This window comes from Coffea arabica, chromosome 2e (genome assembly GCF_036785885.1).
Source record: "Coffea arabica cultivar ET-39 chromosome 2e, Coffea Arabica ET-39 HiFi, whole genome shotgun sequence".
Lineage (NCBI taxonomy): Eukaryota > Viridiplantae > Streptophyta > Magnoliopsida > Gentianales > Rubiaceae > Coffea > Coffea arabica.
Window position 1 is genome coordinate 72,847,181 of NC_092313.1, and position 121,896 is coordinate 72,969,076.

The window sequence follows — 121,896 nt, forward strand, 5'->3', positions numbered from 1 at the left end:
ATTATATTTTGATTCTAGATTCTTTAACTTACTGGACCTTATGTCATTCGTTAATGACAACCGCATAAACCAACTCCACATTTTCTACTTTTTCTACATTTTGAGGGCCAAACAAGTACTTTCTACTCATTGTAATATATTTCTTACATCATGTAATTGACTTACAACACAAGGTTCACCCATTTATTATTCACATATGTGTCTTTTCCTCTGTTTCACCTCATTCAACTCTGCGCCTCTATTTTATACACACTGTATGGTTAGGAGAGGGGCAAACTAATATTGCTCCATGAGCATGGACCAATTACTAGATGCACAATAATTCATATCAATTGTAATACGGTGGCTATAACATGTAACTAATTTACAACAAGATGTATATTCATTCACTTGTTAAATGTGACTTTGTTTCTCTCATCTTTCCCTAATTCTAGTCGATGGTTTACTTGAATACATAACCCTACTTTCTACTCATTGTAATATATTTCTTACATCATGTAATTGACTTACAACACAAGGTTCACCCATTTATTATTCACATATGTGTCTTTTCCTCTGCTTCACCTCATTCAACTCTACGCCTCCATTTTATACACACTATATGGTCAGGAGAGGGGCAAACTAATATTGCTCCATGAGCATGGACCAATTACTAGATGCACAATGATTCATATCAATTGTAATACGGTGGCTATAACATGTAACTAATTTACAACAGGATGTATATTCATTCACTTGTTAAATGTGACTTTATTTCTCTCATCTTTCCCTAATTCCAGTCGACGGTTTACTTGAATACATAACCCTAGGTCTTCCAAAAACTACTATCCCATTATAGTCCATCACTGAAAAGCTGAATGCTCACACACACACAGATACGGTACACACATACAAATACAGTACAACTTCACTATTCTTCTATCATTTTCATATTATGTCTTCAGTGACTCTAATTTCAGCCTTCCTTTAACAGATGTGCATTTGGGTGATAAATTATTGGTCACAATTACTGACATGGTTCAGTCATGTTACCTTGGTCTGCTAATACGCTTCACGTTTCACCGAAGTCGGAGACGTAGCTGCTTCTGCTATTAAGTTGAAGGACAAAATCTGGTTTCGTGAGATGCTGAATTTCCTCTATTTGCTTCTACCTTACCGCCGCTCTTGCACGCATTCAGAATACATACAACACTCTTATACCCAATTGGAGACCACAACTGCTTCTGCTATTCAGTTTTACGGATAAACTTTGGCTTCATCTCTGTTTGCTTCTTCCATGCCGCCTGCCTCTCCACCCACTTTTCTGTCAATTGCTACCTTCATCAGAGTAGACTACACCCACTTCACCTAGAAACACCTAGTAGGTTGAATCCCACCTGAACTTCAGCTTTCTGCTTTCAGTGAGTGGTTGGTCAGAGTAGATTACCTTCACAAGCACATGAAAACGCTTCCCTCAGTTTTGTTTTCTGCGGCTAATTCAAAATTTCAACTTGAATTTCAAAAACCAATTCTCTTCCGTTTGCTCCGTCTGCTCCCGTTTAGAAGTCAACATTTTTTTATTTGGAACGGCATCGTTTTTGTGCCCTGCTTCAGCCTTGCTGACTTGGCTCATTTGTCTCCTCACGTTTTTTATTGTGAGGAGACCGTTCAGGAGCGGTCGTCTGAGGACCGCTCCTGCCCCGTATCCTCGAAGCAAGCATGTTGAATAAGCTCTGCTGATCTTTCCTGCAAAATAAAGGAAAATCAGAGTCAGCCACTTGATCCTCAATATATCAAAAGATTTCAGATCCCAGAAGTTCAAAAGAAATACTATTCTCTTCTAAAGAAAATGACAAGCACAAACTGTGACTCATTCAAGAATAAAAGCTGGTCCACTTTGCTAAGTGTATCAGAAATTCACGCATTTACATAGGCCAAAATCATATAATCATGCTACTCTGTTATTCGCTATAGAAGCAAGAAAGTAGTAGCACATTAGATCTAGGACACAATGAAGGAACTAACTGCTGGCTGTAGTTTCTCAAATAGAAACCACAGCTTAGCATTTTCTTCTGAAAAATCTCTGCATTAAAATACTTACATCTTTTTCCCTTGCTTCCAAAATAATGCCCCGAAAATCAGAGATGTAATAAACATGAATAAGAAGCGCGTCCAGTTGTAAGAAGGACTTCTCCAGTAAGACCAGTGTTGTTTCCAGAGACAAGTTTTGAACTGAATCCAACCATTTTGTGCAAAGTGCGTTGGGAAATCCAAAGCTTTATGACCAATAGGTGGCGTGCTCAGGGTATTCGCAAGTTCTTTGTTAATCCTATGACCAATAAGAAAAGAAGGAATAAAGAAGCAATGTTACTCTTGAGGAGCATTCTGAGATCAATGACACTGGAAAGAGATTCAAGTTTTCAAGTGTTTTTTCATCATTGTGATGAGTTTAATGTTTTGATGTATCTAGAGTAAGTTAAGTTCGCATGTTGTCCTGTTTGGTGGTGTTGCTTTGCGTCCCACTCCATGTTATATTCATCTTCATTTATTCCAATAAAGCAGGTAGGAATGTATGCTGAACCCCACATCACTTGGAAGTATGATATGCAAATTCTTCAATTTGAACTATTAACATTCTAAGTGCTACCAAATGGGCCATGACTGCAATTTTAGTTACTGAGAGAATTTAGTTAGACTAGTAGAGTGACAATCTTGTGAAAACAAGGAAGAAGATGTACACCGAAGTTAAAACAAGCACGAATTGGAAGCTATCTAAAAACTCGGTCTTGGGTTGGTAAAAGAGAATGACGCAGTGGCGCTCATATGGATGCAGTAGCCTCTCTAACCTGGTTAAAGATGCCACATTTCTTGAAACATCTATTTGTGGGATTACTAATTAAAAGTGGAATAATACTGTTTGGATAGAGTATTATTTGAAATATTATTTGGAATAATTACTGTAACATTTTTTGTAATGTGATGTAAGTGAAATAAAAAGATAATTAGAAATATAAAAAGTGAGTTGAGAAATGTGTTTAGAATACAAGCGAAATATTATTTGAAAAAATTTGATGCAAGTAACGAAACAGCACATACTGTAATTTTGCAAGCCAGCCTCACTTTAAATATTGGATAAATTACACTTTATCTCTTGTGGTATAGCTAATTTTCACATAATCCCCCATAGTTTTAAAAGTTATATATAATTCCCTCATAATTTGAATTAAAGTGTCAAAGTGACGGAAATGGTCATTCATAACGGAACCTATGAAAATGTTGAAATTACCCTTGTTTAAAAACTAAAATGGTTGAAGTGACCAAAATATATAAACATAATATGCATGACACTCTAACTCCATATGATTTTATATTTTACCCCATTATAGTATAGTATTTTACTATATAACGCTCTTATAGTTTTCAATATATATATATACATAATCCCCCTGTGGTTAATAAATAATTTTTAACTTTATATAGGGGTATTTTTGACATTTTAGTTGATTCCGCTATGGATTACAAATTCCGTCACTTTGGCATTTTAATCCAAATCATGAGGGTGTTATATATAACTTTTGAAATCATAGGGGGTTATGTAATAAAACACTAAATCATAGGAGGGTAAAGTATAATTTGCCCTTTAATATAAGTATTCTACCCACTTTACTGAGTAAAAAAGGCAAGCACGTCAATGACGAATAGGTTTATCAGGATATGACTCAATAGGTAACAACTTTATGAATAGGGGAGCTATTTCCTGATGGAAATCATCCAAACTCGTCCTCCTAGACACTGTTTAGATAGCGACTACAGGACCGATGCCTATAGTCATCTAAGGTAAAGTGATTCACTTTAAAGTTTTGCAGTTTTCCATTCAAAAATCTTATCACTCTTCTTCTGTTGTTTTGCAGCAAATACACATTGCTCACGGTTCATAGTATAGTGGTAAAAGTCCAGGTGGTAAAAGTCCAGGTATACGAATTGGTTTATTGTACTTACTCATACAAAGAAGAATGCTTGTAGATCTCATCAAAGTCTACACCAAGCTCAGCTTCTGAAGATGTTGAAGTGACCTCTAAAATCCATGTTGCTGGATTATAATTATTCCTTATTTTTGGCACACCTGGGATACCCTGTTAGATAGTCCAGTCAATCAGATGGCACATAAAAATGTATCGTCAAGAATATAAAACTCAACATCCAAAAAGTGGCTTCCCATTTTGGAAACTGACCTCAAAGTAATCAATGACTTCACTAGAGTTTCGACCCAATGGTCCACTGTAGATCATACGTCCACCAGATTTCAGAAGAATTAACTGCAATATGTTGGAAGCAAAGTTCATAATTGTACTGATTGTGATGTTCATGAAGTACTTAGCGGAAGACTGGTGATTTGTTATAATCAAACATGGCATGTAATATAAGAGATTTGGACGCTGCAATCATTAGGCAAGACCCTTTCATCTTATCCAACCATGAGACGCAAAAACATTGACAATGCTACATAAATTGAATAGTTGCAGATCTTGGAAAACCAAGAAGTTAAGCCATTCATCAAGTCAAACACATTACTGACCTATACAAAAGAAATTCCAGGCCATAGTGCTTTTCCTGGTTAGCTTTTTATAAACAGCTTTACGTTCATGTTTACATCTTCAAAAAACATGATTCAGCAACTACTAAATCTTTATCACTTTTGACATACTCAGGAATGATGTGTAATAAGTCCGCCGAGCAATGCTTCTGGCTACCACCTTTTGTTCCATGAAGAAGTTTTAAAATATGTATGCCATCTTGAGTACGGATATTAATATCAATTCAGGATGCTTTCTCAAATGTCAGTTTCTATTTTCTTTTTCTGAATCTATTCTCAATTGTTAGACCTTATTTAGGAGCAACTACAACCCCAAATGTTGGCTAACCATTTGCAGTCATTTTTTGATAGATGGCTGATTAGATTATTAGCCTCAGCTTTACATTCTTGTTTACATCTTCAAAAACATGATGCAGCGGCTACTAAATCTATTCTCACTTTTGACATGCTCAGTAATGCTGTGTAATAAGTTCAACCGAATAAGAGGCCTTACTGAAATGTCAATTTCCGTTCTCTTCTGAATCTATTTTTCATATCGTTAGATCCTATTTAGTAGCAACATCAATCGCAGATGTTGACTAACCAGCTGCAGTTGTTTCTTGGTAGATGCTTACCTCATCAAATGCTTCAAATATGTCAATGCCTGGTTGGTGAATAGTGCAAACAATTGTTCTTCCCGTACTAGCCACATTCTTTATAGCTCGCATTACAATAGCAGCTGCTCTTGCATCTAATCCAGTTGTAGGTTCGTCCAGGAAGAAAATTGATGGGTTAGCAACAAATTCAACAGCAATTGTGAGCCGCTTGCGTTGCTCAGTCGACAAACCATTAACGCCTGGAATGCCCACTAGAGCATCGTTTATCCCATCAAGTTCAATGGTCTCAAGGACCTCTTTGACAAAATCCTACAGATATGAAGCCACTATTTTATGTTAAATTTCAAAAAACAGATACAAAAGCAAAACAATTAACCAACTTTCTTGAAGGTAGTACCATACAATTTTAGTTTTCGAATCTATCTGCGGATGAAGGCGTAACCAAGCAGAAAAAAGGACAGATTCTTCTACAGTAATTTGAGGGGAATGTATATCAGTTTGCTCACAATAACCCGAGATTCGAGCAAAGGTCCTTTGAACTTTGGGAAACCCTCCAATTTTTATCTCTCCTTCTGTATACCCACTAGTTTTTCTACCAGCAAGCACATCAAGAAGAGTTGTTTTTCCAGCTCCGCTGACTCCCATAAGTGCTGTAAGAACACCAGGCCTGAGGGTCCCTGTAATATCACAAAGAAGCTGGAGCCTTTTCTCTGGGAAACCTTGCTCTTTCATAGCCTGAAACCAGATGAGCAGTGAATTGATTCATATAATTAGCCCAACTTAACACCCTAAGGGAACCCAAAGTTTGATAAGAACAGTTGCAATTACCAAAGGAGTATCAACATAGTACTGCAAATCTTGGAACACCACAGTTAGTGGCTCAAAAGGTAAAGCCATTTTGCCTGCTGAACAAGATAAGGAACCTATTTTAGTTCTAGAAAATAAGTACCTAATGCTCAGTACGAAGAGCAACTTGTACAGTCGCAACTGCAAAATAGTGGAAGTAATTGGCTAAAACCCACCATTTTGAGATTCAGTAGCTGGAGCACGGGCAGGATTTGTTAATTTTTCCTCTGCATGCGCTATAACATCCAGTTTCTTAGTTCTCTGTATTTGAAAGTACTTCTCTCTGGATATCATAGCACGAGGACTAACAGCTGCAAGCGTCCCAGTAAACGACAAGTTGATTATGCAGTAATTTGACATACCAGGCTTGAAATTGTCAGTTAGATGAACTTACGGTTTAAAAATGTTAAGGCCAAAGTGTAACCAAGATTGAACAGTAAAGTGAAGCCGAACAAAGCACCAAGTGAAATCCAGAAAAAGTATGCGTCAAAGTTCAATCCTCGGGCATCAAGCGTTTCTTGTCCAACACTGGTATTTGTTGGAAGCATCTATGCGGGCATGAAATTAAAACAATCATGAAAAGAGAAAATAAAAAGCAAAGTTTGAACATAAAACATACAACGGATAGTGAAATAGGTTGTCATAACAAGGCTGGTAACTCCATAGACACATGCTAATGACAGTTTTCTCATCCATAAGGTAGCCCTGATCTATCATTAAAGGTCAAAGGATAGTTTTTGATGCGTATGATAAACTGAATTATAACTCAACACCATTCAGGGAGAAGTAACCCAAAAAATTATCAAGGAAAAGGACAGAAAAGTAGGTCTATGGATGCAAAATTTCTGTAAGTGGTAATTTCAAATGAATAATGAGCACTCTGAATACAAGATTGTCAGAAGTTGGAGTAGCCAAATTAGAATATCTGCAGAAGATCAGTACTTTTCATTCTTTTCTAAACCCTTAAAGTGAGTTATGCTAGGTAGCATGAGGCAAAAAAACCAGTCTTACATGCTAGGAACATGAATTTGTAATATTAACTAGTACTCTAATTCGGGTTCTTTATGTCTTGATTAAGGATATATATATATATATATATATACATATATAATGTGAGTTGCAGCATCAAAAAGGTAAAACCAAAAGAGCTGCTTGTGTAACTAGCATTTAGCTTGTGTTTAGCCTCCCATGTTTCAGGACAAAAAATGCCCAACCATAGCCCTGGATTAGAAGCATGAGTTTGAAACGAACTCAAGTAAGCACTCATTTGTTGTCAAGAAACTCAATGCAAAACTAATGTCCTTAATACATTGAGATGAATGGTTACCTTCTTCCAACGTGGGGAAAGAAATTCATTTAGAGTAAGGCCAATCTCACCATACGACAGTGGAGAAACCCAAAATGCCCACTTTAGCCAATTTGGCATGGTGGCTGCAATAAAAAAAACTTGTCAATTCGACCACTTTTCCCTCTTAAAGTTAGTTTCAGAACACTGGAATGAGATGAAAAAGTGCAAAAAATCTTACGCCTGGGGATTATGAAGCCACAGAAGAGAAAGACCAATAACAGTGTTAAGAGACCAACCATTGAGGCAACAACCACAGTGCGGCATACAGATGCAACAAACCGATACATGGATATCGATGCCATGTGAACAGCAAATAATAAAATTAAATGGCGAAAGAACCTGGTAAATACTGGCACTCAGTTAGAGAATAATCAAGCACTTCCATTCAGTCAATGATTCAGCAAAACTCAAATGCTTCTAGGCCTTGTACCATGTCACTTACCTTCCTACCTCAGGATCGTATCCAATGACATAATAAGTCAAACATGTCCAAACTACAGCTTCCAACAATGAGAGCGGAAGCTTCAGAATGGCACTTGGAATTGCATAAGCCCAAGCTGGGTAGAAGAGCAGATCTCTCTGTTTGTAGAAAACTGCAAGTCTTGTAACAGTCATTGACAACTCTGGAAGTCCATCAACAACAAGAACGCCACCTGCAAAGAACAAAGCTCCCATGTACTTGTTTGCATGAAGAAGATCAAGGCCCATCCTTGTCCGCAAAAATATTGTCATTGTGATGGATGCTGAAATGAAAAGCTGCAAAAGAAAATAACTGAATACTCTATCGTACTTTGAAAAGAATGTCGACAGAAGAACCGAGAATTTTATAAACAGTTAATACAAGTTAAAAAGGAACACATTTTCAAAGGCAAACAATGGTGAAGAAACAATAATAAATGTGTTTTGGCTAACCTGAACGGACTTGAAAATGTAGACAAAGCGATTCCTTTTCATCAACAAGAATTCTCTTGATAGACAAGCCCTAAAAAGCTCCCATTTAGGAAGCGAATATGCTGTAAAATTCATAGCATCCTTGCGGCTCTTGGACTTCACTAATGTTGCTGATAGTTGTTCTGTTAGCTTCTTGCCGTGAGAAGATTCTCTAAATTTTCTTGAAAATGCATCAAGAGAGACATAATTGTAAGTTTCTTCAGTAGAATACCAGTACTGTGCTTGATCCTTTTCTGAAATGACCTATAAAGTATTGAACAAGTAAGTTTGAGGAAACTGCAATGTGGTGAAAAGAACATGAATGCCACCACTTGTTTACCTCCTGCAGGAAGTCCGCTACTCCTTTTCTTTCAGGACACCTAAAACCACAACTCTCAAAAAATTCTAGAGCAGTGCTTCGAGGTCCATGATAGACAATCTTTCCTTCACTCATCAAGATGATATCATCAAAGAGATCAAATGTTTCTGGAGCAGGCTGAAGAAGTGAAATGAGTATGGTAGCATCTAGGATGTGTGCTAGTTGCTGAAGGTAAGCAACAATCTGATATGTGGTTGAACTATCCAATCCATTTGATATTTCATCCATGAATAAAGCTCTTGTAGGGCCAACAATCATTTCCCCTGCATAATAGAATTTGTATCATCAAATGTTCCTTTCACACTTTCATTCCAAAGATTGAGCTGCTAGGAAGCCTAGAAACATTCTTATTGTACTTGTCTCAACTTATGAGCCAAGTTGTTGAATACAGTAACATATGGGCGTGTTTGGATACCAAAATTTTTCTAAATATTATTTTGCTTGCATCAAAAACATGTTTCCCTATCTCCTTTTATAGGTAACAAAAGTACCAGTTGTCAATCTCTTTTTCTGACCACCAGAGATACCACTCCTCATCGCATCTCCTACTAGTGTGTCAGCACAAGTATCAATTCCAAGTATCTGAAAAAAAAAGATGCACAATCATGAACATAGTAACATATAATGGATTTTGTATCTAAATTTCCAAAAAAAAAAAAAAAACCTTTAAAAGGAGTGATACTTTTAGAATGTAGTCTGTTTGGAGCGTTGTCTTTTGTCCTTCAGCAGAACTGGCCTGTAAAATAACCAAAAGTTAAAGATGAGACAGACTGAAAGGAAGGAGGTAATGAGAGAGAGAGAATGTGTGTGTGTGTGTGTGTGTTTGTTTTAGTCCCTGTATGAACAATCAGATTCCAAAACTACCTTCATGTAGGTATCAATTTCTGGATCAGGAAGAATTCCGGCCTGTTTCTCCCGTCGACTCAGCTGAGTCATTATCTCTTTACAAGATTGAAAGCCATAAGTAATTTTCTCATCAGCATAGTATACACATTTCTATCTAAAGGGGCATACCTCCTCTGCTTCCAACACCTTGACAGCGCAATGAGAAATCAAGCGTTTCCCTTACAGTCATTTCACCATTATGCAGATCATACTGGCTTATGTAAGCAGAAGTCTTTTGAGGCACAAATTCTGTTAATTTGTATCCATTGTACGAAATGTCCCCAGTTACCTGCTAATAAGCAGAGTTTTGATTATAGATACTATGCACTGAGCTCTTACACTGTCAAAACTTCTATTCTTGTCAGTTTGAAGGAAAAGCAAGAGAACATCTGTGCGATGGATTCTGAATGATCCTAATAAGCCAAATTCCTTGTGTCCCTAGCACTTGAGAATCCTACTGCTAGCTTTCATCAACAAGGTTCTAAAAGCTTTTACAGCATTATAATAGCCTTTGAATCAATTAAATCAATTACTACAGAACAGAATACCTCTGCAAACATATATGAATGCTCGAAGTTTATAAGTTATTCAAAGCCAAGATAGACTATAAATGTCATTGTTCATAACATGTCTATCTTCCAAATAGATCTTTTTTCTTTTTTAACCCCCCCACACGTAATTTTTAGAATCATCGAGATCTAAAAACAGGATCTCGTCTTTGTCTCCCGAGTTGCTATATCGTTTCAACAAAAAGAATGAGTACTATATCAATATCCGTTGAGATGAAACATAGAGCATGTGAGGACCTTGAGTGATTTGTTAAGATTTCCAGAAAGTGCCTTTAATAGTGTGGTCTTCCCACATCCTGGAGGACCAAGCAGGAGAGTCATTCTGCATTTAGAACTTACATATATAAGTACCATATCCTGCTGCATCAGGAGTTTACATATATAAGACAAGATATGTAAATAAAATTCAAAAGGTTACAGTGAAGAGTTGAACGCATATCAGTGACTTTGAACATAATAAAAAAAAAAACAACAGAAATTGTAGTAGCATGAAAATATGTAACAGATACGGGATGCACACAGAAGCAAACATTAACAGGCCAAAGAGACAAGACTCTAATGTCAGAATAATGTTTTAGAATTGCCCGAAATTTCTGAAAATAACTACAATATTCTTAACGGCTTGAAAATTCTATGAACTGACTAAGAGAAAAGTTTTGTTAGCATACCTTCCAGGCTTAATGATACCGCTAACACCATCAATGATACTGATCTTTGATACTCGTGACTCAAGACCTGGAAGCCTTGTAACATCCTGTTGATGGGAATAAATCACTATTAGCTTATAAGGGAGCCGCATATATAACTCAGAAAAACTGCTGGAATGATGCTTTAATACTTCAAGGGCATTAAATAAGTATATCCTCATTCTAGTTAAGCAAAGGACACAATCAAGATATTTATTTGTAAGAGCTACTGAAATTGGAACGAATGTTAATTTTTGTTCTGTGATAGATAGATGCAAACGTCTACAGCTTTGAATTGATGCCATGATGTGGATCAAATGTATTAATATTCCTTTTGAGTGTGATCTAAGGCTGCTGCTCAATCAATCCCGTCCCATAAATATCCATGACTGTTTATGTCCTGGGCAAATCGAACCACAGGCTAGTAATGAAAAAATATTTTAACATCACACCCTAAAAGTTCGTTTTCAGATTAGCTAGAATGCCACTCTAATGTAATTTAGTCGAGAAAGAATAGAAACATTGTTACATCCTAAAGTTAATCATTAGATTCTCCTGACTTGAAAATTTGTACAGAAAGTTTGTTTATCAAGTTCTCTTTCAGCATTGAGTTAAATACTGAGTCAAATCAAAGATGCAACCTTAGGACACTATTGTAAAATGACGAACTAGCAGCAAAACAGAAGCCGAACATATACTTACCGGAAGACTGCTTTTAAAGGAATTCCAAAGAGTCGGGAGAGGCTTTCCTTCAACTACTTCACACACAGCTTCTACATGTAGATCATTATATCTTACTTCCACTGAAGGAAATTCTAAACCAACTCTGCAAAAATCAATTGATAACTGTAACTTTTGGCATTGAAAGCTATATTCAAACATAATCTAACATGACAAGGAGAATCATTAGCTATTGAAAAATAAATCACTAACCTTGTTAGCCAGAACTACAACTTACAAACAGATCAGTTTTACTGTATCCTTAGAGGTTTTCGCTTGTTCTTTTTAGAGTCATAACAATATTCAGACAAAGGATACTAACCATGCACGTATTACATTAACTTATTTGACATCAATTATAGAATCCTCGCTATTCTGCATAAAAAAGAGAAGAAACATTACTTGTTCATTCTTTTTCTCATGTTCTGCAGCAGCCGAAGGTTGTCATACTCAATGTGTTTAATTAGCCTCTCAATGAACATATGCCTTTCCAGAGCACTGAGCTTAGTAACATCAATCGCCATTTTTCTTTTACCTGCAGCTTCATTGTCATCAGGCTGATCAAACAAAGATGATCTGAGCCGTTGAACAGTAGGCAGCCTTTCAATAGCAGCCCATTGCAATGCAATTTCTTCATTAAGATTACCATCCCTTTCAGTACTCAAGACTGAACTACTACTGAAGCTAGAGCTTAGATGCCGCAATGACAATCTCAAGCTTCTTTCCACTTCTGACAACTCATTTCTTACTGACTCTATATCGTCTGTTTCTACCAACTGAGCCATAGTTCTGCGGCTCTCTGCAATGCTCAAGTCTACATTCACTGGGATGAAGACATAAGAATGCTGGTGTGTCAGCCAGTTTATATAAAATCTTGCCTCCAAAAATTGATGACAGATGATCACACCTCATCCTTAACATTTTGCGGAAGGACACTTACCAGATGAACATTCTGTAAACAAGGACGTTTTCATTGTCAAAAAACTCATCAGTTGTGACTGTTTCTTCAATGAAAACCTCATAAAAGTAATATTCAAATCCACAAACTTGACTTGACTTGACTTTACATCTTAATTAAATCATCTCATCGCCATACAAAGACTGGCATTTCTCCGTCAATCCTTGGTGTATTTGAAATCTTATTGAAGCAGGAATAAGGCCTTCCAACTATCTTATCAAATCTGTTATTGTTGGCCTGTTTAGATTGAATATTATCTTGGGATCAGCAGTCCATAAATCCTAATATAATTCATCTTTTAGTCTAACAAAACTTGGGAATCTTTATATATAATTATGGATGAGTTCCTGCGTAACTTCAATCATTGGGCCATGTAACACCTGAAATTCCTTAGAACTACAAGTAAGGATACCATCCAGTCAAGTTTCAACAAGGACACATTTCAAGAATGACCCGCCAAAAAGTTTGAATTCGCAGATGGAGTTGAGCTTGACCGCACCAATTAGTGAAAGAGCATGAATGTTGGGATGCACCATCAACACTCAAATGTAATCAAATCGCTTAAAAATGGTTTCTTCCCTAATTGATTCTGTAACGGAGTATATCATATCATAACTATAAGTAAAGCGTCAATGCTGGTTGTGAACAGTGCTTTTTGGCCAGTTTAATTGTAAATATGGGTTTTGTGAAGGGTAAAGACTTTGTCCGGTTTCTTTGTTAATTTTGCTTGTTAGAGGGGTGATTTGGGAACTTGGCTTTTTTTGCATGAATTCCTGATACATGATTTCAAGCGGTGGCTTTTTTCCTTGGGAAAACATTTGGCCAGCTGTCCTTTGCTTGTTTTGCGCTTTCGTCTGGTTTCAGCGTAAATATTCACTTTATGAGGGGCAATAGTTTAGTCCGGTTTCAATGTGATTTCAATGTGCTTGATGAACAGTGACTTTCGTCTTCTTTTTCCTTCCGTCTTCAATTGCTTGATAATACAGTCCGTCTGGTTTTTTTTTTCCCACATTCACACTTTTCTTTACTTAGAATTACAGGCAATCTTTGTGTAGATTGCAATACTAATTTGCTTTTCGGTTTATTTGAGTAGAAGAACAGCCATTGCATTTCATTGTTTTTTGTTATCGTCGACTTCAATAAACTAATTCTCTTTTGTGGTGGTTGCTCATTTCTGAACTACCATCTTTTTTCCCTTTGCCTGCTTTGGAGTTAATGTTCTTTTCTATTCATTGGAGCTCAATGAATCCTATTAAGTGAGGTTCTTTCTGTTTGTGGTGGTGTGATGCAAATTAATGACCAGTGTTTCTTGCTACAAAATGAGTATTTCTTTGTTTATTCGGCGTATTAATTCTGAGTACGTTCCTCCTAATTTCATTTATGCATTTCTACATTTCTCTTGACTTGCTCTTTAATTTGCTGCGTAGATTAGATGTTTGCTGTATTGTTTCTTGTACATTTTTGTTTGTTGTTTATGCACAAGATCATTTTTTTTGCTGTATGTATTTCACAAAAGCACTTAGGATCTCCAACAATAGCTAATAAATGTAATCTATCTGAACATATGTCGACCATAGTTAACCCAGAAAAAAAAAAATGCACCAAGGAATAATAGCATCTAAAATTAACATACTTTTATTATGTCGAAAAAACAAATCATCCTGGTCGTCTGAAAAGCTTCTCCTATCAATCTAGATTAGCTTGGATCACAAAATACTATGTGCATGCCTACATGCAAGCTCCCAAATATACATTACATGCAACTCCCTTCACCTGTAGCAGAAACAAATACTTCTACTACTACAAGAACAGAAACATCAAGTTCAATAAAAGCGTTCGGTCTTAATGTCAACTCAAAAAGAATTGATCCAAGCATTATTGAGCCATTAAGGACTCGATGAACGGTAGCTTTGCAATATAATACGGTCGAGTACAGTTGTAAAGTTTCATTCAAGACATGAACGTCGTTATAATATGCAACTGCTTAAATCGTATCACCCTACAAAATAAACATCATGAAAATCCCTAAAAAAATTTAAAAATAAAATAGCAGCAAACAAAATTTAATACTTACCAAATTATCCACTAAAACAAGCCATTGATGCGTTTGATATTGATACTTTTGACCCATATTACGACTTTGTCGAATAAGACTTTTTCAACAAGTATCACTCAAAGAATCCATCCATGGATAGTAGGGGTGTGCATCGAATTCGAATTCGGTAATTCGGAAGTCTGAATTTAGAATTTTCGAAATTTTGGTATAGGAATTACCGACCGATTTCGATTTCGAATTCACCAGCTCTGATTTCGATTTCGATTCCGAATTCAATTTGGAATTCGGTAAATTCCGAATTCGCCGAATTCGGAAACCTTTTTTCCCTTTTTTTCTTTTTTGTTAGATGTATTGTTATATAATATAAATTTTATATTCCATATATTATAAATATATTATTATATATAAATATATTATTAAAATATTATTATATACATAAATATATATTAATATACATATTATAAAATGAAATTGAAATAAAAAATATTATTATATATATAAATAAATAAATAGTAATATATATATATTATAAAACAAAATTGAAATCGGAAATTCCGATTTCAAAAATTTCATTACCGAATTCGAACCAAATTCGCATAATTCGAAATCAAAAATTCCGATTTCAGTGTCAAATTCCGAATTACCGATTTCGAAAATTTCGAATTCGGTCCATCGATAAATCGAAATTTTTCGATTTTGCACGCCCCTAATGGATAGCGTCTTTAACTGATTAACAAACACAACATTCTGCTCCATCACACAAAATCTTATAATCAATTGCACGTAAATAACAAAGTTACAAACTGCTTTTCTTACAAATAAAATTCAACTACTACAATGAAATGATTGTAATACACAATACAATCCACTTTTATAGAACAAAAATCAAGCTTTCGTCCAAGCCAACGTACACATTCTTCGTACCTGTCACAAATGTTCTGAAGACTATCATAGGTGCCAGCCACACCAAAGAAACTTAGCACTCATGCATACAATGCAATGCAATACCTTTGCCATCTAGCCGAACAATTACTTCATATTTTATTCTGCCTTCCATGCAATACCATATTCATTCAATCTAACAAATACAAGGTCTGACCATAATTCTCACATACACCAGACATGGCCCCCCAAAATCCACAAATTCTTCCAGCTGAGACAACAAAACCAAACTATTACTATACCAGGGCAGGGCCACGTAAGCGTGGCCCCGTGCACTAGTATCACTGAAACTCCAAAAAAAACAAAATAAAACCAGTGAAGATTATATGAAGCTTTATTAAGTTTGGTAAACACATATCCCAATCATCCTTTTACCTTACATACATCAAATTGCTATACTACATTTTCCCACAAAAACTGTTAAAAATAACAATTCAAACACACCAGAATTGATAAAGGTTACTGCAAACTAAATTTTAAACACAGTAAAATTTAAGTGAGACAAATGATTGAGTTAAATTTAGCTTAGATACAATTTAAGCTCGGCTTCAAACTCAATAACTAGTCAAGTTTGAAGACTTTACTTAGTCAATTTCGAATTATCCACGAGTAGCTCAGCACATATGCAGGCCCAACTATTTATTTAATTAGGACTCTTAGGATATAACTTATTAGTTTATAAGAGAATGAATCTTAGGTACATGCCATATCCATAATCTCTGGGGTCAACACCTCTCATTGCATATTTTGTAGTGGTAACTGGGGCACTCTTTCGTTGCACTTCTTGGATAAAGGAATAAATGCAGTTACCCATAAAAAAAAAAGATGGAAAATATCAGATGGGGTACGGCAATTGAGAACTTAGAAGAGTCGGAACAGCGTAGAAGAGCAACATCTGAAGCAACCAAAAAAACAAAAAAAGGACCAGAAGTCAAATAAAAGTTTGCAGTAGAGACTAAATCAAATCAAAGCATTTTTAAAGTTGAACCTTCTGGTCATTTAAGAAATAATAAAGGACTTGATTGAAACGTTTTGTCATCGCTTGAGTTGAATTTTTCATTCTCCAAAGCCTCCTATAGGGGTATTCGATGTTTACCGGCAATTCCCCAAATTTTAAATTATCAAATTGACTTCAAAAGTTTAAAATTCGAGCAATGAAGTTTCATTTTTTGAATAGAAAAATAAAACACATACAAAGTGATTCATTCGGATGAAAGAGATATAGAAGCATCAAAGTTATATTTATTTATATTGCTTTTTTAGATCTGTTATGTCCATTGATTTCAGGTCTATATGTATCTATGTCATATTTGTTTAATGTATTTTCTATCATTAGTGCAGATCTATTTGAATGAAATGATCTTTTTATCCCAAAAAAAAAAAAACACATACAATTTCATTATCTATGAACTGAGTGTACCACAAATTTGGGAATAATGGGTCAAAGAAGGGGTGGAGTATTTGTTGCTTGTCTCGAAATCTCAAGACTTGAAATCTCAATCCAAATTTTGATTTGTGCACAGGGCTTTAAACAATTCAGGTGACGGTCAACTGGGAACTTTGTCAGAAATTAAGATATAAGGCTGAGACCAGCACTCTATGAATTGGAAGTTTTGTCAAATTGGAAATAAATATAGTAATTGCATCTAGAAACCAAAACACTACAAATAAAAATAAGAAACACCTCTATCAAATTTTAAAAAAAAAATTCCATGATTAGTAACAAAGGGCTCTGATCAGTATGTGCTTGACAATGGAAGATTTTTTTGGTGCAAAATGTACGTTTGGTTACTCATCAGTTATCACACTAGTAAATAAGTAACTACACTTAAAAAAACATTTTTATTGAAGATGAAGTAAGAAGCAGCCCTCGAAGGGGATGGGTTGGGTTGGAATAATTCTGGTGAGATGACTAGTGAATTGCGAGAACAGAAGGGCCTCAAATATAACAAGCTCAATTTATGAGATAATGCACAATTGAAATGTGACAAATTTGGAAAGAATGGCTAGGAATTTGTCACTGTGAAGGCTCCTTGGTCGTGCATTCACAATTGAGTGCATTCATTATCCATTTACCATTTCGCAGCGCTTGAGCATTAAAAGGGTGTACCTTTGGAGAAAGGGTTGAGTTGAATGGCAAGGTACGAGCGATTGTAAGCATAGTCTATGTTAATTGTAGATGGAGTTCATATGACTACATGAATTCCATCTTTTCTGAGAAAACTTAATGGGAATACATAGAAGAATTAAACTCACTAGAGCACATGCACGAGTTCAAGAGAAGATAGTGCTCAAAAGACATGATAATTGAAGCAATTAAATTACTAAATCTTAAACTAATTTTAGTTCTTAGTCAACGTTGAAAATCGTTTTAGACATGAAAATTACCATAAAATTACTAGGGGTGAAAACTTTTATACCTCGCAACTTAATATCTTTATCCCTTTAAATCGTATCACATGGCCGGATAAAACACCTAAATGTTTACGAATTATGTGCAAGTATGAGAATAGAAAACATAAGCTAATTTAGTAAGGTTAATGTAAGAAAAAGTTTAGAGCATGTTAGAATTCTACCTTGAAGCAAAAAAACAAGTGTAACATATGATTTTATACCTCGCAGATTTATTTGAATGAAATGATCTTTTCTATCAAAAAAAAAAACACATACATTTTCATTATCTAGGAAATTTGGGAATAATGGGTCAAAGAAGGGGTGGAGTATTTGTCGCGTGTCCCGAAATCTCAAGACTTGAAATCTCAATCCAAATTATGATTTATGCACAGGGCTTTAAACAATTCAGGTGACGGTCAACTGGAAACTTTGTCAAAAATTAAGATATAAGGCTCAGACCAGCAATCTATGAATAGGTTATAAAGATTTTGAAAACACGAAATATGTCTATCCTTTTCCGGATGGAGTCTGCATACGTAATTACAAAACATGCAATTTGAAAAGTAAATTCTCATTTTAGAATAAAAGAAAAGAATCACAAACAATCAAATTGAAAGTATCTATTGTTGACTGAAACAATTTTGAAGACGGTCAGGTAAACAACACGTGCAGAGGAACGTCTTTACAATCATCTCTTCTGGAAGTTCAACTTTCCTATAAAATATGCAAAAAAAAAAAAAAAAAAAAAAGGCAAAAAAATCGGGTACAAAGCTAAAACAACAGCCACAAGTGGTAGATCAGCATGATGAAACCCGAAAAAGTCGTCCAGAAACTTTGCCACAGTTTTAGTTTCTCCAAGAACCTCAATCTTCTTCCCTATATCTCCATAATATTGCGAAGTCAGCATTCCTGTAAACAGGGGAAAAAGAAAAGAAGGAAACAAAACAACCTACCTACGTGAGCTGCGGAAGTTAGAATCTACTGTTTCATTTCAATGAAAGCGCAACAGCTAATGGTCCTCATATAGTGATGCAATTCAACTGGAAATTAAAAGAATATCAACTGATTCTGGCTGACAGACTTATTAGGTACCTAAGACAGATTAATCGTATCCTGACCAGCAATAGACAAGAACTGACATGCAGAAAACGCCTACTTGATAAAATCATCTCAAGTAAAGTATGCAAACTGAAAACTCTTTATTTGAATACGACCTAATTAAGACAGATTTTTTTTTGTGTCTCACTTTATCCCCCATTGGACAAAATTATCCCTCTATTATTGTAAACTCTTACTTTTCCTTTTTATTTTTTTCCCTTTCCCCTTTTGTGCTCTTTTATTTTCTTTGCCTCTTTCTTCTTTCTTTAATTCTTCCTCTTTCCCACAAAAATCTACATTTTAATGATTGAAATTAAAAAAAAAAAAAAGAATTGTAGAGATCTATCTTCTCCTTAAATGATTAAAAAATATTCAAATCACTTTCCTAAAATACAATTTTTTTAGCCTTTCAATTCTTTTAATTTTGGTTTTTTCTCTTTCCTTTCTACTTTCTCATTTTATTCTCAAGAAAATATCATAGGATGAAATTGTGACTTGATTAATAATCATCAATTGAAATTTGTGACACGTGACATCATACAAAAAATCAAAATTAGTTTTTGATGCCTTTTAAACATTCACTCAAAAATGCAATTACAAATTCAAAATAAAAATTTCCGTTGAGATGAAGTTTTCTATTGGGAAGGATGAAAGAGAGAAGAAAGAGAAAAAGAAATAAAAGAGAGGAAAAAAGGTAAATGAAAAGTCAAAATAATGGAAGGGTAATTTTGTCCTATAGGGGGTTAAGTGAGCAAAATTAAAGGTTAGGGAGTAAAGTGAGAAATGAGGTATACCTTAAGGGGATTAATTGTAATTAACCCTATAAATTATGCTGGCAATGCGAGCAAAAACTTAAGGTACATATGACCTTCAGTTAGGAAGTATGGCATTCCTTAGATTATATTCAACCAATAAGCTTCAACCCTGTGATGTACTGCTATTTTTGGCTTCATGTTCCAGTCACACATGCTGTTCATAATTGAAGTATAACAATGCACAAAACATTGTGTAGATCAAATGCCAGGCAGTTTAGTCCATATCAGACGAAAAAAACACTATAGTAGTTTAGTGTCACTAAGGCTTACACGCTTTATACATGTCAAGATATCCATATGAAGGGATGGCTTCAGATAAAATGGTTAAACACGGCTTAAAACGAGGTAAACGAGGATCCAATGAAGACGTGATTCTTGTACATATAACTGGGACTGGGAACCATGAATCAAGGAGGGTGAATAAGTTGACAATCTGAATCTAATCTCTTTGAAGAGTGGTGTATGATTGATAGGGTGCATTTTAGTGGGTTATTTCGCTAATATTTCATAGTTGTTTGAACTAAAGATTGCACTATTTGGTAGATTCTACTTAGGTTTTGTGTTGGGTGTTAATTGCAGAAATTGGTGAAAAAAAGGTGCTGAAAATCAATTCCAGAAGACTTTCTGACAATTAGGCGCGGACACGCCTTATTCCAGCCTTCAAATCCGGATTTTCGAGATTTATTGCACGTGAGAGGCTTCCAAAAATGCATCAAGTAGTTGGCTACAAATTAGGAAGCTAGTGGGTCATTCTCAAGAAAAAGGAAAACTGAGAAAATTGACTTGTAACAGAGTTTTCTTTTAAAAAGTTGATTGGTATTAGAATACCAATCAATTAGGAGTCAACGAGAAAAGAAATCGTCAGACAATTTTTGTTTTTTCCATCTGGTGTGGTGGCCAGAAACGAAGAGGGGAACGTTTGTACTTTTGGCTTTTGACTTTTCTTGCCTTTTGGCAAAAAATTGGGAAGAAAACAACGAAAAAGCAATAGTCTTCTTCTTGTCTTTTACTTTTTCTCTGTTGATCGAATTTTTGGAGACAAGAATTGACTGATTTTCCCAATTCTTTTCGCATGACTTGTTTTCTACTTATGGAGAACTAATTTCATACTTCTAGTCAAGGAGGCAACTGAAGATTTGGTTCAATACAACTATGAGATCTAAATTATTTTAATTGCTTCTTTCATTCATTGGTATTTGTATGTTTTTTGCTTTTAATGGTTATAGCTACTGTGTATGATTGAATAGTTGCGTAATATTTAATTATTCACATAGTTTATTTGTTAATTGGGGGTAGTTGAATCCGTAATGTTGAATTACTTTCGTCCCGGTAGCAACTGGCATAATTAGATTTATGTTAGGGAAACGTACAAACTAATTTAAATAAACACTCGTAACGTGTTTATTGATTAGAGTAGCGTTTCTATAGTTCCTAATGCAATTGAGAAATTAAATTCTATGGTCGTACCTAGGATTATTCCCAAATTAGGGAAATAGTCAATGATCGTACATTGACTATCGAAAAAGTAAGAAGAGACTGACTGTCAGATCGTATCAGCAGTTAAAAACCTACTTATTAGTGAATGTCAGGATTATATCTGAATCAATGATCAGTTGCCTGAACCATTTCTGAAGTATACCCTTGGCTAGAGTTTTCCCAATTATTTTTCTCAATTAATTATTTTTCGTAGTTGATTTATTTAGTCAACAATTCATTAACAATTAATTCTCAAACCCCCGTTCGTCTTAACTTGAAAAGGAACGAACTTTTCCCCAGTCCCTGAGGAGACGACCCTACTTGCCACTGTCGACTAGTTAGCGAATTCTGTCAATTAATCAATTTTGGATATATCGGATTAAGCAAACTCTTTAGAGTCAGGGTAAATCAAGTAACCCATTGCACATCCAGAGTCCCTGCTCTAGTACCTGGAAGTGCTTGTCGACTGATTTTGGTGGTAGTTAGGTTTTTATTATTGTACAGATTCGGCACATGTCAATGATCCAAGAGGTTTTAAAGAAATTGCAAGCCTTCAAAAGGAGGAAAATCAGGATTCAACGAAGACGTGATTCCTGTATATATCACTGGAAAGCACAAATGGAGGAGGGTGAATATGTTGATGATTTGAATCCCATCCCTGCGAAGACTGGTGTCTGACCCAAGAAGTATTAAGGAATTTGCCAGCCTTTCTGTTATTTCGATGACAACCACATATAGGCCAATAATTATGTCGTGGAAAACCTAGAGAGGGCATGCGAGTTTTTTGTTGTCTCATCTCACTGTCCGCCTCTTCTTCTTCTAGAACAATTTTCCCCCAAAACAGGAAAAGAAATGGAGAAGAAGAAATAAAAATACTAGTGCTATACGAAAAATTTAAAGGGACAGTGTGTTATGCAAAAACAGCAAGATTTAAACTTCTTGAATAACACAAGAAGTTTTCTATTATTTTGGTTATTGCTACATTTTAAGCTTACAAATATATGATCTGCTGAGCCCAAAATTGTTGTGTATTTCACCTCTTCTGAAAGTTTAACTTCCCTATACAATATGCAAATAAAGTTGCAAAAACAATCGGGTACAAGGCCAAAACCACGGCCACAATAGGTAGGCGATTATGGTGAAATCCAAAGTAATCATTCAGAAATTTTGCTACAGTTTTAGTTTCTTCAAACACCTCAATCTCCTTCTCGATGTCTCCGTACTGTGAAGTGAGCACACCATTAAGCGTCCACGATGTAGGGATTATATAATAAAACCAAATCCACCACTTCGGAATTTGCTGCAAGTTAAAGAAATAGAAACCTCAAGGCTAGCAATAAAGAAGAAGAACAACTATGGAGAATTCCACACCTTGTTCTAGTTTGTTATATCACAGATGCCTACGCTGGAGGATTAGCGTACTAATCATGAATTGGGTTTTCCTGGAAGTTCTTAGAGATGAAAATGGTACTTACCGGTCGAGGAACTAAAAATCCAGCAAAGAGGTTGAACATTGTATAAAAGGTCGACTGCAAAATGGCAGCCACCGGAAAGCTTGGAGTGATTGCAATCAGGAGCATGCCCAGATAATTGAAGTACAACAACGTACAAAACATTGTATAGAAGTACCAGAAAACCTTATAAGCTGACCAATAGTACCCAATCATGGGATATGTGATGATTGTATAGGCAAGGGATTGGGCAAGGATATAAGGAATCTCTACCGTTACCTACAAAATTTGACATACGAACTTGAACGAATAAGTACTTGTTAAAGAAGAAAGTTGCTCTTAAAGTGAAAAATTCAAGTACTTGGAAGTGAGTGCTTATGAAGTAGCCTTTGCTCCATTAATATGTAGCCCATAAACTTTATGTCTGAATTCTTTTCCTTACTCTTTATGTTCAGCATAGAAAACATGCATATAACACGGTTTGAACTTAAAAACCACATATATGATTAGCCTAAAACCCGCATATTGGAGGGACTTGACAATTGACATAACTTTCACTGAAGCACAAACATAACCATGCGAGAGCAAGTTTGTGCAAAACTTTCAGTAAACTTGAAACAACAGGTTCATTTTTGTTTTTTTGTTTCCCAAATTTAATTTACCTGTGCGAGTGCATAAGCCCATGAAGCATACATTCCTGCAAATCTTTCTCGATAAAGGACACTGCGCTCTGTGCTGACATATGGTAAAACCGAAGATGAATTATTTATGCCACAGAACAATACAGCGCTGAATATTGCACCAAGAATGTTAAATAAGCTTTGCTGATTTTCCCTGCAAAAGGAAAAGAAATGATAAATCAGAATCCGGTTAAGTCAGGTAACCAAATTATATGATTAAGTTCTATGATCAGACCAGAATCCAATTGTTCATTTGGGTTAGATTGGAACTAATTTTGACAGAAATATCCATGCATAGATTATTGGACATAAGTTATACGTGTACATAGTAAACTATGTACTACAGTTATCTCAGTGTATTAAACCAATAGTTGGGAGACGAAAAAAGTTACAATACCAAATCAAGGGCGTAGTTAGATGAATCGATTTTTTACCATTTATCAATTAATAGAAATCCAAGAGCTGAAAACTTTCCTTCAAATATATCACAACCTGTCAAAATATTTTTTTTTATACAACTTACAGTTTCTTGCCTTGACGCCAGAACAGTGCACCAAATACCAGAGATGTAAAGACCATGTGAAGAAAGCGGTTCAAGTTGTATGAAGGACTTCTCCAGTAGGACCAATATTGTTTCCAGAGGCAAGCTTTGAACTGTCCCCATCCATTTAGTGGAAAACGGGTCGGGAAATGCAGAACTTTTGAATCAGAAGGTGGAATGCTGAGTCTGTTCACTAGTTGTCTGTTATCCCTGTAAAGAAAGTAATGGAAAAATGAGTTCGAGACAAGCTTTTGTTGTGTTCAAGCCATCTATGACGTAAAAATCAAGATAGGGGAATCCATGATGTTTTTCTGAATGCTATCTCTATTTCTTCCCAAAAACTGAAACCAAACACCCTTAAAAATTGTGGCAAGAATCTAGTTCATAAGGAACTATTTCATATTAAGTCTTGCGGACTGTAAAAGCAGAACAAGTTGCTTTCTATAGTAAAATTCTGGCAAATATATGATCGCAAGTGCATAATTTGACAGCAAGAAACACATGCTAGAAAACGGTTGCAGATTTAGGCATTCATGTACACTAGAAGCTTCCGATACCAACACTTCCATGACATCATTAGCAAGCATTTTCTACATGCATCATCTCCATGATTGTCTAATACATACTGCATAATCATCCGATTCTGACGTTGAAGCTCTTCTCATGGCTATCTAGAATATTTGATATGCAGATGATTCATTTCATTTACAAATTATCTTAGTAACCTAAAATGGCAGCAAATCCTATAAGACTTATTCTTGGCAGTTAGACTCACTGGTACAAAGTAGAATTCCGGTAAATCTGAGCAAAGTCTATATCAAGTTCAGCTTCAGAAGACGTAGAAGTGACCTCTAACATCCATGTTGCTGGATTATAGTTGTCTTTTATCTTTGGCACACCTGAGATTCCCTGTTACAAATTTCAACAAACAGTCAAAAGTCAATCCTCTTATGGCTAACTACGTAAGGATAAAACTGAAAATTTAGTAAAATTGTGTGACAAATTACCTCAAAATAATCAATAACTTTACTGGATTGTGGACCCAATGGTCCTGCATATATGATGCTCCCTCCAGATTTCAACAGAAGTAGCTGCAACATGTTTAAGAATTATTCTAACTAAAAGCGAGACGGCCATTCAAAATCCCAAACAGAATACCAGGGCTTGGTGTTTCTTCATTTGAACCTTAGCTAATTAGAAGGAATAATTTCTTAACTACTCATGAGGGTTATAATCTCTCATCCAACTTTACCAAGTAAGAGTTCTTCAGTAGAGAACTCTGGAGAGACAGAAAGTTGGTCCCTTGCTTTGCATCAAGTATATTCCTTGGATAGTATATTCAAATAAAATCCTATGAAATTTCAGTTACTGTGTCGTAGGTTTTCATTTACCTCATCAAATGATTCAAATATGTCTATACTTGGTTGGTGGATGGTGCAAACAATTGTTCTTCCAGTATCAGCCACATTTTTTATAGCCCGCATGACAATTGCAGCTGCTCTTGCATCCAATCCTGTTGTCGGTTCATCCATGAAAATAATGGAAGGGTTTGCTACTAGCTCCACTGCAATTGTAAGTCGCTTGCGTTGCTCAGTTGATAAACCACTAACTCCTGGAATGCCGACTAGAGAATCTTTGATACCATCAAGCTCAATGGTTTCTAAGACTTCTTTAACAAAGTCCTGTTATGATGCCACAACAATGTCAGTGGAACGGTATGCAGATAACAGAAAAAGCGAACTTTATTTATTTGTTTATTACTATCATTTTGTTGAAGTGTCATACAGATTTAGTTTTCGAATCAATCTGGGAATGCAGGCGTAGCCAAGCAGAAAAAATGACTGATTCCTCAACAGTTATTTGCGGTGAGTGTATGTCTGTTTGCTCACAGTAACCCGAGATTCGTGCAAATGTCCTCTGAACTTTGGGAAATCCTCCAATCCTTATTTCTCCTTCCACGTAGCCACTAGTTTTTCTACCAGCAAGAACATCAAGAAGAGTGGTTTTCCCTGCTCCACTAACGCCCATAAGTGCAGTAAGAATACCAGGTCTAAATGCACCAGTAATATCACAAAGTAGTTGAAGCTTTTCCTTTGTGTAACCATGCTCCTTCATTCCCTGAAAACAACTCCAGATTATCTAGTTCTCTAAATATAAACATATTGTAGTGTATATAAAAGACTGAACAAACCAAAAGAGCGTCATGGTAAAATCTGAACAAGTCTTCCAAGTGTTATTTCCGACCGAAGTTGTACGTACATCCTTTCCGTAAATAATTTCTAGATTGTGCTCATTGTAACATTTTTTTGATGCCAAGATTAATCATATGAAAATTTTATAAAGGTAAACCTCAAAGGAAACGAATTCCTAACATGGCTAGTTTTAACTTGAGGGCCAACTAGAAGATGAAGTTGCTCAACATGTTATCGTGCTTCTTATTGTTCAGTAAACATGCATGACTAAGAGAAATTCATCCTACTTCAGGCAAATGACTATGCTACGATCCAATCTGTCTCCTGCATTGCTTGCAATGATTTAGAAATAATAACAACTGCATAATTATGAAGTAATATGAAATAGATTGACCGGAACATTGAACAAGGAAGTAGTTTTGACCTTTAAATGTAAGTACTTTGCATATAAGCAGCATAACAAACACTCAAGAAGACCAATTTGATTGTCAAGAATTTAAGATCATTGATATGTTTTTTAAATTTCTTGCAGTTGATAGTGCATGATTAGATTCACATTTAGCTTCAATGCACCAGGGAAGAAGCAAATAAGGACATATTCTTTCTCGTTCTCTTTGCTATTTACCAAGTTTCCTTCGTTCTTTAAATTAGTGTACCTTATTAATTAAAATTTGAGAGTGAAATAAAACTGAGATGATTAAAATTCTCTGCTTTCTGGTGTCAATACTGCCAAATTATATTCATCTTATTAACACTTGTAATGCACTTGTATCATTCTCATTTGCCCGAAAAATTGGATGAGTTGCAGCATATTTACCCCTGGGGTATCAATGTAGTATTGTAGATCTTGAAATACCACAGAAAGGGGTTCAAAAGGCAAAACCATTTTTCCTGCAAAATGAGTAAAAAGAACTAAATTAGTGCACTATATAACCAAAAAGATAACAATATTAATCATATATAAGATAGAGTTAATGTAAGAAATGGAAAATGCCCGACCTTTGCCAGATTCTGTTGTGGTGTTAGGATTGCTTTCTGAATTTTTCATAGTGGCTGTGCGAATGGGCTCACTGCTTTCTTTCATTTGAGAGAGCTTTTCGTTTGAAATGATAGCACGAGTAACAGGACCTGCGTGCACCTTGATCAGTGAATAACATGTGGATGATGTTGATCCCTTCTACATCTTGATGTCATCAGAAAAGATGAACTTACTATTTAAGAAACTTAAGGCCAAAATGAAACCGATATTGAAGAGCAATGCAAATCCCAGCAAAGCACCAACTGAAATCCAAAAAAACTTCCCATCAAAGCTTAACCCCCGACTTTCTAGTGTTTTTTGTCCCATTGTCATGTTTGATGATGGCAGAACCTATCAACAACAAGAACGAAAAGCAGTTATATCAGAGAATGAATTGCAGATTAGACTGTGTTCCATTTGGCGGATGACCAAATAATTGTAGGCGATCGCAGTTATCCGCATACTGCAGTAAGGATAGCAGGCAGGAAGAAAAAAATAAAGATGATCAAGATATGTTCATAGAAGACCATCAAACTTGACATGTATTATAGGTGAAAACTGAAGCAGGAAACTGATAGAAGTGAGAGATGTCACAAAAAACAGAAGTGTACCATTAATTGAGTCGCAAGTATTTTAAGCCATTAGAAAATTTAGTTTACCAAGCTAAAAATGCTACTTAAATCATTATTTGTCATTACATGTCAGAAGATTTTGCACTGACAGTCAAAAGAAAGCCTTTAATTTGAAAATGCAGGTGCCAAAGATAATGTTCAACAGCTGTGCCTTGAGTACCCAACATGCTAGCCCAAACAATAATACCTTTAATCTTCCTAAATGGACAACTTGTAAATGTAACACCAAAAAAACAAAAAATGATGGCTGTAATGTATTTTAATCTCTATTCGGTTGAACATATATTTAACGAAATTGCCAAAGTAAGTACTGATATTTCTGTGGAGAAGGTGTAAAATTGCAATGAACCTGGGAGATAAAGAGCTTACTTTTTGCCATCTTGGGGCAAGAAATTCATTTAAAGCAAGGCCAATCTCACCATATGTCAATGGACAAACCCAAAAGCCCCATCTTAACCAAGCTGGCATTGAGGCTGCATTTAACTCCACAAGTTAACAACCTTTTACTAGCTAAAGTAAGTATTGCAATTAAAAATGAACTGAAAAGGATTAAGCGCTTACTTCTTGCGATAATGAAGCCACCAAATGCCAGGGAGAATAACATTGATAAGCTACCAACTGCTGTGGAAGTGATCACATTTCGACAGACAGATGCAATGAAACGGAACATGGATATTGACGACAAGTGCATGGAAAACAATAAGATTAGTTGGCGGAAGAACCTGTAAAGTAATGTTAAGTAGTCAGAACTTGATTCCACATTTTCATGATTTGAGTGACAAACTTGGTAGAGAAATCTAGATATTAGCACAAAGTTGCAATGAAAGATTGTTGGTCTGTCAGATAAACAATAATGATTCTTCAGTAATTGGAAATCTATTTGCTGGATCACCCCACAGATTACAGAAAGCACTCTTGTAACCGCAATTTACCTGCCAACCTCAGGAGTATATCCAATGACATAATAAGTCAAGGATGTCCAGACCACAGCTTCCAACAATGAGAAAGGAACCTTAAGAATTGCAGATGGGATTGCATATGCCCATGCAGGGTAGAAATACAGCTCTCTTTGTTTGTAAAAAATTGAGAGTCTTGCAACAGTCAGTGATAACTCTGGAAATCCATCAACAAGAAGGATGACAAGAGCATAAAACAAAGCTCCCAAGTAATAATTTGCATGGAGAACATCAACGCCCATTCTTGTCCGTAGAAATACCGTCATGGCAACGGATGCAATTATAACCAGCTGAAACATGTGGTAAATGATATTATACATATAAGGAGATATAGCAATGGAAAAGGTAATGTACACTGATGCAGCTAGGGAGACAACGATCTCTTCCCAGTTAGCTATTAAGTGATTATGAGGAAATTGACAATTTAGCACACAAAATGTAATTCATTATACTTCACGAACCAGAGAATGTTTGAAATACCCATTGGAAGAATCATATTGATTGAAAGTATCTTCTTATTATTACTGTTTATCCAAAACTAATTAGAACCATTTGGCGGGGATATAAACCACTTGTTTTGTTTTGAATACTATGGTACTGGGTTGTGATTTGATTATGTGCACAAAGATAACAATGTGCTTACCTGCACAGATTTGAAAATGTAAATAAAAGAATTTCTTTTCATAAGAAGATACTCTCTCGACATGCATGCTCTGAAAAGTGTCCATTTAGGAATGGAAAACTTAGTAAAGCTTATAGCATCATTCTGGCTCTTGGACTTGGAAAATACCCCAGAAACCTCTTCACTGAGCTTCTTTCCATAAACAGATTCTTTAAATTTCCTTGATAACAAATCAACAGAGTTGTAAATGTACGTTGCACTGTCTCTGCACCAGTACTGAGCTTGATCTTTTCTTGATATAACCTACAATGGAACCAAGAACTTAATTAATATTAGCTAATTGGTCAATGGGATGTAAAGAAAATTAAGAGGAGACATGATTAACTCACCTCCTGGAGAAAATCTGCTACTCCTTTTCTTTCAGGACACCTAAATCCACAACACTCAAAAAATTCCAGAACACTTGTTCGAGGCCCATGATAGACAATCTTCCCCTCAGACATCAAGATGATGTCATCAAATAGATCAAATGTTTCTGGTGCTGGCTGAAGAAGTGATACAAGTATAGTAGCATCTGTGATATGTGCAAGCTGCTGAAAGTAAGCAACTATTTGATATGTGGTTGAGCTATCCAAACCATTTGATATTTCATCCATAAATAAAGCTCTTGTAGGGCCAACAACCATCTCCCCTGTACAGTAAGTGGTCGCAAAATGTTCTCTTGATACTAAAATTTTTTCTTCTATTAATCATCACAGTTTTCATATGAGGTGAGTGTTCTGTAGATTAAGAGTGGCCATAAAGTTACCTGTTGTCAGTCTTTTCTTTTGGCCACCAGAAATACCTCTTCTCATGGCATCTCCAACGAGTGTATCAGCACAAATATCAAGACCAAGTATCTGAAAAGAGATCCATGGTCTCATCATCATTAGTCATTCATTTTTAATTCAAGACTTAGAGTAAAGCATTTGAAGACTAAAACAGTTGAAGGATAGTGTACTTTCAGTATGTAGTCCGTCTGGAGAGTTGTTATTTGTCCTTCAACAGAAATTGCCTGTGTAAGATCAGGTTGAGATAAAGAAACATGAGACTTAAGCCCATCAGCTGTACAAGAATGATAAAATAATGTTCTTGAAGGCCATCAATATGGCATTAAGCTAAAAACTGCAATATGAGAAATAATTGTAGCAGGAAATTAAGAAAATGTTTTAGTGACAGTTATTTTGTTTACTCTATTTCTTTTTCATACTCTCAGACTAGGAAATTTTTGGATGGACATTCGTACGAGAATGATAGTTTGTTACTGCCATCCATATGAGTTGAAAAAGATTCAGGCCCACGCTTTGCTATAGTAGAGAATTGAATGAGGAAGTAAGAACCACTATGTTATTGCATTAGCAAAATAGTGAAAAATTGACTTGCAGAATTCCGCAGAGGTAAACCACGTCAAGTGAATGTGCATACTCTTAATGGCTCATGTCAGCTCTAGTATTTTTGCCACCCAAGTTTCCTAAAAAATACCAAAATCATACTTCCCTTAGTGGTTAAACCAAGTTTTGCCAGTTACTGTTCGAATTACTTTTAGCGGAAAGGTTGTCTTCTGAAAATAAAACTAAAGCTTGCGAATAAGAGATGTTTTGAGGTCTTGATTTAAAGACATTCCACTCTAGCCAGAACTGACAGATTGTGGAGTAAGTCATGGCACATTACGTCAATATGGGATTTATGCAGGCTGATGAGTTGTTTTTGAGGCAATCCAAGTCCAATTAGGCTCGCATTTATTCTTTCTTGCATCTGAATTTTGAGCTCTTGATTTAAAGACATTCTACTTCAGTCTGAAAAAAGTAAGTTACACTAAATTTACCTTCATGTATGTATCTGTGTCAGGATCCGGAAGAATTCCTGCTTCTTTTTCCCTTTTGCTCAGCTCAGTCATTATTGCTTTCAAAGTGGGGAACCTTATCAGCTCCATTGCATCACTGTAACACTTAAGATAGAGAAATAATTTTCTAAGTGCTGAAATATACCTGCTCTGCTTCCAACGCCCTGGCAACGAGATGAAAAGTCCAGTGTTTCCCGAACAGTCATTTCAGGGATATGCATGTCATATTGGCTTATGTAAGCCGAGGTTTTCTGAGGCACAAGTTCTGTCAATTTGTATCCATTGTATGTTATCTCCCCACTAACCTGTCACAATGAAAAACACAAACTAACATAAAGGCAAATGCCAAGTGTAACTTCATAAAGACATTAGACAATATAAGGTCCACAGGAGAATTCACATTGTCCTCACTAATATACTGAAACATGGCTAAATGTGCTGATATTGACTATTCAAGCATAATTCATGGTCTCAATGTGCAATCAACTCTTAAATTGCCAAAGAATGCAAAAGGCAGTGTTTCAGTGTCTTTTAAGTTCTAAAGATCTTTCAACTACTAGAGGTTGTAACAAGAGCCAGCTGAGTTCTCAACTTTAAAACTGTAGACCAAATTCAGTGCATGGAAGTGCACATATATCAAGCCCAGGTGATGCAATTATTGAAGTTCAATCCATTCTGTACACTTGCTCTATAATACCACTAAGGATTAGAGATCAGAAGATAGTGTCATCTCTTCCAGAGCTCTAGTCATCTCAATGAAGCATGGAGAAAGAGAAAGACCTTGAGAGATTTATCAAGATTTCCAGAAAGTGCTTTAAGAAGTGATGTCCTCCCACATCCTGGAGGGCCTAACAGAAGAGTCAATCTGCAATAAGAATATTACAAATTACAAAATATCAGAACAATTAATTTGACGAGCAATGAGATGGTCTTAAAGAGACCAATCTCTCCCCTTCTCCTTTCTTGAAGCATGATTGAGGAGTTAGCACTGAGAAACCATTCCATGAATGAAACAGCTTTGACGAATGAGAAAGGAGAATACCAGAGGATTCAAAAGTAGGGAACAACTATGATCAGTTAACCAGGCAGAAATTCTTGTCTATTAGTCAATACTGACCCAAAAGCTCGACTATAACAGATTTGACCTTTGTTATGAAATGAGATCTCACGCTTGCAATTAAAGGGAATAAATGGGAGACCAGCATACAAAGGAAGCCCCTGCCTGAACTATTGGTCAATGCAACAGTAGTTGACAACGTAGTCATAATTCAGGTTTTACTCTCACAATACACTCCAAACTTCAGATGGCACGTACAATAGATGTATATCTTGGTTTTAGAATGATAGTTGTTTCATTGTCATGAATGTAATGCAAATAAACCCTATCCACTGAGGGAACTATCAAAGTCATACAAGACCAGCTCCACAAAGAGGATTTAGAGGTACCCAAACAATCACGTATGGGTAGAAGATCATGCACTAGGTTTACAGGTTCATTTTCAAGTTAAAAAGAAGTTGCAGAAGTAAAATTGGAACTGGACTCATATCCAGTAAAGATAGAGAACTATGTAAATTGGAATTTAGCAACATGGTGCTCACTTAATTAAAATGGAATTTCTATTGTGTACCTTCCAGGCTTGATGACACCACTAACATCACTAACGATGCAGATCTTTGATTCTTGTGGCTTTAAACCAGGAATCCTTGCAAGGTCCTTCGAAAAAATAATGCATTTTTTCACAAACAGAATACAGAGACAATAATAAGAAAAAAAGGAAAAAAAATGATTATTGTTTTCTCTGTGATTTCTAATCTGGGAAGTGGAATTAAAGCATGAAAGAACAATTATAATCTTATTAACAAACTGAATTTTAATGCTTTTAAAAGCAGCTATGAGTCGACTGTTTAGATTAATTTGAAGAAATACTACTGTTCAATAGTCCTAATAAGTGCAGAGATACGAGTAAATGCAGAGTCATATCCACATAACAGGCGCAACAACGCCACTGTTCATATTTTGAAAGCAAAAGGAAGTGCGAATCCGTATATCAATATAAATCATGTTCTGTAAGAATAAGTAATGAAAAGACCCATAATGCATAGAAGCGACATTGTAACAACAAAAGATTGGTCAATTCACACCGGAATGTTCATGGGAACCTTATTGTTAACCCATTTTACTGGCAGCTCAGCACACTTTGCACAAAGCTTTTAATTATATCTCAGAGCAGAAACGGACACCTCCAATTCTACTTCAAGAGAATGCAACACTTACCAGAAGCATGCTTTTGAAAGAATTCCAAAGGGTTGGAAGAGGCTTTCCATACACAACTTGACATTTTGCTTCTATAGAGAGATCCTTGTACCTTACTTCCAAAGTGGGCAATTCTATGCCAGTACTGCAAGAACAATGTTGCAAAGATAAATAGAGTTAATTTTAACGCCAGAAAAGCTGAACAGGAAATACAGCTCTTAATCAACCCTCAGGGCTTGAAAGGAGAATCTGCAGCATCAGATTTCCTCAAACTAGCTTGCTGCAAATCGTGTTGACTCAGGCCAACAAACTTTAAGCAATTTTGAATTTACACTGCATCTCTTCATCCTTGATAATTGAAAACTAATGAAGGTATGAAATTAACAGCAGAAATTTTTATCTACATTTGTGATAGAGAAGTGGAATTTAGGTGCTCTTAAAGTACTTCCTGTTTTCAGTCATGTGAATTACTTTCAAATGAAGATCACATTTATTAAAAGGAGTGTAACCTTACTTGTCGATCCTCTTTCTCATTTTCTGCAATAAACGAAGGTTATCATGCTCAACATGTCTAATTAGCTTCTCAATGAACATCTGCCTTTCCAGAACACCAAGCTTAGTTACATCAATCACCCGTTTTCTTTTATCATCAGCCATATTTTCACCATTTTCATCAACCAAAGCTGATCTTATCCGTTCAAAAGTAGGCAGTCTCTCAATAGCAGCCCACTGCAGCGCAATTTCTTCATCAAGATTATCATCCCTTCCATTACTCAAGGCTGAATTGCTGCTGAAACTTGAGTTTTGGCACTGAAATGATGCTCTTAAGCTTCTTCCTAACTCTGAGAGCTCGATTCTCAGTGATTCTATATCATCTCTTCCAATTAACTCAGCCATTTCGGACACTCTTGTGTCACTTTAAACACATTTATCAGCAAACAAACAGAGAAAGTCACATGGATTTATAAAGGCCATATTTGGACCAAAAAGCTTGATGAGCCATTTAGGACACTCTTGTGGGACTTTAAACAAATTTATCAGCAAACAAACAGTGAAAGTCACATGGATTTATAAAGGCCATATTTGGACCAAAAAGCTTGATGAGGTATGCCAATATGTCACACCGTGAGGATCATCTTGAAGGTCAATTTCAACATACCACAACTAAACGATGTGCCACAAAGAACACTTTAAAAATCCAAAAGGAATCAATGAAAATCTTTCCTTCATTAAGAAGTTTATGAACTAAGGCTTCTTCACCAAGAAATAGTAATACTCCTAGTAGAAAATTAGGAATCAGACAGCTACTCCTAGTAGAAAATTAGGAATCAGACAGCTCTATCTGAACTCAAGTCCCCATGAGAGAATTAGTTGACTTTCATCTTAAAAAAATGTGACACTTCAACAACGCCTCCAGCATTGCCAACTTCAAATCCAATTGTCAAGAGATGGGTCTTTTTTTATTGAGTTAATTGAAGCAGAGAAATCATTATTCTATTCCATTAATCAGTACTGAGTCATCATATATATATCTTTGAGTTAATCAGAAGAACCATACAATCAATTGTACGTAACACCTTTTCTTTTATTGATTCCAGGGTCACATCCTTGACGGGATTTGCGAAAATTAACGATGATTTTTTGCTTTTTTTAATTTCGTCCCTCAGATACAAGCATACCGACAGGTACATGGACCAACATCAACTAGCTTAGGCATTGATTAAGTCCAGCAGGTTATAGATAAATGCAATATGTGAACATTAAATTGAAAAGTGAGGGAAAAAAAAAAGGTAATGGAGTTCCCAGTTTGGTAATGGTAACAGGTTTCATGGGCAAGTCCCGTGTGCCAGTCTTTCATCAGTTCTCTTCTGTTCTCCTGGATTCTTGGTGTAATCCAAATATTAAGAAAAAAGCTCAGAAACCTAGAAAGATACAGTGAATATTGTTACATAAGTAACCAACAATGAATCGAAAACCTTGCACCTGCATTTAGATTCAGAAGGTGTATAGTAGTATGTTATTTCCTCTAGCCGCCCTCCTCTGTTGAGTTGGGCTGTCGACTAGTGTAAGTTTAGATAATACGACTGGTATAGTTACATCAGACATGCACCAATAGCAAAGTTACATCAGACATGCACAGATATGACAGATCCAAAGAACAACATGATTATTGTCTCCATAAAAAGTTGAATTCCCAAAATGAGGTAGTAGTATTCGTATTTCAACTTTTCACTACATGCTTTTTTCGGTCCTCAATAACATTAGTCCTTTAAACAATTATTGTATTTTAGTCTTCATTATCGATCTATTTTTGCTCCAAAATTTCACCAGCACATCGCATGACTAGCATTTCCAACCAATTTGTCTTAGGTACGCTGGCCACTAAAAAAGATTTAAAATCCCTCTTCCTTGAACTGTACATAGGTCGTCCGGGTTCAAAATCTTGCACTTTTACTTTAAAAAATTCGAAGGATGTATCAGAGCATCCATCTTAATTTAGATGAGTTTTCCTTCCCTCTAATCTCTTATACAACCCAACTTGGTTCCCCTAACCTCCCCGAATAAAATATTATAGATGTTGATGATTGAAAGAAAAAATATGCGTAAATTTGATCAAGAATGTACTGTAAAAAACCAAAATGCGAGAAACCCACAAAAAGAAGAGTGAAAATATGAAGGATTACTTGTACTACCATGTTGCTATCCTTAAATTCCGATGGGTGGTTTCTTCTATGATTTCCTGTCCTTTGACATGGAACAGTGAAGTCCTTAAATAAATTATACGACGCGGACTAGATAACAAGTGCATCACATGTTGGATTCCTCAAGCAAGATTAATTAACTCCATTAATCCCACATCTAGATTAGGTATACTAAACCAAAAAAGACCGAAAAAAATAAATAAATAAAGACTGATCATAATCGATGCCGGATGGTCAACTCACGGACTCGTATTTATAATTGAGCTATGTTAATTAAAATTATCTAGAAATTCAAAGTTTTTGGAATTTACTGTAAAACTAATAAAAAAAACTGCTAAAAGAGAGATTGAAAATAGAGATCTATTTTCTATTATTTCAATTGATCAAGATTGTTCTTATTCCTGTTCTTGTTATAAAGAGAGGTTACAATACCTCTATATATTGGTAATACAAGATGAAAGGTACATGAATTTAGTACTTCAAGTACATCAATTGAATAGCTCTACAAATGAACTGAAATAATTCATTCAATGTACCAATGAATCTTGTGGAGCATTCATGAATCAATCTTCTTGAGAATACAAATGGACATCCACATATTTAGTTGTTTCGTAATAGTATTAATTTCTGTATAACTTCAATGTCTTAAATAGGTGATTTTGTGGATTAAGATCTCAAAATATGTATAGATTCACTGTATAGGTCATCAAGATGTGAAATTGTAGATAACATATTGCTGAATACAACTTATGGACAAATCGAAGAACATATAACCTCAAAAAACTTTCTGCCCGCAAAAGATATATACATAAATATTTAAACTAAATTATTTTACTTAATAAAAACATGTACAATTTTAGGAAAAACAAAAATAAAAAACAAGACGATGACTAATTTTATATTGTCGGATATAATGTCTTTGTTTTTTTTATTTGGAAAAACCAATTGAAATGTTTTTTTTTGTTTTTCCTTGAAAAAACTATTTGATGGTGTTGGGAGTTTAGCATCGAACCCTATTGATTTATTAATAACTTCCAAAAAAAAAAAAATTACAATGAGAGAAGCGATTCAACCTGTCTAACCTAGCTATTCCCTTTGTTAACTGAGGAGGGTATCTCCAGCTCGGATAGCGCTGGGGCCTTGTCCTGTGGTACCTCGGTTTCGACCGCCTCGGCCTATCACCATCGTGGATTGACTTCGGCCCAGTTACCGCCTCGGCCAAGGCTTTCCCTCACAAAGCCGAAGTGAAGTATAACGACCTGACAACCGGAGTTGTGGAACATGACCTCTGACACCTCTGATAAAGCTGCTCTGACATGCGCCGCCTGACACATGACTGTTCCGGCGCACCTTTCCGCAGAGCCCATCAAATCACCTTGATGCGCTGACCCTGCCAGATCTCTAGGGACCCGTGCCAGCAGTCCCTCTTTCCTGTCCATCCTCTATAAATACTCAAGGCTTCTACTGAGAAAGGGGATGACCAAATTTCCTGGTAAAAACCATACACTGATTCTCTCTATTAAGCTATTTTCCCAATCCCGAACTGACTTAAACTTCGGAGTTCTACCGGGGGATTCAGCCCCTCTTGTAATTTAAGCAGGTGACCAAGCCCGCTGTGACCTCTTCAGCTGCAGTGCTTTCAGCTCTCAGTTCACTCCAGCCGGTCAGAATTCACCTCTTCAATTGGCGCCGTCTGTGGGAAACGCGAAGACATCAGAAGATGAAGCCTACGTGTTCTAAGAGCAGGAAAGCTCTCACTATTGGTGCTGAGCAGAGTAATGCGGCTCAACAAGAAGATATTCCTGAAGGGCAGGAGTCTCCAAGGATCCAGCCCGCAAACGAAGAAGCCATAACCCGTATGGCTGAGTTTGTGACCGAGAACCCTAACATCTTTGAGGAGTTAGGGAGGTATCTTAAGAGACAAGGCAAGCAAAAGGCCGAGTCATCAAAAAGGAAGTCGGATGGATCCCCTGAAAGTTCGTCCGAAGAAGAGTTTGACGGGAGGCGCTTGAGCCGAAGTGCTTCGAAGAAAGCATTCTCCAAGGCCACTTCTAAGGTAGCCTCCCTGACCAGGTCATTGTCAAGAGGGCTCTTGGGCCGACGACCTGAGGAACCTCGACCCATGGAGAGAGCTGGGATGGATTACCAGAGGGCTCCACCCTTCACGGATGATATCAACGAGGAGAGGCTTCCTCCCAATTTCAAACTCCCCTCGATACCATCTTACGATGGCCGAGGTGATCCTGAAGACCACATTCATGCTTTTATCTCGGCCTTCCGCCTATATTGCATCCCTGACCCCGTCATATGCCGAGCCTTCCCAGTATTCCTCCAGGGGACAGCTCGAAAATGGTTCTAGGGTTTAGAACCTAGGAGCATTTCAACCCTGGGGGAATTAGTGGAGAAATTTCTTCACCGTTTTGTCTCCTCTCGACCTACGACCAGGACCTCGGCATATCTGTTGAACATGCAACAGAACCCGGGAGAGTCACTTCGGTCGTACTTCCAGAGGTTCCACGAAGAGAGCGTACAGATACCTAATCCCAATGAGCAAGTTACCATTGCTGCTTTTACCCATGGGCTCGTTGCCAGGGTATTCAATACGGGGATCCACAAGAAGTATCCCCGCACGCTTCATGAGTTGTGGTTGAAGGTCGAGAAGGGCATACAGGCCGAAGACCTCAACCGCATGAAGAAAGAGGTCCAAGCTGCCCGTCCGAGGGCTGATCCCCGAAGGGGAAAAGAGACTGGCCGAAGTGAAGTGGGGGCAAGGAGTGGCTTTCAAAGTCCCAGTCGAGACCGCCGTAGCGTGTTTGACAGGATTTCCAAAGGGAAGCCGCCCATCCCAGAGTCCGAGCTAACCCCTCTAAACACCACCCGATCCCGGGTGTTGTCCGTCATGGAACAGAACAACCTCGGGAAGGTCCCTCCCAAGATGTTCAGCAGCAGAGATAAGAGGAACTCGAACCTCTACTGTCTGTATCACCGGAATATTGGGCACGAAACCGAGGACTGCAACGACCTCAAAAGAGAGATCGAGAACCTCATCAGGCAGGGACACCTGAAGCAGTTCATCCGTCGAGGTGGAGGTCAGCAACGTAATGAACCCCGACGAGACAGCCGGGGTGATCAACGCCGAGACGAAAGGCGAACGTCCAGAAGCAGTTGCAGGCCTCCAGAGGATCCTAGGGAGACAAAAAGGCCTCCCCGAGACGGATCTTCAGGTCATGGATTAGGGTATGGACCCAACATAGCCGGGGTCATCAATACAATTGCCGGGGGTCCGACGGGAGGAGATAGCCAGAATTCCCGGAAGAGGACCTACAGGCAGGCTAACCCGGATCAGGCCGAGTCGAGCTCCCGCCTGTCCGAAGTGATCTCTTACGGATCCAGCGATCCTGTCCCTGCTGCTTCGAGCAGTCATGAGGCCTTGGTGATTGAGGTACTCACCAACAATTATATCGTTAAGAAGGTCTACATTGACCCAGGGAGTTCGGTGGATGTCATGTACCTCCGTACTTTCGAGAGCCTCAAGCTGGCCAGGGAGCGCATGACCCCGGTAAGAACTCCTCTCGTAGGGTTCGGGGGACACGTTGTGCATCGCGAAGGGATGGTGACCCTAACAGTGACCTTGGGGCATCACCCCCGTTGCCGAACCATCGCAGTCAACTTCGTGGTGGTTAAAGCCGACTCTCCGTACAACCTGCTCCTGGGCCGACCCACACTTAACACTTTACTAGCGGTGTACTCTACGTACCACCTGAGCTTTAAGTTTCCCACCCCTGCGGGGGTCGCCGAGGTAAGCAGCGACGTCTGCGCTGCCCGGGAGTGCTACCTCGCCACTTTACAAGCGGCCTCCCCATCAACCTCTGATAGAAGGACCGAGAAGAGGTCAGACATCCTTTCGATAGATTCCCTCGATCCTCAGCGAGCTGAGAAGCCCCCTAGGCTGGAAACTGGGGACGAGGTGGAAGAAATCTCCTTGGATCCCACGAAGCCAGATCAGACTGTCCGCATTGGCATCTGCCTGCCTGGCTTTGTCAAGAAAGGAATGGTGAATCTCCTCAAAGAGTACCGGGACGTCTTCGCTTGGGCCGCTAATGAGGTCCGCGGAGTCCCGCATCACCTCATGGTACATGAGCTGAATGTCGACCCTCAAGCACGACCGGTCAAACAGAAAAGGAGGCACCTCGGCTCTGATCGCAGCCGAGCTGTTGGTGAAGAAGTTGACAAGCTCCTACCCGCAAAAATAATCCGGGAGGTCCAGTATCCAACCTGGTTATCCAACCTGGTCATGGTCAAGAAGGACACGGGAGCCTGGAGGATGTGCGTCGACTTCACCGACCTCAACAAGGCCTGTCCCAAAGACTGCTACCCATTGCCCAAGGTCGATACCTTGGTGGACTCGGCAATGGGTTATGAGATCCTCTGCTTCCTTGATGCCTTCAAGGGGTATCACCAGATCGGAATGAGCCCAGAGGACCAGGAGAAGACGGCCTTCTACACCGATCAAGGCACGTACTGTTATACCACCATGCCTTTCGGACTAAAGAATGCCGGGGCCACATATCAACGCTTGGTTAACCAAGCCTTCAAAGCCCAGATCGGCCGAAATGTCGAAACTTATGTGGATGACATCCTCCTCAAGAGCCAGACGACCTCCTCCTTCCTGTCCGACCTGAGGGAGGTCCTCGATGTCCTCCGCAAAACACAAATGAAGTTGAACCCCAAGAAGCGTGTTTTTGGGGTCACTTCGGGAAAATTTTTGGGCTACCTCGTCTCGAGGCGAGGTATAGAGGCAAATCCGGACAAAGTGAGAGCGATCCAGGAAATGTCTCCACCTCGATCCATCCGTGAGGTACAGAGGCTCACAGGGCGGTTGGCGGCCCTGAACCGATTCTTATCGTAGTCAGCTTCCAAGGCGCTGCCTTTTTTCAAGGTTCTTAAGAAGGCCGACAGCTTCTCCTGGACTGAGGAATGCCAACAGGCCTTTGAGCAATTAAAGGAATACCTTCACCACCTCCCAACGCTCACTTCACCTCGTCCAAGGGACAGGTTGTTCCTATACCTATCAGCCGCGGTCGAAGCCGTGAGCGCCGTACTGGTAAGGGAAGAAGGTGTACAAGTCCCAGTCTACTACGTCAGCCGAGTCCTCCGAGATCCAGAGACCCGGAACACCCAAGCGGAGAAACTTGTGCTGGCCTTGATCCACGCTGCCCGCAGGCTCAAGCCCTACTTCTTAGCTCACCACGTCTGTCTGAGAACTGACCAACCCCTCAGGCAAGTCTTATCACGCCCGGAAGCTTCAGGGCGCCTTACTAAATGGGACATCAAACTGGGGGAGTACGACCTGTCTTACGAGCCTCGTACAGCAATAAAGGCTCAGGCTCTCGCGGACTTCATAGCCGAGCTCACTTTTGATGAGGTAACTGAACCCACTTCGGCTAACATCCCGGCCACCGCTGAGCCTCAGCGGTGGATTCTTCATGTGGATGGCTCGTCTAACAGTGAGGGTAGTGGAGCAGGTTTGCTCCTCGAAGACCCTCAGGGAGAGGTGTGCTCATACGCCCTAAGGTTTGACTTTGCCGCCTCAAACAATGAGGCCAAATATGAGGCAGTCATTGCCGGACTGCAGTTAGCTCGTAAGCTCGGAGCTACGCACATCTTGGTTTACAGTGACTCCCAACTCGTCGTGTGCCAGATACTGGGTGAATACGAAGCCAGAGAAGAGGTCATGCACCGCTACCTCTCCAAGGTCCACCAGATGATCGCACACTTCGAGTCTTTTGAAATCCAAAGGATACCGCGGTCGCAGAACAAGCGAGCTGACGCACTCTCCCGGCTCACCTCCACCTCGTTCTCCCACTTGAACAGATCGGTCCTCGTGGAAGTCCTAGCCGAGCCGGGATATTTAGAAGAAGTAGTGTGTCCCGTTTACCCCGGGGACACCTGAATGGGCCCATTGATCCGATTTCTCAGTCGGGGAGAGCTCCCTGATGACCGAGCTGAGTCAAGAAAGCTCCAGCGTAAAGCGGCTCGGTATGCCCTTCAACAAGATCTTCTGTACAAGAGGTCTTATCTCGGTCCGTGGCTACGGTGTATCACACCAGAGGAGGGCGAGAGGATCCTCCAAGATATACACGATGGACTCTGCGGTGCTCACGTCGGCTACAGAATTCTCGTCAAGAAAGCTCTGTTGTTGGGATATTTCTGGCCCACCATGAGAGTAGATACACAGATCATGGTCCTCAGTTGCCCTTCTTGCCAGTATCACGCCCCCGAGCACCACCAGCCGACCAACCTCATGATTCCCATCACCTCGCCATGGCCGTTTGAACAATGGGGGACTAACATAATCGGTCCATTCCCCAAGGCCCCTGGCAGTTACGCTTACGTGGTGGTGGCGGTGGATTACTTCACCAAATGGGTCTAAGCCGAGCCCCTGAGGAGCATCTCTGGGACAGCCGTTCAGAAATTTTTCTGGAAGAACGTAGTTTGTCGCTTCAGCCTGCCCCGGGTGGTCATCTCGGATAACGGCAGGCAGTTCGCTGATAATCCCTTCAAAGCCTGGTGTGAGAACCTTGGGATCAAACAACATTTCACCTCGGTTGGGCACCCCCAGGCCAATGGGCAGGCCGAAAATTTCAACAGCACTCTCCTCATGGCCTTAAAACTAGACTACATCGAGCCGGATCGTCCTGGATGGAGGAGCTCCCAAGTGTGTTGTGGTCCTACCGGACCACCCCGAGATCAGCAACCCAAGAGACCCCAATTTCTCTAACTTATGGGTCCGAAGCGGTCGTCCCAGCTGAGTTCATCACCCCAAGCCCGCGGATGGCAGCATACGCTGCCGAGTGAATGAAGAAGAGCGACGAGTTGACCTCGACCTCATCGAAGAGAAGCGCGATATGGCAGCGGCCAAAGTGGCCCTTTACAAGAATATCCTAGCTGGCTACTACAACGCACGGGTCAAACACCTACGGCTCAGTCCAAGAGACCTGGTACTCCGGAAGAATTCGGTCAGCCGAGCTGAACCTCAGGGAAAACTCAGTCCCAAGTGGGAGGGACCCTACCGTGTTGTCGAGTCCAGCCAAAATGGATATTGTAAATTAGCTTACCGAGATGGTTCTCGGGTGCCCCGAACTTGGCACGCCGAGAACCTCAGATTATATCACCCCTAAAGGGTATGTACTCTATTATGTATTCAACTAATCTGTTATTTCTTCCTTGGAATTATTTCATGCTATTCTAAGTGAAAATAAGGGGACAGAACCAAGTATATTAGCCGAGATCGAATAAACAAGAAGAGAAAAATTGAAAGTCATTGTATTAATGATAAAAACAAGTTACATAGTACCGAGGTCGGGTATGAACCCGTCACCTCGGCGACTTGATAAGCCTACCACCTACGCGCCCCCTGCTCCGGCTTCCTGGTTGTCCCCGGTTGCCTCAGCCTCGCCGCCTCGGCCATCGGAGCCGTTGTCACCTCCGCCATCACGGCCATCATCTTCGCCATGGAGTTCGGCCCCGTCCAGATCAAATTCAGACAGCCATTTGTTGAACTCCTCCTTCACCTCGGCCAAGTCCCTTCCAGTCCGGATGCCTTCGGCCATGCGGTCGAACAGTTCCTTGGTATCCTCATTAAAATTATCCTTGTCATGAAGGGACTCCAGCTATTCCGGAATGAGGAAAGGAGCTGCATCGTGAATTGCTGAGGTGTACCCGAACATGAAGCTCGGCAAGATGAGCTCGCCAAGATCCTTGAGAAAACCCTCTGATTTCCGGAAGGCCTCCAGCGCTGAGGTCCCGCTTCTTCAATGGCCGCCTTAGTGGACTTTTCCTCCTGAGCCCTCCTATCTTTTTCTTCTGCAAGGGCAGTCATCAAGGAATTCTTTGTAGCCTCGGCCTGTTCTCGCGCTGCCTCGGCCTTATCACGTTCCTGCTCGGTCGCCTTCAGTTTCTCTTCCAGCTCGGCAACCTTCTTCTCCAGCTCGGACGAAGGCTGATAGTTTTCGACCAGCCTGGTATAGCGTTGAATCAGCTCGGCGAGGAAAGCCGTGGTGGAGGCCCAGGAGACAGAGGCGCTTTGCATCAGTTCGCCTGGAATGAGCTTCCGGGCGTAAGTGTTATCCCTGGGCAGAACTGAATGGACCAGAAGCTCCTGAGCGGCCAAGGGATTCTTGCAGCGATCGTTCACGTTAAGATCCCACTCCGGACACCATTGCTCGCCGGAGTGCCTTTTATCCTCCCCGACCTCTTGTGAGGGCACGTTGTGAAGATTGAAAAGGGAGGACCCCGTCACTGGAACTACGGGAAATGCCGTTGTCCCCCTGCCCCGAGGTCGAGACGCTATAGTTATTCCTCTGATGGGCACCCCGACAGGAATTGCCGAAGTGCGGGAACCTTCCCCGGTGATTATCACGGGAGATCTACGGCTCAACGTGGCTGTAGTGGTTTGAGCTGGGGTCTTCTTCTTTTTCGGCCGAGTGGACGGCTCGGCCGGGTCCTTGCGCTTGGATGGCCTCTTGTTCACCCCGGACGCTCCCGCGGTGATCAGGTCGGAAACTTTCGTCACTGCGAAGCACAAAGGTAGAGTTAGTTAGAATCAAAAGAGGAAAAACAGAGTAAGGATCGAAGAAGTACAATGTTTTTCAAGCCTATTAGAATAGAATGGCGGACGATCCGGGCTGATGAGAGCTCGGCTGATACCGCCGTCGACAGGAACTGCCTCGGGAAAATCCCAGCAGTTGATCCAGAGGCCCAACCCTGTCAGCTTTCTGAAGTTGCCCTCCTCCAATTTACCCGGAGAGGTCTCTTTGACCGGGGTAGGGGGCCTCCACCAGAACCCTCTGGGGAAGTCATCAGCCGGGACAAAAATGAAGTTCCTCTTCCACTTCTTGATGGAAAAGGGTGCATCTACCACTAACTTCGGGACCTTGTTCCCGAAGTAGTACCATCCCTTTTCAGTCCCACTATTCTTGAGTGAGTAGCAGCGACGGAAGAGGTTGACTGTGGGAGTTATCTCCTGATGTCGGCACAACATTTGGAAGCCGACCAGGACCCGGATCGCATTAGGGTTGAGCTGAGTGATCCTCACTCCCCAATATCTCAGACAGTCCCGGAGAAATCTCGTGGTCGTCATTCTTAGCCCGGCCTCCAACTGGTCGAGGTATATGGCCACTCTACCTCGGGGAGGGAGCTCGGCTGACTGGTCCGGTCGAGGGGTATAGATGCTGTAGTCCCTCCTCCAGGGATACTGACGAACCACCTCGGCAATTAAGGCTTGATTCATTACGCTGCCGAACATAGGGACTATGCCGTAGTCAATGGCCACCAAGTCCGGAGGGGTGGCTGGTTCTTGCACTCCCACATCACTAGGAACTTCGTCGCCGAGGTTGACAGGTTGTCAGCCTGTACAATAATAAAACCTGCTCAAACTAAAAGTAATTTCAGTAGATAGCGGTGAACAGGGTCGAATCCACAGGGACTGGGAGTAATTGTTCCTTTTCAAATTCACAGTGACAAGGGGGTGTTTTTATGCAGAAGGTGACAATAAAAGAATTTCAAATAAAATCTAAGAAACTACTAAAAATTAAATAACAAATTACTAAAATCAAATGAATGATAATTAAGGATCTAGCCAAGGAATAACTTCAGCAATGGTTCACCTAATTGATCATCGATAAGCAAAGGCAATTCCAATTATTTACTAATAAATAGGTTATAACTGCCAAACAAGCGATGACAGTCAACCCCTCCTTACTGTGTCGATGATTAAGGTACGCCCGTTAATCACTGCTCTAATTGAGAAATAATCCTAGGTACGCCCATAGAATTTAATTCCCCAATTGCCTTACGTATTAGAGGAGCCCTATTCTAACCAAATAACGCACTACCAGGGTTATTTTAGATTAGCCCGCGTATTCCCCTGACACAAACCTAATCATGCCAGTTGCCACTATTTTGAGACAATTAAACAATTACGGATTTAATGTCCCAATTGACAATAGATTATCAAATTAACTAATTATCCGGATCCAAGACAATCAATTAATCAAACAATCATAAGCACTGCAACCAAGGAATATGCGAATACCAATAAATAAAGGAAAAGATAAAATTAAATCGATCTCACAATTTTTAGGCGATCCAAAGCATCCGTTGCTCCTTAACTAGAAAAAGGGAATTAGTTCATTTTGGTGAACAAGTCCCACGCAAAATCGAAGAGGAAACTGCAGCCATCAATTGGAAAATGCACAAATTCGATCCGATGGAATACGGACTGAAAAGAAAAGCTACTGGAAGTATCCATTGTTTTTGCTTCTCCTAACATACGGAGAAAAGAAAACTACTCAAGGCTAAAAGGAAAAGTCAAAGCTAAAGCTACCAAAATGCTTCCTGACATGCCAGGGAGACCAAAAGCTGAGCTAAGTTGTCTTTTGCTCCTGCCATGCCCGCAGGAGGTTTTTTCAAGCCAGAGGCCCCCCCCCAGGGAAAAGTCCAGCCTTTTTCTTTTAAGCTACAGACGAGAAACTCAAGATAAAGCCAGCCGTCAGATGTGCGGCGGCTCTTAGGAGAAAGAAACCCTTCGTCCGTCATTCCTCTGCAGAAATTACCGAAATGGGCGTGACATCTTCTTTTCCAAAAATGCCCCTGGGGCAGGCTCTATCACTTGGGCTCCTTTTCTGCCAAATTGGTACTTATTATCATATTTTTGTTCTACTCCCTGAAATAAATGATAAATACTAAAAGTGAGTAGAATCCAGTAATTAATCCACATCAAGTCAGGTAATAGGGGAAATTAATAATAAAATAAATGATAAAATTGCAACCTATCAATTCCCCCCACACCTAAACCATGCTTGTCCTCAAGCATAAGAGTAGTAAACGAACACCAAATTTTGATAATGGCCACTGCTCTATCCACCAAATTGCCAAGATACCAAGAAAAATAATAATCAAGCATCAATGGTCAAGTCCAAGAAACATCACTCCTGGTTAGCTTCTAAACCATAAACTCTTCCAATTTCAGGTTAACGAATCTAAGAAAAAGGAATAATGTACAACATTTATCAGCAAATGGTCCAACTATTAACCAAAATCTCAACATTAAATCCATAATTCGGCAAGCTGACTTTTATTACACACTAACACAACCTTCACTTTTTTTCACAATTTTTTTTTCTACCTTTCTCTCTTTTTTTTTTTTTTATTCTCTTCTTTTTTTTTTTCAATAGTAACAAAAGACTTAGTCGCTATCCATTTGAGCCTTTTGACGCGAACTCCAACATTGGTCAGATAAAGAAGCCCGGTTACTCAGCTTCTATCGCCACGTGACCACGTACTCATAGGAATTACTACCTTTTGACGCGAGAATCAACACTTTTGGTGAAAATCCCCAGTTACTCGGTAGTAAAGACTAGCGGAGTACAGTCAACTCTTATTCACAGCTAATAACACAAAAACTCAATATAAAACAAAAATCAAAAGAAAATTTGCATCAGCTAGCCTCATTTTCAAACATGGAGAACTAAAGTTAATAACCGGACCAATTCACATGAAAATGCCAATAATCATTCCCTATGCCTAGGAAAGTTAACCAAAAATTATAAGAGTAAAACAATCATCGATATTCACCAAAGAGATATTTTTGGACTCAACCATATTAACTTGATACCCTTTTATTATTAAAATTTGGCAATAGCAGAAATAGAGGCAACAATCCAACATCAAATTTTTGCATGCACTTACGAGCCAATCACTAAAAAGAAGAAAATGAAAATGAAAATGAACGAAAGATACTAGCACCATAACTGCTCCCCCCACACCTAAATCCTACATTGTCCTCAATGGAGGAATTAAAGCAATTAAAGTGAAGAGGACAACGAAACTTCCCTCTTTGAGTGGCCAAGAGGTAGGCGGGGACGGTGGAGGAAACCAATGTGGTGGAAGTACGCGCCCAAGTTCTGAGACATCATACTCAATTCAACCAGCAAATGCAAAACTCTGTCCTCCCAAAATCTCAACAAATAACTCCAGTTGGCCAGTTAATGCCTTATCTCAGAATCAGAAATTTTAACATTGAGAGTTTAGGTATTTGACAATAACAATTCAGTCATAAGTTCTTGGCTGTCAATTAGACAGCCAATCAGATGGAATTAAAAAAAAATCTAGTCAAAATACCCCAACCAGTACCATTGGTGCACCCCACAGATAATGAAGCAACTTAAATGGCAAACCCAATCAACAAAATGTACATGTGAGGCACCCAAGGTCTATACAAATATCCCAACAATACAGCAATTTCAATCAATACTCACGGGTGGCCCCAATTGGGTCAAATGCAGGCAGTCCAACATCGCAACAAATGCTCTAAAGATTTAGCAATTGAAATCAATAGGTAAAATACTCCCAGCAAGTCAATTAGACGCCACCAACAGCAATAAGCAATGGAAGTGGCACAGTAGCCTTCCAATTCAACAAACAAATGCAGAAAATACCCAACCAAAGGCACTTCAAGGGACGCAAGACAGAAATCAGCAAAGTAGAACCCAAGTGATACCAAAAATAAAATTAACAAAGCAGTGAATTCAACCAATTTGAATACATAGAATACGGTCAGAAATGCCTCCTAAAAATCAACAAAGAGCGGCAAAACTTGCCCACCCAAAATCTGTCCAAATGGCTCCAATTGGACAAGAAATTGCACACTCAAACGATCAAAACGTAGCAATTGGGCCAAGCAACAGGCAATGGCAACAACCAATGGTTAGAATTCGAGAACAGTTCAGGCACCAAAACCCAAGAATCAAATAGGCAGGCCAGTACAGAGGATTAAGAAATGGAAAGCAACACTGCAACCAGTACCACTGGTGCACAGACAGGGAAGAATTAAATTCAATGGCAGCAACTCAACCGCAAGAACTTAAACTGTAAAATTAATCGACCAGTACCACTGGTGAGTCACAGGGAAAAATAATCAAGCGGCCAATAATTCAATAAATAACAGAAAATACCTCCACTATGGCAGTAATTAAACCCAATTCTGTCCAAAAAGCACCCCCAGAATATGCCTAAATCACCCATGCTATTAGCTATAAAGAAACTCAAACACAGGGTGGACTGGAACGACTCAACCAAAAACGCCCAATAGGCACAACTCGCTTAATTAGGCAATCCAGAACACAGGATTATCAGATATTAAACAACTACCATCACCAGTACCACTGGTGAGTGCATAGGGAGAAATTAAAGCAGCAGTACCCCCAAATATCGCAGCAGTTTAACTCAACTCTACCCAAATTAGACCAGAAAATGCCCAAAATTACTGCCCGCTGTTTTCCAACAAGAAGCCCAAGCAAAGGTGCAAAATTTCGCAATTTAGAGTTCAGAATAAGACAAATTGAGGCAGGAATCGCAATACCTCCACCTGCCAACAATTGACAGGTGGTAACGAGTTGGGGTGGAGCTGGCGGAGATGAGAGCTCACGAGCTGGTGGTGGGCTGGTGGACTTCGTCGACGAGCTGCAGGGGGGAGGAAGCCCGGCTCGCGGCTCGCGGCTGGGCTACAGGCAGCGGCGCGCGGGGCTGCTGTGGTGGTGGTTGGGGAGCTTGAGCAGGCGGCGGCGCGCAGCTCAGCGGAGAGGGGCGCCAAGCTGGTGGAGGTGAGCTGAAGTGCAGCTTGTTCGCCAAGTGGAGAGAGAGCAGAGGGGCGGCGCTCGCGTCGGCGGCGCAGCAGCGAGCGGCGAGAGCGAGCAGCGGCGTCTGGCAGCCTGCGTCGCGTGAGGAAGGGTGGCGGATAGGTGGTGGCGGCGCTGGAGTGAGGTCGAGCTGATGGTGGAGATGTGCGTTGCGCGGTGGCGGCGGTGGAGATGATGGAAGCTACGGCGGCTGCTGGGAAGAGGCGCGGCGGCGTGCGAAGTGGTCGCAGCTGAAGGGAGAGCTGCGAGGTTGGAGCTGCCTCTGGTGCTGCTGGAGGCGGATGAGCTGGGTGGAGCGGCGAGGTTGGAGGCGGACCGAGGAGCTGTGGAGGACGCCAGGGGGGAAAGGAGCTGTTGGCGCGCGGCGTGGAGGCTGCGGGCTTGTGGGCAGCTGCGTGCGGCTGCAGATGAGAGAGAGAGAGAGGGTCGCGCCAGGTGGAGTTGGGGCTGCTGCAGAGGTGGCTGCTGGCGAGTGGAGGAGCTGCGTGTGGCGTGGTCGGAGGTGGGGCGCGGCGCACAAGGGGAGATCAGCGGCGCGCAAGGTGAGAAGCTTCGGTCGACAGGGAGGAAGAAGAAACAGGGGAGAAAAAAGAAAGAAAAGAAAAAGAAGAAGAAAGAGAGAAAGAAAGAAAGAAAAAAGAAAGAAGAAAGAAGGGAAAAAGAAGAAAGAAAAAGAAAGGAATTTGGTTTTTTTTTTTTTTTTTTTTTTTTTTTTTAACATTGGAAACCAACGCTGCGATGAAGATTTTTTTTTTTTTTTTTGAAACTAAAGCTATGGTGATAAGAAATTTTTATTTTTGTTTTTATTTTCATTATTTTTTTTTTATTTTTTTATATTTTTTTGAATCCCTACCCTTCCCGCGAACGTGACGCGGGCACGTCATGAGGGAAAGAGAGCTCCCAGAAGTTTCAGAATCTCCTGATCGTGAGCGTCATGCACATCACCACGCGGGCACGTCATGAGGGCAGGAGAGCTCCCAGAAGTTTCAGAATTTCCTGATCGTGAGCGTCATGCACATCACCACACGGGCACGTCATGACCGAAGGGCACCTATAAATCAGCAAAAACGAAAACTGAAACCAAAAATCAGTCGAATTCCAGGAGAACACTTCTAAACTACTACACGAAATTGAACAACCAACTAAAAGGAACAATTGGGTTGCCTCCCAATGAGCGCCTTTCTTTAATGTCTTTGGCTAGACATTATCATGTTTTGCTCATGGAGGATAAAATCTTATGGCTCGTCTTACTGCTTCATCCTCTATATAGTCCTGATAACCCTCGTAAATAGAATAATCCTTGAGCATACGAGCTACGGGCTTCCATGGACTAGTGAATGGCGCCAAACGAGTCGATGATAATTTACATTCTCCATTCACTCCTCCCCCACTTGCATTTATTGGTTCAAGATATCTCACCATCGCCACTCTTAATTTATTCCTGTCATGAAATTCAAAATTGTCTGGTATAATAAAGTCAATTTCGTTAACAGGAATTGAAGAGTAAGAGTCAGGAGAATATTGATGAAGGAGTGGAGGGGATGTCACCGCATTTGGAGATTGTTCACTGGATTCATTCACTTGAACGAGTTGATCTTGGAGTCTCATTTCTTGCACTTCAGCTTCCTTTTCAACTGCATCTTTAAATCCGTTTTCTTGAAACTCTTGCAGTTCCATGTCATTTGGCCGGACAATTGCACTCTCATCTTCCTCAAGATTGATATTGGTTTGTGCTGGCAATTCTTCCATTTGAGAAGCCAATCGATCTATCCTGGATGTCAATTGACGCATTTGATCCGCCAGGTCGCGAAGGCTCGCTTGTGTCTTCTGATGAAATCGATTTAGGCTCGCTTGTGTCTCCTGATGAAATCGATTTGAATTAGCAATTAGTAAACCTATCATTTCTTCAAGAGACATACCTGACACGGAGGATGATTGCCGAGACTCTTGCTGTTGAAAATCCATTGGCCCGGTTGCATAATCAAAATTGGAATTATCCCACCATCCTTGATCATACCCGTTTGAATAAGGGTCACACTGCGTTTGATATTGGGGTGGAAAATCTCCAAAAGTATCAATTGGAGCGCTTAAATTATCTTGAAATGCGGGGCATGTGTCAGTTGAATAACCTGAATCAAAATAAGTTTCACAATTTGCAACAGCCCATTGATCATTAGGAAAAACATGAGTCTCATAACCCCATTCAGGAACAAAGTCCAGTCTATCATCAAAATATGGAATGTTAGCAGCCATAAAAAATAATAAAAAAAAATAAGAGAAAAATAAATTAAAAAAAATGAAAACAAGATAAACTCAAAAAGAAACAAATTAATCTGGCACCAGTCCCCGGCAACGGCGCCAAAAATTGACAGGTTGTCAGCCTGTACAATAATAAAACCTGCTCAAACTAAAAGTAATTTCAGTAGATAGCGGTGAACAGGGTCGAATCCACAGGGACTGGGAGTAATTGTTCCTTTTCAAATTCACAGTGACAAGGGGGTGTTTTTATGCAGAAGGTGACAATAAAAGAAATTCAAATAAAATCTAAGAAACTACTAAAAATTAAATAACAAATTACTAAAATCAAATGAATGATAATTAAGGATCTAACCAAGGAATAACTTCAGCAATGGTTCACCTAATTGATCATCGATAAGCAAAGGCAATTCCAATTATTTACTAATAAATAGGTTATAACTGCCAAACAAGCGATGACAGTCAACCCCTCCTTACTGTGTCGATGATTAAGGTACGCCCGTTAATCACTGCTCTAATTGAGAAATAATCCTAGGTACGCCCATAGAATTTAATTCCCCAATTGCCTTACGTATTAGAGGAGCCCTATTCTAACCAAATAACGCACTACCAGGGTTATTTTAGATTAGCCAGCGTATTCCCCTGACACAAACCTAATCATGCCAGTTGCCACTATTTTGAGACAATTAAACAATTACGGATTTAATGTCCCAATTGACAATAGATTATCAAATTAACTAATTATCCGGATCCAAGACAATCAATTAATCAAACAATCATAAGCACTGCAACCAAGGAATATGCGAATACCAATAAATAAAGGAAAAGATAAAATTAAATCGATCTCACAATTTTTAGGCGATCCAAAGCATCCGTTGCTCCTTAACTAGAAAAAGGGAATTAGTTCATTTTGGTGAACAAATCCCACGCAAAATCGAAGAGGAAACTGCAGCCATCAATTGGAAAATGCACAAATTCGATCCGATGGAATACGGGCTGAAAAGAAAAGCTACTGGAAGTATCCATTGTTTTTGCTTCTCCTAACATACGGAGAAAAGAAAACTACTCAAGGCTAAAAGGAAAAGTTAAAGCTAAAGCTACCAAAATGCTTCCTGACATGCCAGGGAGACCAAAAGCTGAGCTAAGTTGTCTTTTGCTCCTGCCATGCCCGCAGGAGGTTTTTTCAAGCCAGAGGCCCCCCCCAGGGAAAAGTCCAGCCTTTTTCTTTTAAGCTACAGACGAGAAACTCAAGATAAAGCCAGCCGTCAGATGTGCGGCGGCTCTTAGGAGAAAGAAACCCTTCGTCCGTCATTCCTCTGCAGAAATTACCGAAATGGGCGTGACATCTTCTTTTCGAAAAATGCCCCTGGGGCAGGCTCTATCACTTGGGCTCCTTTTCTGCCAAATTGGTACTTATTATCATATTTTTGTTCTACTCCCTGAAATAAATGACAAATACTAAAAGTGAGTAGAATCCAGCAATTAATCCACATCAAGTCAGGTAATAGGGGAAATTAATAATAAAATAAATGATAAAATTGCAACCTATCAGAGGTCATCGTTATAGAGGACCTCCGCTTCGACCTCGGTTTCCTCGCTCTGTTCCTGGGGTGTCCCGACCTGATGAGACGCTTCGGCCCCCCCTTCCCCGGCCTCAGAAGCGGTTCTCTCCTCGGAAGGATCTGGCCTCTCTGCTTCGGTGAAGTCGGGCCTCACCGTCTCTTTGTGGGTGCGTGCTGTCCTAGCCATTGCTAAAGGAGGAGAAATGAAGGGGAAGAAGTGAACTTACTCAGAAGATGTGGTGTAAGAGATTGTCGAAGTGAAAAAACAAAGAAACAGAGCTCTGAGGTGATTTTTGATTTTTGATAAAGAGTGAAACGGTAAAAAGGGACTCCTATTTATAGGCTAACAGGGAGAAGATGAAAAGGCGGAACCTTTGGCATCCTCGAGGACACGACTTCTCTCCTCATTAATGGGGGGACTGTTCATCTGACCGTTGATTTCACGTCCATCCCTGGATCTGACATTAAGGCTGACAGCCATCATTTCACTTCCTTCCCAGTCCCATCCGCGCAGTCATGACGTGTCCTTACTGTATTCCGTGTTCTACACTCTTGTCAGCCTCGGGAAGTAGCTACCTCGGAAAGCAACGACCCCGCCCTTCCCAAGGCTTGGGGGGCTTAGTGAGGAGGGTATCTCCAGCTCAGATAGCGCTGGGGCCCTGTCCTGTGGTACCTCTGTTTCGACCGCCTCGGCCTATCACCATCGTGAATTGACTTCGGCCCAGTTACCGCCTCGGCCAAGGCTTTCCCTCACAAAGCCGAAATGAAGTATAACGACCTGACAACCGGAGTTGTGGAACATGACCTCTGACACCTCTGATAAAGCTGCTCTGACATGCGCCGCCTGACACATGACTGTTCCGGCGCACCTTTCCGCAGAGCCCATCAAATCACCTTGATGCGCTGACCCTGCCAGATCTCTAGGGACCCGTGCCAGCAGTCCCTCTTTCCTGTCCATCCTCTATAAATACTCAAGGCTTCTACTGAGAAAGGGGATGACCAATTTTCCTGATAAAAACCATACACTGATTCTCTCTATTAAGCTATTTTCCCAATCCCGAACTGACTTAAGTTTCGGAGTTCTACCGGGGGATTCAGCCCCCCTTGTAATTTAAGCAGGTGACCAAGCCCGCTGTGACCTCTTCAGCTGCAGTGCTTTCAGCTCTCAGTTCACTCCAGCCGATCAGAATTCACCTCTTCACTAACCTAGGCAGGTAGAGAGGAATACAGACTTTGTAGTTTGTACACGTTGATCGAAGTTCTTGCAACCTACTGATAAATCGTTACAATAACAAAGGTTCCATGATTTGTAGCAACAGATATACAAACAATTGTAATCATTTACCTCTTCTGGAAATTTAACTTCCTAATACAGCAAGCAAAGAAGGCAGCAAAAGTAATGGGGTACAAAATCAACACAACACCAACTATGGGTAGTTGATTGTGATGAAATCCAAAGTAATCTCTCAAAAACTCTGCTACCGTTTTAGTTTCTCCAAACACCTCAATTTGCCTGTCAACATCCCCATATTGTGAAGTAAGCAAACCATTGAGAGTCCAAGATGTTGGGATTAAGTAATAGCACCAAATCCACCACTTTGGGATTTGCTGCAAGTAAAAGGAATAAAAAAGAACTCTAAGTGTCAACTACAACCCAAGAAAAAAATGGATAAATTACCTTTTATCTCCCTATAATTTGGTACTTTGTCACATAACCTCTTATGATTTAATAACCAATATATAACTCCCTTATGATTTGGGTTGAAGTATCACAATTAGTTTTTCTGTTAAAACTAATGGTTAATAGTAAAAAGTCAAAGTCAAAATAATTAATTGGCAAATTTAGCCTTTCATTACTTCTTTTTTTCCCTCCAAACATAAAAAAGAAGAAATTTAAATAAAAAAATAGATAAATAAGAATTAAAAAATACCGTTAAAGATTTGGTTTAAAAACCTACAATGATATTTGTCATCAAAAAAGATTTGGTATTTTTTGTTTCTTATTATTTGTTTTATTTTTTCTTTCCATCTTTTTTGTTTCTTGTTTATTTGTTTTTTATTTCTCTTCCATCTCTTTTGTATTTGGAGAAAATTAGGATTTTGTAGTATAGGTTTTCAAAATCATCTCTTCCCTTTCCAGAGAGAGAGAGAGAGAGAGATAGAGAGAGAAAGAAAGAAAAAAAAGTAGTGAAAGTGTGAATTTGTTAATTTATTAATTTGACTTTAACTTTTTACTATTGACCATTAGTTTTAACAGAAAAACTGACAGTGGAATTTAACCCAAATTATATAGAGGTAGTGAAAGGGTGAGTTTGTTTATTTATTAATTTGACTTTAACTTTTTACTATTGATCATTAGTTTTAACAGAAAAACTGCAGTGAAATTTAACTCAAATTATGAGGAAGTTATCTATTGGTTTTTATACCACACAAGAGTTATGTGGTACAGCTTCAAATCACAGGGGATAAAAGGTAATTTACCCCCCAAAAAAAAAATCTTCTCAGATGTCAATTCTTCTTCCATTAAGTGCTCATATATGTCTAGTGTATATATATAGCTCATACCAATTTCTGGCCTAGCTCAGCGCCTCAGCCTATAAAATGTTGCAAGTTGCAAAACTTAAAGCCTATAAATTTCTACCAACCTCCCTATGATAACTATGGATGTTTGTGTACACATGCATGGAATGCCGACCTAGCAGAAGGGCTTGGGATTGTATCTGTGGTTAAAGAAATGCTTACCGGTCGAGGAACAAGGAACCCGGCAAAAAGGTTGAGCAACGTATTAGAAGTTGACAGCAAAATTGAAGCCAATGGCAAGCTTGGTGTGATTGAAACCATCAGCATGCCTAGATAACTGAAGTATAGCCACGTACAAAACATCGAGTAGAAGTACCAGAAAACCTTATAAATTGACCAATAATATCCAATCATTGGATATGTGATGATTGTGTATATAATTGCTTGGGCAAAGATGTAGGGAATCTCGATAGTAACCTACAAAAGTGAAGAGTATACTTGTACGGTCAGAATGTATATTGGAGGGAGGGACCTGATACTGCTTTAAATCTTGGGAAATTGCAACAGATCATACTACAGGTCGATATTATTTTTCAAGACCATGCAAGGCAAAATAATATTTGAACCTCAGTGCAATTTTGTATCTGGACCTTAACTATCTTTAATCAAACAAAATACATAATTTTTTTTGAATCAATACTTTTACCTGCGCAAGTGCACAAGCCCATGAAGAATACATTCCCGCAAATCTTTCTCGGTAGAGGACGGTGCGCTCTTTGCTGACATATGGCAGAGCTGAAGAGGAATTGTTTATACCACAGAAGATTACAGCGCTGAACATCGAACCAAGAATATTGAATACGCTCTGCTGATCATTTCTATTAAAAAAAAAGGGACATTTTTGTCAGGGATACAGTCTTCACTAACAAAATATTGGACAGCCATTGCATTTTCAACCGTTCATTCAAACGAAGTTAGATGGATGGTTCTTGGAACAAAGTCAGTTGCTTATGGTTGATATCAGAGGTATTGAGATGCCAATCTACCGTAGAATGAAACTATGCAAGACCAGCTGGAAAATTCAAAAATGGTAAATGGAAGCTGAGTATTTGCACTAGATGTGGTTAAATTCGAGTCTTTACCATGCAGAAGACATGCAACGAAAAAGCTGGTCTCAGATACACATATATACACACAACGTTGTTAGAAACAGGTTCTATAACGTATACTTACAGCTTCTTCCCTTGATCCCAGAACAGGATGCCAAAAAGCAGAGATTGTATAAGCATTAGCAGCAATCGGACTAAATTGTACGAGGGACTTCTCCAGTAGGACCAAAATTGCTTCCAGAGGCAAGCCTTAAACTGTCCCCATCCACTCAATGAAAAACGAGTTGGAAAATCCAAAGCTTTTGAACCAGGAGGTGGAATGCTCAGTCGCTTCACAAGTTCTCTAGTATCCCTGAGAACAAAGGAATGGGAAACAGGATAATTACAACTTTTGCTGTGCTTACATCTACCATGGTATAAAAGTTAATGTGAGAAATCCATGAGATTTTTGTTTACAAGCAAGTGTAAAATGAAATAGCTACCATCAAAAATAGGGTAAATCACTTATTACCCCCTGTGATTTTATAGAATGCCAGATAACCCCCATAAGGTTTTAAAATAGCAACATAACCTCCCTGTGGTTTTATGTAAAGTGAAAAATGGACGGAGTGCACAATCAATTACGGTGTTTATATCAAACATCCTTTAAAAGCGAATGTGATCAAATCTTCATATCCATGTAACCCTCTTATGATTTGAATAAATGTCCACTTTATCCCTTGCGATTTTTGTATTGATTCACGTAATCTCCCTATACTTTTATACCAGGTGGTTAAACCGTCGATTAATTTAGCATTTAAGTAAGGGTACTATTGATATTTCAACTAACAACATTACACAGCTATTCTCGGTCAAGTTTTTATTTTATAGAAAACTATAGGGGGTGAAGTGAATATTTTGAATCATTAGGAGGGTCATGTAACAATAGATGAATCCACAAGGGGGTAATAAGTAATTTACCCTTTAAAATAACAAACACTTTAAGCAATATTAATTGTCTAAAACATAGAACATGCTCAACACATCTTGTGAGAATCTAATGAATATGAAAGTATTTCAGCATCTCTAGTAAGTGCAGGATTTTTATTTGCTATAAAAGATAAGTGACAATACTGTGATTGTCACCTTATGATTCTCAGGTTATTTCAGATGGTAACCTTCAGAAGATAAATCCATAGCTGGAAAATTTTTGATTTGCAAGTTATGCATATAGATACGTAAAGCTGTGGTGACCAAAGAGGTTTTGAATTCTAGGTCACGGTTGGACTCACTCGTACAAAGTAGAATTCTGATAAATTTGAGCAAAGTCTACACCAATTTCAGCCTCAGAAGATGTAGAAGTGACCTCTAACATCCATGTAGCTGGATTATAGTTGTTTCTAATCTTTGGCACACCTGAGATCTCCTGTTACATGGTAAATGATAGCTACAAATGTGACAAAGGTGAATATGTCCATGAAATAAGGCACATGCACTATGAAAGATATATGGAATATCAAGAAAATAGTGCGTGGAAAAATCACCTCAAAATATTCTATAACTTTACTGGATTGTCTCCCCAGTGGTCCAGAGTATATCATGCGCCCTCCTGATTTCAAGAGAATCAACTGCAACATTTTCAAAGAGAATTCAATAGGATCACATAACAAATATATATACATACTTGGATGATAAGTGCAGAAAAGTAAAGCAATGCCCAAGAAAAAAATAGGGAGTATTGTTATATTTACACTGTTGAGTTAATGGTTCATTGGCGGCAAATTACCTCATCGAATGCTTCAAATATATCGATGCTTGGTTGGTGGATAGTGCAAACAATTGTTCTTCCTGTATCAGCCACATTCTTTACAGCCCGTATGACAATTGCAGCAGATCTTGCATCCAATCCAGTGGTAGGTTCATCCATGAATATAACAGAGGGGTTAGCAACCAGCTCAACGGCAATTGTAAGTCGCTTACGCTGCTCAGTTGACAAGCCACTAACGCCTGGAATGCCCACAAGAGAATCTTTTATTTGATCAAGCTCAATAGTTTCTAAGACCTCCTTCACAAAGCCCTACAAATTATTATGCCATTACAATATCAATGTGCATGTAAAGAAAGAAATTAACTCAACAATAAATATTATCTCAACTACTTAAATTATAGCCCCATACAGATTTAGTCACTGAATCAATCTGAGGATGAAGACGCAGCCAAGCAGAAAAAATAACTGACTCTTCAACAGTAATTTGTGGAGAATGAATGTCTGTTTGCTCACAGTAACCCGATATCCGAGCAAATGTCTTTTGAACTTTGGGAAAACCTCCAATTCTTATGTCTCCTTTGACAAGACCACTTGTTTTTCTACCTGCAAGGACATCTAGAAGAGTTGTTTTTCCAGCTCCAGTTACACCCATAAGTGCTGTAAGAACACCGGGTCTGAATGCGCCCGTAATGTCACAAAGAAGTTGGAGCTTTTTCCTGCTAAATCCATGCTCCTTTACTTCCTGAAACCGGTAGAGGATTGAATAAGCAAAGATAACACGGTCCAAATGCATCTTCAGATCATATCAATTACCACGTCTTCGGCACTTCGAAAAGCATGGATAAGTGACAAGGTGCTTTACATTCAAAAATCTCGTACTATGGGTACTCTAATGCCTTTGATGCACGAAAAAGGAAGAAAATGGGAACAATTTACTCCCATGATCTATTGAGAGAATCTTCTTAAGTGTATGCTTTACCTGGTCCATATCATTACACATCCTCATTAGTCTAAAGCATGTGATTTCATTGGTGTATTCTCAATAATTTGAAATAATATAACTCTGAAGCATAGGAAAGATTTTAGCCTGAAGACATTAGACAAGGAAGCAAAACATTTCTCATTTTGTCATTCCCAAGTTTCCTATTTCTTGAAAATATAAACAGTCCAAGAAAATAATTGCTCCTCCTATCCTAAATTATTCCTAATTCAAAAAATTTTGGATTTTTCTTTCAGAAATCCCACTCTATATAACTCTATAACAAGGAAAACATGACTTTTACAGTTTTCGCAGAAGCCGCAGAAGCTGTTAGCCATTGTTCAGAGAGAATTTGGAAACTGGTAAAGCTGATGAGTTGATCAAAATTGGAAGTGAAAATAAATATCAAGATGAGCCGGCTCTCTTTTTTTTTTTTTTTTTTTTTTGGATCTTCTATGCTTTTCACGTGTGCTACCTAGTTTCTTAAGTACAATGAACTGCTCTTCATAGAACAAAATTTATCACCTATATCCATATGCATCTTCTTGTTTGCCACAAAATATCAGATGTCAAATACATGACTTACCACTGGAGTGTCAATGTAGTACTGCAGATCTTGAAAGACTACAGTCAATGGTTCAAAAGGCAAAACCATTTTGCCTGCAAAAAAGAGAAAGATATGAAGTTATGTGAAGCAATACGACTTAGTCTACAAGGAAATGAGAAATTTCTAAGTTTGTGATGAATTTTAAAAAAATTCTACAAAAGGGGTGATTGTGGCGAGGAATTCTGTCGGGGGGGTCTTCGCATTCGTGAAATGCGAGCTCAGGAGAGCTCGCATTTCACGAATGCGAGCTCTGTTGAGAGCTCGCATTCCTGGAATGCGAGCTCTCCTCAAATGCGAGCTCTGTTGGAATGCGAGCTCTCCTCAAATGCGAGCTCAACAGAGCTCGCATTACAGAGATGCAAATTTTTTTGCTTTTTTTTTTTTTTGGAGGCAGAGATTTATATTTTTGTATTAAAACAAAAAAGGATTTTGACAATCAGTGATTCCGGAAATGGGCTGTACCATCCTGTCAGTAGGTTCCTTGTTTCTTATGACAAAATTCAAGCCTGAACTGGATGTCGGAGACGCCCAACGTATTAATAGTTCATTTCCTGTTGAGATGTTCCATGAAGCTTGCCACTCCTCAGGTGGTTCTTGAGGTGTTGCAGTGCCTACAACTTTCTCTGCACTAGATGACAATTGCATGTAAAATAAGCACGGAGGTTGAGAAGGAAACAGCATAACTGAAGAATCAAAACAGGTGGAAGCAGTGAAAAAGAGCTACATTAAAGCACATACCAGGGGCTTTGCCGATCGAACTAGAAACGTAGGACCAAGAACCTTCACGAATCTCTATGATCCTGTCCTCCCATTTAACAGCTGAAGGTGTTTCGCCTCCTCTCCTCCAAAATCCTCCTCCCATCCTGGATCATTCTTAATCATTTGAAACTCAGCATACTGAATAAAGCAGACACAAATCACTGAGCTCGCATTTCCGGAATGCGAGCTCGAATTGAGCTCGCATTTCCGGAATGCGAGCTCAGTGAGCTCGCATTCTCAAAATGCGAAGACCCCCATTTAGAGAAACCCCTCCAGGAAACGCCCTCGTTGTAGAATTCTTTTTTTTTTTCATCATAAACTAAGAATTCACCCGCAAGGAAATAGACATCTTATTAAGATATATAACTGAGAATCACTGGTGATATATGATGCTCACCTTCATAAGGTCCAATGGAGTTTCTCAAATTTTGTGGAGTTCCTACTATGGTGGAGTCTTTGTCACCTCGTATTTGAGAAAGCTTTTCACTCGAAATAATAGTGCGAAAGCCGGGGGCTGCATGCGCCATGATTAGTGGGTATCGTATGAAAAATAATCTCCATTCTACAAGAAGATATAACGGAGATGAACCTACGTTTTAAGAAAGTTAAGGCTAACATGAAACCGATGTTGAAGAACAATGTAAACCCAAATAGAGCCCCAACTGAAATCCAAAACAAGTGACCATCAAAGCTCAACCCGCGGCTTTCAAGTGTTTCTTGTCCTATTGTTGCGTTTGAAGGAAGCATCTAAAATTAAAGACGAAGAGTACTAACATTAGCTGAAACTGAACTGCTTCATAAGATGACGCAGGCAATGTGAATAATCAGACAATAGCATAGATATTATAGCAAGTCATTGATAGTGCGTATAAAATTTTAGATGTAGAAAAACTTGAAGAGAAATCAACAGTTCTACATTTGAAGAAAACACATGATTAACAAGAAAGCCTAAAAGGGTACGTTGAACTTCAGAAGAGCATGATTGATAGGACAAAAATGATTCATATATCACATCCTCGATAGAACAGGAGATACCTTAGTCGAGCTTAGTTAGCTTGACTCAAGGTCTATACATTTGTCTGTCTTAAATATTTGGGCAAATTTCACTTTATCTCCCCGTGGTTTAGCATTTTTTAACATAACCTATGGTTTCAAAAATTATACATAATCCCCTCATAGTTTGGATTAAAATGTCAAAGTGACGGGAATGATTATTCTTAACGGAGTCATCTAAAATGTCAAAAATACCTTTATATAAAGTTGAAAATTATTTATTAACAAATGGGGATTATATGTATATTTTGAAAATCATAAGGGGATTATATGGTAAAGTATTAAATTATAAGGGATTATATGGTAAAATATAAAAATTATACGGGATTAATGTGTCATATATGTATAAGGGTAATTTCAACATTTTTAGAAGTTCCGTTACTAATAACTATTTCCGTCACTTTGATATTTTAATCTAAACCATGAGAGGGTTATGTATAGTTTTTGAAATCATAGGGGAGTTATGTAAAATTATGCTAAACTGCATGGCGGTAAAATGTAATTTGCCCTAAATATTTTAGGACTTCGTGGGACGAATGAAGACACTATAAGGAATATGGGCGATGAGAAACCAATGTGAATACTGAATACTGAAATGAAAGAACAATTGGTCTTTGACCACTGGTAGTATGAGGTTGGCTCATCAGGGCACTGAAAACTTACGACCAAATAGTTCTAGCACAAACGTTGCGTCTGATATTTCATTTTATTTTATTTTGGGCAAAATACGCTTTACCCTCCCATGATATAGCTATTTTTCACATAACCTCCCTGTAGTGTTAAAAATTATATATAACTCTCTCATAGTTTGGATTAAAGTGTTAAAGTAACCGAAGAACTTATAAAAATGTCAAAATTTCCCTTGTTTAAAAATCAAAATGGATGAAGTGACCAAAATATATAAACATAACATGCATTACATTCTAACCCCGTATAATTTTATATTTTATCATATAACCCCCTTATAGTTTAGTGATTTACCATATAACTCCCTTATAATTTTTGAAATATATATATAACCCCCCTGTGGCTAATAAATAATTTTTAACTTTATATAGAGGTATTTTTTATATTTTAGTTGATTCCGTTATGGAATACAAATTCCGTCACTTTGACACTTTAATCTAAACCAAGAGAGAGTTATCTATAGTTTTTGAAACTATAAGGTGATTATGTAGAAAAAATACTAAACTACAGGGGGATAAAGTGTAATTTGCTCTTTTATTTTTGAAGCATAAGGCATATTCACTAAATGTAGCATGAATAGTAAGAAATAGAAAATTGTGGTTATCTAATAATTTGTCAGTCCATTTCAGCATAATTCTAGTTCAAAGTAGATGCAAAACAAATGATCAAAGGGCAAAAAAAAAAAAAAAAACCGGTCGCCTTCTGCCACCGTGGGGCAAGAAATTCATTCAAAGCAAGGCCAATCTCACCATATGTTAATGGAGACACCCAAAATCCCCATTTCAACCAAATTGGCATAGAGGCTGCAATAAACTCATCTTCAGATTATTCTTTACTTGCTCAAGTATAAACTGAAAATCAGGACCAAGAATGACAAAAAATCATTAAGCACTTACGCCTATTGATTATGAAGCCGCTAAACAGCAGGACAAATGATATCGATAAGCTAGCAACTGCTGTAGAAGCAACCACGGTTTGGCAGACAGATGCAATAAAACGGAACATGGATATTGATGTCAGGTGAATGGAAAATAGTAAAATCAGTTGGCGGAAGAACCTGGAATAGATTGATATTTCATTAGTGAATAAACTAATTACCCATGGTTTCAAGGTCCTAAATGCGATCATAATCTATTAACCCTCTTAAACCCCTTCCAGTCATGGTTCGAAGTCTCGGCCGAGACCGAGACGACTCGGCCGAGTCGTCACCGTCTCGGCCCCTACCGATACGATACCGTGACGAAACGATACCGAAATACTTGATTCGCCGAGAAATCGGCCGAGTCGTCACCGCGAGGGATTGACTCGGCCGAGTCACATCGAATCACTCCGAGTTATCTCGAGTCAAGACAAGAAATCAGCCGAGTCACACCGTGACGGATTGACTTGGCCGTTTCTTTTGCTATTTTTTAATTATTTTTATTTAGCATACTTTTTTATATTATTAACAATTTTTAGAATATTAAATACTTTAAAATTTACGTCTCACCGAGACCGCGACCGATATGCCGAGACCGATGTGGAACGTTCTGGGCCGCGGCCGCGACTTTGAACCATGCTTCCAGTGCATGATTAACTCAGATCAGAAAAGTGTATGTACTCTCATCACCTCTCCCAATTTGTCTAGGCTCCCTTCGTTGGCTGGCTGGAATAATGACTGAATATAACAAAACAAGTTTAACAGGGGAGGTCATCATGATTGCCCGCTCCAGCTAATGAGAGGCAATGTTTTAACATATAATGACACACCTGAAGGGAGATCTCAGGAATTTACAATTCAAGATGTTAACATAAGTTCCAACAAAAGGTTGGTGATTATGTTTGCTACATATGCTTTTCTAGATACAGGAAAATGTGTTTAAGAAAATGAACTATCTATGACAAACTCAAGTGCGTTAGTAGCTCACCTCCCAACCTCAGGGCTATATCCAATGACATAGTAAGTTAAAGAAGTCCATACCACAGCTTCCAGCAAAGAGATAGGAACCTTTAGAATAGCAGATGGGATTGCATATGCCCAAGCCGGGTACAAGTACAAGTCTCGCTGTTTATAAAAGATTCCCAGTCTTGCAACAGTCATTGGCAGCTCTGGATTTCCATTAACTAGAAGCATGATGAGAGCAAAAAAGAGAGCTCCCAGGTAATAATTTGCGTGGAGAACATCAGCACCCATCCGTGTTCGTAGAAATACGGTCATAGTAATGGAAGCAACAATAAGGAGCTGAAAATATTGTAAATGGTGTTAGACGCCTTAAACAGATGAGAAGTGGAGAATTTCAGTGTACATTGATGGTGATTAGTAGGAAAGCAGGGATATCTTCCTCATTTTCTGCAGACTAGCTTGTAAGGGCTTCTGAGGATTTGAATAGATTGGTTGGCCTTTATTGAAAATATTATAAAGCAGTTGCCAAAATTCAGCTTTCCCAAATTAGCAGCTCAAAGTTCATTTTTTTTATTTCAATTTTTGCATGGCTACTTTACAAATATAACGTGCTACAGGTACATGGAAGGGCTACTTCACTTTTTCTGGTTTAATGATCTTATATTCATGTACATTAAAAGCAAAAACGAAATCATCAAAAAGTATAAGGCAAAGAAAATATTGAGCTAACCTGAACCGATTTGAAAACATAAACAAAAGCATTTCTTTTCATGAGAAGAAACTCTCTCCACATACAAGCTCTGAAGAGTTCCCACTTAGGAACCGAAAACCTGCTCAAGATGATAGCATTTTTGCAGTCCATGCACTTCATGAATGGCCTTTCAAGCTTCTTTCCATAACAAGATTCATTAAATTTCCTTGATAACATATCAACAGAATGGTAAAGATATGTTTCTTCACTTCGATACCAGTACTGTGCTTGATCTTTTCTCGAGATAATCTGCAATGGTTTTCATAGATTAATTTAACTGTAACCAAAAGGACGATGGCAACAAAAGAAAACCCACATGAGGCATCATCATGGCCTCACCTCCTGTAGGAAATCAGCAACTCCTTTTCTTTCAGGACATGTAAATCCACAACTCTCAAAAAATTCGAGAATATTATTTCGTGGTCCATGATACACAACCTTTCCCTCAGACATCAAGATGATGTCGTCAAACAAGTCAAATGTTTCTGGTGCTGGCTGAAGAAGTGACATGAGTATAGTGGCATCTGTTATATGTGCAAGCTGCTGAAGGCAAGACACTATCTGATATGTGGTTGAACTATCCAGTCCATTAGAAATTTCATCCATAAATAAAGCTCTTGTAGGGCCAACAATCATCTCCCCTGTATAATGCCACTATAAGCGATGACTACTGCATTGTTCGTGTTCAGCCAGGTAAAATTTCAGAAGTTCATTGTTGATAAGTTGCTGATATTAAATATAATAGCTGTCATGCAAAAGCTCAATATTAGGAGATTAAGAGTTGCATCTATTAAGCATGGCTTCATGTTACCTGTTGTCAACCTTTTCTTTTGGCCACCAGAGATACCTCTCCTCATGGCGTCTCCAACAAATGTATTGTCGCATATGTCAAGTCCAAGTATCTGGAAAAGGATTGGCAGTCAATCAATCACACGTAAAGTTTATTGTCTGACTTAGACTAACTGAATAGCAGCTGAAGACCAATATGTGAAAGAATTCACTACTTTCAGAATATTATCTGTTTGGAGAGTTGTATCTTGCCCTTCAACAGAAATTGCCTGATCAAAACAGATTCACGTTAGAAGAGAGGAATATTAAAGCTCAGAAACAATACGGAACAAAGTAAAATTTCTGCTTGATGGCCACTAACGTGTCTTATGCAAAAAGAGTGGAATATGCAATACAACTGCAAATGAAAATCAAATACATATTAAGAATTAGAGCAAAGTTATTCCATTTCCCGGAATATACTGACAAGCAAAAATTTATACCTATGCTTCTTGGCCTAACCCTGGTTTCCTCTTTTCTCTATCCTCTATTTCGGCTAATTTTCAAGAAATCGTAGTGTTACTCCACCTTGTTTCCAGAAATAAAAAATGAACACAAAGTAAACCAGGATAATATCCAGCCTCTTACATGGTTTTCACATCAATTACCACTTGAAGTTCATAAGGATGCAGATTCATTTTCAAGGGTAAATGAAACATACAACTTTGATAAACCATATTGGTAACCAACCAAAACTGAGTTAGAATGCAAAAGGAACAAAATCTACCTTCATGTAAGTGTCTATATCTGGATCTGGGAGAATTCCTGCCTTTATCTCCCTTCGACTGAGCTCACACATTATAGCTTTAAAGCAAAAAAGACTTCAACTTTCATCATCGGTTCATCACAGACACGATATGTTCAAATAGAAACAGAACTTCCCTTGTGCTGAAAATGTACCTGCTCTACTCCCAACACCCTGACAACGAGCTGAAAAATCTAGTGTTTCCCTAACAGTCATTTCTGGAATGTGAATATCATATTGGCTTATGTAAGCAGAGGTTTTCTGGGGTACAAATTCTGAGAATTTGTATCCATTGTAAGTTATCTCTCCCGTAACCTGTCAGAGAAAAATAACAAAGTTAACACTGAGGCAAACAATAAGTTTTGGTGTGAACAAATAAGCTTAAATGATATGCTGGTGCCATGATTTTCTCCAAAACTGTTACATGACTGTGAGCATCCTAAAAGCAAATATTCAGGAATATCTTGATTAACAGATGACGAAATCTTTCAGTTTCTGTTCAAGATTTAAATAACTTTCCATGATATGATATATCAGAAGACCAGCCTGAATAATCACTTCAGAATAGTTGGCTCATTCAAGTGGTTGGGAGTGCACAAGAATCAGTGCAAAGCTGTAATAAGTTACTAAAGGCAAATGTTGGTAATCATGCAGGGTTGCTCTATCACTTCATGTTGTGATCTTTTTATAGTTTCTACCAAGCTAGATAAAGAACTGAGAAACAAAGAGACCTGGAGAGATTTGTCAAGATTTCCTGAAAGTGCTTTCAAGAATGATGTCTTCCCGCATCCTGGAGGACCTAATAGAAGAGTCATTCTGCAATGGTAATAAATGACTATAAGATGGCAATAAAATGGTTTTAATCAAAAGCTATCTCTCAGTTCTTCCTTTTTGCAAAGCAAAATATAGGAGTAAGACCTATTCCCCAGTACAACTGTCGTGGACAAGTAAGCATTTTTTTTATGCTTCAGAAGCCTGGAATAAATTCGAGTTACAAATTGAATTCTGATCCTTCAACCTGATACAAATTGTCAATCCATCCGTGCAATCCAAAGTTAAATTTCAGTTATAAAGCCAACAAATGTTCGTAAATTTTAAGAGTTGGTATTCTAATTCATCAAACTGTCAAACTCGCAGGGGCCAAATGGTAGATAGCAAGCAAAGAATGGCTCTGTCTTAGATGTTCAGCATACGATGTTATAGTAGCTAAGAAATGAGAGAGAGTTCCCCAGATGGTAAAGAACACAAAAGACTGCCAGGGAATACAAGACTGAAGGCACTAGAACACAGTTAAAGGCACAAACAGACAGGTGATGTGCTGATCAAGAGTGACATGCTCAACAATTATATGTCACAACTTGATTTCACACAGGACTTAGTCACAAGTGAAGATAAGTAAATGCCCCACTTAACAATTTGAAAAATACACTAGATTCTCATCCTGTACCTTCCTGGCTTAATGATACCACTAACATCACTAAGGATACAGATCTTCGATACTTGTGACTTTAAACCAGCAACCCTTGCAAGATCCTAGGACAAAATAAAGCACCAACAGAAAGTTAAGAGACAACAAGGAAACAAGAGTTAAGATGAACTGTTGATCTCTGTGTTATTCTTTCAATGCCTTATTGGCAGCGTAGAATAATTATTAATTAACCTAATATACTGGTAAGCTAGCACGTTTTCTACTATAACTTTGCGGCTAGGTATTGCAGAGTACACATTCAAAGAACCATTGTTGTCTCAACGAAAAGCAGATACTCACTGAAAACATGCTTTTGAAAGAATTCCAAAGTGTTGGAAGCGGCTTTCCTGAAACAACTTCAAATTCTGCTGCTACATGGAGATTGCTGTACCTTACTTCCACTGTAGGCAATTGCACGCCAACTCTGCAGGAACCAAATTGAGAAGTTGACTTACAGACTTTCAAATAGTAGACAATTAAAAATGGAGAAAACACAGCATCTGGTTAACTACAAAAAATGCACAATCCCAGTCAGTTAGCCTTATCAAATTTTCATAGTATCATCATGCTGATATATTTTACTCCAAGAAAGTGATCGTTCAATGCATGACTACCAAAAACTGCATGTGTAAACTAGAATTTAAGAGCATTATCTATGACTCTTAATCATGGGCATTTCAACAATGTAATTAAACTTATAGCAAGTCAATCGGCCGATTTCACAAACAAGAAGAAATCTCACCTGTCAATTCTCTTCCTGATTTTCTGCAACAGTTTAAAGTTGTCATGCTCAACATGCCTAATGAGCTTCTCAATGAACAAATGCCTCTCCAGTGCACCAAGCTTAGTGACATCAATTACCCGTCTTCTTTTAGTATCAGCTTCATTGCCGCTATCCTCATCAAACACAGGTGATTTCATCCGTTTGAAAGTAGGCAGTTTATCAATAGCAGCCCACTGCAATGCAAGTTCTTCATCAGGTTCATCATCCTTTCCATTACTTAAGGCTGAAATGCTTCTGAAACTCGCATTACAAGTATGAAATGATTCTCTTAAGCTCCTTCCCAACTCTGACAACTCAATTCCTAACGATTCTACATCATCTCTTCCTACTAACTCAGCCATTTTAGACCTTTTCTCTTATTGCATAATAAAACTATCATTTTTCAGGGAAAAAGGATAATGCTACATAGATACACAAGCGTTCTTGAGCAATGAGGATAGTATATCACCCATCGGATAATGAAGTTGAAGCGGCTGTTTCACATGCTGCAATAAAAATTTACATTCAAAAAGAAAGGCGGCTTTTCCAATATAGAATTAGTAGAACCTATAGCCCTGAACTAAGGATCCATGTCGGCTTCTTTGACTTTCAACATTGGCAATGCAGTTCAATGTTCAAATCAAATCAAGTGGGCTTTTCTTCATTCACTCGAACTACTACTGGTCGCCATAAACTAATGATCTCTCCTGTTGGGACTGGTAGTAAACATTGTTGAATCATCAAATAATATCAAAGATTGCAAAGCATTTATTGCCGTTGAAGATTTTTTCAATATTCTTATATATAATTATTGGTTCATGGTCAAGTCCCACTTTTTTTTTTGTCAATTAGGTAGTGCCCAGATCAAGTTCGATGCATCTTACCTCCTACGTCCATTGGCCTATGGACAAGACATGTGTAACAATCTAATCAAACTTCACTCATGTAGATGTTCCAATATCGGACGATCTATTCTATTTTATTGTTTTCACCAATTAAGTTCGTCCACTATGTTCTGGGACCGGGGTCAAATCTTTTTACTATCCTTATGCTTATGCAAAATTTGAAGGATTTCACAGTTTACCTCATTAGGACTCCATAAGTTATAAAAATTCAAGCTACATATATACAGATCATTAATGGGAAATGACGCAAATTGAAAACAAAGCAAGCCCATTTTTCAGATGATGATGCCTTGACTTGATATCAACCTCGCGAGTACGTTTTCTTTGACCAACATGAATAACCCTCCTCTCCTGGTCCTACTTTTCCTTGATAGAGAACCCCGTCACGACAGGTAAAAATAAGCATAAGTTGTTGAGGGTCGATAGGAGATAATATGGAGTGTTCGGATGCCATTATTTGAAATATTATTTGAAATAATTAATATAGTATTTTTTTTGTGATATGATATATGTAAAATAAAAAAAATAATTAAAAAATAAAAGTTAATTGAAAAATGTATTTGTGATTCAATATTTGGAATAATTTGACCATCCAAACTTTGGATAGAGCATTATCCAAAATATTATTTTGAATAGTTATTATACTAACATCTTTTTGTAATGTGATATATATGAGATAAAAAGGTAGTTGAGAATATAAAAAATTGATTGGAAAAAATATGTTTATCAGGTAAGTAGAATATATTTTAAAATAATTTTTGTATCCAAACAAATACGATAATCAACAAGAAAAAAAATAGAGGACAAATCATCATAAAGAACATGAGCAACATCGCAATCAACAGGGGCGGAGGGAAGGGGGGGCCAAGGGGGGCAACCGCCCCCCCTCCAATTGTTAAAAAAAAAAATTTCTAAGTAAAAAAAATTTTATTATTATGTTTTGTCCCTCCAAAAATTGATCAAAAAATTCACTTTGCCCCCCCAAGGGACCAAACAATAATGTTTGAAAGTTATTTGGACTTGGTCCAAATAACAGAGAATTGCCACTTTTTTTAACGGACTTCATACAAGTGCAAAGAAAATATAGCCAGTTAACCTGGCAATTGACTCTGCTACAGTTCTTCTTCCTAGAAAGTAAAAACGTCAAAAACTTCTCACCTTGTTCCGCAGAGATGTATCAAATCTGCTCAAACGATACATCATTAATTACTGGAATTGATCCTTGTGAGCTCACAAAGTCATGGCTTCTCATAATCTCATCGAGTAGAGACCATTAAAGGCTTGAAGAACTTTCTCCAGTGAAGACCTTCCCCCGCACATGGCTAAGGATTGTACCATTGCATTTTGCATGGTCTAGCTGTCTAGGTAATTTTTCTTTTAGCATTTGTTGAACGTGTCTTTTTTTTTTTCAGGAAGTAAAGGGGTTGTTTCATATTATTGTATCATCAGAGCAGGTTAATGAATTAGACATTGGTTGCTTAAATTGACCTGTAGGTTGCAATGCTAGATAAACTAACACTGATCATCAATACCATTTCAGACTATTGTAGCTATTACCATTTACCAGGTTAGTTTGACATTGCATTTATTTAGTGAAATGTGGGTGTAAAAAGTTCAGGCGCCAGTTGTTTGATGAATTGCTCGAGGGGGACTTGTATTGTTTTTCGTACTTGGCCTTCTGAATTCGGGTGATAAGCATTTATTTTAGTTGATTTTGAGACTGGTTTCCTTTTCCAATTTTCATACTAATTTTATTTTGAGGATCCTGTTGGCTTCCTTGCGTGATGGCCGGGCTTTTCAGTCAGGCTGAATGGCCGAAATTTGTAAGGGAATTAGGGAAACCAATCTTTTGCATTGGTCAAATTCCCATCTCTATAGGCCATAACCAGTATTTCTCAATCAATTTTATTTCGATTACAGGTTGTTGTTTTGTTGCAAATATAGTGGTAATGGCCAACAGGACAATTGATTCTTTTTTCAAGAAAAGACGTCTAGAACCAAGTGGAAGTGGTGAAACTCCTTGTCCTCTTCGTGATTCTTCTCCTAAGCATCAAACAAAGAAATTTTGTAGAGCTGAATCATTAGAGTTTGATATTTCATCCATAGAACGTGATCCTGGAAAGTGAAAATCCATTTGGGAATATCTAGAGCATCAAAAGGATGAGGTACGGAGAGCATATATTAAGTTTGGGCCATACCAACCCGAGCTTCGGATTGAATCAATGGTTATTGACAAGAAGGACCGACGTTTCCTTTTCTCTTGGTATAAATTGTTTCCAGATTGGTTGGAATTTTCTCCAACAAAGAATGCTGCCTTTTGTCTTCCTTGCTCAATTTTTTCCAAGCCAATGGACCGTTTTGGATCAATGGCCTTCACAATTAATGGATTTAGATCTGGGAAGAAGGTAAATGATGGAAAAAATTATGCTTTTTTAAATCACATTGGAAAATATCCTAACTCATCACACAAAGTGGCAATGCAATGCTATCATGATTTGGGAAACTCATTGCAACATCTTGATAAAATTATTGAGAAGCAAAATTCTGAGCAGGTTGCAAAAAATTGGTTGCAACTTCAAGTTTCCATAGATGCTGCAAAATGGTGTGCATTTCAAGTGGTGGCTTTTAGGGGTCATGATGAAAGTTTAGATTCTAACAATCGAGGTAATTTTATTGAGTTGATCAAGCATATGTCTTCTTATAATGAAAAAGTGGCTGTTGTGGTCCTTGATAATGCTCCTCGAAATGCATCTTATACTTCTCCTACGATCCAAAAGGAGATATTGTCCATTTGGTCGAGCAAGATACAAAAGTATATTCGAGAGGAGATTAGTGATTCAAAATTTTCTATACTTGTTGATGAGGCTCAAGATAGATCAAAAAGAGAGCAAATGGCTATTGTTCTTAGATTTGTGGACAAGCAAGGCTATATTCGAGAGAGATTTTTTGACATTGTTCATGTGCACAAAACCAATTCCTTGACTTTGAAGAAGGAGCTATGTGATGTCCTTTCTCGCCATAATCTTAGTGTGCAAAACATTCGTGGCCAAGGATATGATGGAGCTAGTAACATGCGTGGAGAATGGAATGGACTGCAAGCATTATTTATTCAGGAGTGCCCCTATGCATATTATATTCACTGTTTTGCTCATCGACTGCAATTAACATTGGTAGCAACATCTCAAGAGGTAATTCCTGTGGAACAATTCTTTACATACTTATATTTTCATATAAATTTCATTTCATTTTCTTGCAAACGGGTGGACCAACTTAGAGTTGCTAGAGCTGCTAGAATTGTTGAATTGATTGCTATTGATGAACTTGAGACTGGTAGGGGTCAGAATCAGATTGGTACCTTAAAACGGCCAGGGACTACAAGATGGGGGTCTCATTTTAGTTCTATCTGTAGTTTATTCACAGAATATGAAGATATTTGTTCTATCCTAATTGATGTTATCAATTATGGAAATACATCAACTCAAAGAAGTGAAGCTGACAGAGTTTACGATTTCATGACATCCTTTGATTTTGTTCTTGTTATGCATATGATGAGGGACATTTTAGGATTTGTACAAGTACTTTCTCAAGCTTGACAATGCAAATCTCAAGATATTTTGAATGCCCTTAAATTGGTTTCAGTAACAAAGGATCGACTTCAAAGTTATAGAGATAATGGATGGAATGAATTGTTCACCAATGTAAAGACATTTTGTGATGCACGAAATATAGAGATGCCTGATATGAATGTCATTTATAAAGCAGGTCGAGGAAGAATTTGAAAACAAAATGATCCAATTACCATGGAGCATCACTATAAGATTGATGTGTTTTTGGCAACGGTTGATTCTCAAATACTTGAAATGAAGAATAGGTTTAAGGAAGATGTAATAGAGTTGCTTATTCTTAGTTCAACATTGCACCCTAAAGATAATTTTCAGGCTTTCAATATTGAACAAATTTGTCAACTTGCAAACAAGTTTTCTTCAGCTAACTTCACAGATCAAGAGAAGTTACACTTAAGAACTCAATTAGAGCTTTTCCAGATTGAGTTTTCCTGTAATTCTCACTTCTCAGCTTCAAAATTTGTCATCACTTCAGGAGTTGTGCCAAGTGTTAGCAAAGACAAGAAAGTCAATGTGCTATACTCTTATTGATAGATTGATTCGTCTTATTTTGACTCTTTCTGTTTCAACAACTACAACAGAGCGTGCATTTTCTGCTATGAAAATCATCAAGACTTGTTTGCGCTCTAGGATGGAGGAAGACTTTCTTGCCAACTCTATGATAATGTATATTGAGAAAGAAATTGCTAGAACTTTTGATATAAATTCAATCATTGATGACTTTGATGAAATTAAAAGTCGTCGTGCACAATTTCATATATCCCACACAGTCAAATAGATTTATAAATATGATAATATTTTTGTATATGTGAAGCGTATAAGTAATTTTCATTCTATATAAGGTTGTTTCTAATCTTGTGGTATATATGTTCACATTATTTTTTTTTGTAAATATATTTTACTTTCATTGCTATAGACTCGCCCCCTCCCCCCAAAAGTTAATTCCTAGCTCCACCACGGGCAGTCAATGAATCATTTTATGTCTTTGCCCTCTCATTTTACAGAGAAGGGATGAATTTTGATGGAAGAGGGTCTGTTGTCTACTGAATGATGAGGGGCTTACGAGGGGATTGATCATCTTTCACCTGTTACATTAATATTAGGGTTAATTATATTTTGCCCCGCTAAACTATTTTCGTTTGGGACTTTGTTCCCTGGATTTCTTTTTTATCAATTTCTTTAGGCCTTACTAGATTAGGAGGTGGATCAAATTTAACTGTTCATTAGCCAAAAGAAAAAAATACAGTAAGAACCTTTTACCTTTTGAACAAAATAAATTACCACTTTTGAATGGTATGTTGGGTATAGATACATTTCTCTAAGGGATTGATATTTGTTTGTGTTTTTCTATTAAGACATAAATATAAAGCTTAAATAAAAAAAATTATGAATTTTCAGCAGTTGAGTAGCTAGTATAAAAGGGCCAACTTCTGCGGCTTATTTAGTTAAGAAGTTAATTGTCTATTTAATCACTGGAATTAGTTTAGTGGCAAGGGGAAGGGGATGATTATTAGAGTTTTTCCTGTTATGAAGTGAATCCTATACCTAATAGTTGAAGATAAGAAGGGCGTGGAGAGAGGAGGAAGGGTTTAAAAAGAAATTATTATCAATTTGCTTGATGACCAACTAAAATTCAAGGAAAATTCAAGTTACTAAAATACTTCGCGAGAAATCAAAGTTTGAGGAACTATACTGCTATAAGTGGATAGTTTAGGGATCAGAGTGTTAATGGTAAATATTTTATGCCAGGTGCAAATTATAATTAACCAATATCCCTAATTTCGCTCATAACTCATAAGTGTTCCCTATATCACTATGGTTCATGAGCCTATATTAATACAGAATAGATATAAATTTTTCTTGTTTTCGAGAGACTCTTATAACTAAGATGATTGAATCGGAAATTCAAAATAAGCTGATTACAATTAGGCCATTATTGACCACTTTTTAAAATGCAGTCCCCTTTTAGATAATAGATAATGATATACTATGGACTCATTCAACCCAATAAGGCTTGAAAAATGTTATTTGCATTCCCCTTTTTGTTAATCACATTCCCCTTATCATTTTAATCATATATATACATTTATTAGATTACATGATAAAACAAACGGTAAGAGTGTAAATAATAAAAAATAGAGTGTACATAACATTTCTTGAAGGTCTCCAAAAGAACAAATGACTCAAGAGTCAAGTGCCTCTGTAAAATATAAAGCCAATTCATTAACCTATCTTTCAACTAAAGGATACATACATTCATGCTGCCCAAGGTGTTCGGTTTTCAAATTCATAGATTCTCAAACACACACGCACACGGAAGCAACTCAAGGTTGACGAAAGAGTGCAAGAGAAGATTACACACCTTTTGCTGGTAGATCCACTCACAAAATTTTCTCCGTTTTGTTTACGTTGCTAAAGAGTTTAAGCGGTGTGTAGTCACTAGGTGTGTGTGATCTGCGACGCTCCTCTTTCTGATTGTCTTTCCCGCTTTTGTGTCCAATAATGGAAGTAACTAAATGCATGCACGATCCTTCCCATTCTTTTGTTTTCTCGAGGCCCCCTCCTTTTTTTTATAAGGCTTTTATCAATCTTATTTAATAATTAGGCCACCTCACTTCCCACGGTTACAATTGTTTGGCTTTTAAATGTCATGTATTAATTAAGCACAATGAAAAGTGGAACCATGGGCCAACGGTTGCCTACTTTCTTTTCTCAAGCAAATTATCTGAATAGCCACTGAACTTTTCGAATGGTCAAGTTTTGGTCACTCAACTATTAATAGTATATTTTTACTTCTGAAATATCAAAAATATAAATTTTGGACCATTCCATTTGATTCGACCGTTAACTCTACATATTAGCATGATTTATGAAATATACTATTAATAGTTAGATTTGACAAAATTAACAATAAAATCAGACGGAATGACCCAAAATTTACACATTTGAGAGTTCAACGAGTAAAAACATACTGTTAGTAGTTGAGTGGTGAAATCTTAACTATTCAAAAAATATAGTAGCTATCGGGGTAATTTGCTCTTCTTTTCTCAGACTCTCTAATTTTATTTTTGTTTCATTTTTTTGGCCAAAAAAAGCTAATTGTATTTTACACCCCAAACTATTCTCACATTGCATTTTACCCTGCTTAACTTTTAATTGCAGCGCTCAACTACCTTTAACTTGCAATTCATTGCATAATTTAAAATGAAATATTTCCAGGGTTAATTTCATTTTCCACCCCTTAACTATGCTTAGATTGCAATTTGCATCGATCCTAAACTATTAAAATTGGCCGCATGCTTAAATTACAGTTTCATCTGTCTTGTAAAGAACTTCAAGTTAAACTCGAATTGCCCCATAAATATTTCTTCTTCCACATGAAAGTCAGTTTCACTGCTACCCTTCCACCTTTATTCTTTCCAATTTGAGATATTGTATAGGTCTATAAATCGAACAAAACAATTTGGTACTCGACTTAAACTCAATTCAAACCAGACTCGTACAAACTTGTTTATTTAGCTATCAATCCAAACCCGAACATAACTTCAAACTCGAAAATATTAACAATCCAATCACAATTTTCACATTGTCCGACTCGATATGTTCAGAAACACATAAAGCAAGTAAATTTCATAAAAATATACATAAAGTCTCCTTCCTTAACTTAGCTTCTTTCCTTTCCTTATATTGCTTATCTTGTAAAATAGCAAACATATAATACTCTTATCTCTTGAATAGGCATAATTGATTTTAATCACATCCGTAATTCATCATAATAGATTTCTTGAATATTAGAGAGCAGAAATTAAGGGAAAAAAAGCAACAAATTAGGGTGAAAATCTCTATATAATACAACATGCAATTTCAAGCCAAACCAAGTATTGATTTTATGTGCTTGGATTCGATACTAAGATAAGCCAAACCAAGCTTTTCATGTACATCAAAAATTTCAAGCCAAACTCGATCAATTTCTTTCAAAAAATTATCAAACACAATCCAAGTTCAAACATTCCTTTTAATTTTCAAATCAATTCTGAACATAACTCTGTCCGACTCGTTGAAAGTTGCTTTCAACTCTAATCTTGTACAGCTAAAAATGGATAGTTCAAGGAACAGAGCATTAATGGTAAATATTTTAATCAAGGTGCAATTTATAATTAACCAATATCCATAACTTCACTCTCAAGGATACACTACATCACTATTAACACAAAATAGATATAAATTTTACTTTTTTTTTTGAGAGATTTTTATAATTGAGATGGTTGAGTCAAAAATTCAAAATAAGTTGATTACAATTAGGCCATTATTGACCACTTATTAGAATGCAGTCCCTTTTAGACAATAGATAATTAGATACCATGGACTCATTGAATCCAATAAGGCCTCCAGATCAAATGACTCAAGAGTCAAGTGTATTTGAAAATATAAAGCCATCCACTAACCCATCTTTCAACTAAAGGGCATATATTCAATTTTTTTTTTTTTTGATAGAAAACAGAGTAAATTTTATTACTCTGTCATCCAGCACCAACTGCTTTACAAAATCTAGAGGTGGGTTCCGTATGAAATCAACCGGAGGATATATATTCAATTATTCATGCAGCCCAAGGTGTCTGGTATTCAAACTCGTGGATTCTTAACCGTCACACACATATATATGATCAGGAGTCAGGACAAGAAAGAAACAAGTCAAGGTTGAAGAAAGAGTGCAAGAGAAGATTACATAGCTTTTGCCCGTAGATCCTCTCACAAAATATTCTCCCTTCTGTTATACGCAGCTTCAGAGTTCGGAGTTCAGAGTTGATTTCGCGTTGATATTTTATCACATTGAAGTAGTCACTAGGTGTGATCTACGATGCTCCTCTTTCTGATTGTCTTTCCCGCTTTTGTGTCCAATAAGGCAATAATGGAAGTAACTAAATGCATGCATGATCCTTCTTCCAGCTCTTTTGTTTTCTGTGTCCAATAATGGAAGTAACTAAATGCATGCATTATCAGTTCTTTTGTTTTCTGCGTTCAATAATGGAAGTAACTAAATGCATGCATTATCCTTCTTCCACTTCTTTTGTTTTCTTGAGGCCCCCACCTTTTTATATAAGGCTTTTATCAACCTTATTTAATAATTAGGCCACCTCACTTCCCACAGTTTCAATTGTTTTGCTTTTAAATGTCATGTATTATTTGGCCACAAAGTAAAGTGGAACCATGGGTCCACGGTTTACCTACTTTGTTTTTCTGAGCAAATTATCTAAATAGTCACTAAATTTTTTGAATAGTCGAGTTTTGATCATTCAATTATTAATAATATGTTTTTTACTACTAAGCTATTAAAAGTATAAATTTTGGACCATTTGGTTTAATTTCACCGTTAACTCTATCGGATCCAAGAGTCATCATAATTTACGAAATATACTATTAATAGTTAGATCTGATAGAATTAACGATGGATCAAATGGAATGACCCAAAATTTACACATATGATAGTTCAGTAGGTAAAAATATACTCTTAATAGTTGAGTGGTCAAATCTTAACTACTCAAAAAATTCAATAACGACTGAGTAATTTGGTCTTCTTTTCTCTGAATATCTAATTTTATTTTTGTTTCATTATTTTGGCCAAAAAGGGTTAATTGTATTTTATGCCCCCAAACTACTCTCACATTGCATTTTGTCCCCCTTAACTTTTAATTGCAGGCTTACAGCACTTAACTACGTTTAACTTGTAATTCATTGCACAATTTCAAATGAAATATTTGTAGGGTTAATTTCACTTTCCACCCCTTAACTATGCTTAGATTGCAATTTGCATCCTAAACTATTAAAATTGGCAGCATGCTTAAATTGCAGTTTAATTTGTCTTGTAAAGAATTGCCCCAGAAATATTTCTACTTCCACATAAAAGTCGGTTTCACTGCAACCCTGCCACTTTTATTCCCTTCTTCATAGTGAAAATTGCCCCTATCCCTTTCAAGGATTTTTTTTTCTTTCTTTGGGGTTGAAAGATAACGAACAATGACCAGAGGAGAAATTCCAACTTCCTTCTGAGTTCTGATTGACCATTTGATGGCCCTTCAACACTTCCTTCACAACAGACTGAAAATAACTCTTGGAAAATTGTTACTAAAGGATTTGTAACTGCTTTTATGATGACAAATTCATTATTATAAAACCACTGTTTTACAGACTATTACATGATCATCACCTCTTCTGGAAGTTTAAATTCTGAATACAAAAAGCAAATACAACAGCAAAGGTCAAAGGGTATAAGATTGATATAAAAGCTACAAGGGGTAATCGATCGTGATGAAACCCATAGTAATCTCTTAAAAAAGCTGCTATTGTTTTAGTTTCTCCGAACACATCAATTTCCTTCTGGATATCTCCATATTGTGATGTAAGCATACCATTCAATGTCCAAGCTGTAGGAGTTATGTAATATAGCCAAATCCACCACTTTGGGATTTGCTGCAAGTTAAAATAACACAAATTTGTAAGTAAGAAAAGAATGTACAAAAAGAATTTAGAGAACTTATATCTCATTGTGGCCTACATGAAGTGCTTATCTAGAAGAACATTGAATCTTGGCTATCAGATGATCAAGTTCTTAACATTTGGCCAAAACTTAAAAGCTGCAAAAGATGTTTGGAAAGAGTATGGGTCATGACTCATGCTGGACTGTTTTTTACAAGATTTTGGTACATTCAATTTTATCTAAAATTCCTTGTCTATGAAAGTGCAGAAGTGGATAAAGTTCCAGCAAACTAGAAATAGTTCATGCTGAGTAGATGATAGCTTACCGGTTGAGGAATCAAGTATCCAGCAAAGAGGTTGGCTGCCGTGTAGAAACCAGATGACAAGATTGAAGCCACTTGAAAGCTTGGTGTCATTGCAACTATCATCGTGCCAATGTAGTTGAAGTACAATAAGGCATTGAACATCGAATAGAAGTACCAAAAAACCTTGTAAGCTGACCAATAATATCCAATCATTGGATATGTGATGACTGTAAATTCAAGCGCTTGGACAAAGCTATAGGGAATCTCTATAACAATCTGCAACACACAATGCAATGCCTCAATTAGCATGTGAAATAATAGAAATTTGCATGCCCGGCCTGTGGATTTTTCTTTATACCTGAGCAAGTGCATAAGCCCATGAAGTGTACATTCCGGCAAATCTTTCTCGGTAAAGAACTATTCGCTCTGTGCTGACATATGGCATAACTGAAGAACAATTATTTACACCACCAAAGAATACAGCAAGGTACATTGCACCGAACGCGTTGAATAAGCCTTGCTGATTATCCCTATCGTATGTAGGAATATCAATATCGACATTTTAAGATGTTAGGGGAAAATCTTTGTATTATAACAGATAGAACCCTGTAACTTGTGCATGGAAGATATGTTGAAACAACAGCATGAGCTCTCTGTAGAATATATAAAATGATTTAAAGAATAACATCACCGAACTACACAATTAGAAAGCATGGTCCAAAATTTAACAATCAGAATGCAAAGAATCCCATTCAGACACGAGCATTATAACCATGCAATCGCCATGCACTTGTATGAGGAAGCTAAATACGGAGTCTAGTACATGCTGTCAAAGGACCGATTAATCTCTTCCATGCAGGAAGAACATCCATCTTTTGGAATTCTGGGATTTCTACAGCAGATGTTATTACTTTGTTTGAGTAAATTCAGCACATACTTACATTTTCTGCCCCTGATTCCAGAACAAAAACCCGAAAATCATAGAAACTGCGAAAATGTGCAAGAAGCGCATCAAGTTGTACGAAGGGCTTCTCCAGTAAGACCAGTATTGTTTCCAAAGGCAAGCTTTGAATTGTCCCCAAATGTTTTGTGAAAAGCTGGTAGGGAATTCCAGAGCTTTAGACCCAAGAGGTGGAGAACCCAGCCTTGCCACAAGTTCTTTATTATTCCTACAGTCAATAAGAAACAGAAGGATCACAGACATGTTAATGAGCTTATGTCGACTAAAAAAATAGGGCGTTGATTATATGCCTTTGTGAGCAAAAACAGACAAAATTAAACCACATTTTTCCACTGTAGATCCTCTGGTTTTTCTGGGGGAAGGGGGGTTGGGGGAAACCACATTCTTAGTTGCTAGAAATTTTTTTTTCAGACTCCACCATATAGCTATCTACAAGTCGTAACACCTATGAAGATGTATAACTACAGAGGACACCACAAAAGACCTTTCTCAACACCAAAACCTTGAAGAAAAATTGCAAGCTATAGTTTTTAGGAGGCAGTGGGACAAAAAACCTCTCGGGAACTTTTCCCACAACTAAGGTACTCAGTATCAACAGTCTTCAGAAAATGTCACGAATAGAGTAATTACAACTTTTGACCAAGTTAATATTATCTTTTAAGAATCTATTTCTTATGTATAGGGCTAATAGTAAGGCAATAAAGGCAGTAACATGACTTAAACTTTTGTTCGTTGGACTGACATATATAAGGCTGAATGTTGGTATATCTCAGCAAAGTCTACACCAAGTTCAGCTTCTGATGATGTAGAAGTGACCTCCAAAACCCATGTAGCCGGATTATAATTATCTCTTATTTTTGGCACGCCTGGGATACCCTGTTACATGGTTAAGGTAACAGAAGTAATAGCTTTACAAGCTCGAAAGGAAAATTACATTTTGCAAAAATAAAATTTGTATAACAGCAACTTCAACATTTGAAAACTGACCTCAAAGTATTCAATAACTTTACAAGAATTCCAACCTAGAGGTCCATAATAGATCATGCGTCCCCCAGATTTCAGAAGAATTAACTGCAAGTTGACGGAAAATTAAGATAAGAATGCTACCGACCTCTTTACATCTCAAATCACATACATGAAAATGCTTCCAAAAAAAATCGACTGTAGGAAACTAGTTTTATGATGAAGCATCTTAAATTATTTAGAAAAGCTAAGATTTCGCTAGCATATGAAGATACTTAGATGTAAACTATTTATCCTTGTTTTTAAGATATTGATTTCTAAAAGAGATCTTCATGGTTGTGCTCATCAATGAATATGAAAGAAATGCAAATTCATGTTGGTCACTGATGGTAGTAATGAAGCATTTCAACTGTAAAGTAGGAAATTTTGTTTCCTTGGCGGCTCTTAGGATAATTTGTCAAGAGCATCTGATCATGATGATGTGTTTCAATTGTAATGACCGAAAAATATACAGAAAGTACCAAACCAGAAAAGTGTTCATAGTTAAGCAGAAGCGACCTAATAATTCGTAATTCCTATTGCAGGTCATTTAACTTTTAGACTATTTATTAGCCACGATATTACTTTGTGCTAGGATCTTAAAAGCCATATGTTCACAATCAACATCCTATTTTCAGTCATTATGGCTCAGTAACTTCACCACTGACATGAAATTTCTCGTCTTCTGACTACCAAGCCAAGAGAACAGCAAATGGCACTTGAGCAGCTACGGTCTTACTATGTAAAATATCTTTACTCCATTCTTAGTTTTGCACATTGATGAGCAGATGATTAACCACAAAAGTGCAAAACCCCATTTATGTGCTTCCCTGCTTGTTACTTACCTCGTCAAATGCTTCAAAGATGTCAATACTTGGTTGGTGGATAGTGCAAACAATTGTTCTCCCTGTATCAGCCACATTCTTTACAGCCCGCATGACAATAGCAGCTGCTCTTGCATCTAATCCTGTCGTAGGTTCATCTAGGAAAATAATGGATGGGTTAGCAACCAGCTCCACAGCAATTGTTAGCCGCTTGCGCTGCTCTGTTGACAAACCGCTGACCCCTGGGATGCCTACCAAATTATCTTTGATTCTATCAAGTTCAATGGTCTCAAGCACTTCTTTCACGAAATCCTAGCAGTAGAGTGAAATTATAAGTTCAAAAACACAAAAGAACGGAAAAATTTTCAACTTATTATAGTTAGAACCATACAAATTTTGTTTGTGGATTAATCTGAGGATGAAGGCGTAGCCAAGCAGAAAAAATAACTGATTCTTCTATTGTAATTTGGGGAGAATGTATGTCGATTTGCTCACAGTAACCCGAGATACGAGCAAATGTCTGTTGAAATTTGGGGAACCCTCCAATCATTATTTCTCCTTCAACAATGCCTCTAGTTTTTCTGCCAGAAAGTACATCAAGAAGAGTAGTTTTTCCAGCTCCAGTGACACCCATTAGTGCTGTCAGAACACCAGGTTTAAGTGCGCCTGTAATATCACAAAGAAGCTGAAGCCTTTTCTTTCTGTAGCCATGCTCCTTCACTTCCTACAGTACACATAGAGTTACATTTTATATTTTAGCCCAAATGATCTTGACATCCTAAGATTGTCAAATTTCAACCAAATTGATTATCATTACCGTAGGGATCTCAACATAATACTGCAAATCCTGAAATACAACAGTCAGGGGTTCAAAAGGCAAAATTATTTTCCCTGCAAATTGAGATCAGAGAACCTCTTTAGTCAAGGAGGATGTTAGTACAGAAACCAATGAATAAGGGGAATTACCTGACAAAGCTAGAAGGGTTAAGGTGGTCATGGAATCAGTGGACAACAAAATTACATAAACATAGAAGAAATTGGAAGAGTCCAACCTTTATGAGATTCTGTGATAGTAGTAGAAGAATTTCTCAACATTTCCTCATGTGATGTGCTGGTGGACTTTTTACTTTGTGTTCGAGGGAACTTATCACCGGAAATAATAGCACGAGTACCAGCAGCTAAATGCATCTCAGCAAACAAGAAGTTTTAGTATGTGCTTTTAGGCAATCATTTAGAATTCACTCTTACTTTATTGAAGATAAACTTACGAGGTAAGAAAGTTAGGGCCAAGGTGAAGCCAATATTGAAAAGCACTGTAAACCCAAACAGTGCGCCAATTGAAATCCAGAAAAATTGTTTGTCAAAGTTTAAACCATGTGCTTCAAGTGTTTCTCTTCCCACTGTAGTATTTGATGGAAGCATCTGAACACAAGGATGACAAGCAACAATTAAGAAAAAAAGAATCAGCAGCCAAAAAACTTTGAATACAATTTGAGAAAATGATACTCAAATACATACATGCACCCTGTACTCTGGTTTATATGTTTCAGAATACCATGAAATCTTCCAGGGAACTAATTACAAGCAGCTTGTTAAATTCATTGAATTTATAGTACATAATATGGATTCCTATCAGCATCTTGGAGTAACTTGCATCTTTTGCACCACCCAACATTGATCTTTTCTTATATACTAGTATTGTAAATGAAATTTCTCTCATTGTACAATGCCAATTACTTCAGAATAAAATGAAATACCAAATGAGAAATGACTGCTTGTATGGCTAGGCATGGATGGATGACCCTAAGCAAACAGTTATTCTAGCCAAACAGTTGTTGCTTCGTTTTGCCATATCAAGTACTTCAACAGAAAATGGTTTTGCTTAATATAACAGAAAAAGTCAATGCAATTTCCTCTTACATAAGAGACATGATTACCTTTTGCCATCGTGGGGCAAGAAATTCATTTACGGCAAGACCAATCTCACCATATGTCATTGGAGAAAACCAAAATCCCCATTTTATCCAATTTGGCATAGAGGCTACAATTCAAATCATCTTCTTAATTCCACTGCATCGTAAAATCAACCACAGAAAGAAAATGTTGAAAAAGATTGAAAAATCTTACATCTCGGGATTAGAAAGCCACTAAATATGGAGAGCAACAACATTGACAAGACACCAGCGAATGAGGCAGCCACCATGGTGCGACAGACAGATGCCAAGAAGCGGTACATGGATATTGATGTGAAGTGAACAGCAAACAATAGAACTACCTGGCCGAAGAACCTGGGAAAGACTGATGCTTTGTAAGAAAACCATGAAAGGGTTCAAGAAGTATAAGCATGTATTTAGGCCAACCACTCTCAAAAATTGGTAATGAAAAACTTTTAATGTCACTGAGAAAGCTAAAAACATGGCTTCTGAAGGACATTGCAGGTATTGGATCTGTCTACAGAAAAGAAAACTTCTTCTGTCTCACCTACCTTCCTATCTCAGGACAATATCCAATGCCATAGTACGTTATGCATGTCCAAACTGTAGCTTCCAACAATGAAATAGGAATCTTTAGTATGGCAGATGGAATAGCATATGCCCAAGCTGGGTAGAAATACAAATCTCTCTGTTTATAGAAAATTGGTAGTCTTGCAACTGTCATTGGCAGCTCTGGGAGTCCATCAACCACAAGCATAATAAGAGAAAAGAAAAGAGCTCCCATAAAATAATTTGCATGAGGAAGATCAAAATCTGTTGTTCTCCGCAAAAATAGGGTCATAGTCATAAAGGCAATTAGGAAAAGCTGCAAAGATAAGTAGCAGACTACTTGAATTGTCTGTTAACAATGATATATAAAACTGAGAATATATCATAAAATTAAAAACCATTACAAAACAATGAAATACTAAAGCTATTTTGCTAACCTGGACAGTTCTGTGAACATAAACCGAATAGTTCCTCTTCATCAGAAGAAGTTCCCTTGATATACAAGCTCTAAAGAGTGTCCATTTAGGAAGAGAATATGCACTAAGATTAATTGCATCTTTACTGTGCTGGGAACTCTCAAATGGAGCAGAAAGCAGTGTGCTAAGCTTTTTCCCACAGTCAGACTGCTGAAAAGCCCTTGATAACGTATCGACAGAACTATAGCTGTAAGTCTCTTTGCTGCCATTCCAATATTGTGCTTGATCTTTTTCTGAAATAACCTGCAAAAAAACTAATAGCTTAGATGTGAAATAAAAAGGAGAAAGTAAATATGAGCTTGATGTGCTTACTTCCTGAAGGAAATCTGCTACACCTTTTCTTTCAGGACAAATAAATCCGCAACTCTCAAAAAATTCAAGAACATTGTCTGTAGGTCCGTGATATACAATCTTCCCCTCAGCCATCAAAATGAGGTCATCAAATAGATCGAATGTTTCTGGAGCTGGCTGGAGAAGTGAAACAAGTATCGTAGCATTTGTAATATGTGCTAGATGCTGAAGGCAAGCTATAATCTGATGGGTGGTCGAACTATCTAAGCCATTTGATATCTCATCCATAAATAAAGTTTTAGGAGGCCCAACAGTCATCTCCCCTGCATTATGACAATAGAATCCAATGCTGAATAATTCTTTTCTAGTTGTTTTCCAGTTGACATTTCATATTTGCTAAGTTATAGCTATTTAAATGATTTGTGCTAAATCCGTGAAAGGCAAATTTTCATGTTTAAAAGTTTGAAGATAAATATTACCTGTTGTCAACCTTTTCTTTTCACCACCAGAGATGCCTCTTCTAAGGGCATCTCCAACAAGTGTATCGGCACAGATATCAAGCCCGAGTATCTGATAATGGAAATAATTGTCAATGTGCAACCATATACCTAAATGCAGTCAAACTTTCAACTAAATATGGGGGTGGCCTCTTAAAAAGAAAAGGACATACTTTTAGAATGTAATCTGTCTGCAGTGTTCTCTTTTGTCCCTCCACTGAGATTGCCTGAACAAATAAGATATAGTTAACACAGAACAAATCATGAATTTACAAGAAGTTAGCATAGCATATGCCATGAACATAACAATGTGTGTGTGTGAGAGAGAGATAGAGGAAACAAAAGTTCCATTTAAAGTCATTATTACCAATAGTGCAACAAATCTGAATTCAAAAAGCTACATAGTTACTTGAAAGAAGTGGAACCAGGACTCAGGCTGTTTGCAAAAGCAAATGGTGCAATGAAAAAGGTCGAATTAACCAATCAGGTTCTCTAATCCAAGAGTGACTCTTTTTAGTTACAAGATTACACAACAACCTGGCAGACTCACTGGATTATTTCCACTGCAATAAAAATAAAAATAAAAATAAAAATAAAAAGTTGCAGTTTAGTAGCAAATATTTCATCGTGGTCGAAATGCAGTTCTTTCTCACATTGGATAGTTAAACATTCTTTTGAGATTGAACAGCATCTTAGATTCCAGAATTCAGTTATTCAATCTCTGGCATAACGCACTTGAAAACCTGGAGAAAGACTCGATAGGAGACCATGTTGTACAGAATTTAACTGCAGAAAGATGTGACCGAAAAACTTCATAGTATAACTAGTGTGATGCTCATATATATCATGTCTAGCTTTCGTTCATCTAGCTAGAATTTGGTTAAAAAATCAAAATGAAAATCTTGAAAGGCATCTTTAACTATGAAAAAAGGACATAAATGAATTCCAAGTCTGACCAGTACAGGAATATAGAGATCATAGTTAATAAGATAAAAAGGAACAATAGCATGTTGATATCTGTAGCTCTCTCCAGTTATCCAAGACAAAAGATCATGGCCATGTCAATATGCTAATACACCAACTTAAATTAGGACAAGTAAATAGCAATAGGTAATTGTCATGTTGCATTGATTTCATTATAAGAAGAAATCAGTACATGAAAGAATTAAGTTGGAATAACATCCTGTGAATTCAAATTCAAAGGTTACCTTCATGTAGGTGTCTATATCTGGATCAGGAAGAACTCCTGCCTCTTTCTCCCTTTGACTCAGCTCAATCATAATCTCTTTAAGAGGAGGAAAGACATGAATAATACTATTTTTTAGCATATTGTATCAATATGTTTTATATGAAAAGACACTTTTGCTGTGCTGAAACCCATACCTCCTCTTCTTCCAATTCCTTGACAGCGAGAGGAGAAATCGAGTGTTTCCCTAACAGTCATTTCAGGGATATGAGAGTCATATTGGCTTATATAAGCAGAAGTTTTTTGAGGCACAAGCTCTGTTAATTTGTAGCCATTGTAAGAAACCTCCCCTGAGACCTGTTAATAACCGGAAAATACATGACAAGACCACAAAATGACATGTGAAGAACCATGCAATGACACATGGATGGTCCTAGCCCCTAGGAAGCCATAGTGATTTCTCCCTCAAAATATGAGAACCCATGAGAATTAATTGCTTGTGAAACTAAATCTGAAGGAATTCCATGAATGATATCACAACAATCTACTGAACAGAAGCTCTTGGAATACCCATCTATAGAAGCCAAATGCACAGGAGTTATCTATATTATTAATCTTGTCTGTCATCCATTTTCCACGAATGTGAACTCTTACTAGTTCAGTAATTTGTAGGAGGGTGGTCAAAGCTTCAATTGTATCCTATATTACATCTACGAAAAGCATAGCATAGAAGACCTTGAGAGACTTGTTAAGATTTCCTGAGAGAGCCTTCAACAGCGAGGTCTTCCCACAACCTGGAGGACCAAGAAGTAGAGTCATTCTGCATCAGAAATAAGCCTAGATCAGTGCAAGCGTTAGAGCAGTGGATTTAACAAGTTAATTTTGATCAACAGGTCTTGAGATGGACAACAGGCAATGTGTCGTATATTAAAGCTTGAACTGGGGTAAGAAACCATTCAAATATTTGACAAAATTGTACTCCAGAGATGGACTGAGTATGAAGTTCAAAAACTACAGGGATAATTTATCAATGCAACTCAGGTTCTTTAACCTAACATCTTTCTGCAGCACACATCCGAAACTAACAGTTCTTAATTGACTATTCACTTTCTTATCTCAGCCTTTTAAACTCAAAAAAGTTAATTTCTTCCCTATATATGCTTTATTTTGTTTACAGATATAAGATCTAAATTGCTTCCTATTTTACTGCAGGTTTTTAATTCTACTCTTACCTTAACTTTGTTAAGTTAAGAAACGTGGTATCCAATTTGAATTAATGGTACAGAAGCTTGTCATCCGACAAACACTCTGTCTCAATAAAGCCCCTATAGTCCAAAAAAGAAAACAAAAATTAAGTCTTCCTATATAACTAACTTGTTTAAGGAAAATTGGCGGATTGTTGCACAAACTTGATGTATGAGATATTCTTTTGACTATTATGAACCCACGAGAGGTATTTGAGATTTATCCAGTTGGGGATAGTTTAGTTTCTGCAGGAACTGAGGCAAATAAAGAGGTTCCACTCAACTGCCTAAGTAATTGATACTACTTTAAAATGTTGGAGAAAGTAAGGGGCGAAAAGAGTGCTACCAAAAGCTAGCAAAAGACTTGGGTTTCCTATAGAATAGCCATTGGCATAATGGGATAACTGTACTTTTAGTTATTTTATCTGGGGTAAAGAGGAGTTTGCTGTTGGAAGTCAATAATGTGGAGACACTTAGGAACACCATCGCCGAAAGTAGTTGAAGCTAAGCCTGGATTTGTATTCGTGATGTTTATCTGACTCGCATTGTTCTGCAATAACAAGAATTATCTTATTCTAAGGAATACGCCACAAGGAAACTGATTGCATTAAGGGAAAAGAAAGCAGTCTTTAGAAGAACAAAGTAGGACATGCACTAGCACCTACGGAAGTGTATTGTTTGTATACCTTCCAGGCTTGATTACACCGCTGACACCACCAATGATGCTGATCTTAGACGTTCGTGGCTTTAAACCTGGAAGCCTCGCAAGATCCTAGTGAACAAGATAAACAGCTCCTTGAATTAAAAGGAAGTGGCAGAGATAAGCAAGAAGAAAAAAAAAAACCAGCAAGAACGATACTGTAGGAAGCATGAATCCATGGAGGCACTCTTCAGTCTAATAAAGCAGACAGAACGAGAACAAGATACTAGAAAGATGTCTATATATAGTGGGATTATCGATTAAGTTTGTTTAGTATGTCTGATATCGGTACTCAATAGTTACTCAACTTAAATCTTATAAATATCAAACCTTAGGTAGCTAGAAATTATCAAGAAATCCATATGTTGCTTAATTTGACATACAAGCAAAACACAGAGGTGCGCATGGAAAAAATAAAAAATGTCTCCAAAACCTCAGTAAGATAGACAAAAATATAGTACGACACAATATGATTAGTCAACGATGAGTTTTTCATTCAAGTAGAACTGAATGAAAAAATGACAAACAGAGTCCAAAATACTTCAAACTTAAGTACAACTTCAACCTTGCAGAGAGCTGTGAACCTGTAGTTCATGAATTGCTTACCAAAATGCTCCTTTTCATAGTATTCCATAGAGTAGGGAGTGGCTTCCCATATACAACTTCACACTCTGCCTCAACGCTTACATTTTTGTATCTTACTTCCACTGTCGGAAATTTTACACCTACTCTGCAAGAATCATTCAATGAAAACAAACTCTTAGTCAAGAGGCAAAACCTTTGCATCTGGAGAATAAGCTAATGGTCAAACCGATTAAATAATGATGATGAACAACTTTTAATCAAAAACGAAACTTTTGCCTACTGATTGATTTCAAAAATTTTATTGGGCTAATTTTTTTTTTTTTCATTTGAAGAGGCCACTTCAGGATATATGAACCACCATATCCTTTTGAATCCTATCTTGGTACAATGAGCTTCTGACATGTACCAAACAACTTTGTAATCTTGTTTTCTTTTTTTATCTGAAGAAAACTGGACTAAAAGAGAAGAACACTTACTTGTCCATTCTTTTTCTGATTTTCCGCAGCAATTTGAGGTTGTCGTTCTCAATATGTCTAATAAGCTTCTCAATGAACAAATGCCTCTCCTGAGCTCCAAGCTTAGTAACATCAACCACCCTTTTTGCATTAGTTTTGGCCTCATTTCCATCATTCACATCAAACAAAGATGACCTTATCCTTTCAAAGGTTGGCAATCTCTCAATAGCAGCCCACTGCAAAGCACATTCTTCATCGATATGTTCATCACTTTCACCATTCAAGACTGAGTTGCTTCTGAAACTGGACGTGGGTTGGTGAGATAACTCCACTTCATCTATTGCAACTAACTCTGTCATAGTGTAGAACCTCTCTTGCGGACTGAAAGTCTTCAGTAGTTGAATAACAAGAAGAGAATTTCGAAGTTTGCTGATGCCTGTGGTGGTTGGACTATATAAAGACTGATCAGGCGTGAAATGCAGGCATCATAACTAGACTATCATCGTTATTCACAGTTCTAAATTTTGCTGGCTTTGTAAAAATAAGCATAGATTAGGGGCTGAACATTCAATTTCTGGGATTGTCTCATGCAGAGCCAGCAGAAGCTATGCTCAACCAATCCACCCGTATAAACGGGATCCCGGGCTCTCCACCCTCCAGTTCACTTCTGTCCATTTCTGTTCGACTAATATAAATTCGAACTACTTTGGTGTAAATTTACATAATTTTGGTGTAATCATGAATTTGTCAACTCATACAATTTTAAACTTTACGATTACACTAAAACGGTATGAATTTACATTAAATGATTATCCCAAATTTATACTAATTTATGTTAAGCCGATTGAACTGAATATAACTTAACTAGAGAGGTCTAATTTCCCGTAAATAGTAATGCTATGGACGTACTACTTCCTCTAAAGTCTAAAGAGATCGTGATTTCTAAGTAATCTAAGTAACGTATACTTCTTTTTTTAGATGCCGTGTGTTAGTTTGTAATAGTGACTAGAGTCGAAATCTCTCGAACTTTTGATTAGAAAAATAATAAAAATAAAAAATCAGTGATGCACAAAAGTATACGGTTGGAATACTATGTAAATTGTGAGTGTACATGACTAATATAATACAGCACATGTTAAAAGAATAGAAAAGAAAAATTGAACCAAACTTGATATTCGTCATTTACAATCGTATCCCTACAAGTTCATTTCAGAATGCTTAATATAAATTGGTTCAATATCATCCGTCAAATTCCATTAACCACACAAATGTTTTTTTTTTTTTTGAACAAACATGGTAAGCTCTGCATTAGTGGTTATCAACAAAAGTGAGCTAAAGACAATTGGTTATCACCAATTCACAATTGGGTAAGAGATAAATTCTAAAACAAAACCTTTCCATATCTACACTTTTTCATTTTTCTAACTAAGAAGAAAATTCCCAATTTGGTGTGTTAATGTCTCGATAGTATCCTTATTTGCTCAAATAAGATGATAGAACGTGATTCCATACGCATTAACACTCTAATTTAAACCCAAACCCGAAAGCCAAAGCATTAAAAAATCAAAAGCAGTTGTCAATGCGAGGACTGTGTTAATGAGTCATATGTAAGAATCTCTATAAGTGACTTATGATTTCGGAAGCATGTTCTGTCCCACGGTGGTGATCGGAGGTGAACTCACCCAAACTTTTGATAATAAAAAGAAAAATCAAAACCAAAAAGATAATCAAGTTAATGAGATCTCGAGTCAAGGATTTCACATGTTTGCCTTTACTCCTGGATTCATGTAAACTATTGACAAAAAAGAAAGATAAGATGATAACAATTGCACAAATGCATGACAATTGAAAACCCTGCATGCTAGGTGATCACATAAATCTACTTCAGTTTTCCATCCATAATCACTATTTATTCTTTTGGGACCCTTCAAAGCCGACTTCATTATAGTTCAATGTCCAATTAGATGCTTTGACGTTTCACGAGTTTCTTCACAAAAGGTATTTTTTTCTAGTCTTTGGATTCATACCTAACCACCTTTATGTAGCTTGGCATGACGAATAAGTAATCTAAAAACATGTTGGTAAATGGTAACCTCCCTCGAATGATTCCTGGCATTTGTAGTGGGTAGTTGAAACTAAAAGAAAATGACATCCAACTCATATTGACTGTAATATGCTAAAAGTTTGTTCATGAAAAGTTTGAAATCAATCAGTGACGTACAGTCGCACGGGCTAAAGCATACCTATAGTATTAGTTTGAAGGTCTCAAATTGTTCATTAATTGGTCGAGCCAATCTTTGCAAATGGTTGAGAACCCTACAACTTTTATCCGTTTATTAGCTTAATTAATTTGACCACGATGTGCCGACTAAGAATACCAGTGCCTTTTTCGTATTCTATTTCTGCAACTTCCAGTCAGGTCCCTTTTAAGGGATAATTTCAGAAGCCTCCCCTGAGATTTTTAGCAATTTCACTAAGCTCCCTCGAAGTTTTAAAATTACACTTACCTCTCCTAATTTGATACTTTTAGTAATTTTTTAAGGGTAAAAAATTTAATGAATACCCTATAATGCCCACATCTAATAAAGTTTAATTTATTCTTCTAAATAATTGCAAATTAATTTCGCATAATTACAAGGGTAAAATACACTTTATTCCCATGTGGTTTAACTATTTTTCACATAACCCCCTATAGTTTCAAAAGTTATTTATAACCCCCTCATAATTTGGATTAAAATGTCAAAGTGACAAAAATGATTCTCTGTAACGGAACCAATGAAAATATCGAATTATCCTTGTTTAAAAATTAAAACGGTTAAAGTAATCAAAATATATAAACATAATATGCACAACACTGTAACTCCATATGGTTTAGTTCTTTACCACATAACCCCCTTATGATTTTCAAAATATGTACAAGACCTCATGGTTAATAAATAATTTCCAATTTTACATAGGTGTTTTTGACATTTTAGTTGACTCCGTTATGGAATACAGATTCCATCATTTTAACACTTTAATCCTAATCATGAGGGGCCATAAGGAGGTTATATGAAAAAGCACTAAAGCACAGGGGATAAAATATATTTTAACCTAATTACAAAAAATTGAGTATTAAATTTTTTTTATGTCTATATTTGTTGTTTAATAATCAACTACAATGCTAAATCTCATTATGATAGGCTACTTTTAATAGCACTTTATTGGTGATATAGATTCTTTTTATGATGGAAAAGAAAGTGTCACCATAATTTTCTGAAAGTTTGTAGATTAGTTAAGTGGTAGAGCTACCGTAGTTTAGTAGTGATTTTGGGTCTTTTATTTTTTAGTTATTGTCGATTTATTGTTGATTTGATACCAGAAAAAATAAACAAACAAACAAGCATTTCTATCTTATATATCACATCCCAAACAAGTATTATAGTGTTATCATTCTAAAAAAAAATCTCAAAAAATGCAATTCAAACAAATGGAATAATCTATAAAGAGTAGGGCAAAATACACTTTATCCCCCTGTGGTCTAGCTATTTTTCACATAACCCCCTTATAGTTTTAAAAACTATATATAACCCCCTCATAGTTTAGATTAAAGTGTCAAAGTGACGGAAATGATCATTCATAACGGAACCTATGAAAATGTTGAAATTATCTTTGTTTAAAAACTAAAATAGTTGAAGTGACCAAAATATATAAACATAATATGCATGGCACTCTAATCCCGTATGATTTTATGTTTTACCATATAACCCCCTTATGATTTAATGTTTTATCGTATAACCCCCTTACAGTTTTCAAAATATATACATAACTCCCTTGTGGTTAATAAATAATTTTCAACTTTATATAAGGATATTTTTTGACATTTTAGTTGACTCCGTTATGGAATGCAAATTCCGTCACTTTGACACTTCAATCCAAACCACGAAGGGATTATGTATACCTTTTAAAACTATAGGAGGTTATGTAAAAAAAATCACTAAACTACAGGGGGTAAAGTGTAATTTGCCCAAGCTTATTCTGTATACATAATAGTTGGTCTACTATCTTAGAAAGTAATTTATCTCTCTTTGAAAATTTTTTCTTGTTTATAAATAAAAGAAAATGAAACACAAATGGACTTGGAAAACAACTGAATTTACAATGCATCTTCCTGACTGATTGCGGAAATGCAATTTCACAGCGTGCAATATTGATTAGGGATGTGTCACACTTATATACTATGATAGTGTTCGTTTCATAAAACTGTTATGTGTATTAAAATTACAAGCTACACCACGTAAGGTTGGGCCATGGCAGAAAAGAGGTCCGTACGCGAAGCATGCCATGACTTCTTTAGCTCTCCATAATAAAGCTTTAGTCTAAAGCGAGCTTTGTTTATCAAAAGAAATAATGCCCTGAAGAAGTATACTAATCAACTATTACCAACTTTGTGAAAGTATCCATAAAAAAAAATGGAAAAGTACTTTAAAAGCTATGGATTATCTTGTGGTTGCCAAACTAATACAGCGAACATTTTAATTTCAGAAATGATATTCGCACACTTTTAAACTAATCTTTGACGCTCCAATCAAAACTCTATCAATAAAGTACCGTAAAAAAATACGAGTCATCAGTTTAAGAGAAGGGCAGATTCCACTTTACCCTCCTGCGGTTTAGCTTTTATTACATAACCCCCCTATAGTTTCAAAAATTATACATAACCTCCTCATAGTTTGAATTAAAGTGTCAAAGTAACGGGAATGATCATTCGTAACGGAGTCACTTAGAATGTCAAAAATACCCTTATGTAAAGTTGAAAATTATTTATCAACCAAGGGGGGTTATGTGTATATTTTGAAAATCATAAGGGAGTTATATGGTAAAATATTAAACCATAAGATGGTTATATGGTAAAATATAAAAATCATATGGGATTAATGTGTCATGTATTTATAAGGGTAATTTCGACATTTTTAGAAGTTCCATTACAAATGACTATTTCCATCACTTTGATACTTTAATCCAAATCATGAGGGGGTTATGTATAGATTTTGAAACTATAGGAGAGTTATGTGAAAAATGTTAAACCACAGGGGGATAAAATGTAATTTGCCCTTAAGAGAACGAATATAAAATGATAACCGTTCATTGACTCGTGTAACATAGAAAGTATTCTTGCACAGATAATCAATTTGGTCATCCATTTATTAAGATATCAAAGTAAGGTACACGGCATAATTAATGAACATTATTGTATTCGAAAAGATGCATACTCATTAATTAAAAGGAATTTAAAAATTAGGAGAATAAAGCAAACTATTGTATATGTTTAATCGCAAACGTTTTCAATTTTATCTCCTGCCAGACAAGATTTGGCAGTAGTTTTCCTTGAAAAGAAAAGAAAAACAAGAAATAAAGAGTAAAGACAGAAACAATTAAAGAAAGCAAGCAATAATAGATTGGATGGCAACTTTGCATTAATTCCATGACATGCATGGAAATATTAATTGTCAATTTGCTTGTGTGCCCACCCACCAAGGATGGATGGAACATGGAAGCTCGTCTTTAGTAACATTTGAAAATTCAGAAAACGATAAAAAGATGACTGAAAAACAGCAAAATTCTGGTACTGAAAAGCTATAAACAGTTAGATGGATTAACAACCAAAATTAAACCTACTTGCGTAGGAAAAGCATAAAGCAAAACCAAAGCAATCATTGATGACTCAGTTGGACTCTTTTCCCAGCAAATGATGATGATCAATATACGAAGAAATTAGCCATCTTCAAGAGTCATAGCAGCCAATGCTTGCAGCCCGAATCAGTGCATCTTTAATTGTACACGAACACATAACTTCCCACAAGTTTATTAGGCTGCTTTGCATCAGCACATATCACTTCCCTTACCAGAATCGACTCCTACACCAGTTGATGTGGGCACTGATCAGGACCAGACCACACGGCTAAACTTTATCTTTAGAGGCGATATGATACTTTAACATATATATATATAGGTGGTAGACTATATGAAAGTGCATGAATTTTCAAATGTTTAAAGAAAAGCTTTTCAAGACAAAAAATTTATTTGAAGAGAAAAACTAATGTCAAAGGAATAATTTTGCTTTATCTATTTTAAGGAATGTTTTAATTTTAGGATTTGATCCAGCTTTATCCCTTTCTCTTTATAATATTATTTTATTCTTTTGCAAAAAAAAAACAAATGACAAAGTTTAAAATACACATCTTTTTCTTTTTGTTTTGGTAGTAGTGACAACAAAGTATTTGAATTTTTTGCTAAAAAATTTATTTATTGTTGCAATAACTAATTGACCACAAGATGATAACTGCTTGACTACAATGTGATATTAATTTAAATAAATATTCCTAAATAATTTTTTTTTAGCACGAAGACAGTGAGATTTAAAAAGTGGGAAGAAGAGAAAATGATTTGAAGTCAAAACCTCAAAGTCCTAGGCTGTCAAGTTTATCCACTAAGCCTTGTTTGGATTGCGGTTTTCCGTCGGAAAATTACGTCGTTTTCCGTGATCACATTTCCCTATTATCTTTTTTCCTCACATACATCAAATCACTACAGTAATTTTTCCATGAAAAATCATGGAAAATGCAAAATAATTAATGTTGCAAAACAACTTAGCTTCATCTACCTTCCCGGTTCCCATTATCAATGCATCCAAAAAATGAAATATTTAATTAGTTTACGATTATTTGATAAGTAAATTTATCTAATTTAGGATCATCATAACTTCATAAGTAAGCGCTTACTTAGTGTACATTATACATTTCGTTTAGGATTAGTTGAGGGGATTATCTTTTAATATTTTATTGCCTTTTTTGGCATAAACAACTATTAATCCTTTAAAAGTTGGAAAAAATTGAAAAATGACTTTTTTACTCTCTTTTTTTGGGTATTTTGATTATGGTTTAGACAGCAAATTTTTGAAATTTTTATTAGAAAAATAATTCATATTTTTAATAGTCAAGGACTTCGTTGTCTAGTAGCTAAGTCAGTTTTTTTTTTTAATGTTTTAATGGCTAAGATTGAAATTTTAAAAATTAAAGGTCCCAAGTTCATATTCCCTATTTCCCTCTATAATTCTTAAATCTCATCTCTCTCCTACTAGAATTTTTGTTAACAATTAAAATTCAAATTCTTAATAACTAATCAAGTACAGAATGATATGAATTTAATTAATTTTAAAAGAATTTATTTTTTTTAAGGGATATAAGAATGTAGTTTACTTAATTACCTTTAAAAAAAAGTTGTTAAGTCATATATAACATTGTAACTAGAGGTGGCAAAATGGGCGGGATGGGCGGGATTTGCTTGGGTTTGAGATGGAACCGAGTCATATGGGTTTGGGCCCAACCTTACCCATATGTGTTTTGGGACTAACTTGGGCGGGATCATTTTGGGATGGGTTTAGATTGATCCCGCCCAATACCCAAATCCATTTTCTACATATTTTTTTTCCTTTAATTCATTTTTTATTTTTATATAATTTTAATATTTTTGATTTATTAAATTTCTTTTAGTTTCATTAAATAAACATGCAAGTGCTTTATACTCAAGATTCCCACCAAAAATTGGATTAACAAATAAAGGAAAAGATAGATATACAGCCATATTCCAACATATATCAAGATGGCCAAGGTCCTTAGGATGTTGAATATTTATCCTTATCATTGTCCAAGGATGACAGGTCTAAACTAACTGAAATGCTGGAAATTCTTGTGGATAATGACTAGGAAGACTACTAGATTATATTCGCTGGTATGACTATAAAAATTGTTAAAGATAATTTTTGAATCTAAGATTCCGTTTGGATTGACTTTTTTTTCAAAAAATAAGTTTTTCAAATACAATGTTACAGTAATATACAATAACTCAAGAAACATCCCATCCATATTAATATATCAAATATTTCAAAAAAATTTTATAGTAAAAATTTTTCATATACACTGCTACAATAAAATATTTCAAAAACACCTACCAAAAACAGCTAATCCAAACGGAGCCCTTGCCATTTGAGCCCAATGGGTACCCAAGTATTTCCCATCCTTTCCCATTCATTAATGGGTATAGTTGGGATGTGTCCCAACTTAAACCCAATACCAAATTATAATACCCATCCCGCCCAAAGTTCCTTTGGGCATGGGTAGCCCATTGGGACTTGGGACAAATTGCCAGCTCTAATTGTAACATAGGTAAAATTATTAAATTCAGTGGCACGACATGGTCACACTAGGTCATAATGGTAAACTTGTAAGTACCACTAAAAGTTGTACTTTATTTGCGACACATACAGGTAAATGCCATTATCTTGTAGCACTTAATATTAGTTAAATGTCATAAGAATCTTGTTTTCTCTACGACTTTAAACCGAGTGTCACTAAACGAAGAACCTGCTCAATCACATAAGAAAAAATTCCCCAGCAAAACAGACAGGATTATAACTTGTCTAAACTTGTTACAAAAGGATTTGTGACTGCTTTCTGATGATAAATCACACTATAAATCCACTGTTTTGCAAATAAACTATTACGTTATCATCACCTCTTCTGGAAGTTTAAGTACTGAATACAAAAGGCAAATACAAAAGCAAAGGTTAATGGGTATAAGATTGATATAAAAGCTACAAGGGGTAATTGATCGTGATGAAACCATAGTAATCCCTCAAGAAGCTGCTATTGTTTTAGTTTCTCTGAACACCTCAATTTCCTTCTGGATGTCTCCATATTGTGATGTAATCATACCATTGAACGTCCAAGCTGTAGGAGTTATGTGATATAGCCAAATCCACCATTTTGGGATTTGCTGCAAGATAAAATAACAAAACTCGTTAGCATAACAAGAATGCCAAAAGAACTTTGCAAAACGTGTATCTCACTGCAGCCTACATGAAGATATTCAACCTTGGCTGATAAAGTTCTTATCATGTGGCTTGAACTTGAAGCTGCAAAAGATAGGTTAAACCTATGGAAGAATTATGGGTCATGTTGGACTATCTTTGGCAAGATTTTGATAAATTGATCTTTATTTTAAATTCCTTGCATCGAAAAGTGCAAAAGATGGTGAGAGATCCAGCATGCCAGATTAGTTTCATGTGTAGTAGACGATTGCCTACCGGTTGAGGAATCAAGAACCCAGCAAAGAGATTGGATATTGCGTAGAAACCTGATGCCAAGATTGCAGCCACTTGAAAGCTTGGTGTTGTTGCAACTATCATCAGGCCAACCCAATCATTGGATATGTGATGACCGGAAATTCAAGTGCTTGGACAAATCTATAGGGAATCCCTATAATAATCTGCATCGATTACACCGTTGCCTGAATTAGCATGCAGAGTAACAAAAAATTGCATGTCCTGTGGAATGTCATTTAACTTCGTACCTGAGCAAGTGCATAAGCTCCATGAAGTGTACATACCTGCAAACCTTTCTCGATAAAGAACTACTCGCTCTGTGCTGACATATGGTAAAACTGAAGCACAATTATTTACACCACAGAAGAATACAGCAGTATACGTTGCGCCGAACACGTTGAATAAGCTTTGCTGGTTATCCCTATGAAATGTAGGAATATCAATAACAGACATCTCAAGGTGTTAAGGGAAGATTAATCTTTAAATTATGACAAATATTATCCTATAACTTGTGCACAGAGGACATTTTGAACAAATAGAATTCTATAACAAACAGACGTCCGGTTAAGTATAAAGCACGGTCCAAAATTTAGTTAACCAAGGGGTCCAAAGTGTAAAAAAAAAAAAAGTCCCCGTGGTAAATTTAATACACAGAAAAGCCTCTCATGGTTTCAAAACGCACAACATGACACTTCATACTTTGAATTAGATTGTAAATGTACATGGTTTCAAAACGCACAACATGACACTTCATACTTTGAATTAGATTGTAAATGTACGGAATCCGTTAAATTTAAAGGAAATGACTTATTGGATCCTAAAAAAAATTTTGTACCTAATTTTTAATAAATATACCTGTTCTATCCCTTATCTCTCAATTCTCTCTCTCTAGAGAATAAAACAAATAATTTTGTTGAGCTGTCTTTTGTTAATTATATTAGAGCATTTTTATCATTTCGTCCATTTCCGTTAAGTTTAACGGATTTCGTCACCTTTACAATTTAATTCAAAACATGAGATGTCGCGTTGCACGTTTTAAAACTACAGAGAGTTTTTCTGTATATTAGATTTACCACGGGATTTTTTTTGTTTTTTACCGTTAACCAAAATGTAAAGAATTTCCTTCATACACAAGCATTATAACCACCCTATCATTGTACATGCTATCAAAGGACCTATTATTATTAATCTCTTTCATGCAGGAAAAAGATCCATGTTTTGGAATTCTGAAATGTCTATAGCAGAGTCCATGTTTTGGAATTCTGAAATGTCTATAGCAGACATTATTACATTGTTTGAGCAAGTTCAGCACAAACATACTTACATTTTCTGCCCTTGATTCCAAAACAAAACCCCAAAAATCACAGAAACGGTGAAAATGTGCAAGAAGCGGATCAAGTTGTATGAAGGACTTCTCCAGTAAGACCAGTATTGCTTTGAATTGTCCCCCATGTTTTGAGAAAAGCTGGTAGGGAATTCCAGAACTTTAGAACCAAGAGATGGAGAACCCAACCTTGCCACAAGTTCTTTATTATTCCTACAGTCGATAAAAAAACAGAAGGATCAGATAAACATGTTAACTAGCTTATAACAACTAGAAATTAGGGTGTTGATTAGATGTCAAATACCATTTGTGAGCAATAACTGACAAGAACCACATTCTTAATTGTTAGAAGAAATGTTTTCAAAATCCACAGTGTAGCTAGCTAGCTGCAAGTCGTGCACCAATTTGCAAGCAATAGTTTGCAGAAACGGTGGGACGAAGTACTTTTGGGAAATTTTCCCACAACTAAGGTAGTAATAATTATCAATGGTCCTCAAAAAAATGCCACAAACACAATAATTACTTCTTTTGACAAAACAGTATCATCTCCTGATGATCCAATTCTTATCTCTAGGGCTAATAATTCGACAACAGAGGCAGTGACAACTTCAATCTTTGTTTGTTAGACTCACATATACAAGGTTGACTGCTGATGGTATATCTCAGAAAAGTCTACACCAAGCTCAGCTTCTGATGATGTAGAAGCGACCTCCAAAATCCATGTAGCCGGATTATAATTATCTCTTATTTTTGGCACACCTGGGATTATATTGCTTTTGGTAATTAATGATATATATATGCTGGTCATCCATGTGTATAATTCAATGGTGCATGTAATCATGCAGTCATTCCAAAATATATATATATATATATAGAGAGAGAGAGAGAGAGAGATTAGTCATCAATTGATTTTTTACTTTTTTTTTTTTTGTTAAACTTCATGGACAGGTTCCTAGGGCAAGTACAATTAATCTAACGAGTGACAAGTTTAAAAATTATAAGCTATAGAACCAATTAAATTTAGTAATTGCCAAAAGAAATTGATTATAAAGAACTAGGTGTAATTATAAACAAGAAATCGTGACATTTGATTTAAGATACACAATCCACTAAAATCTCCTTTACACGGCATGCTTAATTCATAAGGCATGATTATTCTGTCTATTTTACTGCTTCACGTAACACAAGTCTGAGAGCAAATGTTGCATCTTCCTCAGATCTTTTGAGATTGTTCTGTCTATTTTTCCATTTGTTGATCGATGTGATAATCCTTCATCGTTGTTGTATTCTGATGAGAAATAAACGATGATGAAGTTTTTGAATCAACAACAGATTTGTTGAGCAGTTGCATCATAGTACTGAAAAAACATGGCTCCAAAATGATGAGTTGGTGCTCAATCTATCTCGGCCATATATTAACACAAATATCTGATTAAATTATAATTCGGACAAGAGAAATGATTTAAGGGATTATTTAGGCCATTATTAAACAGTTTCCCTGTGGAACATCGATAGTCAATCCGTAATTTTCAAGAGGGTCTACATATTAATCTTGTAAAGCATTTTTTTTAACTAGTGCCCAATGGGTACTTGTTAATGAATCTAAAATCACACTTAAATTTAATGTAGTCAGATTTTAACATATTCAGACCGTTTGATAACCAAAAATTGAACATCTGAATTAATTAAGTGGCACTAAATTTTCTGGACAAAACTTGCTCCCAAAATTAAATGATAAACTATCCACTTATCACTGAACGTGATATGCACTCAGATATATTAGATTTAATACTTAACAATTAAATAATTTAATGAATTCAAATTTCAAATTTTAGATTTCAAACTTCAATTTTCAGATTTCATTTTTATCAAATGCACCCTTATGTTATCAAGTAAAAATATTAACACTCGGAGCCCTTCTTAACATAATTGTTTTGTGGTGATAGGAGATTTATGTCCTTCTCGGCAATTATTATAAAAGCCACATAATTGCTTTCTGGACTCAATGCGCCAATTTAACATTGGACAGGGACAGTATTGGATAAAGGATCCGAAGCCCAAGTCAGTAATACCCCTACGTTCACAAATTTATCAATGTTGTACATTACAAAGAAAATACCCCTACTTGCATGGTTTCTTCTCTTCATCTATCTTTGGTATCCAACATCATCTACAACTTTTCTCTACTCCTGGTCCAATCGTGCCCTTCTCCTGAGCAAATCTTTCATGAAATTAATTGATTAATTTGTGAAAGACTCATAACTTTAATATACGCAGCTCCAAAGAGTGGAAAAATTTTGGGAAAGAACGACTAATCACTACCAGTCATTAGCCTCCTTGATCAGAATTCAGAAATCTGTAAACAACTTATGTAAAATGCATGGGGAAATTTCAATTATCACAACTTTGGTTTTGGTCACAAGTCTACCAAAATTCATGGTTTTTACCTTAATCATAGAAACTTTTTATCGATCCGAATTACTAATACGAAAGAAAAATTTTGGCATTTTATTTAATTCATCATAATATTGCAGGAGAGATAGAAGGGTTGCTTTGATGAACATAGACAAGATACATAAGAATGAATATTCTTGTATGCTTTGCTTTTTTGTTTTTTTTTGTTTTTACAAACCCGCATACCAGAGTTAGATATCTACCCGAATTTTATTGATAAATAATCAAAAAAATAATTAGGGAGGAGGATCTAAACCCTACCTCCGCTCAACCATTAAAGCTGTAAACGAGGAATACTACACTCATAGATATGATGTATAAAAAAGTTATGCTATCTAATTGAGTATTCTCGTATGCTTGAATATTCAGAAGGTATATGTCTCTCTCAAACAATAAATACACAAAAAAAAAAACAAATATGAACCTCTTATTTTTCTCAAAAGTACGAATGTCCACGATTGAACATGGAGTACAAATTCAAAAAATGTGAGTCAAGATAACAAATCTTCACCTTTAACTGTCTTCAAGAATACTCTTAATTGAGCCCCAAAGCCATGGAAGTTGAGATTTTGATGTTTTAACTCCCTCATGCAATTGTTGCACGTCCAAGATATCAGATCGAGTAGCCATGCATGAGCAAATGACTTTCCTGATCACTTGCTTAACTTGTTTGTTTCTTTAGCAAGTGATTAAAAATCAAAATTCTTAGTTAAGGCAATACATTGATAGACATACAACTCATTAGGATATAAAACCTATAAATGATTTTGGCTAAATAGTACTATGATTACATCAACTTGACAGACTCAAATGTACAAATAATAACATACCTAATCTTCACAAGCCTGTAGCCATTCGAAATTTAGTACTTAAACCAACTTGTCCTGATCCCATCTCCCAGGATGCACAAGATAATACTAGTAAAAAATTGTTATTATCTCTTTTTTTCATTTCTAGCCGGGATAAAATCGTGTTTAAAATTAATCGTCATGCAATGACTATATCCTCACTTACATTTCAATCTCTTCTTCGATTTCCCCTTTTTATTTTTAACACACAACTATTGCTACTCATCAATATTAACTTCTTTTTTTTTTAGTCTTTAATTCACAAAGTACATATCCATATTTCTTGGAAAGGTAGAGTTACAAAATTGATATTCAACCATCCAAGTTAAATAGCCCGTCCTAGAATTGCTCAAATGTAAAATCCTGCTTTAATAATATTTTCTTATAAGTTGAGGATTTTTAGTATGTCAAATTTTCCAAAAAAATGCAGACTAATACGCTTGAGAGATGGAGTTCAATTTGATTCTGATGGTATCTGATATGAAATTAACGGATTTCACAATCTTATTTGGAGCACTGTTAAATAATACAGGATAAAATTTCTCTAAACGTAATGGTATCCTAAAGCTCTAGATTAATTAATTGGACTCATCTACAATTACCAAATTACGACGTTTCGAAGCCAAACGTGGCTTAGATTCCCCGCGCTGCAGTACGCGTCCACCGTAAACGTCAACGAAACCTCGCCAAAATTCGTTACAAGTACAAATCTGCAATCTTGTAACTTCTGAAGAATATAATCATCTTATAGCCAATCATTTCAAATTCTTCATCGGATCAAATTTTGTAAGTAAATCTTCAAAAAATCCTCGTTGCTGGTATTCTTCTTTTTAGCTTATTCCTTTTATTTCGGTTTCTTGTATTATAACGCGGCTTATATTTGTTTATGATAATGTGAAATGAGATGAACCCTTTCGCCTTTTATGGAAAATTTTGTGGATTCTTCTTGTTCTGCTATATTGGTTTATGTTTCTGATACTATTGGCTGATTTTCTTGAATTTTATAGCTAAAAAAGGAACCCCTTTTACCCCTTTTATCACCATGTTATTAGGAGCTTCTGATTGACCTTGATACAATGTCAGTATTGAACTTGAGTTATCCGGGGTATACTTCATTAATTTGAAATTGTGGGATCGCTGTTGATTAAAAAGCAAGATGTAGAAAATGAAAAGTGATGAACGGTTAAAAGAATTGATTGCTATTTTATCTGGTGAAGGTGAATATCATCTGGTGAAGCGAAAATTTGGGTTCTAGCGAGCTGTGATGTGCAATGTGGCAAATAAGCAGCGATTTTGTGGTGTTATAGTTCCCTGGTTTAGGCCTTTTGGGGTGTTCAAGAGTTCTTGCGATAGAGATGGAAAAGAAAAGGGTGGCAGATGATCATGAAGTTGAGCCAGCCGTGCCTGTAAGAGTTGATAGATTTGGATTTGTGAAGCAGGAGCAAAACTCTGCTGAAGGTTTATGTAGGAGCAGATCAGCTTCTGAGTATGAAAGGTATGCATTTTTTGTTAAAAGATGGCTAAAAATCATGCACTTCTTACTTTGTGCTTTTTCATTGAATCACAATGATAATTTTCTTATGATATATCATGATAAGTTTAGCTCTGGATCTAGTTGGCTGCCACACCATGATGCCATCAGGCTATTATGATTGGAATGACCATCGCTGGATTGCCTGCAGAATGCACTACTGCAATTACTTTGTACTTTTTCATTGAATCACAATGATAATTTTCTTATGATATATCTTGATAAGTTTAGCTCTGGATCTAGTTGGTTGCCACACCATGATGCCATCAGGCTATTATGATTGGAATGACCATCGCTGGATTGCCTGCAGAATGCACTACTGCAATTACTTTGTACTTTTTCATTGAATCACAATGATAATTTTCTTATGATATATCTTGATAAGTTTAGCTCTGGATCTAGTTGGCTGCCACACCATGATGCCATCAGGCTATTGTGATTGAAATGACAGTCACTGGATTGCCTGCAGAATGCACTACTGCAATTACTGGTCTATATTGATTTCTTCTCTTAGGGTTGTAGGCTGTTCTCCCTCCCTCCCTCCCTCTCTCTCTACCCCCCCTCTCTGTCTCTCCCTCTGAGATTTCTGACATCCATAAAGCTGCCAATTGTATCCTAAACATAGATCCATTCATCAATTGTGTCGCCAATCAAAAGTAGATTCTGAACTGCTGAAAGTATGTGTCAATAATCAGTTTTTGAAATCCAAGATGATAATCTTTTTGTAGGCTTAAACTAAGTAGAGGACTTCACTTGTTCTGGTAGTCTGCTTTCCTATCTTAATCTTTCTTAGGCGAGCATCCTTTTTACTTTCAGAAGAATAACATATACTTTTTGTGTTTCTATGGTTTCATGTTTCCACACTATCTCTTAGTATTCTTGGCCTTGATATACTCTGGAAATGTAGTTGTTCAGTAATCCAGCTTCAGGGTACAGACTATTAGAGGTCCATAGAATGTGTGTGGAACATTGAAGATGCTTGGACTGAATGAAATACTTACACAGTAAACTAGTTAGGCTACATTAAGATGATTGATGCATAGTTCTTTCGAATTATCATTGCACTGAATTAAGAAATGATTTTCAGGGAGGAAAGAAGGATTAGAAAATGGAGGAAGATGATTGGGGTTGGAGGCAGTGATTGGAAGCATTATATTCGGAGGAAACCTCATGTTGTTAAAAGACGAATTAGAAAAGGAATTCCTGATTGCCTGAGAGGACTTGTTTGGCAGTTGATCTCAGGAAGCCGAGACCTCTTGTTGATGAACCCAGGAGTGTATGAGGTAGTGCACTAACTTTTTGAAATCTGTCCTTCTCTTTTTCTTCTCAAGCCTCAGTAAATGCATTTGCTGATAACATCATATTCATGCCAAGAAGTGCCAGTGCATTCTTTTGCTTGGAGGTCCACAATTTTACTTCAATTTTAGCTACACCTACCTGCTCCCTGACATGCTTTTGAAATGTGATTATATTGCTTTAAGAAAGTAGCTCTGATTCTCTGGCTGAGAAAGATTGCACCCTTTGAATGATCTGTCCATTTGACTTCTAGGAAGCGGTTCTATTTCTTCTTAGACGGGTCATTTTATTTACCATCCCCTGGTACTTGGATCACAGACCAAGTTTTGTCACTTAGCTGATGTTTATCTAGCTGAAATGCTTTGTTTTGGGTGATACCGTAAATCAGTGGTTGACATTGGAGTAAACAGGTTAGTTTACCTAGTTTTAATTACCTACTTTGTTTTCAAAAAGGCATCCCATTTTCTTAATACCTGACTATATCACTGGGTAATAGTTGCTTATTCTGCTTTCTTGCCAAATGTTAGACGAGCTATATTCTTGTCTGAGCATGTAGATGTCAAAGGAATTTTATATCCACAATTATTTTGTCTTTCCTTGCTTTTCCTCACCCAATTGATCTACTCTTTTGAGGAATTGATGGAGTTAAATTTTTTAATCACAATCCTGTTGTGTGGCAAATTTGATTCTTGTTAATTTTAACTGTCATAGTGTCACATTCTGCTTCATGTCTTAATGATGATGTATCAGTTTTCATTCTAGAGGTATCCTAGCTGTATGTGTTGATTTCAATTTGTTCCTGCGATTGTGATAAAAGTTTTATTTGTTGCAGCAACTAGTCATTTATGAGACATCAGCTTCTGAGCTGGATATTATACGAGATATTTCACGGACGTTTCCTTCACATGTTTTCTTCCGGCAGAGGCATGGACCCGGTCAGAGATCACTTTACAATGTGTTAAAGGCATACTCTGTGTTTGACAGGGATGTTGGATATGTACAGGTTTATTCTGGTTAACCCGGAAATCATTTATCTACTTCTCTTGGAGACAGAAGAATAAGAAAATGTTTTGACTGCAGGGAATGGGATTTATAGCAGGTCTCCTGCTTCTTTATATGAGTGAGGAAGATGCATTTTGGTTGCTGGTGGCCTTACTTAAAGGAGCTGTCCATGCTCCCATGGAAGGTTTATACTTGGTATGTATTGAACTCAAAATGAATGAATTTGGAGTCGACATCACATGATCTAAGATTTTTGGTGTGGAATGAAATCCTTTATATATTTCAGAGAATACATGTTTGGTTAGTGTCTAATCGTTTTGACTTGCATAATCAGGTATTCGGTAATAATTCAGTCATGGGCTTTTATGCAATGCATTGTGAGTTTTTGCCATATATCCACCTGAAAACTTTATTTCTGCAACAAAAAAGCATTTTTCTTTTCAAGTTGTAAGAAAAAGCATTGTCCATCCGCTTGATTCTTTCCATGCCAAGGATGCCTGGGAATGTGCTATTTTTTTAAGAGCTATAGTTGAGACTTCAAAAAAAAGTGCTATGCCAGCACATGGCAAAAAAGCTTGATTTAGCATCTATCGTATAGCTTTAGGATCTTAATAGAATGCCCTAATTTTTTGCCCACTTTACTATTGATCTGGGAAACAGCATGTTAGAAACAAGTTTAGCTTTTAGTTGAGAATTGCCTACTCTAATGATATTGCAACTGAATTTTTTTTTCTTTTTTTGGTTGACTGTTAAAGAATTTCAGGGAGTAAAAGTTTTAATGGCTGTTCAATTTTCTGATGTCTCTCTTAAAAAGATGTTCGCATAAACTTTTGGTACCATAGATGAATATAAACAAAACTACCAGTTGTTATCCCGGTAATGAAAGGAACATCAGGAAATGGCATCTTTTTGAAGTGTTAAAAGTTGCTTTTATTGGTTTCAGTGGCCCTTGTTGATTAAACCACCCAGATTCTGTAGCTAATCAGCTTGGCCATCGCAAACACCAAATTACTCTTTTCAGTGTGTTTTAACTGTAATGTCCTATGTTTCAACTAGCTTAAGAACTCTTATGCATGTGGAGCAGGCTGGACTGCCTCTTGTACAGCAGTATCTTTATCAATTTGATCACTTAGTGAAGGAGCATCTGCCAAAGTTAGGGGAGCATTTTTCTCAGGAAATGATAAACCCTAGCATGTATGCTAGCCAGTGGTTCATCACTGTTTTCTCTTATTCATTCCCATTCCATCTGGCTATTCGTATCTGGGATGTCTTTCTTTATGAGGTTAGTAACCAGTTGCTTATTTCACCTTTCCATTGTTAAATGCCAACCACTGATCTGATCTTTGTTGATAGGGTGTAAGGATTGTTTTCAAAGTAGGTTTGGCTCTCTTGAAATATTGCCATGATGACCTGGTACTTTTCCATTGTCAAACTGAAGTTGTATCTGTCAGCTATAATTTTGTTGTGCTTTCACTGGAGCCAGCCCATGGGAGCCTTATGCACTGGATTTAAGTCTTGCTTATAGTTGAATATTTCAACAGGTAAAATTACCTTTCGAGAAACTCATACATGCTTTACGTAATTTCCCCGAGGATGCCTTGAATCCAGATGTGCTATTACCACTGGCCTATTCAACTAAGGTTCTCTCCCTCTCTCTCTCTCTCTCTCTCTCTCTCTCTCTCTCTCTCTCTCTCAATAGATACACAGACAGCAAAGATACATGTAGTCATATTGGCTATTGCCTACCAAATGTTATTCGTTTGATGTCACAATTGGGCTATTTTATTTCTCCAGAAATTTGTGAAATTGTGACATGCTCATAGAATAGTTAATTACTCTAGTATGATGACCATCTGTGGAAAAATTGCTTTAGTGTACATCTGGAAACGAAGTAACTTTTTAAAGTTTTGTGCACCCTATGGAGCAACCAACTTAGCTCCAACCTTTATGGACTGTTTTACATATCAAAGAACTTTTTGCTAGTTAGTGATCATAGTCTGAAATCTGGAACCCGTGAATGTTGGATATGTCACCTTGTCCAACATCAGGAAATTGACTTGACAGGTGCCTGTTTTATGCTTTATTGCACTATCTCTTCCTCACGGGGACAGTAATTTAGGACATTTGGAAAACTTTCCAGCTTTTCTCCTTAAGAGGATGGCAATCATGATAAAATGATTCTTCTAATAACATTCAACGTTAACTGCTGTTGATCGTTTCTGTGAGACAACTTGCATTTATACCATTGAAATTTGTGGAATTTTCGTTTTACTGTACTTCTTTGCTAATAGGACACCTATTGCAGTCTCAGTATATTTGGTCGCCTTTGGACATTTGTAAATGATTTTCAATAAACAGAGATTTCCTTCTATCCATTAATTAGATATATTTGTATTTGTATTAGTCTGTTCAATTTGCATTTGTAATACTTGATTCATTATTAGGTATCGAGAGGTTTGGATGTACTGAAGCAGGAGTATGAAAAGCAAAATGGGAAGCAAGCTGAAGCGAATAGGAAGCAGGGATAACAGCAATCCTGAGCAAGGAGGCATCGGAATCAAGAGAGAACCTGAGTCGCCTTTGTATATAAGCAACCCTGAGCAAGGGGGCGTCTGAATCGACAGAGAACCTCGGCCAATGTTGTACATACAAAACTATTATTTGTTTGGATTCTGAAATCTGCGTTTGGCTGGTGTACATACCGAGACTTGCATTTAGTCGGCCGGTTGGAATTTACTCATAATCGACCGCGATTGTTTGGTTTGATTGATGGACCCTTTGGGAGTTTCTCTGCTCTCATTGGGTCGTGTATAGCAAGCATGACCTTGTGTGGCATTGAAGGCCCCAGTTAGTAAATTAGTAGAATAGAAATGCTGTAATCAACGGAGAAACTAGTATGGCAGTGTTTGTTGAGATTTTTTTTGATTCAGCATAATGCATTATCCCTTTCACGATTTGTTCGAGTATATGCATAAATTATATCGAAAAATTGGTCTTGCATGTGTACAGGTCACTAGTATGAACTGAATCATTGTTAGAATAACCTTGCGATATAGTCAGCGCATGATTATATGCATAGGCTAATAACTGATGACAAGAATGATTGTTACCCATTTATTGAAAGGCAATGTAGAACTTAGAAGCTGAGCCTGTGAAAAGGAACCTAGAGGCATTGTCCCTGAGTTTTCAGTTTTCAGTTTGACTTGTTTACAGCTCCTACCACAGGAAACTGCTACAAGAATCCAAAGCACAAAACCCCTATCTGTTGGAGGAAGGACTACTGGACTACAGGTAGTGATTTATCTTGTTAGCAGTAGAACTAGCTCCGGTTATCAGGTATTAATTGGGCATCAGCAAGAGGTCTTGCATTAGCCATCGAAGCATTGATTCTAAGCCTGTCACCCAACCATCTCATCAGCTTTGCCCTTGTATTTTGATGAATTGGATTTTCTCAAGAAACAGAAGGGTGTTCGTCTGTCTGAGAATTGCCATTATTGATTTATTATCTTAACAGCCAGTTTTGGAAGAAGCAATAATGTTCATCCCCCGGGTAGAGCGATAAAAATTAACTGTACGCTTCTTTCCCAATGAATTTCTTGTGAAGAAGCCGACCCAGATATGCACCTTAATATTGAGATGTCACTCCACTTTCCTGACCTGTTTTTTCACATGCATATTAGCATCAGCTTACCATGTGGTTTTCTTATTGATGCTAGTGATGATATCAATCGAGACCTTGATTCGGAGCTGGAGCTGGAGCTGCTAACTATGATGAATGTGCTAACTGGTAGTTTCCTTCTTGTTGACACTTCAATCACTGTCTAAGAAGATATAAGCATATTCATTGAATCAAAACAATGGTTAAACAAGCTGAAATAAAGTCCTGTATCTGTACATAGCCGCTACGATTGTTGAGATTTAAACACACCACCACTTTCATACATAAGGCCAATTCTCTCTTAATCTACTTGCCTTCTTACAGGAAATCATAATGCTTTATAAAACAAAAACAGAATGAATCTGGGAACCCAATCCAAAGGGGAAAAGTAAAAATAGACAATCAAAACTGAATGAAATAAAGAAAAAAAAAAACCAAGAAAAGGCACTTTTCCCCGCCATGTCTCTACACCCTAAAACGCCAATACTTGTAACGAAAGAGTTGAGGATCATAACATCAGATCATGAATTATCAGGTTGCCAATTCTGTAAGAAACATATTTATGTGCGTTGTGCTCCGGATTTTCAGTTGGAGTCCCGTCTCCTTTATGTTCTGTAGTTCCTTTTGCTCTCTGACCTTGGTTCTGGATTGTCACTTTTATCAGTGTCATAATTCTCCCTCTGAGACTCAATCTCAGTACTACCTACTTGAGTTCTTCGGTGCCTTCGATCCTGGGAGATTGAATTGAAAAAGAATGAATACCGTCAGGGCTCGGATGGAGAAACCATATAAATGTAGGAGGAAAGCACATTATTAGCAGAATGAACAACATCCACTGCAATACATAATTTTGCAACAAACACACAAGGAACTCCATGAATGAGCCAATGCTGCAGAGTGATTAAGAATGTGAGTGAAGGGTCTCCTTATTGTGAGGTTGGCACAGGGTAAAGCACAGTGTAAGAAAACCATTTGTCCAATATGATCTTGAATACGTGAGAAAAGGTCATAGGTTATTAGGAAGAAATGTAAGTAAAAGAGGCCACAGGCACAAGTTTGCCCAAAAATGTGGAGAAGATTAAATGAGTGACTAGGTGAACAAGTCCTTAAACTGTAAATTAATGGAAGAAGTAAACCGAGTATGACTAGCGTATGGTTCTAGTCTGGATATCTTCTTAATAAAGATCATATACACTTCGGTTCCAACCAGTACAAAGTTACTCGAGCAAGGAGGGAAGGGTGGAGGGATGGAAACAACATGAACCTAGTTAATACGTTCGTTCTTTCAGTAATAAACTAGAAGGCTAGAAGTAAAGTTGATCATAGAAACTCTGGTTTGAAGAAGTCATAGTGTTTAAACCAAAAACCAAAAGACTTTTAAACTCTTAAGACAGAAAAATCTAAACCAACCTCTCTTGGAATTGGATATTCCTCTGACTCGAGCATACGAACAACCTGACTCATCCTTGGCCTCTTGTCAGAGTCTGGATCAACACATCTCAAAGCAGTCAAAAGGGATCGCTTAAGTGCTCTTGTAGATGGCCTGGATTCAATATTAGGATCCACCACTTCCTCAGAGCGCCTGCTTCCAACCATCATTTTCAACCACTCAACAAGATTCACCTGCTACCACAACAGAACTTTAAATTAAATGAGATGGAAACTTCCAACTATGTTCTGAAACCTTGCTGTATAGCTGAATTATATAAAGCAACTAATGTCTAAAGAAAGCATGAAAGTGAACCATCCAGAAAAGGGAACATAATTACATCCCAATAAAAGACTTTGCACAAAAAGAACTTTCTTGAGGCAACTCAGAGGCATCATGGGTAAGACAAACGAGTAATAGCAAAAAGTAAAGCTATGTACTAAATACATAGCCTTAACCAGAACACGCCATTCTGCATTTCCTTTCCTGGCTTGTCTTTTTCTAGTCACCAAAGACAGTTTCTTGGGATGCAAATAGTGTTAATAAACCAAAAAGATTACACAATAGTGATTTTACATAAGTTGCCCTTGTAGTGCGGTACATACTACAGTCTAAAAATGGGGAGCTTGCTATGTAGGATATCAGATAGAACAATCAAATGCATGCAAGATTAGTCTTGAGAAGATTTAACATAGATAAACAGGCTTGATTAAGTAACTGTTTGGAAAATATAGTTCATGCTGAAAAACAAGCAGAAATGTTTATTGTACAATACCAGAGGAACATCATATCATGAGTATGCCAACATAGCCTCATATTTTGTTTCAAAAATCTACATGATGAAGCTTAAGTGTTGCAACGTTTGCAGGAAATTTGCTTAAATGGATAACCTTGGTTCTATCTGTTGCTCTTTCTAGACTATCAAACAGAAGAAAAGAGAGAAAACTCTAGTGTATAATGAATGGTATTGAGAGTTCAAACAATAATCAGGATTTCAGAGGGTCCATCTTGCAAAAACTCTCTCTCGCACAATTGCAGTAAGTTCAAACTTGAGAAATCACATAACCCATGTCTGAATAGCCTTTAAAAATCGGAAAATGCATTGCAATTTCTAATCCAACAGGATGGGAGGTAGTAATGTGTACCTCTTGTGGCAGCCTACCATAGTCTACTGGATCTCTTCCTGTAATTGCTTCCAAAAGTACAACACCAAAGCTATAGACATCACTCTTTTCATTCAAAAGACCAGTATTTGCATATTCAGGAGCCACATATCTGTGCAGAGATAAGTAAATGAAGGTAAGATGTCCCTCCACAATCATAGACAGTAAGACAACATATTCATTAGCATCCCTGAAAAGTCGAACATCATAAAAACCTGTCTTGCATTTGGATAGAAAAGTAAAAGATTGCTCACCCAAAGGTGCCCATAACCCGCGTTGTGATGTGGCTTTTCCCTGCGCCGAGCAGCTTAGCTAGACCAAAATCAGAGACCTTGGCATTGAAGTCATCATCTATCAGTATATTGCTCGACTTTATATCTCTGTGAACAACTTTTGGCTCAATTGCTTCATGCAAGTAAGCAAGACTGCAACAAATGTATCTAGTTTTAATTAAACAGATTTTGTTTAAACTGATTTTGTTGGACAAATGATACCAGTGTTTCAACTTACGCCTTAGCTGTGCCAAGTAGAACCTTCATCCTGGCCTCCCAAGTAAGATAGCCATGATGGCGCATAGCTCCATGAAGCCATTGCTCTAGATTACCATTGCCGACATATTCGTAGACTAACATCCTGAAATATTGACAGTGAATGAGATTAGTGTTGACAGTGCACATTATTAAAACTATAATACTAATCCTGACATTTTTAGTGGTGCGCTTATGTCACCTAACACATATTTAAACAGAAGAACTCCTAACTCAAAACTAGCTTGAATGGTAGCTCTTGTGATTGCAAGATGATCAAGTCAATTACAATGAGATTTCAGCTTTTGAATCTCAGCTAGCAGGTAGACTATTCACATGTATCAAATGCATGATGTCCGAGTCATGATTATCATTGCATGAAGACTCGAGAATTTGGATCTTAAGCTCATTTATTTAAGAAAAATAAAGAGTGATTAAAGAATGATGAAGCAGATACCTATGAATTCCTTCAATGCAATATCCTAGAAGCCGGACCAAATTTTTGTGACGCACATGCCCAATGGCTTCAACTTCCACTCTGAATTCTTTCTCAGCTTGACCTCTGGTGAAAAGAAGAAAAATCAAGAGACAATTGGACACTTAACAGAAAAAGAATTATGAGAAGGGGAAATGTTGCTATTTGAATCAACTTGTTAAGGCACTCACAAGTTGTTGAGGAGCTTCTTAACGGCCACTGGAGTACCATTAATTAGTTTTCCTCTGTAAACAACACCATATCCACCCTCACCAAGAACATTTTCTTTTGAAAATCGGTTTGTTGCAAGCTCAAGATCTCTAAGAGTAAACCAATGGCCCCAGCCCAAATGCGAAAATTCTGGAAGTCCAGTCAGAGGAGAAGGAGCTGTTATTGGATGCGAATTTTTGTATGCACCAAATGTTCCAGAGCTCCCTTCCTCTCCAGATTGTGATCCACAACCATCTCTTTCAACATGATGAAAAGAACCAGATTGACTGCCGTTATCTGCATTCTTCGTTTTCCCTGTTCCCAAATGGACCAAAACCTTGTCAGACTCTTTATCACTAGATTTGTCATGAATAGTAAGAAGAATCCCTTCACGAGGAGTAAATTCATTTGTTGATACTTGCTCCACTCGCACTTCTTTAATTTCTTTTGAAACTGCCGGTATTTGGCTGAAGGGAATCTGTTCATTAGCTCTTTTTGATTTCTTTCTTGAAGTAAGATAGCATGTCAGCACAAAGAGGATAACTACAATCAATGCCCCAACAATGATTCCAATCAGTTCCCAAACCTTCAGACCAAATATTGAAGTGCTTTTGGATAGCTGAGCATTTAAATCAGAAGCCATCTTCTCTGAAGCCAAAAACAAAAACCTATGAATTAGCACAAGGAACATAGAATTCGCAAATATTAATGGCTCAAGACAAATGACTCTAATGCTCATACTATTGAATATTATAAGACCAAAAACAAAAAAGTTACTTATTTCCACTAGCTCTTTGTTTGGTTGGCATGAGGCCAATATGAGTATGCAACATCTTAGCAGTCTTTTTAAAATCGTGTTGCTGGATAAACAAGACCAAAGCTTGTGGAAACAACACTCAGCAAAAGTTACTCCATGCAACAAGACAGATGCATCTTTTTCACTCTCAATTGATAGATCAAGAACACATAAGTAAAGAAGACCAACTGCAGAAAGCACATTTTCTCCCTACCAAAAAGTTACTTCACGAACATATCCTAAATTTGCTGTTTCACTCTTCACATGAACAGGTAGAACAGATTAAGTAAATGGAAATAATTATAAATGAAAGAAAAGCAGAGCAATGTGATGAGTTCTCGAATTTCTTTACTCGTTCTCAGTTACATACCTTGCGTGAAATGGGATTTGTATACGACCCTTCACAGCATAGATCTCAGACACCCCATAAAAATCCAACCTTTTCTTGGAGAAGCAAACTAAACTGCAACTACAGATCTCTGACCAAAGAAGTCCAAACGATCAATATCAATATCAGCACATTTCCCAGAATCCCAAATCAACACAGGCCTCAAAAGCATCAAATTCAGAGCCAACTGATGGAAATCCAACAGGTTTTTCACAGCATTAACAAATGCAAGTTCAAATCTGAGCTCAGATTCAGTTTTCCAACTCCACCAACTGCCCTGTTTTCCTTGAAAATGCCTTGACCAGATAACAACAACAAAAGGGCTGTACTTGCAAAGAGAGTACAGGTACATAGAATGGTGAAAAATGTTACTAATGACACAATGATAAATGCGATGGTTGTGATGGTGGTGGTGGTGGAATCAGTTATAATACTTGCTAGAAAATGAACAGGATAAATAAGGAAGGATGGAGTTATCAGTGGTAGGTAATAAGAATGTCTTAGAAGAAACAGTAAAAGGGAAGCATGGAGAGGCGCAAGCTAGCCAAACAAACCTCCCCCACCCCCCGGGCCTGGACTTAGGCTGGCACTTTTAATTTCTTGTGAAGATGACTGTTTATCAGAAAAAAAAAGAAATAGTTTTCCAAGGAATTTGCTACAGTTTTTGGGGCAGTCCAGTAACTAACAAGCGCATAGAAAAAGTACAGTACAGTTGAAAATTTAGAGATATAAAATATCTTTTTATGTTTGCAGGTCAAATGTCGGTTAAAATTAGTGCAGTAATTTTAGGAAGATTGTGAGGAGCAGTTTCAGACTGTGTTATGACTGACTTGGGAATGAAGGATGTGAAAATATGAATTGTGATGAGGGAAAACAGTGGTGATGAGGGAAAACAGTAGAAAGACGACTACTTTTGTTGCAAAAGTAAATGACTATATCACGACCAGAATTTTTCATTACTCCACTCTAAAACTGATTAATGACTGTTACTATTTGGTAGCTTTTATTGCATTCTTATAACTTAATCCCCCTAAAATAGGCTGTAATTTTGCTTGCTTCCATGGAGAAAGAACCAATAGCTTCTGAACAGCATGATGACCCTTGAGTTCAAGACTCATTTTAGTGAGTAGATTGTAATATAGGTTTTATTATTTACTTCAGTATTTTCCCTCTAAAACAAACAAAGAAAAACAAAAACAAAAAAAGAACTGGCTAGCTCGTATGGTGTAAACGAAACTTGTATCTTAGATCAGAAAGAAACAAAGGAAACTTGTGTAAGAACAAGCAAGACCGACACAAATGAAACATGAAATTGATTAGGTCCATTGCAGTTATGAAAAGAAACGGTGGCCTACTTCTCCATCTCACTGTTCAAGTCAATGAGTCATATTGGACCCTCATCCAAGATTTCTTCGTTTCTTGGCTTTATCTTTGTCGAACGGTTTCATTTTCCATTCATACATGAGTAATTGTTTAGCCAAAAAGAGATGCTAAATCATGATATATGAATTCTCCAAAAAAAAAAATTTAAGAAAAAGAAGAAGAGGTTCTCTGAGTTCTGGATTCCTTCTTGCTTCTTAAATCCTGCTCTTCCTTCGATCAAAAAAAAAAGGAAAGGATGTTATTTTAAGAAAATTTCATTCTGGCTGCATTGCGTCATTCTCCAAGCCTACTAAGAAAAGGGAAATGAGCATTCAAGAGCATGTATGCTTGAGAGAAACGTTATCTCCAAAATCATTGCATTTATGTTGGGAATTACAAGTCACAAACAAGTTAAAAGAGTTAAAGATAAACTTAAAAACCATGGCTAGTCTTCAGAAAAAGAAACATTGCAATAACAGGTAAATAACATTTAAAGCTAATGTAGAGGTGTGGGCTACAATTCTTAGGTTAATCTTTCTTTGCTTTATTACTTTAAAATTTTCTTATTTTCTAGATACTAGTATATGCTTGCCAATGTTGATACCACGGAGACATTTAAAGTCTTGATGGGAGTGAGATGTCAAAGTTCAACCCTTGCCTTCCACCTTATCACTTAATTGTGGTTGTCACTTTGAAGTGACTTCCTCCAACAGGATATCGTTGCGACAAAAAAAAATAGATAGTAGTATATGCTTGGTTTTGCAAGCTGTGATCCATGCCTCCATGTCACATTAGCGTGCTACATTAGGCTAAACCTTCGTACACCAAAATCATTAACGATTAAAGTGCATTGCCCATATGTTTGAAAATTTTCTTTAGCATTTATCTTGAAAACAAAAGTAGCCCCCATCTCCTCCCCCAAACTTCAATATATTGCCCCACTGCCCCACAACTTCAATCATATCAGATCTAGCATCACAAGTTTATCTGAATAAAAACTTGTAATGCTATTGGATGGATAAGTTGAGAGCATTTATCTTGATTGTTTGCTAATGTTTCAGCTGAAGTTAATAAAAACATTCGTGTTCTATATTTAGTGAAAAATAAAACAAATCTTTCATTCTATTTCTATTAACCCCAAAAAACAAAAAGATAGGAAAAACAGAAAATACCACAAAAAAAAAACAATATGTTTTTTCTTTGATTGACACTTCTAAATTCTGAAGACAGTTTGTATTTAGCCTAGACTTTGGCATTAGAAAACTGATATATTTGTCTTTACAAGAAACCACTACGTGCACAGATGTCAAAACTCTAAACCATTTTTGTGCATACGTGCATTAGGCATGCAAATGGTAAGTATATATTTTTTAATACTAGTTACACTATTTAATATTTCCTCACAGGAATCTCACATCACATGTAACTGGAAGAATACATATTCTTTTCCATTCTAGGGGAGAACTAACCCTCATTGGAGATGTTGATTATATCCAGTTTCTTGAGGTGCAAACGATATAAGGGTAAGGCTAAGGCTATTCTCCTTCGCAGGTGGAAGATGAGTTGAAACATGAAAGACATTTTGCCAAAAAGAACCCTAAAAAGAAACAAAAAGAAAAAGAAAAACCTTTGATTATTTACCGAACTCTGATGATATTACAAGGAAAATTAATTTGGTTTTTTTTTTTTTGGGGGGTTTCAAAATAACTAAAATTTCAAGCACTCTACTGCTTTGAGCAAAGTATTTTTCAAGGCTTTTAGTCACTTTTTGTTTGTGCATATATATATATATATGTGTGTATGTATGTATATACACACAACCCATTCATGTATGTAAGGAGGATATTGGCCTCAATGGAATAAAAAAACTAGAATCCAAACAATTGATATATTTGACAAAGAGAATATAAACAGAATCCTTTCATGTTTGTCTCCTAAGATTAGACTGGACCCTTGTCCTAAACTTATAATTTAGGAACTAAAAGGGCCCTTTAAATGTAAATTGGCTAGACTATGGCCATGCGTGTAGATGACATATTTTAAGGTTTCTTCCATGGGATCACAGACCAAATAAAATACAAAAAATTACCGACCATAATTGATTCAGAACTTGTCATCAACAGTTTTGGTTTTGAAGTAACTTGATCCATCATGCAAACATATCCCAAAAAAAAAAAACATGTAATAGATTCATCATTTTGATATGATTGCCAAGCCAAATACTGACCATCCACTATAAGCTAATTAAGGTTGATGACACATAGGTCCTTTAGGACAGATAATCACGTATGAGCTTTTCATTTATGTAGCAGGTTCCTGTAAATTTCATGACAAATTCTTTGGTACATTTAATGGCTTTGTTTGATTGCTGGATCAAGTATTTGTGAAAGTGATGGGCACGTCATATGCGTTGTTTGATGGAGATATGACTTGAACTTTGGCTTTGCTTCGGTTGGAGGTCAACCCAATGGCCAAAAAGCTGCGGAGAAATCAATTCAATTCCCAGCTTCACAAGAGGATTCAAAACCTGTCAGTACCAGTGATTCTATGATTTGTGCACCAATGACTCATCTGTAAACCTGATTAAGGACCCAATTAAGGTGAGCATCACAACTTGAGAAATTATGAATAATCAATCGGGTTGGTTAATTATTACCTTTTTA

At 37.2% G+C, this 121,896-nt stretch overlaps 8 protein-coding genes across 15 annotated transcripts; 3 read left to right on the top strand and 5 right to left on the bottom strand.

Moving 5' to 3' along the window:
- Positions 1-1,589: 1,589 nt before the first annotated feature.
- On the bottom strand, positions 1,590-12,317 carry LOC140004260 (pleiotropic drug resistance protein 3-like). Its single transcript, XM_072077881.1, has 22 exons — positions 11,935-12,317; positions 11,515-11,638; positions 10,795-10,880; positions 10,364-10,448; positions 9,687-9,846; positions 9,537-9,613; positions 9,355-9,408; positions 9,164-9,254; positions 8,634-8,935; positions 8,276-8,557; positions 7,806-8,119; positions 7,542-7,702; positions 7,343-7,446; positions 6,410-6,563; positions 6,192-6,326; positions 5,998-6,071; positions 5,572-5,904; positions 5,188-5,478; positions 4,212-4,295; positions 3,979-4,112; positions 2,081-2,308; positions 1,590-1,725 (listed from the first exon to the last, which is right to left on the bottom strand). The coding sequence occupies exons 1-22, from the start codon at positions 12,315-12,317 to the stop codon at positions 1,590-1,592; spliced, it is 3,792 nt and encodes a 1,263-aa protein (XP_071933982.1).
- Positions 12,318-22,126: 9,809 nt separating this feature from the next.
- Positions 22,127-34,715, bottom strand: LOC113733018 (pleiotropic drug resistance protein 3-like). Of its 2 annotated transcripts, none has more exons than XM_072081006.1 (24): positions 34,014-34,715; positions 33,521-33,644; positions 32,874-32,959; positions 32,026-32,110; positions 31,391-31,550; positions 31,228-31,304; positions 30,364-30,417; positions 30,172-30,262; positions 29,753-29,937; positions 29,385-29,666; positions 28,718-29,031; positions 28,347-28,507; positions 28,155-28,258; positions 27,348-27,504; positions 27,135-27,263; positions 26,953-27,026; positions 25,729-26,061; positions 25,335-25,625; positions 24,951-25,034; positions 24,719-24,852; positions 23,926-24,153; positions 23,385-23,556; positions 22,747-23,001; positions 22,127-22,571 (listed from the first exon to the last, which is right to left on the bottom strand). In XM_072081006.1, exons 1-24 carry the CDS (start codon positions 34,394-34,396, stop codon positions 22,305-22,307), a joined length of 4,230 nt encoding a protein of 1,409 aa, XP_071937107.1. In that variant the 5' UTR covers positions 34,397-34,715; the 3' UTR covers positions 22,127-22,304. The 2 variants fall into 2 exon arrangements, with proteins under 2 accessions (XP_071937107.1, XP_027114926.2); XM_027259125.2 differs by having other exon boundaries at positions 29,753-30,054; positions 34,014-34,714.
- Positions 34,716-38,668: 3,953 nt separating this feature from the next.
- Positions 38,669-42,154, top strand: LOC140036458 (uncharacterized). The gene is made up of 2 exons (XM_072077882.1): positions 38,669-41,059; positions 41,141-42,154. Exons 1-2 carry the CDS (start codon positions 38,669-38,671, stop codon positions 42,152-42,154), a joined length of 3,405 nt encoding a protein of 1,134 aa, XP_071933983.1.
- Positions 42,155-53,460: 11,306 nt separating this feature from the next.
- On the bottom strand, positions 53,461-70,895 carry LOC113733016 (pleiotropic drug resistance protein 3-like). Its single transcript, XM_072081007.1, has 27 exons — positions 69,597-70,895; positions 69,155-69,278; positions 68,834-68,919; positions 68,118-68,202; positions 67,542-67,701; positions 67,369-67,445; positions 66,818-66,871; positions 66,625-66,715; positions 66,153-66,454; positions 65,793-66,062; positions 65,088-65,401; positions 64,077-64,237; positions 63,880-63,983; positions 62,034-62,187; positions 61,838-61,954; positions 61,420-61,425; positions 60,661-60,734; positions 59,505-59,837; positions 59,114-59,404; positions 58,872-58,955; positions 58,620-58,753; positions 57,473-57,700; positions 56,946-57,117; positions 56,462-56,716; positions 54,092-55,327; positions 53,703-53,908; positions 53,461-53,596 (listed from the first exon to the last, which is right to left on the bottom strand). The coding sequence occupies exons 1-25, from the start codon at positions 69,977-69,979 to the stop codon at positions 55,061-55,063; spliced, it is 4,326 nt and encodes a 1,441-aa protein (XP_071937108.1). The 5' UTR covers positions 69,980-70,895; the 3' UTR covers positions 53,461-53,596; positions 53,703-53,908; positions 54,092-55,060.
- Positions 70,896-71,591: 696 nt separating this feature from the next.
- Positions 71,592-74,357, top strand: LOC113729472 (uncharacterized). The gene is made up of 2 exons (XM_027253766.2): positions 71,592-71,887; positions 72,443-74,357. Exon 2 carries the CDS (start codon positions 72,745-72,747, stop codon positions 74,113-74,115), a length of 1,371 nt encoding a protein of 456 aa, XP_027109567.2. The 5' UTR covers positions 71,592-71,887; positions 72,443-72,744; the 3' UTR covers positions 74,116-74,357.
- A 5,919-nt stretch (positions 74,358-80,276) lies between these two features.
- On the bottom strand, positions 80,277-92,522 carry LOC140037070 (pleiotropic drug resistance protein 3-like). Of its 2 annotated transcripts, XM_072081008.1 has the most exons (24): positions 91,650-92,522; positions 91,195-91,318; positions 90,575-90,660; positions 89,380-89,464; positions 88,842-89,001; positions 88,667-88,743; positions 87,632-87,685; positions 87,441-87,531; positions 86,983-87,284; positions 86,632-86,913; positions 86,197-86,510; positions 85,839-85,999; positions 85,649-85,752; positions 84,980-85,133; positions 84,764-84,889; positions 84,529-84,602; positions 84,103-84,435; positions 83,733-84,023; positions 82,873-82,956; positions 82,628-82,761; positions 81,866-82,093; positions 81,283-81,454; positions 80,946-81,200; positions 80,277-80,613 (listed from the first exon to the last, which is right to left on the bottom strand). In XM_072081008.1, exons 1-24 carry the CDS (start codon positions 91,985-91,987, stop codon positions 80,347-80,349), a joined length of 4,296 nt encoding a protein of 1,431 aa, XP_071937109.1. In that variant the 5' UTR covers positions 91,988-92,522; the 3' UTR covers positions 80,277-80,346. The 2 variants fall into 2 exon arrangements, with proteins under 2 accessions (XP_071937109.1, XP_071937110.1); XM_072081009.1 differs by lacking the exons at positions 90,575-90,660; positions 91,195-91,318; positions 91,650-92,522 and adding an exon at positions 90,299-90,415.
- A 13,307-nt stretch (positions 92,523-105,829) lies between these two features.
- LOC140037071 (uncharacterized) lies at positions 105,830-112,179 on the top strand. 4 transcript variants are annotated; one of them, XM_072081011.1, is made up of 9 exons: positions 105,836-106,214; positions 106,614-106,891; positions 108,015-108,210; positions 109,056-109,226; positions 109,304-109,420; positions 110,310-110,507; positions 110,579-110,638; positions 110,767-110,865; positions 111,670-112,179. In XM_072081011.1, exons 2-9 carry the CDS (start codon positions 106,752-106,754, stop codon positions 111,751-111,753), a joined length of 1,065 nt encoding a protein of 354 aa, XP_071937112.1. In that variant the 5' UTR covers positions 105,836-106,214; positions 106,614-106,751; the 3' UTR covers positions 111,754-112,179. The 4 variants fall into 4 exon arrangements, with proteins under 4 accessions (XP_071937114.1, XP_071937113.1, XP_071937112.1 ...); XM_072081010.1 differs by having other exon boundaries at positions 105,836-106,182; XM_072081013.1 differs by lacking the exon at positions 110,767-110,865 and having other exon boundaries at positions 105,830-106,182; positions 110,579-110,766.
- Positions 112,180-113,043: 864 nt separating this feature from the next.
- LOC113733022 (probable receptor-like protein kinase At2g42960) lies at positions 113,044-118,436 on the bottom strand. Of its 3 annotated transcripts, none has more exons than XM_027259135.2 (8): positions 117,854-118,436; positions 116,669-117,335; positions 116,460-116,564; positions 115,986-116,108; positions 115,730-115,900; positions 115,458-115,587; positions 114,294-114,506; positions 113,044-113,614 (listed from the first exon to the last, which is right to left on the bottom strand). In XM_027259135.2, exons 2-8 carry the CDS (start codon positions 117,328-117,330, stop codon positions 113,489-113,491), a joined length of 1,530 nt encoding a protein of 509 aa, XP_027114936.1. In that variant the 5' UTR covers positions 117,331-117,335; positions 117,854-118,436; the 3' UTR covers positions 113,044-113,488. The 3 variants fall into 3 exon arrangements, with proteins under 3 accessions (XP_027114936.1, XP_027114935.1, XP_027114934.1); XM_027259134.2 differs by having other exon boundaries at positions 114,294-114,509; positions 117,854-117,994; XM_027259133.2 differs by having other exon boundaries at positions 114,294-114,509; positions 116,669-117,330; positions 117,854-117,978.
- Positions 118,437-121,896: the final 3,460 nt, after the last annotated feature.

Bases quoted from the DNA above. Each gene is read 5' to 3' on its own strand.
- LOC140004260 (XM_072077881.1), bottom strand. From the start codon at position 12,317: ATGGCTCAGTTGGTAGAAACAGACGATATAGAGTCAGTAAGAAATGAG. The intron at 6,072-6,191 runs GTGGGTTTTAGC...CTTGTTCAGCAG, and splicing joins AGCTACTGAATCTCAAAATG to GCAAAATGGCTTTACCTTTT. The intron at 5,479-5,571 runs GTATGGTACTAC...TCATATCTGTAG, and splicing joins TAGATTCGAAAACTAAAATT to GATTTTGTCAAAGAGGTCCT.
- LOC113733018 (XM_027259125.2), bottom strand. From the start codon at position 34,396: ATGGCTGAGTTAATTGGAAGAGATGATATAGAATCACTGAGAATCGAG. The intron at 32,111-32,873 runs GTACACAATAGA...TTCTTATTGCAG, and splicing joins GGTGTCATCAAGCCTGGAAG to ATTGACTCTTCTGTTAGGCC. The intron at 24,154-24,718 runs GTGAGTCTAACT...CTTTCTTTACAG, and splicing joins CGGAATTCTACTTTGTACCA to GGATAACAGACAACTAGTGA.
- LOC140036458 (XM_072077882.1), top strand. From the start codon at position 38,669: ATGCAACAGAACCCGGGAGAGTCACTTCGGTCGTACTTCCAGAGGTTC. The intron at 41,060-41,140 runs GTACAGAGGCTC...CCTTTTTTCAAG, and splicing joins CACCTCGATCCATCCGTGAG to GTTCTTAAGAAGGCCGACAG.
- LOC113733016 (XM_072081007.1), bottom strand. From the start codon at position 69,979: ATGGCTGAGTTAGTAGGAAGAGATGATGTAGAATCGTTAGGAATTGAG. The intron at 58,956-59,113 runs GTAATTTGCCGC...AAAATGTTGCAG, and splicing joins TATTTGAAGCATTCGATGAG to TTGATTCTCTTGAAATCAGG. The intron at 58,754-58,871 runs GTGATTTTTCCA...ACCATGTAACAG, and splicing joins AAGTTATAGAATATTTTGAG to GAGATCTCAGGTGTGCCAAA.
- LOC113729472 (XM_027253766.2), top strand. From the start codon at position 72,745: ATGGTTATTGACAAGAAGGACCGACGTTTCCTTTTCTCTTGGTATAAA.
- LOC140037070 (XM_072081008.1), bottom strand. From the start codon at position 91,987: ATGACAGAGTTAGTTGCAATAGATGAAGTGGAGTTATCTCACCAACCC. The intron at 86,914-86,982 runs GTAAGCACATCA...GTTTTTTTGCAG, and splicing joins TAGCAGATTTCCTTCAGGAA to GTTATTTCAGAAAAAGATCA. The intron at 82,957-83,732 runs GTAAGTAACAAG...GTCAACTTGCAG, and splicing joins TCTTTGAAGCATTTGACGAG to TTAATTCTTCTGAAATCTGG.
- LOC140037071 (XM_072081011.1), top strand. From the start codon at position 106,752: ATGGAAAAGAAAAGGGTGGCAGATGATCATGAAGTTGAGCCAGCCGTG. The intron at 109,227-109,303 runs GTTTATTCTGGT...TTTTGACTGCAG, and splicing joins GGGATGTTGGATATGTACAG to GGAATGGGATTTATAGCAGG. The intron at 110,639-110,766 runs GTACTTTTCCAT...ATATTTCAACAG, and splicing joins AATATTGCCATGATGACCTG to GTAAAATTACCTTTCGAGAA.
- LOC113733022 (XM_027259134.2), bottom strand. From the start codon at position 117,330: ATGGCTTCTGATTTAAATGCTCAGCTATCCAAAAGCACTTCAATATTT. The intron at 115,588-115,729 runs GTGAGCAATCTT...ATCTCTGCACAG, and splicing joins CGGGTTATGGGCACCTTTGG to ATATGTGGCTCCTGAATATG. The intron at 113,615-114,293 runs GTTGGTTTAGAT...TCAATCTCCCAG, and splicing joins AATATCCAATTCCAAGAGAG to GATCGAAGGCACCGAAGAAC.